Here is a 144,179-nt window from a genome sequence, read left to right as displayed (position 1 = left end):
TTGTTACCTCATATCCTGTATACAGACAGCACTGATCACTATACACAGGTACTGGACCCTGTATATCACCATTATTACATCATATCCTGTATACAGACTGTACTAATCACTATACACAGGTACTGGACCCTGTATACCACCATTATTACCTCATATACTGTATACAGACAGTACTGATCACTATACACAGGTACTGGACCCTGTATACCAACATTATTACCTCAAATACTGTATACAGACAGTACTGATCACTATACACAGGTACTGGACCCTGTATACCACCATTATTACCTCATATACTGTATACACACAGCACTGATCACTATACACAGGTACTGGACCCTGTATACCACCATTATTACCTCATATCCTGTATACAGACAGCACTGATCACTATACACAGGTACTGGACCCTGTATATCACCATTATTACCTCATATCCTGTATACAGACAGCACTGATCACTATACACAGGTACTGGACCCTGTATATCACCATTATTACCTCATATCCTGTATACAGACAGCACTGATCACTATACACAGGTACTGGACCCTGTATACCACCATTATTACCTCATATACTGTATACAGACAGTACTGATCACTATACACAGGTACTAGACCCTGTATACCACCATTATTACCTCATATACTGTATACAGACAGCACTGACCACTATACACAGGTACTGGACCCTGTATACCACCATTATTACCTCATATACTGTATACAGACAGTACTGATCACTATACACAGGTACTGGACCCTGCATACCACCATTATTACCTCATATACTGTATACAGACAGCACTGACCACTATACACAGGTACTGGACCCTGTATACCACCATTATTACCTCATATACTGTATACAGACAGTACTGATCACTATACACAGGTACTGGACCCTGTATACCACCATTATTTCCTCATATACTGTATAAAGACAACACTGATCACTATACACAGGTACTGGACCCTGTATACCACCATTATTACCTCATATACTGTATAAAGACAGCACTGATCACTATACACAGGTACTGGACCCTGTATATCACCATTATTACCTCATAAACTGTATACACACAGCACTAATCACTATACACAGGTACTGGACCCTGTATACCACCATTATTACCTCATATCCCTTATACAGACAGCACTGATCACTATACACAGGTACTGGACCCTGTATACCACCATTATTACCTCATATACTGTATATAGACAGCACTGATCACTATACACAGGTACTGGACCCTGTATACCACCATTATTACCTCATATACTGTATACAGACTGTACTAATCACTATACACAGGTACTGGACCCTGTATACCACCATTATTACCTCATATACTGTATACAGACTGTACTAATCACTATACACAGGTACTGGACCCTGTATATCACCATTATTACCTCATATACTGTATACACACAGCACTGATCACTATACACAGGTACTGGACCCTGTATACCACCATTATTACCTCATATACTGTATACAGACTGTACTAATCACTATACACAGGTACTGGACCCTGTATATCACCATTATTACCTCATATACTGTATACACACAGCACTGATCACTATACACAGGTACTGGACCCTGTATGCCACCATTATTACCTCATATCCTGTATACAGACAGCACTGATCACTATACACAGGTACTGGACCCTGTATATCACCATTATTACCTCATATACTGTATACAGACAGCACTGATCACTATACACAGGTACTGGACCCTGTATATCACTATTATTACCTCATATACTGTATACAGACTGTACTAATCACTACACACAGGTACTGGACCCTGTATATCACCATTATTACCTCATATACTGTATACACACAGCACTGATCACTATACACAGCTACTGGACCCTGTATATCACCATTGTTACCTCATATCCTGTATACAGACAGCACTGATCACTATACACAGGTACTGGACCCTGTATATCACCATTATTACATCATATCCTGTATACAGACTGTACTAATCACTATACACAGGTACTGGACCCTGTATACCACCATTATTACCTCATATACTGTATACAGACAGTACTGATCACTATACACAGGTACTGGACCCTGTATACCAACATTATTACCTCAAATACTGTATACAGACAGTACTGATCACTATACACAGGTACTGGACCCTGTATACCACCATTATTACCTCATATACTGTATACACACAGCACTGATCACTATACACAGGTACTGGACCCTGTATACCACCATTATTACCTCATATCCTGTATACAGACAGCACTGATCACTATACACAGGTACTGGACCCTGTATATCACCATTATTACCTCATATCCTGTATACAGACAGCACTGATCACTATACACAGGTACTGGACCCTGTATATCACCATTATTACCTCATATCCTGTATACAGACAGCACTGATCACTATACACAGGTACTGGACCCTGTATACCACCATTATTACCTCATATACTGTATACAGACAGTACTGATCACTATACACAGGTACTAGACCCTGTATACCACCATTATTACCTCATATACTGTATACAGACAGCACTGACCACTATACACAGGTACTGGACCCTGTATACCACCATTATTACCTCATATACTGTATACAGACAGTACTGATCACTATACACAGGTACTGGACCCTGCATACCACCATTATTACCTCATATACTGTATACAGACAGCACTGACCACTATACACAGGTACTGGACCCTGTATACCACCATTATTACCTCATATACTGTATACAGACAGTACTGATCACTATACACAGGTACTGGACCCTGTATACCACCATTATTTCCTCATATACTGTATAAAGACAACACTGATCACTATACACAGGTACTGGACCCTGTATACCACCATTATTACCTCATATACTGTATAAAGACAGCACTGATCACTATACACAGGTACTGGACCCTGTATATCACCATTATTACCTCATAAACTGTATACACACAGCACTAATCACTATACACAGGTACTGGACCCTGTATACCACCATTATTACCTCATATCCCTTATACAGACAGCACTGATCACTATACACAGGTACTGGACCCTGTATACCACCATTATTACCTCATATACTGTATATAGACAGCACTGATCACTATACACAGGTACTGGACCCTGTATACCACCATTATTACCTCATATACTGTATACAGACTGTACTAATCACTATACACAGGTACTGGACCCTGTATACCACCATTATTACCTCATATACTGTATACAGACTGTACTAATCACTATACACAGGTACTGGACCCTGTATATCACCATTATTACCTCATATACTGTATACACACAGCACTGATCACTATACACAGGTACTGGACCCTGTATACCACCATTATTACCTCATATACTGTATACAGACTGTACTAATCACTATACACAGGTACTGGACCCTGTATATCACCATTATTACCTCATATACTGTATACACACAGCACTGATCACTATACACAGGTACTGGACCCTGTATGCCACCATTATTACCTCATATCCTGTATACAGACAGCACTGATCACTATACACAGGTACTGGACCCTGTATATCACCATTATTACCTCATATACTGTATACAGACAGCACTGATCACTATACACAGGTACTGGACCCTGTATATCACTATTATTACCTCATATACTGTATACAGACTGTACTAATCACTACACACAGGTACTGGACCCTGTATATCACCATTATTACCTCATATACTGTATACACACAGCACTGATCACTATACACAGCTACTGGACCCTGTATATCACCATTGTTACCTCATATCCTGTATACAGACAGCACTGATCACTATACACAGGTACTGGACCCTGTATATCACCATTATTACCTCATATCCTGTATACAGACAGCACTGATCACTATACACAGGTACTGGACCCTGTATACCAACATTATTACCTCATATACTGTATACAGACAGTACTGATCACTATACACAGGTACTGGACCCTGTATACCACCATTATTACCTCATATACTGTATACACACAGCACTGATCACTATACACAGGTACTGGACCCTGTATACCACCATTATTACCTCATATCCTGTATACAGACAGCACTGATCACTATACACAGGTACTGGACCCTGTATATCACCATTATTACCTCATATCCTGTATACAGACAGCACTGATCACTATACACAGGTACTGGACCCTGTATATCACCATTATTACCTCATATCCTGTATACAGACAGCACTGATCACTATACACAGGTACTGGACCCTGTATACCACCATTATTACCTCATATACTGTATACAGACAGTACTGATCACTATACACAGGTACTAGACCCTGTATACCACCATTATTACCTCATATACTGTATACAGACAGCACTGACCACTATACACAGGTACTGGACCCTGTATACCACCATTATTACCTCATATACTGTATACAGACAGTACTGATCACTATACACAGGTACTGGACCCTGTATACCACCATTATTACCTCATATACTGTATACAGACAGCACTGACCACTATACACAGGTACTGGACCCTGTATACCACCATTATTACCTCATATACTGTATACAGACAGTACTGATCACTATACACATTTACTGGACCCTGTATACCACCATTATTACCTCATATACTGTATAAAGACAGCACTGATCACTATACAGAGGTACTGGACCCTGTATACCACCATTATTACCTCATATACTGTATAAAGACAGCACTGATCACTATACACAGGTACTGGACCCTGTATATCACCATTATTACCTCATAAACTGTATACACACAGCACTGATCACTATACACAGGTACTGGACCCTGTATACCACCATTATTACCTCATATCCTTTATACAGACAGCACTGATCACTATACACAGGTACTGGACCCTGTATACCACCATTATTACCTCATATACTGTATATAGACAGCACTGATCACTATACACAGGTACTGGACCCTGTATACCACCATTATTACCTCATATACTGTATACAGACTGTACTAATCACTATACACAGGTACTGGACCCTGTATACCACCATTATTACCTCATATACTGTATACAGACTGTACTAATCACTATACACAGGTACTGGACCCTGTATATCACCATTATTACCTCATATACTGTATACACACAGCACTGATCACTATACACAGGTACTGGACCCTGTATACCACCATTATTACCTCATATACTGTATACAGACTGTACTAATCACTATACACAGGTACTGGACCCTGTATATCACCATTATTACCTCATATACTGTATACACACAGCACTGATCACTATACACAGGTACTGGACCCTGTATACCACCATTATTACCTCATATCCTGTATACAGACAGCACTGATCACTATACACAGGTACTGGACCCTGTATATCACCATTATTACCTCATATACTGTATACAGACTGTACTTATCACTATGCACAGGTACTGAACCCTGTATACCACCATTATTACCTCATATACTGTATACAGACTGTACTTATCACTATGCACAGGTACTGAACCCTGTATATCACCATTATTACCTCATATACTGTATACAGACAGCACTGATCACTATATACAGGTACTGGACCCTGTATATCACCATTATTACCTCATATACTGTATACACACAGCACTGATCACTATACACAGGTACTGGACCCTGTATACCACCATTATTACCTCATATCCTGTATACAGACAGCACTGATCACTATACACAGGTACTGGACCCTGTATATCACCATTATTACCTCATATACTGTATACAGACAGCACTGATCACTATACACAGGTACTGGACCCTGTATACCACCATTATTATCTCATATACTGTATACAGACAGCACTGATCACTATACACAGGTACTGGACCCTGTATATCACCATTATTACCTCATATACTGTATACAGACAGCACTGATCACTATACACAGGTACTGGACCCTGTATATCACTATTTTTACCTCATATACTGTATACAGACTGTACTAATCACTATACACAGGTACTGGACCCTGTATATCACCATTATTACCTCATATACTGTATACACACAGCACTGATCACTATACACAGCTACTGGACCCTGTATATCACCATTGTTACCTCATATCCTGTATACAGACAGCACTGATCACTATACACAGGTACTGGACCCTGTATATCACCATTATTACCTCATATCCTGTATACAGACAGCACTGATCACTATACACAGGTACTGGACCCTGTATACCACCATTATTACCTCATATACTGTATACAGACAGTACTGATCACTATACACAGGTACTGGACCCTGTATACCACCATTATTACCTCATATACTGTATACAGACAGCACTGACCACTATACACAGGTACTGGACCCTGTATACCACCATTATTACCTCATATACTGTATACAGACAGTACTGATCACTATACACAGGTACTGGACCCTGTATACCACCATTATTACCTCATATACTGTATAAAGACAGCACTGATCACTATACACAGGTACTGGACCCTGTATATCACCATTATTACCTCATATACTGTATACAGACAGTACTGATCACTATACACAGGTACTTAACTGTATACCACCATTATTTCCTCATATCCTGTATACAGACAGTACTGATCACTATACACAGGTACTGGACCCTGTATATCACCATTATTACCTCATATACTGTATACACACAGCACTGATCACTATACACAGGTACTGGACCCTGTATATCACTATTACTACCTCATATACTATATACAGACTGTACTGATCACTATACACAGGTACTGAACCCTGTATACCACCATTATTACCTCATATACTGTATACAGACAGCACTGATCACTATGCACAGGTACTGGACCCTGTATACCACCATTATTACCTCATATACTGTATTCAAACAGCACTGATCACTATACACAGGTACTGGACCCTGTATATCTCCATTATTACCTTATATACTGTATACAGACAGAACTGATCACTATACACAGGTACTGGACCCTGTATACCACCATTATTATCTCATATACTGTATACAGACAGCACTGATCACTATACACAGATACTGGACCCCGTATATCACCATTATTACCTCATATCCTTTATACACACAGCACTGATCACTATACACAGGTACTGGACCCTGTATACCACCATTATTATCTCCTATACTGTATACAGACTGTACGGATCACTATACACCGGCACTGGACCCTGTATATCACCATTATTACCACATATACTGTATACAGACAGTACTGATCACTATACACAGGTACTGGACCCTGTATACCAACATTATTACCTCATATACTGTATACAGACAGTACTGATCACTATACACAGGTACTGGACCCTTTATACCACCATTATTACCTCATATACTGTATAAAGACAGCACTGATCACTATACACAGGTACTGGACCCTGTATATCACCATTATTACCTCATATACTGTATACAGACAGTACTGATCACTATACACAGGTACTTAACTGTATACCACCATTATTTCCTCATATCCTGTATACAGACAGTACTGATCACTATACACAGGTACTGGACCCTGTATATCACTATTACTACCTCATATACTATATACAGACTGTACTGATCACTATACACAGGTACTGAACCCTGTATACCACCATTATTACCTCATATACTGTATACAGACAGCACTGATCACTATGCACAGGTACTGGACCCTGTATACCACCATTATTACCTCATATACTGTATACAAACAGCACTGATCACTATACACAGGTACTGGACCCTGTATATCTCCATTATTACCTTATATACTGTATACAGACAGAACTGATCACTATACACAGGTACTGGACCCTGTATACCACCATTATTATCTCATATACTGTATACAGACAGCACTGATCACTATACACAGGTACTGGACCCCGTATATCACCATTATTACCTCATATCCTGTATACACACAGCACTGATCACTATACACAGGTACTGGACCCTGTATACCACCATTATTATCTCCTATACTGTATACAGACTGTACGGATCACTATACACCGGTACTGGACCCTGTATATCACCATTATTACCACATATACTGTATACAGACAGTACTGATCACTATACACAGGTACTGGACCCTGTATACCAACATTATTACCTCATATACTGTATACAGACAGTACTGATCACTATATACAGGTACTGGACCCTGTATATCACCATTATTACCTCATATACTGTATACAAACAGCACTGATCACTATACACAGGTTCTGGAACCTGTATATCACCATTATTACCTCATATCCTGTATACAGACAGCACTGATCACTATACACAGGTACTGGACCCTGTATACCACCATTATTACCTCATATACTGTATATAGACAGCACTGATCACTATACACAGGTACTGGACCCTGTATATCACTATTATTACCTAATGTACTGTATACAGACTGTACTAATCACCATACACAGGTACTGGACCCTGTATATCACCATTATTACCTCATATACTGTATACACACAGCACTGATCACTATACACAGGTACTGGACCCTGTATATCACCATTATTACCTCATATCCTGTATACAGACAGCACTGATCACTATACACAGGTACTGGACCCTGTATATCACCATTATTACCTCATATCCTGTATACAGACAGCACTGATCACTATACACAGGTACTGGACCCTGTATACCACCATTATTACCTCATATACTGTATACAGACAGCACTGATCACTATACACAGGTACTGGACCCTGTATATCACCATTATTACCTCATATCCTGTATACAGACAGCACTGATCACTATACACAGGTACTGGACCCTGTATACCACCATTATTACCTCATATCCTGTATACAGACAGCACTGATCACTATACACAGGTACTTAACTGTATACCACCATTATTACCTCATATACTGTATACAGACAGCACTGATCACTATACACAAGTACTGGACCCTGAATACCACCATTATTACCTCATATCCTGTATACAGACAGCACTGATCACTATACACAGGTACTTAACTGTATACCACCATTATTATCTCATATACTGTATACAGACAGCACTGATCACTATACACAGGTACTGGACCCTGTATACCACCATTATTACCTCATATACTGTATACAGACAGCACTGATCACTATACACAGGTACTGGACCCTGTATATCACCATTATTACCTCATATCCTGTATACAGACAGCACTGATCACTATACACAGGTACTGGACCCTGTATATCACTATTATTACCTCATATACTGTATACAGACAGCACTGATCACTATACACAGGAACTGGACCCTGTATACCACCATTATTACCTCATATCCTGTATACAGACAGCACTGATCACTATACACAGGTACTGGACCCTGTATACCACCATTATTACCTCATATACTGTATACAGACAGCACTGATCACTATACACAGGTACTGGACCCTGTATATCACTATTATTACCTCATATCCTGTATACAGACAGCACTGATCACTATACACAGGTACTGGACCCTGTATATCACCATTATTACCTCATATCCTGTATACAGACAGCACTGATCACTATACACAGGTACTTAACTGTATACCACCATTATTACCTCATATACTGTATACAGACAGCACTGATCACTATACACAGGTACTGGACCCTGTATACCACCATTATTACCTCATATCCTGTATACAGACAGCACTGATCACTATACACAGGTACTTAACTGTATACCACCATTATTATCTCATATACTGTACAGTCATGGCCAAAAGTATTGAGAATGAGACAAATAGTAATTTTTCCAAAGTTTACTGCTTCATTTTTTGTAATGGCAATTTGCATATACTCCTGAATGTCAAAGAGTGATCAGCTTAACAGGAATTACTGTACTTGCAAAGTTAATATTTGCCCAGAAAATGAACTTTAACCCCCAAAACACATTTCAACATCATTGCAGTCCTGCCTTAAAAGGAGCAGCTAACATCGTTTTAGTGATTGATCCATTAACACAGGTGTGGGTGTTGATGAGGACAGGGCTGGCGATCAATCAGTCATGATTAAGTAAGAATGACATCACTGGACACTTTAAAAGGAGGCTGGTTCTTGGTATCATTGTTTCTCTTCAGTTAACCATGGTTATCTCTAAAGAAACACGTGCAGCCATCATTGCACTGCACAAAAGTGGCCTAACAGGGAAGAGTATCGCAGCTACAAAGATTGCACCTCAGTCAACAATCTATCGCATCATCAAGAACTTCAAGGAGAGAGCTTCCATTGTTGTCAAAAAGGCTCCAGGGTGCCCAAGAAAGACCAGCAAGTGCCAGGACCGTATCTTAAAACTGTTTCAGCTGCGGGATCGGACTACCAGCAGTGCCGAGCTTGCTCAGGAATGGCAGCAGGCTGGTGTGAGTGCTTCTGCATGCACTGTGAGGCGGAGACTCTTTGAGCAAGGGCTGGTTTCAAGGAGGGCAGCAAAGAAGCCACTTCTCTCCAGAAAAAACATCAGGGACCGACTGATATTCTGCAAAAGGTACAGGGAGTGGACTGCTGAGGACTGGGGCAAAGTCATTTTCTCTGATGAATCCCCTTTTCGATTGTTTGGGACATCTGGAAAACAGCTTATTCGGAGAAGAAGAGGTGAGCGCTACCACCAGTCTTGTCTCATGCCAACTGTAAAGCATCCTGAAACCATTCATGTGTGGGGTTGCTTCTCAGCCAAGGGAATCGGCTCACTCACAGTCTAGCCTAAAAACACAGCCATGAATAAAGAATGGTACCAGAATGTCCTCCAAGAGCAACTTCTCCCAACCATCCAAGAGCAGTTTGGTGCCCAACAATGCCTTATCCAGCATGATGGAGCTCCTTGCCATAAAGCAAAGGTGATAACTAAATGGCTCATGGAACAAAACATAGAGATTTTGGGTCCATGGCCTGGAAACTCCCCAGATCTTAATCCCATTGAGAACTTGTGGTCAATCATCAAGAGACGGGTGGACAAACAAAAACCAACAAATTCTGGCAAAATGCAAGCATTGATTATGCAAGAATGGACTGCTATCAGTCAGGATTTGGTCCAAAAGTTGATTGAGAGCATGCCAGGGAGAATTACAGAGGTCTTGAAGAAGAAGGGGCAACACTGCAAATATTGACTTGCTGCATTAACTCATTCTAACTGTCAATATAACCTATTGGTTCTCATAATATGATTGCAATTATATTTCTGTATGTGATATAAACATCAGACAAACACTAATAAAAACAAGAGGCCAGCAGATCATGTGAAAATATAATTTTGGTGTCATTCTCAAAACTTTTGGCCATGACTGTATACAGACAGCACTGATCACTATACACAGGTACTGGACCCTGTATACCACCATTATTACCTCATATACTGTATACAGACAGCACTGATCACTATGCACAGGTACTGGACCCTGTATATCACCATTATTACCTCATATCCTGTATACAGACAGCACTGATCACTATACACAGGTACTGGACCCTGTATATCACTATTATTACCTCATATACTGTATACAGACAGCACTGATCACTATACACAGGTACTGGACCCTGTATACCACCATTATTACCTCCTATACTGTATACAGACAGCACTGATCACTATACACAGGTACTGGACCCTGTATATCACTATTATTACCTCATATCCTGTATACAGACAGCACTGATCACTATACACAGGTACTGGACCCTGTATATCACCATTATTACCTCATATACTGTATACAGACAGCACTTATCACTATACACAGGTACTGGACCCTGTATATCACTATTATTACCTCATATACTGTATACAGACTGTACTAATCACTACACACAGGTACTGGACCCTGTATATCACCATTATTACCTCATATACTGTATACACACAGCACTGATCACTATACACAGCTACTGGACCCTGTATATCACCATTGTTACCTCATATCCTGTATACAGACAGCACTGACCACTATACACAGGTACTGGACCCTGTATACCACCATTATTACCTCATATACTGTATACAGACAGTACTGATCACTATACACAGGTACTGGACCCTGTATACCACCATTATTACCTCATATACTGTATACAGACAGCACTGACCACTATACACAGGTACTGGACCCTGTATACCACCATTATTACCTCATATACTGTATACAGACAGTACTGATCACTATACACAGGTACTGGACCCTGTATACCACCATTATTACCTCATATACTGTATAAAGACAGCACTGATCACTATACACAGGTACTGGACCCTGTATACCACCATTATTACCTCATATACTGTATAAAGACAGCACTGATCACTATACACAGGTACTGGACCCTGTATATCACCATTATTACCTCATAAACTGTATACACACAGCACTGATCACTATACACAGGTACTGGACCCTGTATACCACCATTATTACCTCATATCCTTTATACAGACAGCACTGATCACTATACACAGGTACTGGACCCTGTGTACCACCATTATTACCTCATATACTGTATATAGACAGCACTGATCACTATACACAGGTACTGGACCCTGTATACCACCATTATTACCTCATATACTGTATACAGACTGTACTAATCACTATACACAGGTACTGGACCCTGTATACCACCATTATTACCTCATATACTGTATACAGACTGTACTAATCACTATACACAGGTACTGGACCCTGTATATCACCATTATTACCTCATATACTGTATACACACAGCACTGATCACTATACACAGGTACTGGACCCTGTATACCACCATTATTACCTCATATACTGTATACAGACTGTACTAATCACTATACACAGGTACTGGACCCTGTATATCACCATTATTACCTCATATACTGTATACACACAGCACTGATCACTATACACAGGTACTGGACCCTGTATACCACCATTATTACCTCATATCCTGTATACAGACAGCACTGATCACTATACACAGGTACTGGACCCTGTATATCACCATTATTACCTCATATACTGTATACAGACAGCACTGATCACTATACACAGGTACTGGACCCTGTATACCACCATTATTATCTCATATACTGTATACAGACAGCACTGATCACTATACACAGGTCCTGGACCCTGTATATCACCATTATTACCTCATATACTGTATACAGACAGCACTGATCACTATACACAGGTACTGGACCCTTTATATCACTATTTTTACCTCATATACTGTATACAGACTGTACTAATCACTATACACAGGTACTGGACCCTGTATATCACCATTATTACCTCATATACTGTATACACACAGCACTGATCACTATACACAGCTACTGGACCCTGTATATCACCATTGTTACCTCATATCCTGTATATAGACAGCACTGATCATTATACACAGGTACTGGACCCTGTATATCACCATTATTACCTCATATCCTGTATACAGACAGCACTGATCACTATACACAGGTACTGGACCCTGTATACCACCATTATTACCTCATATACTGTATACAGACAGTACTGATCACTATACACAGGTACTGGACCCTGTATACCACCATTATTTCCTCATATACTGTATACAGACAGCACTGACCACTATACACAGGTACTGGACCCTGTATACCACCATTATTACCTCATATACTGTATACAGACAGTACTGATCACTATACACAGGTACTGGACCCTGTATACCACCATTATTACCTCATATACTGTATAAAGACAGCACTGATCACTATACACAGGTACTGGACCCTGTATATCACCATTATTACCTCATATACTGTATACAGACAGTACTGATCACTATACACAGGTACTTAACTGTATACCACCATTATTTCCTCATATCCTGTATACAGACAGTACTGATCACTATACACAGGTACTGGACCCTGTATATCACCATTATTACCTCATATATTGTATACAGACAGTACTGATCACTATACACAGGTACTGGACCCTGTATATCACCATTATTATCTCATATACTGTATACCGACAGCACTGATCACTATACACAGGTACTGGACTCTGTATACCACCATTATTACCTCATATACTATATACAGACAGTACTGATCACTATACACAGGTACTGGACCCCTTATATCACTATTATTACCTCATATACTATATACAGACAGTACTGATCACTATACACAGGTACTGGACCATGTATACCACCATTATTACCTCATATCCTGTATACAGACAGCACTGATCACTATACACAGGTACTGGACCCTGTATATCACCCTTATTACCTCATATACTGTATACAGGCAGCACTGATCACTATACACATGTACTGGACGCTGTATATCACCATTATTACCTCATATCCAATATACAAACAGCACTGATCACTATACACAGGTACTGGACCCTGTACATTACCATTATTACCTCATCTACTTTATACAGACAGCACTGATCACTATACACAGGTACTGGACCCTGTATATCACCATTATTACCTGATATACTATATACAGACAGCACTGATCACTATACACAGGTACTGGACCCTGTATATCACCATTATTACCTCATATACTGTATACAGACAGCACTGATCACTATACACAGGTACTGGACCCTGTATACCACCATTATTACCTCATATACTGTATACAGACAGTACTGATCACTATACACAGGTACTGGACCCTGTATATCACCATTATTACCTCATATACTGTATACAGACAGCACTGATCACTATACACAGGTACTGGACCCTGTATATCACCATTATTACCTCATATACTGTATACAGACTGTACTGATCACTATACACAGGTACTGGACCCTGTATATTACCATTATTACCTCATATACTGTATAAAGACAGCACTGATCGCTGTACACAGGTACTGGACCCTGTATACCACCATTATTGCCTCATATACTATATAAAGACAGCACTGATCACTATACACAGGTACTGGACCCTGTATATCACCATTATTACCTCATATACTATATACTGACAGTACTGATCACTATACACAGGTACTGGACCATGTATACCACCATTATTATCTCATATCCTGTATACAGACAGCACTGATCACTATACACAGGTACTGGACCCTGTATATCACCATTATTACCTCATATACTGTATACAGACAGTACTGATCACTATATACAGGTACTGGACCCTGTATATCACCATTATTATCTCATATACTGTATACAGACAGCACTGATCACTATACACAGGTACTGGACCCTGTATATCACCATTATTACCTCATATACTGTATACAGACAGTACTGATCACTATATACAGGTACTGGACCCTGTATACCACCATTATTACCTCATATACTGTATACAGACAGTACTGATCACTATACACAGGTACTGGACCCTGTTTATCACCATTATTACCTCATATACTGTATACAGACAGCACTTATCACTATACACAGGTACTGGACCCTGTATACCACCATTATTACCTCATATACTGTATACAGACAGTACTGATCACTATACACAGGTACTGGACCCTGTATACCACCATTATTACCTCATATACTGTATACAGACAGTACTGATCACTATACACAGGTACTGGACCCTGTACACCACCATTATTATCTCATATACTGTATACAGACAGCACTGATCACTATACACAGGTACTGGACCCTGTATACCACCATTATTATCTCATATACTGTATACAGACAGTACTGATCACTATACACAGGTACTGGACCCTGTATACCACCATTATTACCTCATATACTGTATACAGACTGTACTGATCACTATACACAGGTACTGGACCCTGTATACCACCATTATTTCTTCATATACTGTAAACAGACAACACTGATCACTATACACAGGTACTGGACCCTGTATACCACCATTATTACCTCATATACTGTATAAAGACAGCACTGATCACTATACACAGGTACTGGACCCTGTATACCACCATTATTACCTCATATACTGTATAAAGACAGCACTGATCACTATACACAGGTACTGGACCCTGTATATCACCATTATTACCTCATAAACTGTATACACACAGCACTGATCACTATACACAGGTACTGGACCCTGTATACCACCATTATTACCTCATATCCTTTATACAGACAGCACTGATCACTATACACAGGTACTGGACCCTGTGTACCACCATTATTACCTCATATACTGTATATAGACAGCACTGATCACTATACACAGGTACTGGACCCTGTATACCACCATTATTACCTCATATACTGTATACAGACTGTACTAATCACTATACACAGGTACTGGACCCTGTATACCACCATTATTACCTCATATACTGTATACAGACTGTACTAATCACTATACACAGGTACTGGACCCTGTATATCACCATTATTACCTCATATACTGTATACACACAGCACTGATCACTATACACAGGTACTGGACCCTGTATACCACCATTATTACCTCATATACTGTATACAGACTGTACTAATCACTATACACAGGTACTGGACCCTGTATATCACCATTATTACCTCATATACTGTATACACACAGCACTGATCACTATACACAGGTACTGGACCCTGTATACCACCATTATTACCTCATATCCTGTATACAGACAGCACTGATCACTATACACAGGTACTGGACCCTGTATATCACCATTATTACCTCATATACTGTATACAGACAGCACTGATCACTATACACAGGTACTGGACCCTGTATACCACCATTATTATCTCATATACTGTATACAGACAGCACTGATCACTATACACAGGTCCTGGACCCTGTATATCACCATTATTACCTCATATACTGTATACAGACAGCACTGATCACTATACACAGGTACTGGACCCTGTATATCACTATTTTTACCTCATATACTGTATACAGACTGTACTAATCACTATACACAGGTACTGGACCCTGTATATCACCATTATTACCTCATATACTGTATACACACAGCACTGATCACTATACACAGCTACTGGACCCTGTATATCACCATTGTTACCTCATATCCTGTATATAGACAGCACTGATCATTATACACAGGTACTGGACCCTGTATATCACCATTATTACCTCATATCCTGTATACAGACAGCACTGATCACTATACACAGGTACTGGACCCTGTATACCACCATTATTACCTCATATACTGTATACAGAGAGTACTGATCACTATACACAGGTACTGGACCCTGTATACCACCATTATTTCCTCATATACTGTATACAGACAGCACTGACCACTATACACAGGTACTGGACCCTGTATACCACCATTATTACCTCATATACTGTATACAGACAGTACTGATCACTATACACAGGTACTGGACCCTGTATACCACCATTATTACCTCATATACTGTATAAAGACAGCACTGATCACTATACACAGGTACTGGACCCTGTATATCACCATTATTACCTCATATACTGTATACAGACAGTACTGATCACTATACACAGGTACTTAACTGTATACCACCATTATTTCCTCATATCCTGTATACAGACAGTACTGATCACTATACACAGGTACTGGACCCTGTATATCACCATTATTACCTCATATATTGTATACAGACAGTACTGATCACTATACACAGGTACTGGACCCTGTATATCACCATTATTATCTCATATACTGTATACCGACAGCACTGATCACTATACACAGGTACTGGACTCTGTATACCACCATTATTACCTCATATACTATATACAGACAGTACTGATCACTATACACAGGTACTGGACCCCTTATATCACTATTATTACCTCATATACTATATACAGACAGTACTGATCACTATACACAGGTACTGGACCATGTATACCACCATTATTACCTCATATCCTGTATACAGACAGCACTGATCACTATACACAGGTACTGGACCCTGTATATCACCCTTATTACCTCATATACTGTATACAGGCAGCACTGATCACTATACACATGTACTGGACGCTGTATATCACCATTATTACCTCATATCCAATATACAAACAGCACTGATCACTATACACAGGTACTGGACCCTGTACATTACCATTATTACCTCATCTACTTTATACAGACAGCACTGATCACTATACACAGGTACTGGACCCTGTATATCACCATTATTACCTGATATACTATATACAGACAGCACTGATCACTATACACAGGTACTGGACCCTGTATATCACCATTATTACCTCATATACTGTATACAGACAGCACTGATCACTATACACAGGTACTGGACCCTGTATACCACCATTATTACCTCATATACTGTATACAGACAGTACTGATCACTATACACAGGTACTGGACCCTGTATATCACCATTATTACCTCATATACTGTATACAGACAGCACTGATCACTATACACAGGTACTGGACCCTGTATATCACCATTATTACCTCATATACTGTATACAGACTGTACTGATCACTATACACAGGTACTGGACCCTGTATATTACCATTATTACCTCATATACTGTATAAAGACAGCACTGATCGCTGTACACAGGTACTGGACCCTGTATACCACCATTATTGCCTCATATACTATATAAAGACAGCACTGATCACTATACACAGGTACTGGACCCTGTATATCACCATTATTACCTCATATACTATATACTGACAGTACTGATCACTATACACAGGTACTGGACCATGTATACCACCATTATTATCTCATATCCTGTATACAGACAGCACTGATCACTATACACAGGTACTGGACCCTGTATATCACCATTATTACCTCATATACTGTATACAGACAGTACTGATCACTATATACAGGTACTGGACCCTGTATATCACCATTATTATCTCATATACTGTATACAGACAGCACTGATCACTATACACAGGTACTGGACCCTGTATATCACCATTATTACCTCATATACTGTATACAGACAGTACTGATCACTATATACAGGTACTGGACCCTGTATACCACCATTATTACCTCATATACTGTATACAGACAGTACTGATCACTATACACAGGTACTGGACCCTGTTTATCACCATTATTACCTCATATACTGTATACAGACAGCACTTATCACTATACACAGGTACTGGACCCTGTATACCACCATTATTACCTCATATACTGTATACAGACAGTACTGATCACTATACACAGGTACTGGACCCTGTATACCACCATTATTACCTCATATACTGTATACAGACAGTACTGATCACTATACACAGGTACTGGACCCTGTACACCACCATTATTATCTCATATACTGTATACAGACAGCACTGATCACTATACACAGGTACTGGACCCTGTATACCACCATTATTATCTCATATACTGTATACAGACAGTACTGATCACTATACACAGGTACTGGACCCTGTATACCACCATTATTACCTCATATACTGTATACAGACTGTACTGATCACTATACACAGGTACTGGACCCTGTATACCACCATTATTTCTTCATATACTGTAAACAGACAACACTGATCACTATACACAGGTACTGGACGCTGTATATCACCATTATTACCTCATATACTGTATACAGACAGTACTGATCACTATACACAGGTACTGGACCCCGTATACCAACATTATTACCTCATATACTGTATACAGGCAGCACTGATCACTATACACAGGTACTGGACCCTGTATACCACTAGTATTACCTCATATACTATATACAGACAGCACTGATCACTATACACAGGTACTGGACCCCGTATACCAACATTATTACCTCATATACTGTATACAGACAGTACTGATCACTATACACAGGTACTGGACCCTGTATCTCTCCATTATTACCTCATATACTGTATACAGACAATACTGATCACTATACACAGGTACTGGACCCTGTATATCACCATTATTACCTCATATACTGTATACAGGTAGCACTGATCTCTATACACAGTTACTGGACCCTGTATACCACCATTATTACCTCATATTCTATATACAGACAGCACTGATCACTATACACAGGTACTGGACCCTGTATATCACCATTATTACCTCATATACTGTATACAGACCGTACTGATCACTATACACAGGTACTGGACCCTGTATATCACCATTATTACATCATATACTGTAAACAGACAGCACTGATCACTATACACAGGTACTGGACCCTGTATATCACCATTATTACCTCATATACTGTATACAGACAGTACTGATCACTATACACAGGTACTGGACCCCGTATACCAACATTATTACCTCATATACTGTATACAGGCAGCACTGATCACTATACACAGGTACTGGACCCTGTATACCACCATTATTACCTCATATACTGTATACAGACAATACTGATCACTATACACAGGTACTGGACCCTGTATATCACCATTATTACCTCATATACTGTATACAGACAATACTGATCACTATACACAGGTACTGGACACGGTATATCACCATTATTACCTCATATACTGTAAACAGACAGCACTGATCACTATACACAGGTACTGGATCCTGTAGATCACCATTATTACCTCATATACTGTATACAGACAGTACTGATCACTATACACAGGTACTGGACCCCGTATACCAACATTATTACCTCATATACTGTATACAGGCAGCACTGATCTCTATACACAGTTACTGGACCCTGTATACCACCATTATTACCTCATATTCTATATACCGACAGCACTGATCACTATACACAGGTACTGGACCCTGTATATCACCATTATTACCTCATATACTGTATACAGACCGTACTGATCACTATACACAGGTACTGGACCCTGTATATCACCATTATTACCTCATATACTGTAAACCGACAGCACTGATCACTATACACAGGTACTGGACCCTGTATATCACCATTATTACCTCATATACTGTATACAGACAGTACTGATCACTATACACAGGTACTGGACCCCGTATACCAACATTATTACCTCATATACTGTATACAGGCAGCACTGATCACTATACACAGGTACTGGACCCTGTATACCACCATTATTACCTCATATACTATATAGAGACAGCACTGATCACTATACACAGGTACTGGACCCTGTATATCACCATTATTACCTCATATACTGTATACAGACAGTACTGATCACTATACACAGGTACTGGACCCCGTATACCAACATTATTACCTCATATACTGTATACAGGCAGCACTGATCACTATACACAGGTACTGGACCCTGTATACCACCATTATTACCTCATATACTATATACAGACAGCACTGATCACTATACACAGGTACTGGACCCTGTATACCACCATTATTATCTCATATACTGTATACAGACAGCACTGATCACTATACACAGGTACTGGACCCTGTATATCACTATTATTACCTCATATACTATATACAGACAGTACTGATCACTATACACAGGTACTGGACCCTGTATATCACCATTATTACCTCATATACTGTATACAGACAGCATGATCACTATACACAGGTACTGGACCCTGTATACCACCATTATTACCTCATACACTATATACAGACAGTACTGATCATTATACACAGGTACTGGACCCTGTATATCACCATTATTACCTCATATACTGTATACAGACAGTACTGATCACTATACACAGGTACTGGACCCTGTATATCACCATTATTACCTCATATACTATATACAGACCGTACTGATCATTATCCACAGGTACTGGACCCCGTATAACACCATTATTACCTCATATACTATATACGGACAGCACTGATCACTATACACAGGTACTGGACCCTGTATATCACCATTATTACCTCATATACTGTATACAGACAGTACTGATCACTATACACAGGTACTGGACCCTGTATATCACCATTATTACCTCATATACTATATACAGACCGTACTGATCATTATCCACAGGTACTGGACCCCTTTACACCACCATTATTACCTCATATACTATATACAGACAGCACTGATCACTATACACAGGTACTGGACCCTGTATATCACCATTATTACCTCATATACTATATACAGACAGTACTGATCACTATACTCAGGTATTGGACGCTGTATATCACCATTATTACCTCATATACTGTATACAGACAGCACTGATCACTATGCACAGGTACTGGACCCTGTATATCACTATTATTACCTCATATACTATATACAGACAGTACTGATCACTATACACAGGTACTGGACCCCGTATATCACTATTATTACCTCATATACTATATACAGACAGTACTGATCATTATACACAGGTACTGGACCCTGTATATCACCATTATTACCTCATATACTGTATACAGACAGTACTGATCACTATACACAGGTACTGGACCCTGTATACCACCATTATTACCTCATATACTGTATACAGACAGCACTGATCACTATACACAGGTACTGGACCCCGTATACCACCATTATTACCTCATATACTATATACAGACAGCACTTATCACTATACACAGGTACTGGACCCTGTATACCACCATTATTATCTCATATACTGTGTACAGACAGCGCTGATCACTATACACAGGTACTGGACCCTTTATATCACTATTATTACCTCATATACTGTAAACAGACAGCACTGATCACTATACACAGGTACTGGACCCTGTATATCACCATTATTACCTCATATACTGTATACAGACAGTACTGATCACTATACACAGGTACTGGACCCTGTATATCACCATTATTACCTCATATCCTGTATACAGACAGCACTGATCACTATACACAGGTACTGGACCCCGTATACCACCATTATTACCTCATATCCTGTATACAGACAGCACTGATCACTATACACAGGTACTGGACCCTGTATATTACCATTATTACCTCATATCCTGTATACAGACAGCACTGATCACTATACACAGGTACTTGTCCCTGTATACCACCATTATTATCTCATATACTGTATACAGACAGCACTGATTACTATACACAGGTACTTGTCCCTGTATACCACCATTATTATCTCATATACTGTATACAGACAGCACTGATTACTATACACAGGTACTGGACCCTGTATATCACCATTATTACCTCATATACTGTATACAGACAGTACTGATCACTATACACAGGTACTGGACCCCTTTACACCACCATTATTACCTCATATACTATATACAGACAGCACTGATCACTATACACAGGTACTGCACCCTGTATACCACCATTATTACCTCATATACTGTATACAGACAGTACTGATCACTATACACAGGTACTGGACCCTGTATATCACCATTATTACCTCATATACTATATACAGACCGTACTGATCATTATCCACAGGTACTGGACCGCTTTACACCACCATTATTACCTCATATACTATATACAGACAGCACTGATCACTATACACAGGTACTGGACCCTGTATATCACCATTATTACCTCATATACTATATACAGACAGTACTGATCACTATACTCAGGTATTGGACGCTGTATATCACCATTATTACCTCATATACTGTATACAGACAGCACTGATCACTATGCACAGGTACTGGACCCTGTATATCACTATTATTACCTCATATACTATATACAGACAGTACTGATCACTATACACAGGTACTGGACCCCGTATATCACTATTATTACCTCATATACTATATACAGACAGTACTGATCATTATACACAGGTACTGGACCCTGTATATCACCATTATTACCTCATATACTGTATACAGACAGTACTGATCACTATACACAGGTACTGGACCCTGTATACCACCATTATTACCTCATATACTGTATACAGACAGCACTGATCACTATACACAGGTACTGGACCCCGTATACCACCATTATTACCTCATATGCTATATACAGACATCACTGATCACTATACACAGGTACTGGACCCTGTATACCACCATTATTATCTCATATACTGTGTACAGACAGCGCTGATCACTATACACAGGTATTGGACCCTTTATATCACTATTATTACCTCATATACTGTAAACAGACAGCACTGATCACTATACACAGGTACTGGACCCTGTATATCACCATTATTACCTCATATACTGTATACAGACAGTACTGATCACTATACACAGGTACTGGACCCTGTATATCACCATTATTACCTCATATCCTGTATACAGACAGCACTGATCACTATACACAGGTACTGGACCCCGTATACCACCATTATTACCTCATATCCTGTATACAGACAGCACTGATCACTATACACAGGTACTGGACCCTGTATATTACCATTATTACCTCATATCCTGTATACAGACAGCACTGATCACTATACACAGGTACTTGTCCCTGTATACCACCATTATTATCTCATATACTGTATACAGACAGCACTGATTACTATACACAGGTACTTGTCCCTGTATACCACCATTATTATCTCATATACTGTATACAGACAGCACTGATTACTATACACAGGTACTGGACCCTGTATACCACCATTATTACCTCATATACTATATACAGACAGCACTGATCACTATACACAGGTACTGGACGCTGTATACCACCATTATTATCTCATATACTATATACAGACAGTACTGATCACTATACACAGGTACTGGACCCTGTATATCACCATTATTACCTCATATACTATATACAGACAGTACTGATCACTATACACAGGTACTGGACCCTGTATACCACCATTATTATCTCATATACTATATACAGACAGTACTGATCACTATACACAGGTACTGGACCCTGTATACCACCATTATTACCTCATATACTATATACAGACAGCACTGATCTCTATACATAGGTACTGGACCCTGTATATCACCATTATTACCTCATATACTGTATACAGACAGTACTGATCACTATACACAGGTACTGGACCCCTTTACACCACCATTATTACCTCATATACTATATACAGACAGCACTGATCACTATACACAGGTACTGCACCCTGTATACCACAATTATTACCTCATATACTGTATACAGACAGTACTGATCACTATACACAGGTACTGGACCCTGTATATCACCATTATTACCTCATATACTATATACAGACCGTACTGATCATTATCCACAGGTACTGGACCGCTTTACACCACCATTATTACCTCATATACTATATACAGACAGCACTGATCACTATACACAGGTACTGGACCCTGTATATCACCATTATTACCTCATATACTATATACAGACAGTACTGATCACTATACTCAGGTATTGGACTCTGTATATCACCATTATTACCTCATATACTGTATACAGACAGCACTGATCACTATGCACAGGTACTGGACCCTGTATATCACTATTATTACCTCATATACTATATACAGACAGTACTGATCACTATACACAGGTACTGGACCCCGTATATCACTATTATTACCTCATATACTATATACAGACAGTACTGATCATTATACACAGGTACTGGACCCTGTATATCACCATTATTACCTCATATACTGTATACAGACAGTACTGATCACTATACACAGGTACTCTACCCTGTATACCACCATTATTACCTCATATACTGTATACAGACAGCACTGATCACTATACACAGGTACTGGACCCCGTATACCACCATTATTACCTCATATACTATATACAGACATCACTGATCACTATACACAGGTACTGGACCCTGTATACCACCATTATTATCTCATATACTGTGTACAGACAGCGCTGATCACTATACACAGGTATTGGACCCTTTATATCACTATTATTACCTCATATACTGTAAACAGACAGCACTGATCACTATACACAGGTACTGGACCCTGTATATCACCATTATTACCTCATATACTGTATACAGACAGTACTGATCACTATACACAGGTACTGGACCCTGTATATCACCATTATTACCTCATATCCTGTATACAGACAGCACTGATCACTATACACAGGTACTGGACCCCGTATACCACCATTATTACCTCATATCCTGTATACAGACAGCACTGATCACTATACACAGGTACTGGACCCTGTATATTACCATTATTACCTCATATCCTGTATACGACAGCACTGATCACTATACACAGGTACTTGTCCCTGTATACCACCATTATTATCTCATATACTGTATACAGACAGCACTGATTACTATACACAGGTACTTGTCCCTGTATACCACCATTATTATCTCATATACTGTATACAGACAGCACTGATTACTATACACAGGTACTGGACCCTGTATATCACTATTATTACCTCATGTACTGTAAACAGACAGCACTGATCACTATACACAGGTACTGGACCCTGTATATCACCATTATTACCTCATATACTATATACAGAGAGCACTGATCTCTATACATAGGTACTGGACCCTGTATAACACCATTATTACCTCATATACTATATACAGACAGTACTGATCACTATACACAGGTACTGGACCCTGTATACCACCATTATTACCTCATATACTATATACAGACAGCACTGATCACTATACACAGGTACTGGACGCTGTATACCACCATTATTATCTCATATACTATATACAGACAGTACTGATCACTATACACAGGTACTGGACCCTGTATATCACCATTATTACCTCATATACTATATACAGACAGTACTGATCACTATACACAGGTACTGGACCCTGTATACCACCATTATTATCTCATATACTATATACAGACAGTACTGATCACTATACACAGGTACTGGACCCTGTATACCACCATTATTACCTCATATACTATATACAGACAGTACTGATCACTATACACAGGTACTGGACCCTGTATATCACCATTATTATCTCATATACTGTATACAGACAGCACTGATCACTATACACAGGTACTGGACCCTGTATATCACTATTATTACCTCATATACTATATACAGACAGTACTGATCACTATACACAGGTACTGGACCCCGTATATCACTATTATTACCTCATATACTATATACAGACAGTACTGATCATTATCCACAGTATTGTCGCCATGTAATGTGAGACTTTCTGAGACAATGTGTCTGCTCCAAATCAATGTTACATAGTCCAAGTACTTGTACAAGGGAAGAACCACTGTGAGGCACTTAATATTAGGACAGATCTCCATTTATTATATCATGGTCACTGTCATGGAAATATTGAAAATCTTTCTTTTCCCCTGTCCTAGATATTAATAAAATATTAAGGATTTCCCTCTCCCCCTGAAACCCCTCACCCCCCCCCCCTCCTATCTACCATTTGTCAGAGCTGACAGTCAAAAGAGCTGACACTTTGGCCTGTGGCTTATATGCAAATTAACACACACATGAGAAGTGGCTAAGAGGCAGAGGCCAGTACTAAGAGAGGTGGCAAACCCAATTAACATGCAAGTGTGTCTTCCAGTGACACAGACCTGCGATAAATCTACATCTAGATGAGAAGGTTGTATTCCCAGAACTTCAGAAGAATTCAACAGAAATCTTTAGTCTGGCTGACACCGGCGCAAAATATGGAATATTTGAAGTTCCGTACGTCCGATAATAATGCGACCCATATTTTTAGTGGCAGGGTCTGCCAAGGAACAATATGGATAATTTTCCATAGCTGAACTCCCCTCTGGGGTGCGGTAACGCAAAAGTACAGATTGACAGACCACAGCTGTATCATGTGTTGACTCTGGAGAAGAGTAAATTCATGATGAAAAGTATGGTATCACTTTCGGGATTCTGCGATCAACCAGCGAGAAATTATTGCAGAAACCAGATATGCTAATAAAAATATGAAGGCTGGAGCCCAGCTCACGTGAGGTCATCCTCCTAGTCTGGTCTAGTGTCACCCTTTCTCAACTTGCCTCTTCAGCAATCGCCGCACTCATGCCTCGCCCTGTCTTTCCCTGGCGTATGGCTAGGGATGGGAGGACATGAGCATTAGTCGATCTCCACTAAACTCTATAGACAACAAGGGTAGACAAACGGGAAGAGTGCTTAGCTTTAGACGACTCCAGACAAATGCGAACTTGGCCTCAAGCTCCAGAGTGGACGAAGTACTGCTCTTGCTAAGCCTTCACAAGTAGAAATGAATATCGCCGGCACCTCCCTCTCAGACACATCAGGTGTATATATACACCCAGGCAAGGGAGCTAATTATCAGTCGGAAATAGCCATTAGGTCCTAGAGACAGCCTCTCATCTAAGAAGATGTCTGTAATGCCAAATATAGAGATCTCCTGCAACCAAATGCAGGGGGACTGTCTTTCTCCTCTGATACACCCGTGACAGGGGTTCAGTGCTCATTGCCGGGAGTATACGTTTCATAAGCAAGGGGTCACGTTCGATGAATGGTCATAGGAGAGCTCCCCTCGAAATATACTGAGTCGTCTCTGCGATCTTTATAGTAAGTTTCTTCTTTAATCCTGTTTATTTTGTGTATATTCTGTACTGTAAATGTACATTTGTGAAACCTTTTGTATATTTTTCCTAAACACTGCCTCCATTTTGGATTAAATAAAATTGAATAGTCCTGTTTCTTTTGTTCTGTAACCGTTCCCTCCCCCGAAGCCATACGCTACCAGAACGCAGGCGTCTGACCCGACCTTTATTATATTTCAAATTGGTTTGGTGGTGGCAGCGACTAATAATAATTGGGCTATCGTGAAGGTGGCAGTAACCGTATGGGGGGCGTATACACATATTCTATGCATTGGAATCCGGAGGTGTGTATGCCATACGCTTTCTGCTAGCCTGCCAATACCTAAGTAGTGAGTTATCGGGATCGTGTGTGCGAGAATCCCTGCTCAATCCTGACAGAGTGACGGCAGCGGTGAGATATTGTGTAATCTCCCCGTTTTCGTCACTGTCGTTCCCTGACAAATTGATGGCAAGCAGTGGGATATTACAGAACATCAGTGGCTGGATTGAGCAATCATTCCTGTCGCTGAAAACTTGCACGGTTCTTGCGAGAATTCTGTGCAAAGTTTTAAGGAACCGGACTCCGTGTTTTAATTTTTTTTAAATCTGGGACATTACTATACGTGTAGCAGTTGCATCCCCTCCCTTCTCTTGTTTTTCTGTTCTATCTTTTATTTGGCAATGATGGCTACGCATGGAGAGCCCTGGTATCACCAGCAGTTAAAGGACACTATCACTGCCCTCTGTGAGCTGAGGCAGATTGACCCCACGGGCAAAACCAAGGCCCAACTGATTGCGGAACTGTTGCAAGGTGCCGCAAGGCCAGTCCAACAGCAGATCCCTGATGAAGGGGCGGCTAGCCAAGACCCGGATGGTGCTGCTGCGGGGTCCCACCTATGATTGCCAGCCAGGCTCAAGTGGAGCGTCTGTACCAGCTGGAGCTAGCCTGGATTCAGAAGGAGCCATCCTCCACACAGACCCGTGAGTCCAACAGTGCCAACTGCTTTATACCCTGTCCTGAGCATTTTCCTGTAATGGGGAAAAACGGGGACTTGGACATATTTCTGTGAGAATTTGAAAAAGCCTGCAGACAGTACCAGCTGCCTGAAGACCAGTGGGTCAGGTACTTAACTCCAGGGCTCAGAGGAAAACCTCTGTAAGTGTTTGCTTCTCTCCCTCAAAACCAGAATGGAGACTATGGGGCCATCAAGCAGGCCCTGATAAAAAAGTACCAGCTGACTCCGGAGGTTTACCGGAAAAAATTCGGAGCCCTCCAGCGTGGACCACACGACAGCTACAGTGATTTGGTGGACGGGCTCAGGACCAACTTTGAGCAGTGGGTCCAGGGATTGTCCGTCACCACCTTCAAGGACCTGAAGGATCTGATGGTGAAGGATCAGTTTCTTCGTCTTTGCCCAGTGGAAGTGCGACAGTTTGTGCTGGACCGGAAGCCAAAGGAGGCCGCCAAAGCAGCCCAGATCGTGGATGCCTATGAGGCCAACCGCACACCAGAGGTGCAGAAGTCAGTCGCCATCAGCTGGAAAGGGGGTAAGTGTACAGCCACCCCTAGTGTTCCAGCCAGCCGGCCCTCAGCGGGTTCTGGCCCATCTTCCAGCACCCTGCCTGCATTTGACTCACGTAAGTGTTATACTTGTGACCAAACGGGTCACATCAGCCTTGTCTGCCCGGAGAGGCAGAAGATGGACACCACACCTGAGGCCCCAGGGCCTACTGCAGCCATTCTTTTTGTGGGTGGGGTGGTCGGCAGGGCCCATGAGAACTTACAACCGGTTACTGTGGACAACACCGTTACTGTTGGCCTCAAGGACACTGGCGCAGAACGTACTCTCATCTGCCCTGAGTTCATGTTACCAGAAGAACTCCTTCCTGGGAAGACCCTGACTGTCACCGGGTTTGGGGGTATTCGCCATCCCATGCTGATGGGCCGTCTTTTCCTGGACTAGGATGCGGGGAGGCGGTTGAGAGAAGTGGGGGTGTCAAAGAATCTCCCCACTAATGTACTATTGGGAACTGATCTGGGACGGTCGGTGGCCCAATACATCCCAGACAACCCCCCAGATCTGATATGTCATGTAATGCCACTGTCAATAATGTCAATGTAATGCATAAAAAAAATGTGTGTTGTGGCAAAGGGGAACTCAGCCACCTCACACCGAGGGGTGATGCTGCTGAGGATCTCCTACAGCGAGCCAGTATGAGTGCTATGGGAGCAGGCACGGACACCAGGAAGCAGGTCGCCCCGTGCAGATGACCAGTGTCACGCCAGATGGTGACATGGTCGGGGATAGCTGCCACATGATTAGCACGGCTCCAGAGGTAACTGGAAAGGATGAGGAGAAACACAGGGATCATAAGAGAAGTGGTCCCGTGCCGCTGATGAGTGTCACGGCGGACTGTGACATGGCCGGTCGCCACTTCCCCATCGCTAGTACAGCCCCCCAGGTAACAATGAGGTGTGGGAAGGTAGGCCTCACAAACAAGCACGGTGTGTCACACTGTCAGGAGTATGGGAAGAAGGTACCCATAGCCTGTCAGAGGGGTGGGAAGAATGTACGCCAAACCGGTCAGGGTGATCCGAAAGCTGGATCCCCAGTTGGTCAGAGGGGTGGGCAAGTTGGGTCCACGGCTTGTCGGATCAGCAGTGAGGGTGGGCCGCGAGGTAGGCTTAAGGGGTGATCGGTAAATCGGCACCTATTCTACCTCAAAGAGGGGGAGATGTCATGTAAATTTTGAAAATCTTTCTTCTCCCTTATCCTAGATATTATTAAAATATTAAGGATTTCTCTCTCCCCCTGAAACTCCTCATCCCCCCTTCTATCTACCATTTGTCAGAGCAGACAATTTAATGAGCTGACACTTTGGCCAGTGACTTCTATGCAAATTAACACACACATGAGAAGTAGCTAAGAGGCAGAGGCCAGTACCAAGAGAGGTGGCAAACCCAATTAACATGCAAGTGTGTTTTCCAGTGACACAGACTTGCGATAAATCTACATCTAGGTGATAAGGTTGTATTCCCAGACATTCAGAAAAATTCAACTGAAATATTTAGTCTAGCTGGCACTGGCGCAAAATATAGAATATCTGAAGTTCCATGGGACCCATATTTCTAGTGGCAGAGTCTGCCAAGGAACAATATGGATAATTTTCCGTAGCTGTACGCCCCTCCGGGAAGCGGTAACGCAAAAGTACAGAATGACAGACCGCAGCAGTATCATGTGTGGTCTCTGGAGAAAGGTAAATTCATAATGAAAAATATGGTATCCCTTTTGGGCTTCTGGGATCAACCAGTGAGAAATTATCGCAGAAACCAGATATGCTAATAAAAATATGAAAGCTGGAGCCCAGCCCACGTGAGGTCATCACAGGGGTGTGTGGGCAGGTCTCTCCCTTCGGCATGAAAGACACAGCCGAAGGGGGAGTCAGTGCTCATTGCCAGGAGTTTTATGTTTCATAAGCTAGGAGTCACTTTCACTGAACGGTCATAGAAGAGCTCCCCTCCAACTATACTGAGTCGTCTCTGCGATCTTTAAACTAAGTTTCGTCTTTAATCCTGTTTATTTTGTGTAACTGTATATCCTGTACTGTAAATGTCCATTTGTAAAACCTTTTGTATATTTTTCATAAACACTTCCTCCCTTTTGGATTAAATATAAAATTTAATAGTCCGGTTTACTTTGTTCTGTAACCGCTCCCTCCCCCGAAGCCATACGCTACCAGCAGGTGTCCGACCTTACCTGTATTATATTTCAAATTGGGTTGGTGGTGGCAGCGACTAATAATAATTGGGCCATCGTGAAGCTGGCAGTAACCGCACAGGGACGTATACACATATTCCATGCGTTGGAATCCGGAGGTGTGTATGCCATACGCTTTCTGCTCGCTTGCCGATAGCTACGAAGTGAGTAATCGGGATCGTGTGTGCGAGAATCCCTGTTCAATTCTGATAGAGTGACGGCAGCCGTGAGAAATTGTGTGATCTCGCCGGTGTCGTCGATGTGAAGCCCTGACAAATTGGTGGCAGCGGTGGGATATTGTGTGACCTCGCCGGTGTCGTCTCTATCGCTCCCTGACAGTCACTCTCTTGTATAGGCATTTTTGGACGTACAGTACAGCCCAAAAGTTTGGACACACCTTCTCATTTAAAGACTTTTCTGTATTTTCATGACTATGAAAATTGTACATTCACACTGAAGGCATCAAAACTATGAATTAACACGTGTAATTATATGCTTAACAAAAAAGTGTGAAACAACTGAAAATATGTCTTATATTCTAGGTTCTTCAAATTAGCCACCTTTTGCTTTGATGACTGCTTTACACACTCTTGGCATTTTCTTGATGAGCTTCAAGAGGTAGTCACCGGAAATGGTCTTCCAACAATCTTGAAGGAGTTCCCAGAGATGCTTAGCACTTGTTGGCCCTTTTGCCTTCACTCTGCCCTTACACAGCCTGGAGGTGAATCTGGGGTCATTGTCCTGTTGAAAAATAAATGATGGTCCAACTAAACGCAAACCGGATGGAATAGCATGCCGCTGCAAGATGCTGTGGTAGCCATGCTGGTACAGTATGCCTTCAATTTTGAATAAATCCCCAACAGTGTCACCAGCAAAGCACCCCCACACCATCACACCTCCTCCTCCATGCTTTACGGTGGGAACCAGGCATGTAGAGTCCATCCGTTCACCTTTTCTGCGTCGCACAAAGACACGGTGGTTGGAACCAAAGATCTCAAATTTGGACTTATCAGACCAAAGCACAGATTTCCACTGGTCTAATGTCCATTCCTTGTGTTCTTTAGCCCAAACAAGTCTCTTCTGCTTGTTGCCTGTCCTTAGCAGTGGTTTCCTAGCAGCTATTTTACCAAGAAAGCCTGCTGCACAAAGTCTCCTCTTAACAGTTGTTGTAGAGATGTGTCTGCTGCTAGAACTCTGTGTGGCATTGACCTGGTCTCTAATCTGAGCTTCTGTTAACCTGCGATTTCTGAGGCTGGTGACTCGGATAAACTTATCCTCAGAAGCAGAGGTGACTCTTGGTCTTCCTTTCCTGGGGTGGTCCTCATGTGAGCCAGTTTCTTTGTAGCGCTTGATGGTTTTTGCAACTGCACTTGGGGACACTTTCAAAGTTTGCCCAATTTTTCAGAGTGACTGACCTTCATTTCTTAAAGTAATGATGGCCACTCGTTTTTCTTTACTTAGCTGCTTTTTTCTTGCCATAATACAAATTCTAACAGTCTATTCAGTAGGACTATCAGCTGTGTATCCACCTGACTTCTGCACAACACAACTGATGGTCCCAACCACATTTATAAGGCAAGAAATCCCACTTATTAAACCTGACAGGGCACACCTGTGAAGTGAAAACCATTTCCGGTGACTACCTCTTGAAGCTCATCAAGAGAATGCCATGATTGTGCAAAGCAGTCATCAAAGCAAAAGGTGGCTACTGTGAAGAACCTAGAATATAAGACATATTTTCAGTTGTTTCACACTTTTTTGTTAAGTATATAATTCCACATGTGGTAATTCATAGTTTTGATGCCTTCAGTGTGAATGTACAATTTTCATAGTCATGAAAATACAGAAAAATCTTTAAATGAGAAGGTGTGTCCAAACTTTTGGTCTGTACTGTACATTGTAATAATATAATTGGCTTAGGTTATCTTTACATACGTGCTGGTATTAACATATATACATCTCATTGGCTAAAGTTAATATTATCTACACCCATCTTAAGGGTCTAGGTGTGGTACTTATTTCTTAAGGGTATGTGCACACGATGCAGAAATGCTCAGGATTTTTTCCTGAGCGTTTCTGCATCTCTCTGGCAGGAAAAAACGCATGCGGATTGTACATGCGGTTTCCTGCCAGGGACATGCGGAAATGAAGCGGTCTTCACTTTCATTTCCGCATGCGGGTTGACAAGCGCTTCCCAAGCGATTTTAGCATCACTTGGAAAGTGCTTGTCAACTTCACACTATATAAATCCATGCAACCGGCATGGATTTATATAGTGTGTGATGTCAAAAAATAAAAAATAAATCTATACTTTACCCTCTGATGGCCCCCGGTGTCCTGCTTCATCGGTCCCGGCTGCCGGCAGTGAAGACTTTAGGACCTTCCGACGTCAGCGTCACGTGACCCGTCACATGACTCTGACGTCAGCGAAGGTCCTTCTTCATTCAAACGCGAAGTGCCCGGGAAGCCGGCAGGACGCAGCGCGGGCCGTCAGAAGGTGAGAATATATATATTTTTTATTTTATTCTTTTGGTACCTGGGTCTGGATGAGAGTCCTCTCATCCACACCCGGGTACCATCCGCACATTAGACCGCATGAAAAGCGCATCAACATATACAGTGATGCGGATTCCATGCGGTCTAATGCAAGTCAATGGTGGCAAAAGAGCAGCGTTTCCGCAAAATTAATTGACATGCTGCGGATTTTTGACCGCAGCGTTTACGCTGCGGAAAAATCCGCATCATGGGCACAGCACATGCGGATTTCCATTGGGGAACATTGCTGCCCTTCTACCATGCGTTTTTCATGCGTTTCCGCGGCGTTTACGCAACTGCAAAAACGCCGCGGAAACGCATGAAAAACGCATCGTGTGAACTCAGCCTAACTTTCACTTTACTATGTGTTATCTCTAAGTTTCATTAGACAAAGTAATGAAAGTGACTTCTAATCTACGCACAAACAGTCAGTCTCCATTTCATAAAGCAGGAGATGCAAGTAGACACATCTAAAGTGGAATTAAAATGGATAAATAAATGCTGCTCTCGCAATTCCCTTCTATTGTGAAAGTGGGTGGATGTTCCAGCCGAAGTGCACACCTACAGACTCCCCCAGATACATTCTCCTCCACTAATAGAAGAAGCCGGATTTCCTACACCACCACTTCACCGGATTCTCCTCTTCGGCCTGCCTGTCACACCATCAGATGGACACACACACAAACTGCAGCAATCAATGAAACTATATTGGTGCACATTCATGTGCTGGTCAGAGTCAGCATCCAACAGTTGGTCATAGTACTCTCACTAACACAGGGTGCAGTCCAGCATCATGTCTCTGTGGCTTTGTATGGCATCATGTCTCAGTGGCTTTGTATATAGCTCTTGAAACAATGCCCTGAACACGGTATGAGGCAGCAACCAAGTACCGCAATGGCCATCAGAACTATCACTAAAGTACACGCTATGTTACTAAGAAGGGATCTTCATTTACCAAACGTGTTTTCTAACCACTTGCTGAAGGGGTTGTTAATACCTGAGTTTTCAGCTAATTCGTTGGGCAGGGGGGTCATCGATTCCTCTCAGGGCTTTAATTATGCTACCATCCGGAGCAGTGTTGTTGGGAATAAAGGTACAGCGTGATGCCGCAACCATCTTACAGACCCCTCCCCTCTCTGCCAGAATCATGTCAAGGGCGAGTCTATTCTGAAAGGTCATGGTCAAGGTGACACCCAACTGTTCAGCTATCCCCCCGGAATGCATCCCTACTAGTGTTGAGCGAACATGCTCGACACTGCTCGGTACTCGCCCGAGCATCACGCTACTCGAGATGTTCGGCGAGCACCGAGCATTTCCGGGTTACTCGGGCGGGAGCTCGGGTCTCTGCCCTGCATGTTTGACGCTCTTTACAGAGCCAATGAACATGCAGGGATTGCCAGCCAGTCACTGTAATGCCGCAGCCATGTTGTTTGTGGGCATTACAGTGATTGGCTGGCCGCACAGCGTCACCTCGAGTATTTAAAACCGGGCGCCGCCATCTTGGACACAGTCGCTCCGGATTAGACTGTGTAGGGACAGCGCTGCTGATTTAGGGAGAGATATAAACTGCGAAATAGTTAGTGTAGGGTCTGTAAAGGCTGCCAGATCAAACAAACAGTCCTTTTCAGGACTAATATCCATCCCAGATACCAGGCAGGCAGGCTGTATAGGAGACACAGTGGTTATACCAGCAAACGCTGCATTACAGTCCTGTGTGCTGCTCCTGTTGCTGAAATTGCTGGACTTAGCACCAGGTGTCGGGGGCCAGGAAAAATCCTTTTTTTTTCATCTAAATCCTCCTTTTTTTTTCCTCCTTCACACTGTACAAATACCCGTCTTATTAACCTTTTGGTGTGTCCCCCCCCCCCCCCAAAAAAAAAAGCGTGTCTCTGATTTTTCAGACACAAATATAACTGTTGAAAATAGTCTGGTGTAGGCTAGAGAAACAGAAGTGTTGTTTTGCACTTCCACGGTTCAAACCTCTGTATTATCCATTTTGGGCCATTTGTATCTAAAAAAAAAAACAGTTTGAGTGTGTCGCTCACTGTTCAGCCGCAAATATATCTATTTAAAAAAGTCTGGTATACACCAGTAAACAATAACTGTGGTTTTGCCATCCCACGGTAAAAAATCTCTATTATTCAGGTTTTGGTATATTTTCCGTAAAGAAAAACAGTAGTGTCTCCTGACTGTTGTGACACAAAAATATATTTGTTGAAAATAGTCTTGTGTAGGCCCGACATCCCAGTGTGGTTTCGCAGTTCCATGGGTCAAATCGCTGTACTATCTAGTTTTGGGCCTTTGGTATCTAAAAAAAAAGCAGTTTGAGTGTGTCGCTCACTGTTCAGCCGCAAATATCTCTATTTAAAAAAGTGTGGTATACCCCAGTAAACAATAACTGTGGTTTTGCCATCCCACGGTAAAAAAATCTCTATTATTCAGGTTTTGGTATATTTTCCGTAAAGAAAAACAGTAGTGTCTCCTGACTGTTGTGACACAAAAATATATCTGTTGAAAATAGTCTTGTGTAGGCCCGACATCCCAGTGTGGTTTCGCTGTTCCATGGGTCAAATCGCTGTACTATCCAGTTTTGGGCCTTTGGTATCTAAAAAAAAAAAGCAGTTTGAGTGTGTCGCTCACTGTTCAGCCGCAAATATCTCTATTTAAAAAAGTGTGGTATACCCCAGTAAACAATAACTGTGGTTTTGCCATCCCACGGTAAAAAATCTCTATTATTCAGGTTTTGGTATATTTTCCGTAAAGAAAAACAGTAGTGTCTCCTGACTGTTGTGACACAAAAATATATCTGTTGAAAATAGTCTTGTGTAGGCCCGACATCCTAGTGTGGTTTCGCTGTTCCATGGGTCAAATCGCTGTACTATCCAGTTTTGGGCCTTTGGTATCTAAAAAAAAAAGCAGTTTGAGTGTGTCGCTCACTGTTCAGCCGCAAATATCTCTATTTAAAAAAGTGTGGTATACCCCAGTAAACAATAACTGTGGTTTTGCCATCCCACGGTAAAAAATCTCTATTATTCAGCTTTTGGTAGTTTTTTCCGTAAAGAAAAACAGTAGTGTCTCCTGACTGTTGTGACACAAAAATATATCTGTTGAAAATAGTCTTGTGTAGGCCCGACATCCCAGTGTGGTTTCGCAGTTCCACGGGTCAAATCGCTGTACTATGCAGTTTTGGGCCTTTGGTATCTAAAAAAAAAGCAGTTTGAGTGTGTCGCTCACTGTTCAGCCGCAAATATCTCTATTTAAAAAAGTGTGGTATACCCCAGTAAACAATAACTGTGGTTTTCCTCTTCCACGGTTCTAATCTACTCTTTATTACCCTTTTTCCATTGATAGTGCAAGTGTAAGCTATTTTACTTCATTTACAATGGGCAAGGCGCATGGCAAGGGACGTGGAAGTGGACGTTCTGGTGATGGTTCGTGCAGAGGACGGGGCCGTGGCCAAGGTGAAAATGTGCCACAACTAACAGCCACATCTTCTCGCTCCCACTTCTTGACCGAATTACTAGGGAAGCACACTACAACACCAGTATTGAGAACTGATCAGTGTGAACAGGTTATTAATTGGATAGCAGATAATACTTCCAGTTACCTGGGCACCACCACCTCCAGTCTGTCTTCCACACGGTCAACTCTTAGTAGCCGTGAGTCTCGACCGCATACTCCTCACCCTGATGCTCCTTCCTCCCACCATGCCGAGTGTCGTCAGACAACAAGTGATCCCACACTTGGACACTCTGAAGAGCTGTTCACTGGTCCATTTCCAAATTTGGGCCCCTCGCCTGATACGCTTGAAGTGGTGGAAGAGGAGATCCCATGTTGCGATGCCCAAATATTTGAACAGCCACGGCCACAGGAAGTCGACGTTGGCAATCTGTCACAAGAGGTGGACGATGACGAGACACAATTGCCAGGAAGTGAGGAGGAGGATCGTGGTGCGCAAGTGGAAGAGGAGGAGGTGGTGGATGATCTAGTAACTGACCCAACGTGGAAGGAGGACATGCAGAGTGAGGCCAGCAGCACACAGGGGGAGGTAGGCAGAGTACCCCAACAGGCAGGAAGAAGCAGTGTGGTGGCCGCAGACAGAAGGCAGGCAACCGTTCCCCGTAACACCAACACGAGGGACGTTGCCAGTACAAGCGGTAGGTCTTCCAGAGTCTGGAATTTTTTTAAAGACTCTGCTGATAACCCCAAAAAGGCCATATGTTCCACCTGCCATGCCAGCATCAGCAGGGGTGACAAAACTACCAGCCTGACCACCACCAGCATGATCAGGCACATGGCAGCAAAGCACCCGACTTTGTGGGGCGAAACCCAGGGTCCACGACCAGTGTCAGCGGGTGTCACCACTGCTTCTTCCACTGTTGTGCGTGCAATAGAACCCCCTATTGTGTGTGCAAGGCAATCCCCTGTCCATACTGCATGTAAAGATGCCCCCTCCTCTCAGTCTTCACTTGTTATGGCAGTTTCTCAAGAAACAGCATCAACGTCCACGTCCCACCGCAGCGTTCAATTGTCCATATCCCAGACCTTTGAACGAAAGCGGAAATTCGCAGCTAACGCCCCACAGGCCACAGTCCTAAATTCGCACATTTCACGACTGCTTGCATTGGAAATGCTGCCTTTTAGGCTGGTGGAAATGGAATCCTTCCGCAATCTTATGGCGGTGGCCGTCCCTCGGTACTCGGTCCCCAGCCGACACTATTTTGCCCGGTGTGCCATCCCCGCACTACACAAGCACGTGTCCCCAAGCATCTGCCGTGCCCTCAACAACGCAGTTACTGGGAGAGTCCACCTGACAACGGACACGTGGGCAAGTGCTTGTGGCCAGGGACGGTACATCTCTCTGACGGCACACTGAGTAAACATAGTGGAAGCCGGGACCCAGTCGGACCTTGGGACGGAACACATCCTCCCCACACCGAGGATTGTGGGCCCTATGTCAGTCAGAGTTGCCCCCACAGTGTACAGCTCCTGCGCATCCTCCTCCTCATGTTCAGCCTCCATCTCAGATATCACCACATTAGTTACAAGCTGGAAGCATTGCAGTACTGCCTCCGCCAAGCGGCAACAGGCTGTGCTGAAACTCATAAGCTTAGGTGATAAACCTCACACTGCTTGTGAGTTGTGGACAGCTGTGAAAGAGCAGGCAGATCTGTGGCTGAGACCGCTGAACCTACATCCCGGCATGGTCGTGTGTGACAATGGCCGTAACCTGGTGGCGGCTCTGAGGCGAGGTGAGATCACACACATACCATGCCTGGCTCATGTGCTTAACCTCGTGGTTCAGCGGTTTCTTAAATCGTACCCCGAGTTGCCAGATCTGCTCGTGAAAGTACGCCGCCTGTCAGCTCATTTTCGCAAGTCGGCTACAGCTTCCGCCGCCCTTGCTGTGTTGCAGCAGCGTTTGCAGCTTCCGGCACACCGACTGGTGTGTGATGTCCCCACACGTTGGAACTCTACCCTCCACATGTTGCAAAGGATTTGTGAGCAGAAGAGAGCAGTTGTGGAGTACCAGCTGCAACAAGGCCGTCGATATTCTGGTCAGACTCCACACATAAGACCTCAGGAGTGGACCTGGATGTCTGACATATGTACCATCCTGACAAACTTTGAGGAGGCCACCAAGATGGTGAGTGGCGATGACGCCATCATTAGTGTCAGCATCCCACTTGTCTGTCTTTTGCAACGCTCTCTGCAGAGAAGTAAAGATGAGGCATTGCAGCCAGAGTATGATGAGATGGATCAAGAAGCCGTAGCGGGCGATTACACACAGCCCAGCCTCATCTCATCCCAACGTGCATTGGGGGACAATGAGGGAGAGGAGGAGGAGGAAGAACAGGAGCTGCTATCATGCGTTGTAGACGGTAGTACCTGTACAAGTGTCATACCGTCGGTTCAGCGTGGGTGGCCTGAGGACAGGGGGGAGGAGGAAGAGGAGGAGGAGGAGAGCATGGTCAGTCGTCATCTTGGTGAGGACATGGAAATCTTGCCCGTTACCAGTCTGGCACGTATGGCTGACTTTATGTTTCGCTGCCTTAACCGTGACCCTCGTGTTGTCAAAATGTTGGGTGACAGTCATTACTGGTTGGTGACACTTGTAGACCCCCGCTACAAGGAGAACTTTCACTCTCTTATTCCTGAGGTGGAGAGGTCTACAAAAATGGGGCAGTACCAGAAGGCCCTTGCTGCAGAACTCTTAAAAAAATTCCCATCTGAACACGCTAGCGGCAGAGGTCACAGTTCGTTGCCCAACCAAGGCGTACAGGCGAGAGAGATGCAACTCCAATCCAGCAGAGGCAGGGGAACACTGTCAACGTTCTGGGACAGTTTTCTGACACCCGCCCAGCTTACAGGCCCTGAGGCGCGGGGTACTCTCACAAAGAGTGGAAAGTTTCAAAAGATGGTGATGGAGTACCTTGCCGACTGTACCAGCGTCCTCCGTGATTCCTCTGTGCCTTTTAATTATTGGGTATCCAAGCTGGACACTTGGAATGAACTCGCTCTGTACGCCTTGGAGGTCCTGGCCTGCCCTGCCGCTAGCGTGTTATCGGAGCGTGTTTTTAGTTCCGCTGGGGGAATTATAACTGATAAGCGCACTCGCCTGTCAACTGACAATGCTGACAAGCTGACCCTTATCAAAATGAACAAGGGCTGGATTGGGCCAGACTTCTCATCACCACCAAATGACAGCAGAGTAACATAAAGTCAAATCCACTGTGTTATTTCGGGAGGTGTATTCACATGCACCGCTTCACACCCACACATGGGTATACGCTTCCTCGTTTCGGCTGTTTTATCTTCTTCTCCTTATCCTCAGCCTCCACCACCACTATACCACCAGGGTGCCTGCATTGCAAGTTCATCCGTCCTTATTTTTGGCAGCTTTTGCTTGCAAGGCATAAGCAAATACTATGGGACACCCACTCCCCAATAATGGGACTTATGTTTGTAATATGCTGTACTGCATGGCTCTTGTAAGGGGCATTGAAAGTTGCTCCGTCCTAATTTTTGGCAGCTTTTGCTTGGAAAGCATAAGCAAATGCTATGGGAGACCCACTCCCCAATAATGGGACTTATGTTTGTAATATGCTGTACTGCATGGCTCTTGTAAGGGGCATTGCAAGTTGCTCCGTCCTAATTTTTGGCAGCTTTTGCTTGCAAGGCATAAGCAAATACTATGGGAGACCCACTCCCCAATAATGGGACTTATGTTTGTAATATGCTGTACTGCATGGCTCCTGTAAGGGGCATTGAAAGTTGCTCCGTCCTAATTTTTGGCAGCTTTTGCTTGCAAGGCATAAGCAAATACTATGGGAGACCCACTCCCCAATAATGGGACTTATGTTTGTAATATGCTGTACTGCATGTGACGCGCCCCCTGGGCCGTGTGTACACGTGTGTGGGATACCCGGTACCGGGTCTCTGGGGTCTGTAGTCTCCGTGGCGGTGACCCGGTCCCGTGGCTCAGGCTGGTCAAACCAGTGGCAGTCTTTCTTAGGTTTTGAGGTTAATTGTCCGACTGCGCCACCCGTGGATTGCGGTCAGGGAGTACCACCGCTGCGAGGCAGACCGCTGAGGCTGGTGTTGTGTGCACAGCAGAGAATGGGATAACTCCCCACGGGAGGAGTATAGCCTCAGGGCAGTGAGTGTGTATGATGGGGGTGATGGTGCACTAGCGCAGCAGGAACGACTCAGAGTCTTTGCAGTGCAGTTCAGGGTCTTTACTGATGATTATAAGGTAGACCCTCCTGGGAGTACTGGCTAGCATAAGAGGCCTGGTCAGTCTGTGAGCAAGCAGGAGTTCCCCTGGCCAGGTGGAGTTGTAGGCCTCCCCGTCTGTCTGCACTCTTCCTGGCTACCTTGCTGTAAGCGGGTAGAAGTAGCCCACGTCCCTGAGTGTACCGTGTAGTGCTCACCCGTATGGCTGGTGACTTGGGGCCTTCTGTTAGCCTCCTCTCCACGACGGCTGTGCTGGTCCCTTGCTTGTGATTGAGCCTCCGGGCTTCTATGGCCAGAGGACCTGAAATCCCCTGCCGGCTGGTTTCTGCTGCTGGATATATAAGTCCTCACAGCCTCGGACTCCTGTGTCCAGTTCCTATTGTTTTCTGCCAGGGCGAGCTCTGCTCAGCTTCCAGCCCCTGGTCTTTAGCTCCTAGCTCCTACAGAGCTCCTTGCTGTTACTTTCCCTTGCTCTCACTCTGACTCTGACTGTTCTCTGTTCTCTGACTCACTCAACCCCGCCCCAGATCCAGTTTATAAGGGCAGAATTCTCCACTCCCAGGACTGGGACAGGAGGATGTTGCATGTTTAAGGGATCCTGACCAGGAAACCTCCCACTTGCTCTCCGACGTAAAATCTCTATTACTGTGGTGACCAGTCCCCTGGGGTGCCACACATGGCTCTTGTAAGGGGCATTGCAGTTCCTCATAATTTTTGGAAAGCCTTCCATTCACTGCTTAGGCCAACAGTGCACAGGAGACCCAGTTGCTATAAATGGAAAAAAAGGTTTAGTTAACGCCCTCTGACCTCCATGTCATTTCCAAGGGGCATTGGAGTGCCTCGAAATTTTTGGTAGGCATTGCACTCACTGTATGCCCTATAACTGTGTAGCCGAACCGCTCCTTTTGTTACAGAAACATATCCTACAAGACATATCTGGTTGACTGGCCTGATATTGATGTGAATGGTCCCTGTTCCTCCTGCTCTTTCTCCTTTGCCACTACCTCATCCATCATTTATCACCTGAAGCTTTGTTTTAACGGGAGTCATAGAACTTGGATAGTAGCAGGAAAACATCCAGCAATCCTCGGAGGAGGTAGGATATGCGCCAAAACGCTGACCACCTCAGGCCTAGCCGCTACTACATACATGCGCTTGCATTACAACAAAACAAAGCAGATGCTAACTTCTATCATCCTCATCATGCTCCTCACCTTGGCACTCTCAACTCCCCTGATGGAGAAGCCAGGACCCACCGGAGGAGTCTGATAGTCCGGTGGGCTCGGCCAATGCTGCCCTAAAGCAGGCCAGGCTAAGAAAAGTGTGGGAAAGGTTACCGGGACAAATAGGGGTGGCTGGGGACCGAGTATGGGCACCCGGCCACCCCCTGGAGGCTGGGGAGCAAGCGGGGACACCCGGCCACCAGGCGGCTGGGGACTGAGTATGGATACCAGGCCGCCGACACTGCCATGGCGTGGTGGCCAGATTCCGCCTCCACATGCCTAAAAGGCCCAATTTAAAGTGCAAGCAAGCAGTATGGTATTGCAGCCTGGGGGTGGGTGGGTGGCAGGCTGCATAATTGCGCTTGCATTGCAAGGAATGGGAGAGGTACAATTGAACACTGCCCTGGGACAAGGACTTAAATGGGGATAGCTGCAAGTCTGCAACGACAGGTGCAAGGTGGGAGGCATCTTCGCATGTACCATGAACAGGGGTTTGACATGCACACACTACAGCGGAATAGGCTCTCCTTCCCACTAAATGCACTGGGGAGGGCACAGGTAATGTTTTGGTATACGCGCTTAATCTTATGTATAAGGCACACCAGGACAAATAGGGGCGGCTGGGGACTGAGTATGGATACCTCGCTACCGAAGCAGCCATGAGGTAGTGGCCAGCTTCGGCCTCCTCCAAACTAAAAGGCCCCATTTCAAGTGCAAGCTAGCAGTATGGAATTGCAGTCTGGGGGTGGGTGGGTGGCAGGCTGCACACTTACACTTCCATTAAAAGAAAACATAGCAGATGCTAACTTCTGTCATCATCATCATCATGCTCCTCACCTTGGCACTCTCAACTCCACCGATGGAGAAGTCAGGGCCCACCGGAGGAGTCTGGTTCTCTGGTGGGCTCGTCCAATGCTGCCTAAAGCAGGCCGGGCTAAGAAAAGTGTGTGGGGGGATGTTCCAAGGAGAAATAGGGGCGGCTGGGGACTGTTTATGGACACCCGGCTGCCCCCAGGCGGCTGGGGACCGTGTGTGGACACCCGACCGCGGGGCGGCTGGGGACCGAGTATGGACACCCGGCCGCCGGGCGGCTGGGGACTGAGTATGGATTCCAGGCCGCCAACACAGCCATGACGTGGTGGCCAGATTCCGCCTCCACATGCCTAAAAGGCCCAATTTCAAGTTCAAGCAAGCAAGCAGTATAGTATTGCAGCCTGGGGGTGGGTGGGTGGCAGGCTGCATACTTGCGCTTGTATTGCAAGGAATGGGGGAGGTACAATTGAACACTGCCCTGGGACTAGAACTTGCATGGGGATAGTTGCAAGTCTGCATCTTCTGATGCGGCAAGGATCACTTATGATGGGCACACTTTTAGACAGTGACCTGGGAGTCAGAGATGCTTCCAGGGGTCTTCCCCATGCTGTTCCCATGTCTTTTCAGCACTTTATGCATGTGTCACACAGCACATGGCCAGATAAGGTTGTAAAATGTTAAAATGACATTTCCCGGTGAATGCATTGGTCATAGTTGAAAGCAATACAAAAGTGCAAAAACGCATCAAAAATGCTACTTGTGTACATAGCCGAAGGTGTGGAGGAGTATTTTTGTTTTTGGTCATTTATTTTAACTTATACACAAGTCTTTTCCCTGGAAAGGATGTTCCTTAACATATTTCACAGGAAAAGTTTCACTTTCGTTTTTGAACGTTTTATTGTGAGCCCGTAACAGTGGCTTAATACCTCTGACCACGTTGTTGACAGCAGTGACCTGGGGGTCAGAAATGCTTCCTGGGGCGATCCCCATGCTGTCCCCATGTCATTTGAGCACTGTCACTATCGTTTTGGGCACTTGTTAGGCTTTTAAAAGACTGCCGGGGGTGCCACCGCAAAAATGCTCGAGTCTCCCACAGACTAACATTGGGCTCGTTGCTCGGGTCGAGCACCCGAGTATCACGGCGAGCTCGGCCCGAGCTTCAAGCACCCGAGCATTTTAGTGCTCGCTCAACACTAATCCCTACTAAAATGATCAAATCTGTTGGGTATAGTAGATATAATTTATCCAGTCCACATGTTTATTCACTGTAATACTGGGGAATAGTGATTCAAACCTTGCAGCTAGATCTCTGGCTTTTGAACTCATCTGGTACTCCAATAGCGTCGATGTACACGTAAAGGTCGAAAGAAGTAGGAATGCCAGTGTCACGCTTGTGTCTCTGACTTTCCTTTGCACATTTGTGGAGCTAGTCTGTATTTAGAGACACAATCCTTGAGGTCTGTCTTCTCTTGGGCTACTGAAAGTTTGTAGACCCAGTCCTCACCAATGTTCCACCACTCGATGTGCCAGGACTCGCAATCAGACTCCTAGCCATTGTTGACGAATGTATAATTTTGAGTGAGTCTATAGGTGTCTCCACGTGCCACTTCACCCTAGGACAGGAGACCATGTTACACAGGTCAAATTTATAACTGACTACAGGGTCTGATGTATTAAACCAGAAAGTGGTAACTAGCTCCTCATCCTTTCTCTCCTGGAACATAGCCTTTGATGAGCCCCCATTTATCAAGGCAAAAAGGATAAGGCACAGGCTGTGTGTCCATGTCATTCGGTGACCTTCCTAGCATCAGCTGTCTTTCAGTGTCAGGCGTGGATCCACTTAGGCTTTCACTCGAGCTTTAAGGCCACCTCAGTTTTCACAAGAACTTGGAACTGCACATCAAATCGAGGCTCAAGGGCTTTTCTGACATGTCTTTTGCCCGCCATCTAGGCTGCAGGGGGTGGTTTCCTTCCACAGAATCTGGATCTGGAAGAAAAAAGTAAACTCGAGAGTATATGTCAGACAAGTGTTTTCTGAGTGCAATAACATAATAAGACCTCCTATCATGTTGCATCCGGAGCTGCTGCGGAAAATACAACCACAGCCTAGGGGCTGACCCAAATAACACCTCATATTGGCTGAGGCTTGTCTCTGTAGGGAGTGTACCTGATTGAGAAGAGTGCAAGGGGCAAGAATTCTGTCCATGGTCTGCCCTTTTCACCATGGCTTTGTGGATTTTCAGTTTCAGGGTCCTATTCAGTCTCTCTACTTTACCGCTACTTTGTGGATGATACTGAGTATGAAAGGCCCATGCCACTCCCAGGGCGGGTATTATTTCCTGCATCACTTCTCCAGTAAAGTGGGTGCCTTTGTCACTCTCTATGGTCTAGGGCACCCCGTTTATGCTGACGACTTCTGAGATTAGTTTCTTCGCTGTAGCTTTGGTGGTGGCTTTACACACAGAGTATGCTTCTGGCCATCCTGAGAATAGGTCGATACACGCAAGTACATACTCTTAGGTTTGCACCTTGAGAAGTTGAATTTAATCTTTCTGAAGGTGCTGAAATGGGTACAGGGGCCTCGGTGTGTGTCTCATTGGCGTCTTGTTGGTGCGTCCCATGTTGTTGAGCACACAGGTCAGACAGGCTTGAACGTGTTTGGCTGTGGTGACACTGAACCCAGGAGCATACCAATGATGGTGGATGAGGTCTGTCATGGCAGTCTTAATTTGGTGGGTATTGCCATGGGTGGCTTGAGCCATCATGGGATACAGAACCCAGGGAAGACAAACTTTCTCCCCCACATGCCACAGTCCTTCTGGTGACTGTACAGCTCCCTTATCTTGCCACCTGGCGAATTCTTCAACACCAGCCTGTTGTTGTAGCTTCTAGAGAATGTCATAGGTCACAGGTGGGTCTGCGGTGGAGGCCACCTGTGCGGCTGTCACCCCGGCATGGTTGTCTTTTGCTTGGTAAGCTGCAGATTTTGCAGCCTGGGCGGCCAGATAGTTGCCTTTAGTTGTAGTTGAGTCGTTCTTTGCATGGCCTTTGACTTTCACTATGGCAACTTTCTTGGCTAAAAGTAAAGCCTCTATCAGGCGTTGGACGGATTTATAATTCTTGATAGGCCTGCCTGCTGCTGTGAGCAAAGATCGAGCTTTCCATATAGGTCCATAGTCATGAGCTATGCCAAAAGCATAGCGGCTGTCTGTATAAATGGTGGCAGTTTGGTCTTTAGCACGTCTGCAGGCTTCTTCTAGGATACGGAGATCAGCTTCCTGGGTGGACATGTGTGGGGGCAGCTGCTCTGCTCTTATGGTTTTATGGAGGGAAACAACAGCATATCCAGTGTAGAACCGGCCATCCACGCCGTACCGTGATCCATCCACAAAGAGCTCATGGTCAGGGTTATCTAGCAGGGTTATCTAGTGGGCAAGGATGGACTGGGACTAAATAAAATTTAGCCCTGGCATTTGAAAGCACACAGGCCCATGTGGTACCTGCACCCTCCCCAGATTAGGGTCTCTATTACTTACAGTACCCTGCCTGCAGAAAATCAAGACTACTACCTATATTTCCAATAATACCACTATATAAGATATAATAATACAATATAACAGATAAATACCACCAGATCATAACCATATATCACCAGCATATACAGTAGTGATAATACCGCCGTAGTGATTATCCAAAACAACTGCACTAGGACTGTTATAACCACCATACAGTGACCATATAATGGTAATATCAGTTTACTTTCAAAAGCGTCCAAAAATATATTGTTTAGCACTTCAACATTTCAAATGCTTATACACCATACTCATTGGGTACTACTACCCAATGAGTTCAAGAAGTGACACACATATGTTTCAATAAAATATACATTTTATTAATAAATTCTAAAACCATATATTAAAACAGAAAGGAACTAAAAAGTACACTGGGGCACAATCATTAATGCATTCTATAGCATTGGGCACAATTGGACAATAGTCTAAAAGGGAGGTATAGATGTGCTTAAATAAAATTATATGCAAATATACCCGTCCTTCTACAATAGGAAATCACTGCATAAAGGGTAAATATCCTAGTTGTCACTGCTAGAAGTCTATACTGCAGATAATCACCATTGAGGTATTTAAACACCCACCTTCCGTAATATAGACACGCCCCCGGAAGAAGCAAACAGGGCGAAACGTGCGCGGCGGGGCTACACTGAGGAGCAGATCTACATTAAGCAACTACTGTACACTAGGTAAATAGCATTTTGACCTTGGTCCTTTGTATAAGCAATTTACTCTTATCAGCGCGAGGAGATAGCCGCGCTCATTACTATGCTCACCATTATGGTATGAGGATATGGTTGATAAATATAGAGAGTAATTTTTCTTAAATTGATACAGGATATAGACCTTGTGTCTTGTACTTTATGAGGAACTGATGTTATTAGTGATCTGATTATCGCTCTTATTTATATATGTGGAGACCTTTCCCCTCAATGGTGATTATCTGCAGTATAGACTTCTAGCAGTGACAACTAGGATATTTACCCTTTATGCAGTGATTTCCTATTGTAGAAGGACGGGTATATTTGCATATAATTTTATTTAAGCACATCTATACCTCCCTTTTAGACTATTGTCCAATTGTGCCCAATGCTATAGAATGCATTAATGATTGTGCCCCAGTGTACTTTTTAGTTCCTTTCTGTTTTAATATATGGTTTTAGAATTTATTAATAAAATGTATATTTTATTGAAACATATGTGTGTCACTTCTTGAACTCATTGGGTAGTAGTACCCAATGAGTATGGTGTATAAGCAAATGGTAATATCAGGTCTACACCAGTGCTCTGCAGACCATATATGTGTGTACTGTACAGGTTCTCCCCAGTTACGTTCTTGTTGATTTTTGTTATTCATTTTCTCTTTTCTTATTCATTCGGCCCAGACCTCCATGACCTCTTCTTCGATCCATAACTCGTCCCTGCAAAATCTACTATATAATTGTCTTATCCCGTCTATTTGTCTGTCTGTCTGTCTGTCCTGGAAATCCCGCGTCACTCATTGGTCCGGCAGCGGCCAATCAGCGCCGCTTGATTTCTGAAAAAAGATGGCGGCCGTTAGCGGCTCATCTGGCGGACCGAGGTCAGTGGCAATGCAGCGGGGAGATGAGCGGCGCTAGCAGCACAACTACCCCGACGGCGCCGCTGACCTCCATGCGGCTAACGTCGGAAGATCAGCGTCTTGGCCTGCTGTTCTCCCGACAACAAGTGTGAACGGAGGACCGAGGAGCGGCACCGCCGGTCGGGATGCTTCTGCTGCGAGCAGCCGCTCATCTCCTGGCTTCTCGCAGCAGAAGGAGCCGCACAGGCAGCGCCGCTCCCCGATCCTCGCTAATACGGAGCCGCACAAGCAGCGCCGCTCCCGGGCCCACACTAATACGACGCTGATTGGTCGCGGTGGCCGGCCGCGACCAATTAGCGAGATGGGTGGCAAATTTTAACGCCGCTCTGCTGATTGGTCACGGTGGCCACTGCGACCAATCAGCGAGATGGCCGGGAAATTTAAACGCCGCTCTGCTGATTAATCGCGGCCGGCCACCGCGACCAATGAGCGAGATGGGCGGCAAATTTAAACGCCGCTCTGCTGATTGGTCGCGGTGGCCGGCCGCGACCAATGAGTGAGATGGGCGGCAAATTTAATCGCCGCTCTGCTGATTGGTCGCGGCCGGCCACCGCGACCAATCAGCGAGATGTCCGGCAAATTTAAACGCCGCTCTGCTGATTAATCGCGGCCGGCCACCGCGACCAATCAGCGAGATGGGCGGCAAATTTAAACGCCGCTCTGCTGATTGGTCGCGGCCGGCCACCGCGACCAATCAGCGATATCGGCGGCAAATTTAAACGCCGCTCTGCTCATTGGTCGCGGTGGCCGGCCGCGACCAATCAGCGAGATGGCCGGAAAATTTAAACGCCGCTCTGCTCATTGGTCGCGGTGGCCGGCCGCGACCAATCAGCGAGATGGGCGGCACATTTAAACGCCGCTCTGCTGATTGGTCGCTGTGGCCGGCCGCGACCAATCAGCGAGATTGGCGCTAAATTTAAACACCGCTGTGCTGATTGGTCGCGGCCGGCCACCGCGACCAATCAGCGAGATGTCCGGCAAATTTAAACGCCGCTCTGCTGATTGTTCGCGGCCGGCCACCGCGACCAATCAGCGATATCGGCGGCAAATTTAGACGCCGCTCAGCTGATTGGTCGCGGTGGCCGACCGCGACCAATCAGAGAGATGAGCAGCAAATTTAAACGCCGCTCTGCTCATTGGTCGCGGTGGCCGGCCGCGACCAATCAGCGAGATGGCCGGCAAATTTAAACGCCGCTCTGCTCATTGGTCGCGGTGGCCGGCCGCGACCAATCAGCGAGATGGGCGGCACATTTAAACGCCGCTCTGCTGATTGGTCGCGGTGGCCGGCCGCGACCAATCAGCGAGATGGGCGGCACATTTAAACGCCGCTCTGCTGATTGGTCGCGGTGGCCGGCCGCGACCAATCAGCGAGATGGGCAGCAAATCTAAACGCCGCTCTGCAGATTTCTCACGGTGGCCGGCCGCGACCAATCAGCGAGATTGGCGCCAAATTTAAACAGCGCTCTGCTGATTGGTCGCGGACGCCAGACGCGACCATTCAGCGAGATTGGCGCCAAATTTAAACAACGCTCTGCTGATTGGTCGAGGTGGCCGGCCGCGACCAATGAGCGAGATGGGCGGCAAATTTAAACGCCACTCTGCTGATTGGTCGCGGTGGCCGGCCGCGACCAATGAGTGAGATGGGCGGCAAATTTAAACGCCGCTCTGCTGATTGGTCGCGGCCGGCCACCGCGACCAATCAGCGAGATTGGCGCCAAATTTAAACAACGCTCTGCTGATTGGTCGCGGCTGCTAGCCGCGGCCAATCTGAGATTGGCGCCAAATTTAAACAATGCTCTGCTGATTGGTTGCGGTGGCCGGCCGCGACCAATCAGCGATTTTGGTGCCAATTTGAAACACCGCTCTGCTGATTGGTCGCGGTCGTCGGCCGTGACCAATGAGCAGTATTGGCGCCAAATTTAAACCCCGCTCTGCTGATTGGTCGCGACCGCCAGCCGCGTACAATCAGCGATTTTGGTGCCAAATTTAAACGCCACTCTGCTGATTAATCGCGGTGGCCACCGCGACCAATGAGCGAGATGGGCGGCAAATTTAAACGCCACTCTGCTGATTGGTCGCGGTGGCCGGCCGACCGCGACCAATGAGCGAGATGGGCGGCAAATTTAAACGCCGCTCTGCTGATTGGTCGCGGTGGCCGGCCGCGACCAATGAGCGAGATGGGCGGCAAATTTAAACGCCGCTCTGCTGATTGGTCGCGGCCGGCCACCTCTACCAATCAGCGATATCAGTGGCAAATTTAAACGCCTCTCTGCTCATTGGTCGCGGTGGCCGACCGCGACCAATCAGCGACATGGGCGGCAAATTTAAACGCCGCTCTGCTCATTGGTCGCGGTGGCCGGCCGCGACCAATCAGCGAGATTGGCGCTAATTTTAAACACCGCTGTGCTGATTGGTCGCGGCCGCCGGCGACCGCTACCAATCAGCGAGATTGGCGCCAAATTTAAACAACTCTCTTCTGATTGGTCGCGGACGCCAGACGCGACCAATCAGCGAGATTGGCGCCAAATTTAAACAACGCTCTGCTGATTGGTCGCGGACGCCAGACGTGACCAATCAGCGAGATTGGCGCCAAATTTAAACAACGCTCTGCTGATTGGTCGCGGACGGCAGACGCGACCAATCAGCGAGATTGGCGCCAAATTTAAACAACGCTCTGCTGATTGGTCACGGCTGCTAGCCGCAGCCAATCAGTGAGATTGGAGCCAAATTTAAACAACGCTCTGCTGATTGGTTGCGGTGGACGGCCGCGACCAATCAGCGATTTTGGTGCCAATTTGAAACACCGCTCTGCTGATTGGTCGCGGTCGTCGGCCGCGACCAATGAGCAGTATTGGCGCCAAATTTAAACCCCGCTCTGCTGATTGGTCGCGACTGCCAGCCGCGTACAATCAGCGATTTTGGTGCCAAATTTAAACAACGCTCTGCTGATTGCTCGCGGTCTCCGGCCGCGACCAATCAGCAGTATTGGCGCCAAATTTAAACACCGCTCTGCTGATTAGTCACGGTCTCCGGCCGCGACCAATCAGCAATATTGGTGCTAAATTTAAACACCGCTCTGCTGATTGGTCGCGGTCTCTGGTCGCGACCAATCAGCAGTATTGGCTCCAAATTTAAACCTCGTTCTGCTGATTAGTCGCAACCACCGGCCGCGACCAATCAGCGATATTGGCGCCAAATTTAAACACCGCTTCGTTGATTGGTCGCTGCCGGCCACCACGACCAATCAGCGATATTGGCGCCATATTTAAACACTGCTCTGCTCATTGGTTGCGGTTACCGGTCACAAATAATCAGCATTATTGGCGCCAAATTTAAAGAACGCTCTGCTGATTGGTCGCGACCGCCGGCCGCAACCAATCAGCATTATTGCCGCCAAATTTAAACCCCGCTCTGCTGATTGGTCACGTTCGCTGGCCGCGACCAATCAGCATTATTGGCGCCAAATTTAAACCCCGCTCTGCTGATTAGTCGCGACCGCCGGCCGTGACCAATCTGCGATATAGGCACCAAATTTTAACACCGCTTTGCTAATTGGTCGCGGTTGCTGGCCTCGACCAATCAGCGATTTTGGCGCCAAATTTAAATACCGCTCTGCTGATTGCGCCCGGTCGGCCGCATACCTATTCTAGAATACCCGATGCGTTAGAATCGGGCCACCATCTAGTGTAACAGAAACATCCTTGACTTATTACTTTTCCAGGCCCGTCCTCACATTCCCACCTCTACATGAACCATATAGTGCTATAACCAGTGCCCTAGACAGTAATAATGTCCCTCTGTGCCCTGTGCAGTAATATTACCCTCCTTTTATGCCCCACACAATAGCAGTGCCCCCTCTGTGCCCCTACACAGTAATATTGTTTCTTCTGTACTTTCCTATAGGAATAATGCTTCCCAGCACCTCCTTACAATTATTCAGCACACTATTGAAATAGTGTCCCTTTGTGCCTCCTTATAATAATTGCCCTTGATCCCTTCTAATACTGACCCAGAACCTCCTTATAATACAAAAGATTGACGCGCTTGAATCAGATCCACCCATGATTGGGTCAATCAACAAATGGCAGGACGCTCTGCTAATGATGCAAAATGACCAGGGGCAGAACCAGACCTAATATCTTTCAATTATTACTTGTCCTTCTGTACAGTGTACTAATGCCAGGCTACCCACCTGTACTCACTGCTGGAAGAAGTTACCTCTGCACCCTCTCACAGGCTGTTGTGCTTGAAGGAAAAGACAGGTATGCAAGACAGTGGTCCTTCCGGAGTAAAACTAAGTGTGGGAAAGGAGCCCAGTTCACCCGCATGCACTATTTGAAGATTCGGGGCAGAGGAAGCATCCGTGCCTTGGATGTAAATGATTGCAAAGAAAGAAAAATCCAGCTTCACGGAAATCCCAAAAAACTTTTCTTTATTGGTATGAATGGAAGCTCTATAGTTGGTGAATTTAAGATGCCATGGTAGTGGATAAAACAACTAGTTTCAGGTATTGAAACCCTTAATCATGTTAAAAACTAAGTGCTCCTGGAGGTGAGGCTGAACTTATTGAGGAAGGTTGGAGATGGCAGAGGCCCTGGAAGTCTATTTCCACCTATGGCTCCTGGGTCATGAGCATGAAGAGTCAAAAGTAAGTCTATTAGGAGGCTCTGAGGTAGAGGAGGTTCCAGAGATAAGCTACAGATAGTGTCGCCCTGAGCATGAGAACTAGTGAGACTCAACTGGTGAATGTCCCCATCCAGCAAACCCCAGGCCACGAGGTGGTTCACCACTCATGTAAGTAATTGATAGATCAAACGAAAAAAAAACAATGTACCAAGAACTAATTATGAATTATATAAATAAATTTAATTGATAAAGATATTAAAAACAACATATACAATAAAATCTAATGTGGCAAGTGGTGATCAGTGTTTTTTTTTTGCCAAAAGGGCACCACAGATTGGTGTACATACATGATACATAATCTTTAGTACATGATACAGAAATATAACTATCCATAACATAAGGCAATTGATTCAATAGAAAAGTTGATAGAAATGACTAAGTAAAATTATGCTTACATACATGAACACTAGTAAAGTGCCAAGTGCAAAAATATAGTCACTGTGGATAAGCCATAATACCACAACTACCATGCAGTGGATAGAGTTATACAGCACAGAGATAGTAACTTACATGTATATGCCAAGCGATGGTGCCACTTCCCCTACGCGCGTTTTGGCTAATGTGCCTTGATCTGGGGGAGTGGCATCATGGGGAACATGTGTCCTTTAAATATAGCTTAACACCCAATCCAAAGTTCCATCACCTAACTGCCTCTTATGTTTATTGTTACTATGCGGTAGGTTGACGCATGAAGCACCTACATCATACCCGTCGGAGCCGCCGAGTGCGTCCGAGGGAAGAGGGACCGCATCGCGACAGCAAGCCACGCCCACATAGGTCATATGTAGGTAATTGTAGGTTTTATTTAAAGGAGGAAACCATCTTTTTAGTCGTGTCTGTTGTTAAATTGGAGTTCTGTTTAATTTTGTTTTCTTTGCATGTTACAGAGATTTCCACCCCAGAGATGAGAAGAGGCTCAATTCGTCTGTTGGAAGAAGCAGAAATAAGCCAGCCCCTTGAGCATTTTCTTCAGAGCCAGGTACCATTGTTGGATCTTTTTAGTAGTAAGTCATAGTGGTCGGAGAATGTTCAAGTAAAGGGTGGCGAGATTCTTCCTTCTGCTTTCAAACCTCAGAAATCTAGACAGATACCTCCTATATGAGGGCATCAAAGGGAAACCCAAGCATCTTGTCTCCACTAGAGGTAGCCGTGAGAGTATCTCCAGAATTTTATCTTTGCTTATGAGGTATCAGTATGATAGGCACGCATCTTTTGATTTAGAAAGGGATTGCGGTAAGTACTACTCACCCTAGTCTTACAGAAACTGCACAATGTCAGAAAATAGTAGAGTTGTCACAGGTCTGGTTGACAGTACGAAGTCCCTGAAAAGGTTGTCAAATCCTTCTACTCACACCTCTTTGGTAAGCGAAATCTAGATTGGGATGACATGTTGGCTTTGTGGCTGAAACTGTCCCCGAACCAGGGGTAGACCTCTCTTTTGTTGTTTTGACAGACTTAATTCGGGAAGAGGAAGTTGTTGATTGAAGGGTTTGCCATAAAGAAATCACCAGGTCCAGATGGCTGAACTCTTGCATTCTATAAAGTCTTTTGGGGTTGGGTGTGGTGTTCGCCAGGATTGTACCTTGAGCCCACAGCTCTACTTGTTTGCAATTGACCCATTCCCTAGAAGGATGGAGTGTGACTTCGTGATGGACTAGGTGGCATCGGAAGCCACTCTATCGAGAGTGCAGTATGCCGATGATGTCAATGTGTTTGTGTCCTCTGATTGCGAAGCAGAGTGGCTGATGTCAGAGGTAAATCGCTACTCCGAGGCACCAGGGTCCAAGAATAACCAGGATAAGTGTGAGAGTCTCTAGTTGGGAGGAGCAGATCCTGATTTTGATCTCCCTGACACCATTCCAGGTCCCTAACTCTCTGTTAAAGTCCTCGGCATTGAATTTGGCCAGGGGGATTACCCCAAACAAAACTGGGACAACAGGCTAGAGATCGACTCTCAGAATGTGAACTAATGGAAGGTTTGGTCTTTGACCCTAAGGGAAAGGTTAAACCTGATCAAAACTTACCTGCTCCCTTTGCTGATCTATCTGGGCAGTGTGTGTATCTTGCCAGAGCCTCTCTGGACTCGGGTCTACAGGTTGTTCTTCCAACTGTAATGGGGGAATAGACTGAACCTGGTCAAGAGAGCGGTTACTTACTGTCCGAGGAGACTAGGAGGGTTGGGTATGGTCAACCTTGTGGTATTCCTTGTGAATACCTTCATTAAGATCAATATTGCAAACCTCTGGAATGAGAGGGCTCCTCCGTGGGTATTCTCCTGGGTATTTTCCTGTAGGGGATTCTTTAAGCCCTCCTTCCAGGAATGGGAGACAAGTGGGCAAGTGAAGGATCTTCACACACCATATAGACATCTTCCAGCGTACACTACCCTGGTTCAGAGATTGCCCAAGGATCATTGTGGTACCATGCTGGAAAGCATGGACCACTTGCTTCTTCATTGTCCCTTTAACACAGCGGTGTACCTGGTAAAGGTGCGTTCTCTGGAGTAAGAGAGACTGGGCACATGAAGGCCTGACAGGAAGTGGTGGAGGCGGAGCCTGCCGTGTGCTGCAAGAGTTGTGCTGTGTGTGGAGAGAGCTCCTGGGAAGGGAGGAGAGCCAGGCGGAGGTGACCGAGCGGACCGGGAGGACCAGTAGGAGGCGACCGGAGGGACGAGCGCAAGAGAGCGCTGTGGCAGCGTGCAGTGCCGGCCAGCGGAGGGTGCCAGGTGGTGGTTACCAGGAGGTGATCAGGAGGACCGGTAAGAGGCGACCGGAGGGACAAGCGCGCTGTGATAGCGTGCAGCGTCCCTAGAGGAGGTGAGTGAGGGGCAGGAGGCCGCGATAAGCGGCCCTACTGAACCCAAGTGTGTACTGTACTGTATTGTATTTGTATCTGTATTGTAATTGTATTGTATTCCCTAGTCCATATTTAATTGATTACCCCCCCGTCCATATTTAAATTGATTCCCCTGAACACCCCCGTCCATATTTAACTGATCCCTCTGACCACATTATATTGACCCCCCCGTCCTCATTTAATTGATCCCCGACCACCCCCCGTCCATATTAAAGTGATCCCCCTGACCACATTTAAATGATTGACCCCCCCAGCCCATAATTGATTGATCCCCCTTGTCCTATTTAATAGATTCCCCTTGTCCACTTTTACTCATCCCCAATCCCTATCTATTTGCCTTATCCCCCACCATATTTAATTAACCCCTGTCCATAATTAATTGATTGATTCCCCAGACCACAATTAATTATTTCCCCAGTCCATATTTATTGATATTATTGATACTTATTGATCCCCAGTCCTTAGTTAATTGACCCACCGTCCATACCTATTTTTTTGCTTTACCCCCCATCCTATTTAATTAAACCCCCTGTCCATAATTAATTGATTGAATCCCTAGTCCACAATTAATTATTTCCCCAGTCCATACTTATTGATCCCAGTCCATAGTTAATTGACACACCGTCCACACTTAATTAATCCACCTGACCCACTCAGCTGATCCCCCGTCCATACTTAATTGATACTTAATTGATCCCCCGTCCATACTTAACTGATCCCGCGCCGATATCTAATCGATACACTTGCACATCCCTAATTGATCCCCGTCCATACACCTATATATAAATAATTGTGTTTTGTACTTGTACATATATACTGACTGTATCCCCATATTTAGAATGACGTCCATGTTGGCCGGAGCCGTGCAGTGTACATCTTGCGCAATGTATGCATTCCCTGAGCTACCGCTCAGGGATCCATACTGCTGCGAGAGATGTGAGCATATCGTGCACTTGGAAGCCCAAATCCTGGATCTAAGTGCTCAGATAGCGGTACTGAGGATCATCGACAACATGGAACGGAGTTTGCTGCTCACCGAGCAGACACTCAATGGGTCAACACTGGGGGTGGAGCTTAGTGGGGAAGTGCAGGCTGAACAGGCAGGGAGCTGGGTAACGGTTAGAAGGGATAGAGGGAAGAAGTATAGGAAGGCTGGTTCAGAACCGGCATTATTGGAGCACGACAGATCCTCTGACCGCCGGGGGAGTGTATGCTCCAGTAATGAGGGGGAGGGGGGAAGTGTAGGGCAGGCTAGACAGGTCCTGGTAGTGGGTGACTCTATTATTAGGGGGACAGACAGGGCAATCTGTCACAAAGACCGGGATCGCCGAACGGTGTGCTGCCTCCCTGGCGCTCGAGTCCGGCACATCGCTGATCGGGTTGACAGGTTACTGGGTGGGGCTGGCGAAGACCCAGCGGTCATGGTCCACATTGGCACCAATGACAAAGTGAGTGGTAGATGGAGGGTCCTTAAAAATGATTTCAGGGATCTAGGTAGGAAGCTTAGGGCAAGGACCTCCAAGGTAGTTTTCTCAGAAATACTACCAATCCCGCGAGCCACACAGGAGCGCCAACGGGAGGTTAGGGAGGTGAATAAGTGGCTAAAGAGTTGGTGCAAGGCAGAAGGGTTTGGGTTCATGGAGAACTGGGCCGACTTCGCTGTCGGCTACAGGCTCTACCGTAGGGACGGGCTGCACCTCAATGGGGAGGGTGCAGCGGTGCTGGGGAAGAAGATGGCTAATAGGTTGGAGGAGTTTTTAAACTAGAGACGGGGGGGGGAAACCAAGGAAATAGGTGGGATGTGAGGCAAGCAAGGGGGAAGGGGAGAAGTGAATATAATGAGGGTGGAGAGGGGGGTGGGGATAGTACATTTAGATCGTTAGAGAAGAATAGGATGCTAAATAACCCCAAAGTTTTATCTTGCATGCTGACCAACGCAAGAAGCCTGACCAATAAGGCGGATGAGCTGCGGGCGCTTATATCGGAGGAGAGGTATGACATCGTAGGTATAACAGAGACTTGGCTAGACGATAGCTACGACTGGGCGGTAAATTTAACAGATTATAGTTTATTTAGAAGGGACCGGAAACAGGGGAAGGGCGGAGGAGTCTGCTTATATGTAAAGTCACGTCTAAAGCCCAGACTAAGGGAAGATATAGGAGAGGGAGAAGAGGGGGTCGAGTCCATGTGGGTAGAGATAGAGGGGGCAAAAAATAATAATAAAATATTACTGGGGGTCTGCTATAAGCCACCCAATATAACAGAGGAGAATGAGAAACTGCTATTAGGACAAATAGACAAAGTAGCAAAACATAATGAGGTGATTGTAATGGGGGACTTCAACTACCCGGATATTGACTGGGAAACAGAAACCTGTAGATCGCAGAAAGGAAAAAGGTTCTTGACAAATATCAAGGATAATTATCTCTCCCAACTAGTGCAGGAACCAACGAGAGGGAAGGCAGTGTTGGACTTAATATTGACTAATAGGCCTGATAGAATAACTGAGGTACAGATAGGGGGGCACCTAGGTAATAGCGATCATAATATTATCAATTTCAAAATGCCCTTCAGTAGGGTTATCAATAAGGGAACAACTAAAACATTAAACTTTAGGAGGGCGAAGTTTGATCAGCTGAAAGAAAACCTTCAACTTATAGACTGGGACAAAGTTCTTAATCAAGGAAATACGAATAGTAAATGGGAAACCTTCAAAAGAATTCTGAATACTCAGTGCGAGAGGTATATACCGTATGGGAATAAAAGGGCCAGAAATAAGAGGAAACCAATATGGTTGAATAAGAACGTAAAAGGGGCGTTAAATAGCAAAAAAGAGGCATTCAAGAGATTAAAACAGGAAAACAGCAAGGAGGCACTAATGTGTTACAAGGAAAAAACGAGAACCTGTAAAAAACAAATAAAAATAGCAAAGGAGGAAACAGAGAGACGTATTGCTAGGGAAAGTAGATCAAATCCCAAACTGTTCTTTACGTATATAAATAGTAAAAGGATTAAATCGAATAATATTGGACCGATAAAAAGTGATGAAGGCAAAATCATAGAGAAAGATGAGGATAAAGCTAATCTATTAAATAAATTTTTTTCGTCAACTTTCACAAAGGAAAAAGAACTAACAGGCACTTTATGGTCTCCTGTTGTCTTTTAAGCTAGTGATTGATTGTTAATGAGTTAAATCTGTGCAGATCTAAGCAGATACGTCCCTATATATTGAGACTTAGTTAAGGGGAGGCATTTATGCGGGGGCATTTATGCATATAGCATTTATGCATACTTTATCGAAGTGCCATAATTTAGCAAAGTGCCCTGGCAGTTAGAAAATGGCAGTTGGACAGGGCAGGAGACAGGTAAGACATGCAAGACAATTAAACAAACTTGCTCCCAGGTCATCTTTTTGGCAAACAGTATTCACCATTTGTATCTGTGCCATTTATACTCTGGTTGCTACAATCATCCACATTCACCGTTCTCCCACAAATGCGGCACACTTCATCCATATTAATCCCTCACTCCTCTCTTCTCCTATGTACAGTTGTCATGCTCTCTTCACAATGTTATACCACGCAGATCCATTCATTCCCACCATACAACGCAGGAAACGCTCTCACAAATCACTCAATCATCTGCTCACTCTCTGTATCTTCCTTCTATTAGTCGCAGGTGATATTTCTCCCAACCCAGGACCCTCCAGTAATAATAACACTAACTCTTTCCCTGTTACATTCAGAAACCCTGCTAATCTCATTAATATTCCCTGCATATCTTCTGTCTCATTCAACTGTGCCCTTTGGAATGCACGCTCAGCTTGTAATAAACTCTCTTACATCCATGACTTTTTCCTCTCTAATTCCCTCAACCTTCTGGCTCTCACTGAAACCTGGATCCAGCAGTCGGACACCACCGCCGCTGCAGCTCTCTCCTATGGTGGCCTACACTTCTCTCATACCCCGCGACCTGACAACAGATCAGGTGGAGGTGTTGGTCTGCTTCTTTCAACAAAATGTACTTTTCAGGTTATCCCCCCTGTACCCTCCCTTATCTTCCCGTCCTTTGAGGCCCACACAGTCAGACTCTACCGGCCCTTCTCCCTGCGAGTGGCGGTTGTCTATCGCCCCCCAGGTCCCCCCCGTCAATTCCTGGATCACTTTGCTGCCTGGCTTACAAATTTTCTATCCTGCGACATCCCCACGATAATCATGGGAGACTTTAACATCCCAATTGGCGATCCTCTTTCCCCATCTGCCACGCATCTTTTATCATTAACCTCCTCCTTCGGCCTTTCACAGCTTGCTAATTCTCCTACACATGAGGACGGGAACACATTGGACCTGATCTTCTCCCGGCTTTGCTCAGTACATGACTTTACTAACTCTCCCCTTCCACTCTCTGACCATAATCTTCTTTCATTCTCTGTCAAGAACTGTGACTCTACTCAAGACACTCCCACCGTCCACACTTATAGAAATTTACGCGCCATTAACACCCAGAAATTTATAAAAAGGTTGCAATCATCATTGGCCCCAATCTCCTCCCTCTCATGTCCCGAATCTGCATTGAAGCATTATAACAAAATAATGCTATGCGCCCTGGATGAAGCCGCACCTCCTACACAAAGAACAATTCGGCATAGACGGCGACAACCCTGGCACACGCCTCAAACACGTCTTCTCCAGAGGTACTCCAGGTGCGCTGAACGGCTGTGGAGAAAATCAAATCTGCCCGAAGATTTCCTCCACTATAAATTTATGCTGAAAACCTATAACTCTGCCCTTCACCTCTCCAAACAAACCTACTTTAACAACCTCATCATCTCACTTTCCAATAATCCTAAACGACTCTTTGACACGTTTCATTCTCTCCTCAATCAAACAGCACAGGCCCCGACCACCGACCTCAGCGCTGACGATCTGGCTAACTATTTCAAAGAAAAAATTGACCATATCCGACAGGAAATTTTCTCCCAATCCCCAAATGTTATGCATGCTCCCCCCCGCCACATTGTATCTTGCTCATTTTCTGACTTCGAACCAGTCACGGAAGATGAAGTGATCAGGCTCCTTGCATCTTCTCGCCCTACCACCTGCACCAGCGACCCTATTCCCTCACATCTCCTTCAGTCCCTTGCTCCAGCTGTCACCTCTCACCTAACTAAAATTTTCAACCTTTCCCTCTCATCTGGTATCTTTCCCTCTTCTTTTAAACACGCCAGCATACAACCATTACTTAAAAAACCATCCCTCGACCAGAACTGCATGGCCAACTACAGACCTGTTTCCAATCTTCCCTTTATCTCTAAACTCCTGGAACGCCTGGTCCACTCCCGTCTAATCCGCTATCTCTCAGACAACTCTCTTCTTGACCCTCTACAATCTGGTTTCCGCTCTTTACATTCTACTGAAACTGCCCTCACTAAAGTCTCTAATGATCTACTAACAGCTAAATCTAATGGTCACTACTCCCTGCTGATTCTCCTGGATCTCTCTGCAGCATTCGACACTGTGGATCACCAGCTCCTCCTCACTATGCTCCGCACTATTGGCCTCAAGGACACGGTTCTCTCCTGGTTCTCCTCTTATCTCTCTGACCGCTCCTTCTCTGTGTCTTTTGCCGGCTCCTCCTCCTCCCTACTTCCTCTTACTGTCGGGGTTCCTCAAGGATCAGTCCTAGGCCCCCTTCTTTTCTCCTTATACACCGCTCCTATTGGACAAACAATCAGTAGATTCGGTTTTCAGTACCATCTCTATGCTGATGACACCCAATTATACACCTCTGCTCCGGACATCACCCCTGCATTACTACAAAAGACCAGTGATTGTCTTTCTGCTGTGTCTAACATTATGTCCTCCCTCTACCTAAAACTGAATCTGTCAAAAACTGAACTACTCGTCTTTCCTCCCTCCATTAATCTACCTGTGCCCGATATTGCCATCTCCGTTTGTGGCTCAACCATTACTCCCCAGCTACAAGCCCGCTGTCTTGGGGTCATTTTTGATTCAGATCTTTCTTTCACTCCTCACATCAAATCACTCGCTCGTTCATGTCATCTACACCTCAAAAACATCTCAAGAATCAGGACTTTTCTCACCTTTGACTCGGCAAAAACTCTTACTGTCGCTCTTATTCATTCTCGTCTTGACTATTGCAACGCTCTACTAATCGGTCTCCCTCTTACTAAACTCTCCCCTCTCCAATCCGTCCTGAACGCAGCAGCCAGGATCATATTCCTCGCCAACCGCTACTCAGATGCCTCTTCCCTGTGCCAGTCATTGCATTGGTTGCCCATCCAATATAGAGTTCGTTTTAAACTTATCACGCTTACCCACAAAGCGCTCCATGATTCAGTACCCCCCTACATCTCCTCCCTTGTCTCAGTCTACCACCCTACACGTGCCCTCCGTTCTGCAAATGACTTGAAACTAAAATCCTCCATAATCCGAACTTCCCACTCCCGTCTCCAAGATTTCTCGCGTGCTGCGCCAATTCTCTGGAATGCCCTACCCAGGACAGTTTGATTAATTCCCAATACCCACAGTTTCAAGCGAACCCTAAAAACACATTTCTTTAGACTGGCGTATCACCTAAACACACTCTGTCCATCCCAGCTTTCCCCCATATTAAAATCTTCTTCAACTTCGGGTTCAAACCAACCATGCACATAAAAGCCTCTGTCAGGACTGCACACATACTGGCTGACGACCAGTCCATGTATTATTATTTATCCTATTCAGTATATCAAGGCTGCATTATACAATATATGTACTTTTTACCTTTTGTGTCTCCCCCACTTCCTCATAGACTGTAAGCTCGCGAGCAGGGCCCTCACTCCGTTCAATATGAGATATGCTTATTCTGTATTGTCTGTATAAGTCCCCCCTAAAATTTGTAAAGTGCTGCGGAATATGTTGGCGCTATAAAAATAAACTATTATTATTATTATTATTATAAGTGACAAACTTAATCCTCCACTAAGTATGACAAATCTAAGCCAAGCTGGGGTACAGAAACGCCTCAGTAACATTAAAATAAACCAATCACCAGGACCTGATGGCATACACCCACGGGTACTAAGGGAACTAAGTCATGTGATAGACAGACCGTTATACCTTATATTTAAGGACTCTGTTGAGACTGGGTCTGTACCACTTGATTGGCGACAGGCGAATGTAGTGCCAATATTCAAAAAGGGAGCAAAAAGTGACGCCGGAAACTATCGGCCGGTGAGTCTGACGTCCGTTGTGGGCAAAATTTTTGAAGGCTTTATTAATGAGGCAATCATGGAGCATCTTGACGCTAATAATCTATTAACCCCGAACCAACATGGATTCATGAGGAATCGCTCCTGCCAAACAAACCTGATTGACTTCTACGAGGAGGTGAGCTCTCGAGTAGATCAGGGGGAACCAGTGGATGTCGTGTATCTCGACTTCTCAAAAGCGTTCGATAGCGTGCCACATAATAGGTTGGTATACAAAATGAGAATGATGGGGCTGGGGGAAAATGTCTGCAAGTGGGTAGCTAACTGGCTAAAGGATAGAAGGCAGAGGGTGGTTATAAATGGAATATACTCAGATTGGGTAAGCGTCACTAGTGGGGTACCACAGGGGTCTGTACTAGGCCCAATGTTATTTAATATCTTTATTAACGACATAGTCAACGGGATAAATAGTAAAATATCAATATTTGCAGATGACACAAAGTTATGTAAAACAATTAATACAAAAGAGGATAGTGAAGACCTTCAGAGGGATTTGGATAAGCTGGGTAGGTGGAGCATTAAATGGCAAATGAGGTTTAACGAGGAGAAATGTAAGGTCATACATATGGGAAGGAAAAATGGAAGTCACCAGTACTCACTGAATGGGAAATCATTGGGGAATTCAGAGATGGAGAAGGACTTGGGCATCTTGATTGATAGCAAACTAAATTGGAGTGCCCAAAGTCAGGCCGCTGCTGTAAGGGCAAACAGGGTAATGGGATGTATCAGAAGAGGTATAGCTGCAAAGGATGAGAACATTGTTCTTCCACTGTACAAAGCACTGGTCAGACCACACTTGGAATACTGTGCTCAGTTATGGGCCCCAATATATAGAAAGGATATAAATGAGCTTGAAAAGGTACAAAGGAGGGCAACAATATTAATAAAGGGAATGGAGGGACTGCAATACCCAGAGAGGTTGGCAAAACTAGGACTATTCAGCCTGGAAAAGAGAAGGTTGAGGGGGGACATAATAAATGTGTACAAATATGTTAGGGGACAGTATAGAGACCTTGCCCGGGATTTGTTCAAAAGGAGGGATATTACGGTAACAAGAGGGCACTCACTAAGACTGGAAGAGAAAAGGTTTCAGCACCAGCATAGGAAGGGGTTCTTTACGGTAAGAGCAGTGAGAATATGGAATTCACTGAGTGAGGAGACGGTAATGTCGGATTCACTACACCAGTTCAAGCGGGGACTGGATGCTTTTCTAGATACCAGGCAGATTTCTGCATATACTTAAAAATAGAATAAAATAGTAGGTTGATACAGGGATTTATTCTGACTGCTGGTTTCAGAGTCGGGAGGGAATTTTTCCTCAGGTGAAGATTGGCTAAATCATTTGGGGTTTTTGCCCTCCTCTGGATCAACTTTAGCAACTACAGAACTTACAGGTCGAACTTGATGAACGCAAGTCTTTATTCGGCTTTTCAAACTATGTAAGGGCCGCTCTCTGGAGGGGCTTTTCTTTTAGTGTGCCCTAGTCTGGTCATCTCCTCTCCTGGTGGTGGGCTGCTGCTGACACTGTACATTTTTGTTTTGTTTTGGTCAGTATACAGTGATCGTAGGGCAGTAGATGCCAAACTTGGGCTTTGTTAGTTGTGGTCATTGCTTATAGTTACTGTTTTGATTTATGTTGTATATATACTGTATATAAGGATAATATACATGGGTGTAGGTGTTAGGTTGGGTGGTTGGAAAGGGGGAGCTGGGTTCTTCTCATGGGACTTTGGGACACTAGGAAGTTCGGGTGAAAAACTGGCACTGGCCTATGGACGTTGAACTTGGCCTGAGGCATGAGACAGGACCAGCTCTCACATAAGTGCCGGGTTGGGTATTGTGGGATTGAGTATGGAGTGTACAATTTATAGTACAGTATATAGTTTGTGTGTGTGCATATATACATTGGGTGAAATAAGTATTGAACAAATCACCAAGTAAATCTATTTCTAAAGGTGCTATTGACATGAAATTCTCACCAGACGTCGGTAGCAATCCATCCTGTCCACCCAGGCAAATAAATCACCCATAGATATCCAAAAATTATGTGTAATGAGAAATGACACAGGGAAAATGTATTGAACACATGAAGAAAGAGAGGTGCAAAAAGCTGAAATGTATCAGTAATTAGAAAGCAATCCTGTCACTTAGTGACAAATAATATCAGCTGGTTCAACTGATGGTCTATAAAAAGGTGTTTCATTGCCAAGGTGAAAAGGCCGGTGCGAGCAAGGCGACCTACAACCCTGGATCAGTTCCACCAGTTTTGTCAGGAAGAATCGGCCCAAATTCCGACCAACTATTGTGAGAAGCTTGTGGAAGGAGATCCCAAACGTGTGACCCAAGTCATTCAGTCTAAGGACAATGGCACCAAATGCACTGCTCAAAAAAATAAAGGGAACACTCAAATAACCCATCCTAGATCTGAATGAATGAAATCTTCTCATTGAATACTTTGTTCTGTAGAAAGCTGAATGTGCTGACAACAAAATCACACAAAAATCATCAATGGAAATCACATTTATTAACCAATTTAGGCCTGGATTTGGAGTCACCCCCAAAATTAAAGTGGAAAAACACACTACAGGCTGATCCAACTTTGATGTAATGTCCTTAAAACAAGTCAAAATGAGGCTGAGTATTGTGTGTGGCCTCCACGTGCCTGTATGACCTCCCTACAACGCCTGGGCATGCTCCTGATGAGGCTGAGTATTGTGTGTGGCCTCCACGTGCCTGTATGACCTCTCTACAACGCCTGGGCATGCTCCTGATGAGGCTGAGTATTGTGTGTGGCCTCCACGTGCCTGTATGACCTCCCTACAACGCCTGGGCATGCTCCTGATGAGGCTCAGTATTGTGTGTGGCCTCCACGTGCCTGTATGACCTCCCTACAACGCCTGGACATGCTCCTGATGAGGCTGAGTATTGTGTGTGGCCTCCACGTGCCTGTATGACCTCCCTACAACGCCTGGGCATGCTCCTGATGAGTCTGAGTATTGTGTGTGGCCTCCACGTGCCTGTATGACCTCCCTACAACTCCTGGGCATGCTCCTGATGAGGCTCAGTATTGTGTGTGGCCTCCACGTGCCTGTATGACCTCCCTACAACACCTGGGCATGCTCCTGATGAGGCTGAGTATTGTGTGTGGCCTCCACGTGCCTGTATGACCTCCCTACAACGCCTGGGCATGCTCCTGATGAGGCTGAGTATTGTGTGTGGCCTCCACGTGCCTGTATGACCTCCCTACAATGCCTGGGCATGCTCCTGATGAGGCTGAGTATTGTGTGTGGCCTCCACGTGCCTGTATGACCTCCCTACAACGCCTGGGCATGCTCCTGATGAGGCTGAGTATTGTGTGTGGCCTCCACCTGCCTGTATGACTTCCCTACAACGCCTGGGCATGCTCCTGATGAGGCTGAGTATTGTGTGTGGCCTCCACGTGCCTGTATGACCTCCCTACAACGCCTGGGCATGCTCCTGATGAGGCTGAGTATTGTGTGTGGCCTCCACGTGCCTGTATGACCTCCCTACAACGCCTGGGCATGCTCCTGATGAGGCTCAGTATTGTGTGTGGCCTCCACGTGCCTGTATGACCTCCCTACAACGCCTGGACATGCTCCTGATGAGGCTGAGTATTGTGTGTGGCCTCCACGTGCCTGTATGACCTCCCTACAACGCCTGGGCATGCTCCTGATGAGGCTGAGTATTGTGTGTGGCCTCCACGTGCCTGTATGACCTCCCTACAACTCCTGGGCATGCTCCTGATGAGGCTCAGTATTGTGTGTGGCCTCCACGTGCCTGTATGACCTCCCTACAACACCTGGGCATGCTCCTGATGAGGCTGAGTATTGTGTGTGGCCTACACGTGCCTGTTTGACCTCCCTACAACGCCTGGGCATGCTCCTGATGAGGTTGAGTATTGTGTGTGGCCTCCACGTGCCTGTATGACCTCCCTACAATGCCTGGGCATGCTCCTGATGAGGCTGAGTATTGTGTGTGGCCTCCACGTGCCTGTATGACCTCCCTACAACGCCTGGGCATGCTCCTGATGAGGCTGAGTATTGTGTGTGGCCTCCACCTGCCTGTATGACTTCCCTACAACGCCTGGGCATGCTCCTGATGAGGCTGAGTATTGTGTGTGGCCTCCACGTGCCTGTATGACCTCCCTACAACGCCTGGGCATGCTCCTGATGAGGCTGAGTATTGTGTGTGGCCTCCACGTGCCTGTATGACCTCCCTACAACGCCTGGGCATGCTCCTGATGAGGCTGAGTATTGTGTGTGGCCTCCACGTGCCTGTATGACCTCCCTACAACGCCTGGGCATGCTCCTGATGAGGCTCAGTATTGTGTGTGGCCTCCACGTGCCTGTATGACTTCCCTACAACGCCTGGGCATGCTCCTGATGATGCTGAGTATTGTGTGTGGCCTCCACGTGCCTGTATGACCTCCCTACAACGCCTGGGCATGCTCCTGATGAGGCTCAGTATTGTGTGTGGCTCCACATGCCTGTATGACCTCCCTACAATGCCTGGGCATGCTCCTGGTGAGGCTCAGTATTGTGTGTGGCCTCCACGTGCCTGTATGACTTCCCTACAACGCCTGGGCATGCTCCTGATGAGGCTGAGTATTGTGTGTGGCCTCCACGTGCCTGTATGACTTCCCTACAATGCCTTGGCATGCTCCTGATGAGGCTGCGGATGGTCTCCTGTGGGATCTCCTCCCAGACCCGGACTAAAGCATCCGCCAACTCCTGTGGTGCAATGGAGTTCCATCGTTGGTGGATGGAGCGAGACATGATGTCCCAGATGTGCTCAATTGGATTCAGGTCGGGTGAACGAGCGGGCCAGTCCATAGCTTCAATGCCTTCATCTTGCAAGAACTGCTGACACACTCCAGCCACATGAGGTCTGGCATTGTCCTGCATTAGGAGGAACCCAGGGCCAACCGCACCAGCATATGGTCTCACAAGGGGTCTGAGGATCTCACCTCGGTACCTAATGGCAGTCAGGCTACCTCTGGCGAGCACATGGAGGGCTGTGCGGACCTCCAAAGAAATGCCACCCCACACCATTACTGACCCACTGCCAAACCAGTCATGCTGAAGGATGTTGCAGGCAGCAGATCGCTCTCCACGGCGTCTCCAGACTCTGTCACGTCTGTCACATGTGCTCAGTGTGAACCTGCTTTCATCTGTGAAGAGCACAGGGCGCCAGTGGCGACTTTGCCAATCCTGGTGTTCTGTGGCAAATGCCAAGCTTCCTGCATGATGTTGGGCTGTGAGCACAACCCCCATCTGTGGACGTCGGACCCTCATACCATCCTCATGGAGTCGGTTTCTAACCGTTTGTGCAGACACATGCACATTTGTGGCCTGCTGGAGGTCATTTTGCAGGGCTCTGGCAGTGCTCCTCCTGTTCCTCGTTGCACAAAGGCAGAGGTAGCGGTCCTGTTGCTGGGTTGTTTCCCTCCTACGGACCCCTCCACGTCTCCTGGTGTACTGGCCTGTCTCCTGGTAGCGCTTCCAGCCTCTGGACACTACGCTGACAGACACAGCAAACCTTCTTGCCACAGCTCACATTGATGTGCCATCCTGGATGAGCAGCACTACCTGAGCAACTTCTGTGGGTTGTAGAATCCGTCTCATGCTACCACAAGTGTGAAAGCACAACCAACATTCAAAAGTGACCAAAACATCAGCCAGAAAGCATTGGTACTGAGATGTGGTCTGTGGTCCCCACCTGCAGAACCACTCCTTTATTGAGGGGGTCTTGATAATTGGAAATAATTTCCATCTATTGTCTATTCCATTTGCACAACAGCATGTGACATTGATTGTCAATCAGTGTTGCTTCCTAAGTGGACAGTTTGATTTCACAGAAGTTTGATTTACTTGGAGTTATATTCTGTTGTTTAAATGTTCCCTTTATTTTTTTTGAGCATTGTACTAATGAAATGGATGGAAACTTCTGACTTTGCGGTAAGTAATAAAAATGCCTTAAAACATTCTCTCTCTCTCATTATTCCGGCATTTGGCAAATATTTAAAAAATTGGTAATCCTAACTGACCTAAAACGGGAGAGGTTTATTCTGATTTCATGTCAGATATTGAGAAAAACCTGCAGATGAGTCTTTCTATATAGTGGATGGAAACTTCTGGTTTCAACTGTATAACTATGTATAGATATTGTAGCGCCGGCGTCCCTGCCCTCTGCTAGGCAGGGACGCTGTTCCCCTCACCTCCCTGCTCCGTGCCCGGCGTCCTCCTCCCGCTCTGCTGGCAGCGCGCGCTCCTTCCCGGCCACTGTGCTTAGGGCGCGCGCGCGCTCCCTCCCTCTTAAAGGGGCCACGCGCGCCGTCCTAAGGAGTCCCCGGCCAATGGCCGGAGGACTTCACCATATATAAGGCACCTCCTCCAAAATGGAGGTGCCCGAGCAATGTTGTTGCACTGTTCACTACTCTGCTTCAGCCCTCAGGTCCCGTTGCCAGTTACCTGCCAGATTCCTGCCAGTTTGCTGTCTGATTCCTGCCTGATATTCTGCTTACCTGCCTGCTAGCCTGAGGTCCGACGGTCTGCCTACCGACTCCTGTCAGTCTGTCTAAGGACCAGCTTGCCCGCTCACCTGGGAGCGCTCCTCTGCTACCTGCCTGCTAGCCTGAGGTCTGACGGTCTGCCCTCCAACTCCTGTCAGTCTGTCTATGGACCAGCTTGCCCGCTCACCTGGGAGCGCACATCTGCTACCTGCCTGCTAGCCTACCTGGAGGCTCCGCCGTCACGTGCTGTGACCACCTGCCATTCCAGAGACTCCTGCCCGCTCACCTGGGAGCGCACACCTGTTACCTGCCTGCTAGCCTACCGGGAGGCTCCGCCGTCACGTGCTGTGACCACCTGCCATTCCAGAGACTCCTGCCCGCTCACCTGGGAGCGCACACCTGTTACCTGCCTGCTAGCCTACCGGGAGGCTCCGCCGTCACGTGCTGTGACCACCCGCCATTCCAGAGACTCTCGCTTGCTCACCTGGGAACACACATCAACCATCTGCCTGCTAGCCTACCTGGAGGCTCTGCCATCACAGGTCGTACCTACCCTTTACCCAGAGACTGCCCCTGTCACTTGCCGTGACCTCCTGCCCGTTCATCCAGAGACTGCCCCGGTCACTTGCCGTGACCTCCTGCCCGTTCATCCAGAGACTGTCCCGGTCACCTGCTGTGACTGCCTGCCCGTCTTCCCTGGTCGCCACCCGCTCCCTTACAAGGACCGCCCCCTTGTATAGTAGCTCAGAGGTTCCGCCTCCCAGACCCGTTACAGATATATACACATACACAAATATACATGTATATAGTTTATAGTTAGTGACTTTATCAGTAAAATAATGAGCACAACTCTGGAGTATGTAACAAGCTGTAGTTCATCATTAGTACAAGACAGGGTGCATTCATATTGTGTTTGCAGTGTCTGTCTGACAGATACACCAGGAAGCTCCAGGCGTTCAGATAGTCATCCATCATATTTCCTTTGACAATCATATGGCCTGGATCGCTATCTGCATGTGTTTATGGTAGAGCAGATACTTTCATTCATTCTTTACAAAAACTCTAAATAACACTACACTGTATTACTTAGGGGGTCAGCGTTGAGAATTTCCTGCTACGGACATGATAAAGTTCTCCATAATAAGCACATGCAGGAACACCGTCCACACTCCACTCTTTCAATGAGATTACATTTTAACCTCTTCCTGACATTTCGATTTTCCGTTTTTGCTCTTTTGTTTTTTTCCTCCTCTTATTGCAAGAGCTATAACTTTTTCAGTAGCTGTATGAGGGCTTGTTTTTTTCCAGACAAGTTGTACTTTTGAATTACACTTGTCACAGGTTTACCACGACAGAGAGGGGCCAGAAGGTCGCAGCATCTGATTTCATGTACTCCTGCACCGATCAGAAGCACTTCTCCTTCATATTAAATGGTGCTGATTTCTGTTAGCAGTGTAGGGGTTAATCTGTTAAGCTTGGAGTCTCTGTAGCTTCCCAGCTTGGATGATATCAGCTGTTCAGTATTGACCACTCCCCTCTCCTATACAGTGCTGCTCACCATTATTGGCACCCCCTTCATTTTTGTCATAGACTGTACAATATCTTCAGAAATAAATGGAAATGTACCAAAGTTATATCCTCAGGATTTTTTAATTAGTGGTCCAAAGTAATATAACAATAGAAAATTGTTTGTTTAACTTCTATTTTGCAATTTCAAAGAAGAAACAAAATAAACATCACGTTCAGCAATAAAGGCGCCCCTAAGTAATACTTGGTTGCACACCCCTTGGCATTGCTGACAGCCTCCAAACGTTTCTGGTAGCCATCTATAAGCTTCTTGCACTTCTCAGCTGGAATTTTCTCCCGCACTTCCTTTGCAATTTGTTCAAGCTCTTGAATGTTTGCAGGTTCTTTTTCCCAATGGCAGATTTCAGCTCACCCCAAAGATTTTCAATGGGATTGAGCTCAGGACTCATTGCTGGCCATTTTAAATCTGTCCATTTTTTCCTTTTTCAACCATTCCTGTGTACTTTTGGATGTGTGCTTTGGGTCATTGTCTTGCTGGAGGACCATGATCTTCAACTCAAACTAATTTTTCTTACACTGGGTAGGACATTTCGCTCTAAAATCTTTTGATATTTCTCTGATTTCATGATTCAAGGCCTCCAGTACCAGATGTAGCAAAGCAACCCCACAGCATTATGGATCCTCCACCATGCTTAACTGTTGGTAAGGTGTTCTTTTCCTTATAAGCTTCATTGCGCCATCTGTAAACAAACTGTTGATTTGCATTGCCAAAAAGCTATATTTTTGTTTCATCTGCCCACAGAAAACTTTCCCAGAAGGATTGTGGTTTGTCAAGGTACTCTTTGGCAAAGATCTGTCGTTCTTTTTTATGTCTTTTCTTCAGCAATGGTTTCTTTCTTGCCCTTCGCCCATAAAGCTCTGCTTGGTTTAGTGTGCGACGTATGGTACTTGTTGAAAGAATGACCCCAGACTGTTCCAGGTTGATCTTCACGTCTTTGAATGTTTGACGTGGTGTTTTTTCCACCATTCACACCAACCTTTGAAGACATCTCGTCAATTTTCCTATTTCCCCCATGTCCAGGGAGGTTCTTGATGGTTCAATGCTTGGCAAACTTCTTAATAACATTTTACACTGTTGAAAGTGGGATACCAAGGTCTTTGGCGATGGCCTTATACCCTTTGGAAGTCTTGTGTTTGCTAATAATAGCAGTTCTGATGTCCTCAGACAGCTGCTTTGTCTTCACCATTGTGACAAAGGAACAGGGCCTACCATGTGGCTTTTTAAAACACTGAAGTCATCATTCATTGGCTAATTCATGTCACATGGGCTCCGACAATTAATCACAGGTGAATCTCTTTTGTGATTTACCACAGGCGAGTCAAAATGTATTTCCATAATAAATTAATGTGAAGGTGCCGATACCAGTGACAGCAGCTTTAGGTTTTTCTATTTTTCCCTCCCATTGTTTTTTGTTTTACATTATTGTTTATCATTTTCTCTTTTGTATTTAACAGGAGTCTCTATATAAAAAACCTGTTTCACTTGATTAATTTTTTTCAGGAGATATTCCACATTATGTAGTTACACTTCATGGGTGCTAATAACCATGAGCAGGATTGTATATACACCCGCCTCTGGCAATCTGGATTGCCAGTGTTAAGTCTTGTACTGCCTGGTGAGGAGTGGAAGAGTCGGTTGTCGGTAGAGGCTTTTAGAGTGTTTATCTTTGACTGTTGCTTGGTGTTTCGCATGTGTGCAAATACTCATCCTCTCCCATTTAGTTTCCCTTCCTTTTCTCCTCTGTGTTCCTTTCTAGCAAAAAAGCACAATTCCGCAATTGTTTTATGGGTTTCTTATTTACAGCGTTTATTATACAGTAAAAATGACATATTGCGATACGATGATACCAAATATGCATAGTTTTTCTTTTAAGTGGTGAAAAAATTTTTGCTTCTGTCACAATTTTTCCTAGAACATTTTCATTCAATGGAGCTCTGGAAGGGCTTTTTTTGTTGTTTTTTGTTCTTCGAGCCATCATTTTTTATTGATACCATTTTGGAATAGATATGATGTTTTGATCTCTTGTGATTGCTCTTGGTTGTGGTTTTGCAGCAGCCTAAAAAAACTCAATTCTAGCCTTTTGTTGTTTTTTTTTTACATGATTACAGCTCTTACAAATTGAGTTAATTCATGTTATATTTTGATAGATCGAACTTTTACAGACATGGAGATACCACATATGTGTATTTTTATTTTCTTTTTTCAATTTCTTTATTTTTAATCGGGGAAAATGAGGGTGATTCTAACATTTGTTTTAAATTTCATATTTATAAAAATATTTTTTTTATTTCACCCTGTATTTGTTAGTCCCTATATTGCTGTATATAGGAAATATCATGGTCTCCTATGCTGGTGTTCACAGGAAAACCATCAAGATAGGCATGGGGGTCTTTAGCGGCTGTCATGGCTACCCGTGCATGGTCTGAACAGTGCGCCTCCCAGGCTGCGCTCTCTTAATGCTGCTGTCAGAGATTTATAGTGGCATTTAAGAGTGTTTTAGAGGCATATTATGGCTGAATAACACAGCCATCATCTTCAGGCAAGGATGCGGGCTCAGCTCCTGTGCCGGCATCAAAGACAGTGAGTCGACATATGATGTAACTGTACTTCATATGTTGGTAAGGGGTTAAACAGTTTATTTCCAGATTCTATTTGACAATGCATGGTGGGCATTTGCTTCCATTTTTTTTCCTGTTTACAGGTATAATTGATATTTTTGTACAAACTTTGTGCCATTTTGTGAAACGTGTGACTTGTGGATATGAAGTCACAAAACTGGTCAAAAGACCATTTGTGACTGCACAAAATCTATGAACCACTTCCACCATTTTGAAGAATTTGGCATGAAGACCACAGGACAAAAAAGAGTTTAAAAAACAAGTAAATGATACATTGGAGCCATTAAGTGAATCAATGTTCCAGATTTTTAATTCACTTTTTTACTTCATTTAAGAGAATAATAAAGAGTAAAAAGTTTCCAGCGAGGGCTACACATCCATTTTCTGAAACAAAGCCATAAAAAAATAATCTGGTGTCCAGAATTTTGCAGAATAACAATGAATCTTTGCAAACAGATTTATCTCGCGAGATACTTCAGAATGGAACAGTACTGTTTTCCCTTTTACACCTGTTCTCCATGTATCACAATTAGTAGTTTTTTTCTTTTTTTCAATAATTTTTATTGAAACATTTTTAATCAGAATAAGGGGGGGAAGGAAGGAGAGTAAGGGGATAGGGAAATGAAAGTGGGATGAGGTGGGACAATAGGGGGTGGGGAACTTGAAACAAGCAAAAATATAACAATATAATGTTACATATAATATAACAAACAAAACGTTCATCAACATGTTGCAGATATTAGCTTTTATACAGTTCAAAATGCGGTTATACTAAGCTCAGACCTCTAATATGGAAATTTAACGGTCCATTTGTCCCTTTTGAAAATTTTCAAAGCAATTATTAATAGTAGCGAATCTTTTTTTTTTTCGTATGACCTATGTAGATTAATGCTTTCTATAATATCTGTTGATAAAGGTATAGCCGGATTTTTTCCAGTGAAATGCTATTGCGTTTTTAAACGACTAAAAAAAATGTGGATTAAGATGAGTCTTTCTGATGCCATACCAATTGAGAGTAGGGCCATTTGGGGAGAAATGACTATAGACCCGTTCACAAAGCTGGTAATTAGATTGAATGTTTCCGCCCATAATTTTTGAATCTTGGGACAGCTCCAAAATAAATGTAAAATGTTACCCTTTTGGCCACAATTTCTCCAGCACAAGGGGGGAGTTATTGGGGTTAATGTGAAAAAGCCTAGTTGGCGTATAGTACCACCTTGATAGCAGTTTATAATACGATTCCTGAAGAGGCATAGAAATATTAGACGCGTATGTAAATGCTAATGCATTGTCCCATTGTTCAAATGGAAGGCGTCCTTTAGGTCTGTTTCCCACTTTATCATATATGAGTTTTTTTGTAAATTGCGAGTCGTTGTTAAACCCATTGTATATATTTCTTTAAACTCCAGAAAATCTTATGGTTATAATTGCAGATAAGGTTTGATGCTGATTCTGAAATCAACGGTTTATTTATGAGAAATTTTTGGATACATTCTTTCATGCGTGAATATCGGAAAAAGTCTGATGAGGTTAAATTAAATTTGTTTTTGACGGTTTTTAAATGGAATGAAATTTGTTCCATCGTGTAAGTCCTTTATTTTCTTTACCCCTGACTTTTCCCAGAAGGTAGGAATTGAAGTTTTGTAGAGAGAGGCTATGAAAGAAAGCGAAAAATTCTATAAGTAGTTAAATTTGTTTAAACTTTTTTAGTGTGTTTGTTTTTGTTTTGATATTTTTTTTCCAGGCAAATATTATTATTATTATTATTTATTATTATAGCGCCATTTATTCCATGGCGCTTTACATGTGAAAAAGGGGTATAATACAAGAACAATTACAATAATCTAGGAACACAGTGTGACAGCGACTGGTCCAGGAAGAGCGAGGACCCTGCCCGCGAGGGCTCACAGTCTACAAGGGATGGGTGAGGATACAGTAGGTGAGGGTAGAGGAGGTCATGGAGCGGTATGGTGGAGCGAGGACCCTGCCTGCGAGTGCTCACAATCTACAGGGGATGGGTGAGGATACAGTAGGTGAGGGTAGAGCTGGTCGTGCAGCGGTATGGTGGAGCGAGGACCCTGCCCGCGAGGGCTCACAGTCTACAAGGGATGGGTGAGGATACAGTAGGTGAGGGTAGAGCTGGTCGTACAGCGGTATGGTGGAGCGAGGACCCTGCCCGCGAGGACTCACAATCTACAGGGGATGGGTGAGGATACAGTAGGTGAGGGTAGAGCTGGTCGTACAGCGGTATGGTGGAGCGAGGACCCTGCCCGCGAGGGCTCACAGTCTACAAGGGATGGGTGAGGATATAGTAGGTGAGGGTAGAGGAGGTCATGGAGCGGTATGGTGGAGCGAGGACCCTGCCCGCGAGGGCTCACAGTCTACAAGGGATGGGTGAGGGTACAGCAGGTGAGGGTAGAGCTGGTCGTGCAGCGGTATGGTGGAGTGAGGACCCTGCCCGCGAGGGCTCACAGTCTACAAGGGATGGGTGAGGATACAGTAGGTGAGGGTAGAGGAGGTCGTGGAGTGGTATGGTGGAGCAAGGACCCTGCCCGCGAGGGCTCACAATCTACAAGGGATGGGTGAGGATACAGTAGGTGAGGGTAGAGGAGGTCGTGGAGCGGTATGGTGGAGTGAGGACCCTGCCCGCGAGGGTTCACAATCTACAAGGGATGGGTGAGGATACAGTAGGTGAGGGTAGAGGAGGTCGTGGAGCGGTATGGTGGAGTGAGGACCCTGCCCGCGAGGGCTCACAATCTACAAGGGATGGGTGAGGATACAGTAGCAGCCTGAAAGATTGGATGAGTTGGAACGTGGTAAGTTTTTTTAAATAAATGTTTGTAGAGTAAATCTCGTGGGGGTGGGGGGAGTTGTTGTTGATTGAAAATTCAAGGTCAATCCAAGCTGGTGGATTTTCTTGGTTAAACCAGTATGTACTTTCCTTAATAAGATTGGCTAAATAATAAGCTACAATATTCGGTAAACCCAGTCCGCCATTAGATTTATTTTTTGTAAAGAATATTTGTGGAAATCCTAGCTCTTTTGTTATTCCATACAAAAGTGTTTATTAAGTTTTGTAATCTAAGAAGGAATGGGTGAGAAATAATTAAAGGAAGATTCCTAATTATATATAAGATTTTTGGGAGGATAAACATCTTAATTGTTAGTATCTTGCCCCACCATGTAAGGTCTTGATCTCTGTATCTAATGATCTCTCTAGATAAATTATTAATTGTGGATTCCAAATTGGTAGAAATAATGGTGTTAATATCTTTAGAAATAGATATCCCCAAGTATGCAATATCATTCTCCGCCCATCCGAAGGAAGAGCTATTTTTTTAATATGTTTGTAGCGGAGTCGCTAGATTAAATTGTAACAGTTTAGATTTATCGTTATTAATTTTAAAATATGATACTTCTGAAAAAAGAATCCAAAATTTTGGAGATTTCATTTACAGAGTTGGCAAGATCCAAGAGGGTTAGCATGATATCGTCTGAAAATAAACTTATTTTGTAGTGGCGAGATGGAGTAGACAAACCTTTGATTTTTTTTTTATTTTCCCTTATTTTTTGGGCAAGGGGCTCCATTGCGATTACGAAGAGTAAAGGGTAAAGAGGACATCCCTGCCTTGTGCCATTGGAGATAGGTAATGGGTTTGATAGATGATTGTTGACATACACTTTGGCACTTGGGTTCGAGTAAAGTGCCATAACGGAAGAGAGAAATTGGTTATTAAAGCCAAATTCTAAATAATTCCAATTTAACCGGTCAAAGGCTTTTCTCTGCATCTAACACTAAAAGGATTGCTGGGAGTTGTCTTCCTTCTACGAATCCAATTTGATCATTATATCAGATATGGGAGAATATTTTTAAGTCGGTTGGCTAAAGTTTTTGAATATATTTTAACCTCAGAGTTAATTAATGAAATGGGTCTGTAGTTTTTAACATTGTCTAGCTCTCCTTTGGGTTCGGGTATTACAATGATGGAGGCCTCGAGCATTTCTGCAGGAAGGATCCTAATGAAGACGCGGAGTTGAAAATTTGGGTTAAATGGGGGATGAGATGTTGGTTAAAAATTTTATAATATTCATTAATGAATCCATCCGGGCCTGGAGATTTGAAAGGTTTTTAATTGGTGAATAGTATTTAACATTTCTTCCGTAGTAAAGGGGGCGTTTAGAGATTCTAAATCTGAAGAGTTTACTTTAGGGAGGCTAATAGAAGAAAGAAATGTATTGATGATCTCTTTATCTGGTTGTCGAGAGGAAGAGTTTAGATTTAGATTGTATAGGCTTTTATAGTAATTAGCGAATTGGTTTGCAATGTCTTTGGGGTGGGAGTAGGTAGTTCCATCTTGGGCTGTAATTTTGTCTATTCTGTTAAAAAATTCTTTTTTTGTTTTATACGTCGTGCCATAAAGCGAGTGGGTTTATTTAGTGCAAAGTATTGTTTGAACTTGGGAGTTTTTAATAACCGAGTCGAAAGATGTAAAAAAAATCTTGGATTTCAATCCTTGTCTTAAACTTAATAATTCTTTTTTGGATTATTATTGACGGAGAAGGAAGGCTAAATTGCATTTGTTCTTTTTCTCTGATTAGGGATTGAAGTTTGGTTATCTTAGCCCTGTTTTCTTTCTTTTGTCTAGAAGAGGTTTGCGTAATCATGCCTTATGTGCATTCCATTTTGTGAAAGGATTGGTTGGCTCCGAGCTAATTCTCTTTAAAATAATTGATAATAGCTTTCTCAATTTCCACTTTATGTTTGGGAGTGAATAAGAGGGAGGAATTGCATTTCCATAAAAAGTTGTTTTTTTTTGGAGCGGGCCTAGGGAAATTTCACCTCTGATTGGGGCTTGGTCAGAAATGGATTTTGTGCCTATAGAAATTTTTTTAAATTTAGTAAGTGGAAAAACATCTTTCAAGATTAGATCGATACGCCATGCAGATTGATGTACTTCCGAAAAGTGGGAGTATTCCTTAGAAGTAGTATTCAGGCACCTAAAAACATCCAATAGTTCTTTTTTGAAAAAAAGCCAATTGTTTAATGTGGCAGAAAGGTGGCGAGTAACAGAGGAAGAATCTAAGTGCCCATCTGGGACTATGTTGAAATCTCCTAACATAATTAATTCGCCTTTCCTAATCTTTTCGACTTTTTTTCATTAATTTCTCCAAGAACATGGTGTGGTTTTTTTTATAATTAGTAGTTTTTTTTCAACATTTTTATCCAGTTGAAATTTTCCAAGACTTTCAGAAAAATCTTCATGGTCATCGACATTGGTAACCACTGACTCCAATACGAAAAAAGGGAATACGGTGCATAATCCACTTTCTTGTCAGCGATGACATGGATGGAGCTGCATCATTAGACTTCTCTACGTTTGTTCTGTGGTCAGAAAGATACATACAAGTTAGTCGAGTCTTTACCTCTGGATCAATTGTTCTCGTTAGTCACGAAGGCTAGCTCAGATCACACTTGCATTAGCTCTTTTTTTTGTCCGATGGTCACAATACTATTATGTGCTCAAGTATTATATCATGTGAAAAAAATTATATCCGACCAAACCCTAACGGACCAAAGTAAATCAATGGAGAAACAAAAAATGATCTGTAAAAAAAGATCCATCCTATCCATCATAGACTTTGCGAAAAGAAATCATTACAATGTGTCCTAGAAAATATTGACGATAGACACAGCTTGTACCTCTCCCCTGCATGGAGATGACGAAAATGGTAAAAATATTCGATATGTGTTATTATATAGAGTAGAGCAGATTCAAACCATCCGACTTACAGCATTAACCCTTTAGTCACAGACAGATTTTAACTGTAATGGCCAAGCCTCATTTTTTAGCAGTAAATTTAAGTTGATAAGTTTTTCATTTTTCTGGTGAAAATATCTGAAATTTCATGAAAACTTCAAAAATTAGCAATTTCCAAACTTTGAGTCCTTTGGAAGTGCATTGAGCTGTAGGTTGGATTGCTGCTAAAGGGAATAAAAACTCTTTAAATCTTCTTTCTTAACGAGTGTGAATGAGCTGAGTGTGAACGGAGCGTAAGTGCGAACAGAAGTAAGTGTGTGACTTGTGATTCTGTGACTTTGGATTCAGGGAGTTTGGAAGGGAGGAATTTGGACTGAATTGCTGTCTGTATTTTATAAATTCTTTACATTTCTTTTTACTTAACATTTCTGTCTAGTGCAATCCCCATTAGGAAATGAGCTCCATTATTGACAATGCTATCCAGTGTACATCTTGCCACATGTATGCAATCCTTGAACAGCCGTTCGTGGTTGCATACTGCTGTGCGAGATGTGTGCATGTTGTGCGTTTGGAAGCCCAGGTACTGGATCTAAATGAGCAGCTGGCAACACTGAGATCCATTGACAATATGGAAAGGAATCTGCTGCTCACTGGGGTAGATGTGGGGGAGGGTGGAAGTAGGGAGCTGCAGGACAGTGAGGCAGCTAGCTGGGTGACAGAAGGGGGAGTAGAGGGAAGAGTGCCAGGGAGGCTAGTCCTGATCTGGCCCACACCAATAAGTTTGCAAAGTTGGCAGATGAGTGGGATGTCAGTACAGGAGTAGCACTGCGGCAGCAAGGCATGTCCTCTGTAAGCTGGAGGAGTGTCAGCTCCAGTAAGGGGGGAAATAGGAGAGCAGGTCAGGCCAGGCAGGTGCTGGTAGTGGGGGACTCAATTATTAGGGGAACAGATAGGGCAATCTGTCACAAAGACAGGGATCGTCGAACAGTGTGCTGCTGGCTGGGCCGACTTCTCAGTTGGCTACAAGTTATATGCTAGGGACGAGCTGCACCTCAATGGGGAGGGTGCAGCTGTGCTGGGGGAGAAAATGGTCAGACGGATGAAGGAGTGTTTAAACTAGGGATTAGGGGGGAGGGTATTCATTTTATAGGTGGGGAACATAGTGCAGATAGTGACCTGGGCACAAATAAAGAAATTGGGTGTAGGGATAGAACTGTCAATATAGTAAGAAGGAATAGAGGTACAGAGAGATACATAAAATGCATGCACACTAATGCCAGAAGCCTCACCAACAAAATGGAGGAATTAGAATTAATTTTGTTGGAAAATAATTATGAAATGGTGGGGATATCTGAGACATGGCTGGACGAGAGCCATGACTGGGCTGTTAATTTACAGGGCTATAGTCTGTTCAGAAATGACCGTACAAACAAGCAAGGGTGTGTGTTTATATGTAAAATCATCCATAAAACCCATCTTGCGTGAGAATATATGTGAATCTAATGAAAATGTCGAGTCCCTGTGGGTGGAGATAAGAAGAGGGGGAAAAAATAATAAATTACTGATAGGGGTGTGAAAAACTTGTTGCATCATTCCCAAGAAGACTCATGGCTGTACTAGCTCAAAAGGGGGCTTCTACTCAATACTGAGCAAAGGGTCTGAATACTTATGGCCAGGTGATATTTCAGTTTTTCTTTTTTAATAAATTTGCAAAAATTTCTACATTTCTGTTTTGTTTTTTTTTTCTGTCAAGATGGGGTGCGGAGTGGACTTTAATGAGAAAAAAATGAACTTTTTAGAATTTGCAATGAAACAAAGAGTGACAAATTTAAAGAGGTCTGAATACTTTCCATACCCACTGTATATTCTAGCACCTCCATACACTGTTCACCCATACATTGTTCCCCCATACATTGTGCCCATCTTGTGCGTCTGAAAACAACCACCCCGTAATTTGTTAATTGGGCTCTCCCTGCTACAGTAATGGCAAATATGTGGCTGCTTATTGCAGTTTAGGCACAATGGAGCTTAGAAGGAGGGGAGGCATTGGGATTTGGGGGCAAAAATTTTAGTGGATTTTATTTGAGGGGTGGGATCATCACTTTTTCAGACTCTTTGGTCTACCGGTAACATTTCCAGTGAGAGATGATGGACCTGAGTGGGGGCTGTGTTTTATGTTCGATAAATTAGGGGTTTTATTAATTTATTTTTTAATTGGCTTCACTATAAGTCTGGGATTATACGACTTTATTGGTCGGGTCCATGCGATTACAGCAATACCAGATTTATATCTTCTTTTTTTTATGTTTGCTGCAATCACACAGTAGCAATATTTTTTTCATCGCTATACTTCGAGAGCTGTAACTTTTTTATTTTTTGGCCAATTGAGCATTATGAGGCCTTACTTTTTGCGAAATGAGTTGATGATGTTTTTGGTACCATTTTGGGGTATACAGTGGCATGTAAAAGTTTGGGCACCCCTGGTCAAAATAACTGTTATTGTGAACAGTTAAGCAAGTTGAAGATTAAATGATCTAAAAGAGATAAAGTTAAAGATGACACATTTCCTTTGTATTTTAGGCACCCCAAAAAAAATATATAGTCAGTTTTTTAATTTTAAAAATAAAAAAATGGAAATGGGTCAATGCAAAAGTTTGGGCACCCTTGGAGATTTGTGTGCTTAGATAATTTTGACCCAGGTTTCAGACCTTAATTAGCCTGTTAGGGTTATGGCTTGTTCACTCTCATCGTTAGGAAATGCCAGGTGATGTAAATTTCCCAGCTTCATAAAAACCAGCCTCCTCTAACCTCGTGCCAAAACCAGCAGCCATGGGCTCTTCTAAGCAGCTGCCTAGCACTCCGAAAATGGTGGAGGCCACAAAGCAGGAGAAGCTATAAGAAGATAGCAAAGCGTTTTCAAGTTGCCCTTTACTCAGTTCGAAATATAATTAAGAAATGACAGTTAACAGGAACAGTGGAGGTCAAGATAAGGTCTGGAAGACCAAGCAAAATGTCAGTGAGAGCAGCTTATAGGATTGCAAGAGAGGCAAATCATAACCCCTGCTTGACTGCAGAAGACATTTAGAAAGATTTAGCAGACTGGAGTTGTGGTATATCGTTCTACTGTTCAGAGACACCTGCACAAATATGGCCTTCATGGAAGAGTCATCAGAAGAAAACCTCTCCTGCGTCCCCAATGATAAAATTCAGCATCAGAAGTCTGAACAAGAACATCTAGACAAGCCTCATGCATTTTGGAAACACGTCCTGTGGACCGATAAGGTTAAAATACAACTCTCTGGCCACAATGATCAAAAGTATGTGTGGAGAGAAAAGGGCACAGAATTTCAGGAAAAAAACATCTCACCAACCATTAAGCATGGGGGTGGATCAATCATGCTTTGGGGTTGTGTGCTGCCAATGGTACGGGGAACATTTCATGGGTAGAGGGAAGAATGGATTCAATGAAAATTTCAACAAATGGATAATGATCCTAAACACACATCACAATCCACAATAGACGACCTCAAAAAGTGCAAGCTGAAGGTTTTACAGCGGCCCTCACAGTCCCCTGATCTGAACATCATTGAAAATCTGTGGCTAGACCTCAAAATAGCAGAGGATGGAAGACGCCCCAGGAATCTCACAGAACTGGAACAATTTTCCAAGGAACAATGGATGAAAATCACATGTAAAGCGCCATGGAATAAATGGCGCTATAATATTAATAATAATAAAAATCCCTCAAACAAGAACGGAAAGACTCTTGTCCGGCTACAAAAAGCGTTTACAAGCTGTGATACTTTCAAAAGGGGGCGCTGCTAGGTACTAACCATGCTGGGTGCCCAAACTTTTGTATTGGCACATTTTCCTTTTTGTAATTTTTAAAATATAAAAGATGAACAAATATTTTTTTTCCCTAAAATACAAAAGGAAATGTGACATCTTTAATCCCTTCACGCCTTTCCATTTTTGCGCTTTCGTTTTTTGCTCCCCTTCTTCCCAGAGCCATAACTCTTATTTTTTGGTCAATATGGCCATGTAAAGGCTTGGATTTTTTTTTTAAAAAAGTCACCATTTTCCCAGACCCGTAGCGTCTCCATTTTTCAGGATCTGGAGCTGGGTGAGGGATTACTTTTTGCACGCCGAGCTGACGTTTTTATTAATACCACTTTGGGGTAGATGGGATGTTTTGATCACCCGTTATTGCATTTTATTGCAATGTTGCGGCGACCCAAAAAAAACCACGTGTATATTACATTTTTTTTTATTGTTTTATTTTGAATGGGGCGAAAGAGGGGTGATTTCAACTTTTATAATTTTTTCAATATTTTTTAAAACTTTTTTTTTTTTTAGTTATATCCTCAGGATTTTTTAATTAGTGGTCCAAAGTAATATAACAATAGAAAATTGTTTGTTTAACTTCTATTTTGCAATTTCAAAGAAGAAACAAAATAAACATCACGTTCAGCAATAAAGGCGCCCCTAAGTAATACTTGGTTGCACACCCCTTGGCATTGCTGACAGCCTCCAAACGTTTCTGGTAGCCATCTATAAGCTTCTTGCACTTCTCAGCTGGAATTTTCTCCCGCACTTCCTTTGCAATTTGTTCAAGCTCTTGAATGTTTGCAGGTTCTTTTTCCCAATGGCAGATTTCAGCTCACCCCAAAGATTTTCAATGGGATTGAGCTCAGGACTCATTGCTGGCCATTTTAAATCTGTCCATTTTTTCCTTTTTCAACCATTCCTGTGTACTTTTGGATGTGTGCTTTGGGTCATTGTCTTGCTGGAGGACCATGATCTTCAACTCAAACTAATTTTTCTTACACTGGGTAGGACATTTCGCTCTAAAATCTTTTGATATTTCTCTGATTTCATGATTCAAGGCCTCCAGTACCAGATGTAGCAAAGCAACCCCACAGCATTATGGATCCTCCACCATGCTTAACTGTTGGTAAGGTGTTCTTTTCCTTATAAGCTTCATTGCGCCATCTGTAAACAAACTGTTGATTTGCATTGCCAAAAAGCTATATTTTTGTTTCATCTGCCCACAGAAAACTTTCCCAGAAGGATTGTGGTTTGTCAAGGTACTCTTTGGCAAAGATCTGTCGTTCTTTTTTATGTCTTTTCTTCAGCAATGGTTTCTTTCTTGCCCTTCGCCCATAAAGCTCTGCTTGGTTTAGTGTGCGACGTATGGTACTTGTTGAAAGAATGACCCCAGACTGTTCCAGGTTGATCTTCACGTCTTTGAATGTTTGACGTGGTGTTTTTTCCACCATTCACACCAACCTTTGAAGACATCTCGTCAATTTTCCTATTTCCCCCATGTCCAGGGAGGTTCTTGATGGTTCAATGCTTGGCAAACTTCTTAATAACATTTTACACTGTTGAAAGTGGGATACCAAGGTCTTTGGCGATGGCCTTATACCCTTTGGAAGTCTTGTGTTTGCTAATAATAGCAGTTCTGATGTCCTCAGACAGCTGCTTTGTCTTCACCATTGTGACAAAGGAACAGGGCCTACCATGTGGCTTTTTAAAACACTGAAGTCATCATTCATTGGCTAATTCATGTCACATGGGCTCCGACAATTAATCACAGGTGAATCTCTTTTGTGATTTACCACAGGCGAGTCAAAATGTATTTCCATAATAAATTAATGTGAAGGTGCCGATACCAGTGACAGCAGCTTTAGGTTTTTCTATTTTTCCCTCCCATTGTTTTTTGTTTTACATTATTGTTTATCATTTTCTCTTTTGTATTTAACAGGAGTCTCTATATAAAAAACCTGTTTCACTTGATTAATTTTTTTCAGGAGATATTCCACATTATGTAGTTACACTTCATGGGTGCTAATAACCATGAGCAGGATTGTATATACACCCGCCTCTGGCAATCTGGATTGCCAGTGTTAAGTCTTGTACTGCCTGGTGAGGAGTGGAAGAGTCGGTTGTCGGTAGAGGCTTTTAGAGTGTTTATCTTTGACTGTTGCTTGGTGTTTCGCATGTGTGCAAATACTCATCCTCTCCCATTTAGTTTCCCTTCCTTTTCTCCTCTGTGTTCCTTTCTAGCAAAAAAGCACAATTCCGCAATTGTTTTATGGGTTTCTTATTTACAGCGTTTATTATACAGTAAAAATGACATATTGCGATACGATGATACCAAATATGCATAGTTTTTCTTTTAAGTGGTGAAAAAATTTTTGCTTCTGTCACAATTTTTCCTAGAACATTTTCATTCAATGGAGCTCTGGAAGGGCTTTTTTTGTTGTTTTTTGTTCTTCGAGCCATCATTTTTTATTGATACCATTTTGGAATAGATATGATGTTTTGATCTCTTGTGATTGCTCTTGGTTGTGGTTTTGCAGCAGCCTAAAAAAACTCAATTCTAGCCTTTTGTTGTTTTTTTTTTACATGATTACAGCTCTTACAAATTGAGTTAATTCATGTTATATTTTGATAGATCGAACTTTTACAGACATGGAGATACCACATATGTGTATTTTTATTTTCTTTTTTCAATTTCTTTATTTTTAATCGGGGAAAATGAGGGTGATTCTAACATTTGTTTTAAATTTCATATTTATAAAAATATTTTTTTTATTTCACCCTGTATTTGTTAGTCCCTATATTGCTGTATATAGGAAATATCATGGTCTCCTATGCTGGTGTTCACAGGAAAACCATCAAGATAGGCATGGGGGTCTTTAGCGGCTGTCATGGCTACCCGTGCATGGTCTGAACAGTGCGCCTCCCAGGCTGCGCTCTCTTAATGCTGCTGTCAGAGATTTATAGTGGCATTTAAGAGTGTTTTAGAGGCATATTATGGCTGAATAACACAGCCATCATCTTCAGGCAAGGATGCGGGCTCAGCTCCTGTGCCGGCATCAAAGACAGTGAGTCGACATATGATGTAACTGTACTTCATATGTTGGTAAGGGGTTAAACAGTTTATTTCCAGATTCTATTTGACAATGCATGGTGGGCATTTGCTTCCATTTTTTTTCCTGTTTACAGGTATAATTGATATTTTTGTACAAACTTTGTGCCATTTTGTGAAACGTGTGACTTGTGGATATGAAGTCACAAAACTGGTCAAAAGACCATTTGTGACTGCACAAAATCTATGAACCACTTCCACCATTTTGAAGAATTTGGCATGAAGACCACAGGACAAAAAAGAGTTTAAAAAACAAGTAAATGATACATTGGAGCCATTAAGTGAATCAATGTTCCAGATTTTTAATTCACTTTTTTACTTCATTTAAGAGAATAATAAAGAGTAAAAAGTTTCCAGCGAGGGCTACACATCCATTTTCTGAAACAAAGCCATAAAAAAATAATCTGGTGTCCAGAATTTTGCAGAATAACAATGAATCTTTGCAAACAGATTTATCTCGCGAGATACTTCAGAATGGAACAGTACTGTTTTCCCTTTTACACCTGTTCTCCATGTATCACAATTAGTAGTTTTTTTCTTTTTTTCAATAATTTTTATTGAAACATTTTTAATCAGAATAAGGGGGGGAAGGAAGGAGAGTAAGGGGATAGGGAAATGAAAGTGGGATGAGGTGGGACAATAGGGGGTGGGGAACTTGAAACAAGCAAAAATATAACAATATAATGTTACATATAATATAACAAACAAAACGTTCATCAACATGTTGCAGATATTAGCTTTTATACAGTTCAAAATGCGGTTATACTAAGCTCAGACCTCTAATATGGAAATTTAACGGTCCATTTGTCCCTTTTGAAAATTTTCAAAGCAATTATTAATAGTAGCGAATCTTTTTTTTTTTCGTATGACCTATGTAGATTAATGCTTTCTATAATATCTGTTGATAAAGGTATAGCCGGATTTTTTCCAGTGAAATGCTATTGCGTTTTTAAACGACTAAAAAAAATGTGGATTAAGATGAGTCTTTCTGATGCCATACCAATTGAGAGTAGGGCCATTTGGGGAGAAATGACTATAGACCCGTTCACAAAGCTGGTAATTAGATTGAATGTTTCCGCCCATAATTTTTGAATCTTGGGACAGCTCCAAAATAAATGTAAAATGTTACCCTTTTGGCCACAATTTCTCCAGCACAAGGGGGGAGTTATTGGGGTTAATGTGAAAAAGCCTAGTTGGCGTATAGTACCACCTTGATAGCAGTTTATAATACGATTCCTGAAGAGGCATAGAAATATTAGACGCGTATGTAAATGCTAATGCATTGTCCCATTGTTCAAATGGAAGGCGTCCTTTAGGTCTGTTTCCCACTTTATCATATATGAGTTTTTTTGTAAATTGCGAGTCGTTGTTAAACCCATTGTATATATTTCTTTAAACTCCAGAAAATCTTATGGTTATAATTGCAGATAAGGTTTGATGCTGATTCTGAAATCAACGGTTTATTTATGAGAAATTTTTGGATACATTCTTTCATGCGTGAATATCGGAAAAAGTCTGATGAGGTTAAATTAAATTTGTTTTTGACGGTTTTTAAATGGAATGAAATTTGTTCCATCGTGTAAGTCCTTTATTTTCTTTACCCCTGACTTTTCCCAGAAGGTAGGAATTGAAGTTTTGTAGAGAGAGGCTATGAAAGAAAGCGAAAAATTCTATAAGTAGTTAAATTTGTTTAAACTTTTTTAGTGTGTTTGTTTTTGTTTTGATATTTTTTTTCCAGGCAAATATTATTATTATTATTATTTATTATTATAGCGCCATTTATTCCATGGCGCTTTACATGTGAAAAAGGGGTATAATACAAGAACAATTACAATAATCTAGGAACACAGTGTGACAGCGACTGGTCCAGGAAGAGCGAGGACCCTGCCCGCGAGGGCTCACAGTCTACAAGGGATGGGTGAGGATACAGTAGGTGAGGGTAGAGGAGGTCATGGAGCGGTATGGTGGAGCGAGGACCCTGCCTGCGAGTGCTCACAATCTACAGGGGATGGGTGAGGATACAGTAGGTGAGGGTAGAGCTGGTCGTGCAGCGGTATGGTGGAGCGAGGACCCTGCCCGCGAGGGCTCACAGTCTACAAGGGATGGGTGAGGATACAGTAGGTGAGGGTAGAGCTGGTCGTACAGCGGTATGGTGGAGCGAGGACCCTGCCCGCGAGGACTCACAATCTACAGGGGATGGGTGAGGATACAGTAGGTGAGGGTAGAGCTGGTCGTACAGCGGTATGGTGGAGCGAGGACCCTGCCCGCGAGGGCTCACAGTCTACAAGGGATGGGTGAGGATATAGTAGGTGAGGGTAGAGGAGGTCATGGAGCGGTATGGTGGAGCGAGGACCCTGCCCGCGAGGGCTCACAGTCTACAAGGGATGGGTGAGGGTACAGCAGGTGAGGGTAGAGCTGGTCGTGCAGCGGTATGGTGGAGTGAGGACCCTGCCCGCGAGGGCTCACAGTCTACAAGGGATGGGTGAGGATACAGTAGGTGAGGGTAGAGGAGGTCGTGGAGTGGTATGGTGGAGCAAGGACCCTGCCCGCGAGGGCTCACAATCTACAAGGGATGCGTGAGGATACAGTAGGTGAGGGTAGAGGAGGTCGTGGAGCGGTATGGTGGAGTGAGGACCCTGCCCGCGAGGGTTCACAATCTACAAGGGATGGGTGAGGATACAGTAGGTGAGGGTAGAGGAGGTCGTGGAGCGGTATGGTGGAGTGAGGACCCTGCCCGCGAGGGCTCACAATCTACAAGGGATGGGTGAGGATACAGTAGCAGCCTGAAAGATTGGATGAGTTGGAACGTGGTAAGTTTTTTTAAATAAATGTTTGTAGAGTAAATCTCGTGGGGGTGGGGGGAGTTGTTGTTGATTGAAAATTCAAGGTCAATCCAAGCTGGTGGATTTTCTTGGTTAAACCAGTATGTACTTTCCTTAATAAGATTGGCTAAATAATAAGCTACAATATTCGGTAAACCCAGTCCGCCATTAGATTTATTTTTTGTAAAGAATATTTGTGGAAATCCTAGCTCTTTTGTTATTCCATACAAAAGTGTTTATTAAGTTTTGTAATCTAAGAAGGAATGGGTGAGAAATAATTAAAGGAAGATTCCTAATTATATATAAGATTTTTGGGAGGATAAACATCTTAATTGTTAGTATCTTGCCCCACCATGTAAGGTCTTGATCTCTGTATCTAATGATCTCTCTAGATAAATTATTAATTGTGGATTCCAAATTGGTAGAAATAATGGTGTTAATATCTTTAGAAATAGATATCCCCAAGTATGCAATATCATTCTCCGCCCATCCGAAGGAAGAGCTATTTTTTTAATATGTTTGTAGCGGAGTCGCTAGATTAAATTGTAACAGTTTAGATTTATCGTTATTAATTTTAAAATATGATACTTCTGAAAAAAGAATCCAAAATTTTGGAGATTTCATTTACAGAGTTGGCAAGATCCAAGAGGGTTAGCATGATATCGTCTGAAAATAAACTTATTTTGTAGTGGCGAGATGGAGTAGACAAACCTTTGATTTTTTTTTTATTTTCCCTTATTTTTTGGGCAAGGGGCTCCATTGCGATTACGAAGAGTAAAGGGTAAAGAGGACATCCCTGCCTTGTGCCATTGGAGATAGGTAATGGGTTTGATAGATGATTGTTGACATACACTTTGGCACTTGGGTTCGAGTAAAGTGCCATAACGGAAGAGAGAAATTGGTTATTAAAGCCAAATTCTAAATAATTCCAATTTAACCGGTCAAAGGCTTTTCTCTGCATCTAACACTAAAAGGATTGCTGGGAGTTGTCTTCCTTCTACGAATCCAATTTGATCATTATATCAGATATGGGAGAATATTTTTAAGTCGGTTGGCTAAAGTTTTTGAATATATTTTAACCTCAGAGTTAATTAATGAAATGGGTCTGTAGTTTTTAACATTGTCTAGCTCTCCTTTGGGTTCGGGTATTACAATGATGGAGGCCTCGAGCATTTCTGCAGGAAGGATCCTAATGAAGACGCGGAGTTGAAAATTTGGGTTAAATGGGGGATGAGATGTTGGTTAAAAATTTTATAATATTCATTAATGAATCCATCCGGGCCTGGAGATTTGAAAGGTTTTTAATTGGTGAATAGTATTTAACATTTCTTCCGTAGTAAAGGGGGCGTTTAGAGATTCTAAATCTGAAGAGTTTACTTTAGGGAGGCTAATAGAAGAAAGAAATGTATTGATGATCTCTTTATCTGGTTGTCGAGAGGAAGAGTTTAGATTTAGATTGTATAGGCTTTTATAGTAATTAGCGAATTGGTTTGCAATGTCTTTGGGGTGGGAGTAGGTAGTTCCATCTTGGGCTGTAATTTTGTCTATTCTGTTAAAAAATTCTTTTTTTGTTTTATACGTCGTGCCATAAAGCGAGTGGGTTTATTTAGTGCAAAGTATTGTTTGAACTTGGGAGTTTTTAATAACCGAGTCGAAAGATGTAAAAAAAATCTTGGATTTCAATCCTTGTCTTAAACTTAATAATTCTTTTTTGGATTATTATTGACGGAGAAGGAAGGCTAAATTGCATTTGTTCTTTTTCTCTGATTAGGGATTGAAGTTTGGTTATCTTAGCCCTGTTTTCTTTCTTTTGTCTAGAAGAGGTTTGCGTAATCATGCCTTATGTGCATTCCATTTTGTGAAAGGATTGGTTGGCTCCGAGCTAATTCTCTTTAAAATAATTGATAATAGCTTTCTCAATTTCCACTTTATGTTTGGGAGTGAATAAGAGGGAGGAATTGCATTTCCATAAAAAGTTGTTTTTTTTTGGAGCGGGCCTAGGGAAATTTCACCTCTGATTGGGGCTTGGTCAGAAATGGATTTTGTGCCTATAGAAATTTTTTTAAATTTAGTAAGTGGAAAAACATCTTTCAAGATTAGATCGATACGCCATGCAGATTGATGTACTTCCGAAAAGTGGGAGTATTCCTTAGAAGTAGTATTCAGGCACCTAAAAACATCCAATAGTTCTTTTTTGAAAAAAAGCCAATTGTTTAATGTGGCAGAAAGGTGGCGAGTAACAGAGGAAGAATCTAAGTGCCCATCTGGGACTATGTTGAAATCTCCTAACATAATTAATTCGCCTTTCCTAATCTTTTCGACTTTTTTTCATTAATTTCTCCAAGAACATGGTGTGGTTTTTTTTATAATTAGTAGTTTTTTTTCAACATTTTTATCCAGTTGAAATTTTCCAAGACTTTCAGAAAAATCTTCATGGTCATCGACATTGGTAACCACTGACTCCAATACGAAAAAAGGGAATACGGTGCATAATCCACTTTCTTGTCAGCGATGACATGGATGGAGCTGCATCATTAGACTTCTCTACGTTTGTTCTGTGGTCAGAAAGATACATACAAGTTAGTCGAGTCTTTACCTCTGGATCAATTGTTCTCGTTAGTCACGAAGGCTAGCTCAGATCACACTTGCATTAGCTCTTTTTTTTGTCCGATGGTCACAATACTATTATGTGCTCAAGTATTATATCATGTGAAAAAAATTATATCCGACCAAACCCTAACGGACCAAAGTAAATCAATGGAGAAACAAAAAATGATCTGTAAAAAAAGATCCATCCTATCCATCATAGACTTTGCGAAAAGAAATCATTACAATGTGTCCTAGAAAATATTGACGATAGACACAGCTTGTACCTCTCCCCTGCATGGAGATGACGAAAATGGTAAAAATATTCGATATGTGTTATTATATAGAGTAGAGCAGATTCAAACCATCCGACTTACAGCATTAACCCTTTAGTCACAGACAGATTTTAACTGTAATGGCCAAGCCTCATTTTTTAGCAGTAAATTTAAGTTGATAAGTTTTTCATTTTTCTGGTGAAAATATCTGAAATTTCATGAAAACTTCAAAAATTAGCAATTTCCAAACTTTGAGTCCTTTGGAAGTGCATTGAGCTGTAGGTTGGATTGCTGCTAAAGGGAATAAAAACTCTTTAAATCTTCTTTCTTAACGAGTGTGAATGAGCTGAGTGTGAACGGAGCGTAAGTGCGAACAGAAGTAAGTGTGTGACTTGTGATTCTGTGACTTTGGATTCAGGGAGTTTGGAAGGGAGGAATTTGGACTGAATTGCTGTCTGTATTTTATAAATTCTTTACATTTCTTTTTACTTAACATTTCTGTCTAGTGCAATCCCCATTAGGAAATGAGCTCCATTATTGACAATGCTATCCAGTGTACATCTTGCCACATGTATGCAATCCTTGAACAGCCGTTCGTGGTTGCATACTGCTGTGCGAGATGTGTGCATGTTGTGCGTTTGGAAGCCCAGGTACTGGATCTAAATGAGCAGCTGGCAACACTGAGATCCATTGACAATATGGAAAGGAATCTGCTGCTCACTGGGGTAGATGTGGGGGAGGGTGGAAGTAGGGAGCTGCAGGACAGTGAGGCAGCTAGCTGGGTGACAGAAGGGGGAGTAGAGGGAAGAGTGCCAGGGAGGCTAGTCCTGATCTGGCCCACACCAATAAGTTTGCAAAGTTGGCAGATGAGTGGGATGTCAGTACAGGAGTAGCACTGCGGCAGCAAGGCATGTCCTCTGTAAGCTGGAGGAGTGTCAGCTCCAGTAAGGGGGGAAATAGGAGAGCAGGTCAGGCCAGGCAGGTGCTGGTAGTGGGGGACTCAATTATTAGGGGAACAGATAGGGCAATCTGTCACAAAGACAGGGATCGTCGAACAGTGTGCTGCTGGCTGGGCCGACTTCTCAGTTGGCTACAAGTTATATGCTAGGGACGAGCTGCACCTCAATGGGGAGGGTGCAGCTGTGCTGGGGGAGAAAATGGTCAGACGGATGAAGGAGTGTTTAAACTAGGGATTAGGGGGGAGGGTATTCATTTTATAGGTGGGGAACATAGTGCAGATAGTGACCTGGGCACAAATAAAGAAATTGGGTGTAGGGATAGAACTGTCAATATAGTAAGAAGGAATAGAGGTACAGAGAGATACATAAAATGCATGCACACTAATGCCAGAAGCCTCACCAACAAAATGGAGGAATTAGAATTAATTTTGTTGGAAAATAATTATGAAATGGTGGGGATATCTGAGACATGGCTGGACGAGAGCCATGACTGGGCTGTTAATTTACAGGGCTATAGTCTGTTCAGAAATGACCGTACAAACAAGCAAGGGTGTGTGTTTATATGTAAAATCATCCATAAAACCCATCTTGCGTGAGAATATATGTGAATCTAATGAAAATGTCGAGTCCCTGTGGGTGGAGATAAGAAGAGGGGGAAAAAATAATAAATTACTGATAGGGGTGTGAAAAACTTGTTGCATCATTCCCAAGAAGACTCATGGCTGTACTAGCTCAAAAGGGGGCTTCTACTCAATACTGAGCAAAGGGTCTGAATACTTATGGCCAGGTGATATTTCAGTTTTTCTTTTTTAATAAATTTGCAAAAATTTCTACATTTCTGTTTTGTTTTTTTTTTCTGTCAAGATGGGGTGCGGAGTGGACTTTAATGAGAAAAAAATGAACTTTTTAGAATTTGCAATGAAACAAAGAGTGACAAATTTAAAGAGGTCTGAATACTTTCCATACCCACTGTATATTCTAGCACCTCCATACACTGTTCACCCATACATTGTTCCCCCATACATTGTGCCCATCTTGTGCGTCTGAAAACAACCACCCCGTAATTTGTTAATTGGGCTCTCCCTGCTACAGTAATGGCAAATATGTGGCTGCTTATTGCAGTTTAGGCACAATGGAGCTTAGAAGGAGGGGAGGCATTGGGATTTGGGGGCAAAAATTTTAGTGGATTTTATTTGAGGGGTGGGATCATCACTTTTTCAGACTCTTTGGTCTACCGGTAACATTTCCAGTGAGAGATGATGGACCTGAGTGGGGGCTGTGTTTTATGTTCGATAAATTAGGGGTTTTATTAATTTATTTTTTAATTGGCTTCACTATAAGTCTGGGATTATACGACTTTATTGGTCGGGTCCATGCGATTACAGCAATACCAGATTTATATCTTCTTTTTTTTATGTTTGCTGCAATCACACAGTAGCAATATTTTTTTCATCGCTATACTTCGAGAGCTGTAACTTTTTTATTTTTTGGCCAATTGAGCATTATGAGGCCTTACTTTTTGCGAAATGAGTTGATGATGTTTTTGGTACCATTTTGGGGTATACAGTGGCATGTAAAAGTTTGGGCACCCCTGGTCAAAATAACTGTTATTGTGAACAGTTAAGCAAGTTGAAGATTAAATGATCTAAAAGAGATAAAGTTAAAGATGACACATTTCCTTTGTATTTTAGGCACCCCAAAAAAAATATATAGTCAGTTTTTTAATTTTAAAAATAAAAAAATGGAAATGGGTCAATGCAAAAGTTTGGGCACCCTTGGAGATTTGTGTGCTTAGATAATTTTGACCCAGGTTTCAGACCTTAATTAGCCTGTTAGGGTTATGGCTTGTTCACTCTCATCGTTAGGAAATGCCAGGTGATGTAAATTTCCCAGCTTCATAAAAACCAGCCTCCTCTAACCTCGTGCCAAAACCAGCAGCCATGGGCTCTTCTAAGCAGCTGCCTAGCACTCCGAAAATGGTGGAGGCCACAAAGCAGGAGAAGCTATAAGAAGATAGCAAAGCGTTTTCAAGTTGCCCTTTACTCAGTTCGAAATATAATTAAGAAATGACAGTTAACAGGAACAGTGGAGGTCAAGATAAGGTCTGGAAGACCAAGCAAAATGTCAGTGAGAGCAGCTTATAGGATTGCAAGAGAGGCAAATCATAACCCCTGCTTGACTGCAGAAGACATTTAGAAAGATTTAGCAGACTGGAGTTGTGGTATATCGTTCTACTGTTCAGAGACACCTGCACAAATATGGCCTTCATGGAAGAGTCATCAGAAGAAAACCTCTCCTGCGTCCCCAATGATAAAATTCAGCATCAGAAGTCTGAACAAGAACATCTAGACAAGCCTCATGCATTTTGGAAACACGTCCTGTGGACCGATAAGGTTAAAATACAACTCTCTGGCCACAATGATCAAAAGTATGTGTGGAGAGAAAAGGGCACAGAATTTCAGGAAAAAAACATCTCACCAACCATTAAGCATGGGGGTGGATCAATCATGCTTTGGGGTTGTGTGCTGCCAATGGTACGGGGAACATTTCATGGGTAGAGGGAAGAATGGATTCAATGAAAATTTCAACAAATGGATAATGATCCTAAACACACATCACAATCCACAATAGACGACCTCAAAAAGTGCAAGCTGAAGGTTTTACAGCGGCCCTCACAGTCCCCTGATCTGAACATCATTGAAAATCTGTGGCTAGACCTCAAAATAGCAGAGGATGGAAGACGCCCCAGGAATCTCACAGAACTGGAACAATTTTCCAAGGAACAATGGATGAAAATCACATGTAAAGCGCCATGGAATAAATGGCGCTATAATATTAATAATAATAAAAATCCCTCAAACAAGAACGGAAAGACTCTTGTCCGGCTACAAAAAGCGTTTACAAGCTGTGATACTTTCAAAAGGGGGCGCTGCTAGGTACTAACCATGCTGGGTGCCCAAACTTTTGTATTGGCACATTTTCCTTTTTGTAATTTTTAAAATATAAAAGATGAACAAATATTTTTTTTCCCTAAAATACAAAAGGAAATGTGACATCTTTAATCCCTTCACGCCTTTCCATTTTTGCGCTTTCGTTTTTTGCTCCCCTTCTTCCCAGAGCCATAACTCTTATTTTTTGGTCAATATGGCCATGTAAAGGCTTGGATTTTTTTTTTAAAAAAGTCACCATTTTCCCAGACCCGTAGCGTCTCCATTTTTCAGGATCTGGAGCTGGGTGAGGGATTACTTTTTGCACGCCGAGCTGACGTTTTTATTAATACCACTTTGGGGTAGATGGGATGTTTTGATCACCCGTTATTGCATTTTATTGCAATGTTGCGGCGACCCAAAAAAAACCACGTGTATATTACATTTTTTTTTATTGTTTTATTTTGAATGGGGCGAAAGAGGGGTGATTTCAACTTTTATAATTTTTTCAATATTTTTTAAAACTTTTTTTTTTTTTAGTTTTGACATGCTTCAATAGTCTCCATGTGAGACTAGAAGTTGCGATTGTTCTGATCGCCTGTATGTAACAGAAATGCTCACTTGGTATGATCGCCGACCACTCATAGCATCCCGGCAATGACAACCGCAGGAGTCTCCTGCAGACCCCAGGTTGTTATGCCAAACCATCGGTGACCCGCGGTTTTGTGACATGGGCGCCGATGGGCAGGACTAGTGACGCACTTCTGGCGTGGCCACGTTAAATGCCACTGTCAGAGATTGACAGCGGCATTTAACATGTTAACAGCCGCGGGTGGATCGTGATTCCACCTGCGGCTTTTAGGGGCACACGACTGCTGATCAGATCCCCGGAAAGATGCGCATGTCGTGACAGGGTTAACTTTAGGCCTTTTAGAGATCATTTCATCTTCATCTTTCTTACTCTGATCAGAATGGTTTTCAAGAATTACTGTTCACATTTAGTTCTCTGCCTGCTCCTGTAATAGCAGCAGAGATAAAAATCATCCGTGGCTGAAATCCTACACAGCAGATGACCTGATAACCAAAGTAACCCATACAGTGCTGGCTAAAAGTATTGGCACCCCTGCAATTCTGTCAGATAATACTCAGTTTCTTCCTGAAAATGATTGCAATCACAAATTCTTTGGTCTTATTCTCTTCATTTAATTTGCTTGCAAGGAAAAAACACAAAAGAGAATGAAGCAAAAATCAAATCATTGATCATTTCACACAAAACTCCAAAAATGGGCCGGACAAAAGTATTGGCACCCTCAGCCTAATACTTGGTAGCACAACCTTTAGCCCAAATAACTGGGAACAACCGCTTCCGGTAACCATCAATGAGTTTCTTACAATGCTCTGCTGGAATTGTAGACTATTCTTCTTTGGCAAACTGCTCCAGGTCCCTGATATTTGAAGGGTGCCTTCTCCAATCTGCCATTGTGAGATCTCTCCACAGGTGTTCTATGGGATTCAGGTCTGGACTCATTGCTGGCCACCTTAGAAGTCTCCAGTGCTTTCTCTCAAACCATTTTATAGTGCTTTTGGAAGTGTGTTTTGGGTCAATGTCCTGCTGGAAGACCCATGACCTCTGAGGGAGACCCAGCTTTCTCACACTGGGCCCTGCATTATGCTGCAAAATTTGTTGGTAGTCTTCAGACTTCATAATGCCATGCACACGGTCAAGCAGTCCAGTGCCAGAGGCAGCAAAGCAACCCCAAAATATCAGGGAACCTCCACTATGTTTGACTGTAGGGACCGTGTTCTTTTCTTTGAATGCCTCTTTTTTTTTCCTGTACACTCTATGTTTTTTCCCAAAAAGCTCTACTTTTGTCTCATCTGACCAGAGAACATTCTTCCAAAACATTTTAGGCTTTCTCAGGTAAGTTTTGGCAAACTCCAGCCTGGCTTTTTTATGTCTCGGGGTAAGAAGTGGGGTCTTCCTGGGTATACTACCATACAGTCCCTTTTCATTCAGACGTCGACGGATAGTACGGGTTGACACTGTTGTACCCTCGGACTGCAGGGCAGCTTGAACTTGTTTGGATGTTAGTCGAGGTTCTTTATCCACCATCCGCACAATCTTGCGTTGAAATCGCTCATCAATTTTTCTTTTCCATCCACATCTAGGGAGGTTAGCCACAGTGCCATGGGCTTTACACTTCTTGATGACACTGCGCACGGAAGACACAGGAACATTTAGGTCTTCGGAGATGGACTTGTAGCCTTGATATTGCTCATGCTTCCTCACAATTTGGTTTCTCAAGTCCTCAGACAGTTCTTTGGTCTTTCTTTTCTCCATGCTCAATGTGGTACACACAAGGACACAGGACAGAGGTTGAGTCAACTTTAATCCATGTTAACTGGCTGCAAGTGTGATTTAGTTATTGCCAACACCTGTTAGGTGCCACAGGTAAGTTACAGGTGCTGTTAATTGCACCAATTACAGAAGCATCACAGGATTTTTCAAAGGGTGCCAATACTTTTGTCCATCCCCTTTTTTAGGTTTGGTGTGGAATTATATCCAATTTGGCTTTAGGACAATTCCTTTTGTGTTTTTTTCATTGAAGACAAATTAAATGAAGATAATAATACCAAAGAATTTGTGATTGCAATCATTTTCAGGAAGAAACTGAGTATTATCAGACAGAATTGCAGGGGTGCCAATACTTTTGACCAGCACTGTATATATCACCCAAAAAAAGAGCTGAAGCATGTTTGGAGCTGCACCATACAATAGATGATCCGTAGAGACCTTCTGTGACACTTATTGCCTCTTCTTACCGTATTATTTTTATCGTCACCTGAACTTTTTCTTTTACGCGAAGAAGTTGAATTAACCATGTTGCTTTGTGGCGCTGAAACATTTCTATCCCTTGTATCTCTGACTTCTACATTCAACAATATTTCTGCAATAATAAATAACAAAATGGAAGGTTTATATTCAGTAAAAAAAATATAAAAAATAGAACGAATACCATCATTGATAAGAGCCTGATATGTAGGGTTCGTCAGACCGGTGCGGTGGGACACCAGCTAGATCGTGCTAAGGCTCAGCTGGGTAGTGAAATGTAATTACACCAAATTAATATTTGCTGCACAAGACTTAAAGCGGGTGAAATAAGTATTGGACACGTTCCCAATTTTCTAAGTAAATCTATTTCTCTAAAGGGCTGTGGAGGTGGAGTCGGAATCGGTATAAAGTGGACTGACTCCTAAAGTATATAATAAGTTGGGTGCAGTCGTTCAATGCAGTATGTGCTAAATACTTTTTCATAAGTATTTGGGAAAGTTATGAAATGTCCTATAAATGTCTGTTCTATTCCTGATCTAAGATCTAGGCTTTTAGTTGAGATTAATCTGTTCTCTAGCCTTAAAATAATTAGATCATATTTGAGGTCATCTATGAAGGAAAGATCTGATGGAGGCGATACTGTTTCTCAGAACAAATTCCTAGACTGCCCAAATGTTATTCAGTATGTTTTTTATTGAAAACTGCTTTTTTTTTTCTCACTTACTGCATAGTGTATTGATTGGGAAGTGAAGATGGATCCAGGTCAACACACCGGGCAATTAATTAAAATTCAACAATCTTTATTGGAAAATCCTTTTAAAAATTTGTAGAAAAGACAAAAAATGGACACCTCAGACGACAAAGCATATATTATGGGGTAGTGTGTATAAAAAATGCCATACGCGTTTCGAGTGAAAAACTCTTGAACACTGGCTCACTCGAAACGCGTATGGCCTCCAATGGCCGGAGGACTTTCTCTATAAAAGGCATCTCCTCCAATATGGAGGTGCCCGTCCAAGGTTGTTGCTCTGTTATACTTACTTTGCTTCAGCCCTCAGGTCCTCTGCAAGTCAGTCCTGTCCGCCAGTCTGTTTTTCAGTCCAGTCCGCCAGTCTGACTACTTTCCAGCCCGACAGTCTGCCTACAGTCCAGTCTACCAGTCTGTCTATAGGCTCTGCCCGCCTGCTTACCTGGAAGCACCTGCTTGTTACCTGCCGTGCCCGCCAGCCTGCTTACCTGGAAGCACCTGCCTGTTACCTGCCGTGCCCGCCAGCCTGCTTACCTGAAGCACCTGTCTGTTACCTGCTGTGCCCGCCAGCCTACTTACCTGGAAGCACCTGCCTGTTACCTGCCGTGCCCGCTTGCCTGGAAGCACCTGCCTGTTACCTGTTGTGCCCGCCAGCTTGCCTACCCGGAGCACCCGTCTGGCTATCAGCCGAATCAGCCTGCCTGTCTACCTGGACCACCTGTCAGCCTGCCTGCCGTGCTCTTCCGCTGTACCGGTCAGTTCCTGCCATCTGACCCATGTGAGTCACCTGCTCTCATACAAGGTTGGTCCCAGAGTGGCACCTGGTCCCTCTGCTCGGTCCCTCCCTGGTTCATGGAGTCGACTGAGCCGCCGTGCGACCTTGGTCAGGCCGATTAGATACTTAGTCACGCCCCTCTGGTCCCTCCTTGCACCGCAGCACAGAGGTTCCACCACCCGGATCTGTAACAAGTCGCAGGCATTGGTCAGGTGTGATTTTTGCCCATTCTTCCACACATACACTTTTCACATCCTGAAGCTTCCGTGGCTCCTTCTATGAACTCTGAGATTTAGTTCCTTCCATACATTTTCTATTGGTGATCGGCTCGGCCTTTCTAGCAGCTTTATTTTCTCTCTGAAACCAACTGAGAGTTTCCTTGGATGTGTGTTTGGGATCATTGTCTTGGTGAAATGTCCACCCTCATTTCATGTTCATCTTCTTGGTAGATGACAGCAGATTTTTATGAAGAATGTCTCGGTACATTTGTCCATTCATCCTTTCTTCAATTACATGAAGTTTGCCAGTGCCGTATGCTGAAAAACAGCCTCACACCATGATGTTCCCACCTCCATATCTCATTGTTGGCATGGTGTTTTTGGGGTGATATGCAGTGCCTTTTGGCCTCCGGACTATATTCTCCCAATATTTCAGACTTGTCTCAATGTTGTTGAGCAAGCTTTAAACATTTTTCAACATGATTTTTGTTCAGAAATGGAGTCTTGCGTGGTGAGCGTTCATACAGGTCATGGAGGTTGTGTGGTGAGCGTTCATACAGGTCATGGAGGTTGTGTGGTGAACGTGCATACAGGTCATGGAGGTTGTGTGGTGAGCGTCCATACAGGTCATGGAGGTTGTGTGGTGAGCGTGCATACAGGCCATGGAGGTTGTGAGGTGAGCGTGCATACAGGCCATGGAGGTTGTGTGGTGAGCGTGCATACAGGCCATGGAGGTTGTGTGGTGAGCGTGCATACAGGTCATGGAGGTTGTGTGGGGTAGCATGCATACAGGCCGTGGAGGTTGTGTGGTGAGTGTGCATACAGGCCATGGAGGTTGTGTGGTGAGCGTGCATACAGGCCATGGAGGTTTTGTGGTGAGCTTGCATACTGGCCATGGAGGTTGCGTGGTGAGCGTGCATACTGGCCATGGAGGTTGCGTGGTGAGTGTGCATACTGGCCATGGAGGTTGCGTGGTGAGTGTGCATACAGGCCATGGAGGTTGCGTGGTGAGTGTGCATACTGGCCATGGAGGTTGCGTGGTGAGTGTGCATACTGGCCAAGGAGGTTGTGTGGTGAGCGTGCATACTGGCCATGGAGGTTGTGTTGTGAGTGTGCATGCTGGCCATGGAGGTTGCGTGGTGAGCGTGCATACAGGCCATGAAGGTTGTGTGGTGAGCATGCATACAGGCCATGGAGGTTGTGTGGTGAGCGTGCATACAGGCCATGGAGGTTGCGTGGTGAGCGTGCATACAGGCCATAGAGGTTGTGTGGTGAGCGTGCATACAAGCCATGGAGGTTGTGTGGTGAGCGTGCATACAGGCCATGGAGGTTGTGTGGTGAGCGTGCATACAGGCCATGGAGGTTGTGTGGTGAGCGTGCATACAGGCCATGGAGGTTGTGTGGTGAGCGTGCATACATGCCATGGAGGTTGCGTGGTGAGCGTGCATACAGGCCATGGAGGTTGTGTGGTGAGCGTGCATACAGGCCATGGAGGGTGAGTGCATTACTTATAGCTTTCTTTGAAACAATTGTACCTGCTGATTTCAGGTCTTTCTCTTCACAGATGGTCCTTGGCTCTAGGACAACCTTTCTGATAATTCTTTTCACTCCTCTGTGTGCGCTCACTGGAACCTTCAGTAATTTAGAAATTCTTCTGTAACCAATTGTAACGGGGCCGGGTGGTGGAACATCTGTGCCTTGGAACAAGGAGGGACCCCGAGGGGCAGGTGTTATTCTGGGGACGACCTTGTAATAGAGCAGGTGGCTCCCACAGGTCAGGTAGCTGGGACTGACCGGAGTAGCGGGTGGACACAACAGGTAGGTAGCAGTCTCTGGGTGAGTAGGCGGGTGGTCCCGGGAAGTGACGGAAGAGCAGGTAAGAGTCTCTTGGCTGGCAGGCAGGTGGTCACGGCAAGTGACGGCTGAGCGGGTAAGAGTCTCTTGGCTGGCAGGCAGGTGGTCACGGCAAGTGACGGCTGAGCGGGTAAGAGTCTCTTGGCTGGCAGGCAGGTGGTCACGGCAATTGACAGCTGAGCGGGTAAGAGTCTCTTGGCTGGCAGGCAGATGGTCACGGCAAGTGACGGCTGAGCGGGTAAGAGTCTCTTGGCTGGCAGGCAGTTGGTCACGGCAAGTGACAGCTGAGCGGGTAAGAGTCTCTTGGCTGGCAGGCAGATGGTCACGGGAAGTGACGGCAGAACGGGTAAGAGCCTCTTGGCTGGCAGGCAGGTGGTCACGGCAAGTGACGGCTGAACGGGTAAGAGTCTCTTGGCTGGCAGGCAGGTGGTCACGGCAAGTGACGGCTGAGAAGCTAAGAGTCTCTTGGCTGGCAGGCAGATGGTCACGGGAAGTGACGGCAGAACAGGTAAGAGTCTCTTGGCTGGCAGGCAGGTGGTCACGGCAAGTGACGGCTGAGCGGGTAAGAGTCTCTTGGCAGGCAGGCAGATGGTCACGGGAAGTGACGGCAGAGCAGGCAAGAGTCTCTTGGCTGGCAGGCAGGTGGTCACGGCAAGTGACGGCGGAGCCTCCAGGTAGGCTAGCAGGCGGGTAGCAGGTGAGCGCTCCCAGGTGAGCGGGCTAGCAGGTACGGCAGGTAGCAGGCAGGTAACTGGCAGGTGCTTCCTGGTCCGCAGGTGGACTTGCCCATAGACAGACTGGCGGATGCAGGAGACAGACTGTCGGGCTGAAGAGAAGACAAGCAGGCAGACAGGACTGGTAGTCAGGCTGGCAATGGGACCTGAGGGCTGAAGCAGAGGTGAGTATGCTTTGCAACAACTTTGCTCGGGCACCTCCATTTTGGAGGAGGTGCCTTATATATGGGAAGTCCTCTGGCTATTAGGTCCCTTTAAGAGAGGGGGAGCTCGCGTGCGCGCGCATTAAGCACAGTGCCCGGGAAGGAGCGCGCGCCGGCAGCAGCGAGGGAAGGAGCGCTGGAGGACGCCGTGCGCTGAACAGGAAGGTGAGAGGGACGGCGTCTCTGCCTAGCAGGAGGCAGAGACGCCGATGCTACACCAATGTAATCAAGATGTTTTGCAACAATAAGGTTGTGGAGACCTTGAGACCGCTCACTGGTTTTACCCATCATGAGATTTTTCTTGTGTGGCACATTGGTAATGAGACATCATCAGATGAACCAGCTGATATTTTTTGTCACTAAGTGGCAGGATCGCTTTCTAATTACTGATAGATCTCAGCCGGTGTCAGGACTTTCCAGCTCTTTTTACTCCTCTCTTTTTTTCATGTGTTCTATACTTTTCCCTGTGTCATTTCTCATTATTACACATAAATTTCTGGACATCTATGGTGATTTCTTTCCTGTGTGGATCGGATGGATTGCTACCGACATCTGATGAGAATTTCATGTCAATAGAATCTTTAGAAATAGATTTACTTAAAAAATTGGGGATGTATTAAATACTTATTTCAACCGCTGTATATGGTTGCGGCCATCTCTGATTTAACTACAGAACTATTTTTTTTTGCCATTTGTTAATGTTATATTAATGCCATCAAACACATTTAATTAAAGGCACAAATATAGTATATACTAGCCTGGAGCAAAAACATCATTATCATAAGTCCAGTCCTAGACTTCAGCTTTCCCACACTATTTATTCGAAATCTCCATTTCTCCTTCAAGCCCCCTATCATAGAAAATATTAAGATCTCTGAAGCCACTGGGGAGGGGCAGGGGGGGGCGTTCACCCCCGGGGGGCATTCACCCCCCTACCCTCCTCCTCTCTCTTGGCAGTAGGACAAGAGTTTGCAATATCTTAGACTTACAGTGGGCGTACAGAAGTAGGAAATTGGGTATAGTTGTTGCAGCAACAATCTTAATTACATGCAGGCGGCTTCTTTTTGAAGTGAAAGACCCTGGCAGCACCAATGAATTATAGATTGGACAGGTAATTGAGACAGAAAAAGTATTTTCAGAGGGTTGGACAACAAAAGAAACATGTGTTTACACATAGATAGAGATGTGTAAGAGCCTCTTTTGACCACAGAAAATGCATTGTTCCCTTCAGGGAAATGCTACACATTGACCCCAGACGTATATGTCTCCAAAATAAAATTATGAATATAGGAGTTCATATAGATCCGATAGTGATGGGACATACATTTTCAGCTTCAGGACGAATAGGGGAAGGATATGCATGTTTTTTCATGACTTTGGTACCTGCCTACAAGCTCCAAATCAATAGTGGACAGATAACTGATAACAACCATGTCATGTTTGGTCTCTGGGGAAAGGTAAAATCCTGATGGAAAATTATGGCAGCGATCTAGAACTTCTGCAGTCATCGGGAGTGCAGTTATCTCATAAGTGGGAATTTCATAAAATCCTGAAGGGCTGAGGACATCCCACAACCCGGCCCACGTGAGGTCATAACATGGAGGTAGGTGTGGGTGTAGCTCAGGTGCTGATAAAGGGTCAAGGTAAATTATGATCTGTGCTCCTGTAGAGAGATACACATCAAGTGTATGCATGAATCCCGTTTACTGAACGTCTCCAATCGAAGTGCTTCGGCTGAGTTGACTCATCTCTGTGAGCGCCTTAGTAAGTTTCTTACGTTATTAATTTTTTTTTTTTATGCAATTGTATATGCAGTATTGTTTTGTCCCCTTTTGTAAAAATCTTTTGTATATTTTTATAAACACTGCCTATCAGAACCAGGACTCCAGTCAGCCTGTATAAAACACGACTGGTTTTGACACCCCTAATATGGCAGTTTTGAGTACTTGCCGCTATTAGTTATCATGTGCATAGAAAAGATACATCAACGATATACAAAAGTATACAAAAAAATCCTAAGCACCCTGCACATCACGGCATATCCCAGATGCAATGAAACTTCAGAGATATAAATATCTGCAATCGGCAAGCAGAAGCCATAATGAATCAGTGTCACCAGCTTTGCTGCAAATGAAAGTGACAAGAGAAAAATTGACCAGGAAAGCATGAATTCCGCCAAGCAGGGAGAGGTGCTCTCTTCTTGGCCTTCCTGACTGATTCTGCTCTAGTTTTCCTCATGGCCTTGTCACTGGGAGATCCACAAAAGTCCTACTATGATATGGCCTTGAATTGTTATTCAAAATTCGGTGAGACCTACCCCCTAGGGTTCCTTTCTTGGCCATCATTGTCAGTTGAAACCTGCCTACACCCCTTCTTGGTAAGATGAATCCTCTTCTTTGTGCTTCGTTTTGAAACTTCTTGATCTTTTATGGTATAACTAGTAGTTCCATTATAGGCATATACTTTGATTTATGGGATTTGTCTCACCTGTACTGCACTTTGCTATTTACACATACTAACCTGTGGGGTTGTGGGGGTAAGGCTGACACCCATCTGTCTAGCTGTCATATTAACTTTATGTGTATGTTCTTGTAATTGTAATTTTATCTATGAACTAATAAAAATGCGTTTTTATACCAGTGTCATGGGTGTGTAAGGTGTGACCATAGGCGGATTATAATGAGGGCAATCTGGGTTACCGCCCGGGGCCCCGAACCTCCAGGGGGCCCGGGGCGTCTATGGCCAGATTGCCCTCATTGTATGTGCGGCACATACCGGCAGATAGTGGCGGGGGGTCCCCCGGACCGCTCCCCCAGAAGCGGTGCTCGGCCGCTGCTTCTTCTTCGGCCAGGCCAGCACTGCAGCAGTTAACTTCCCTGTGCTGGCCCGGCGCTGGCCCGGCCGCGTCACTGCTAGGAGACACGGCCCTATGCGCGGCCGTGTCTCCTAGCTGTGACGTCACGCAGTGCGCACCCGGCCTGCAGTGCTGCACCGGAAAAGAGCAGGAGGACTGGAGCCGAGCCGGGGGATGGTGAGTATGTGTGTGTCTGTGTGTGTGTGTATGTGTATGTATGTATGTGTGTGCAGGCAGATATCATTGTGTGATGTCTGTTTATATGTATTTTTGTGTTTCAAATGTGCTTATGCGTGTATGTATATGTCTGTATATGTTTGTGTGTGTACGTGACTGCGTGCGTGACTTTATGCAGGCTCCTGCTGAGTATAGATGGCGCCATGCGGCCTCCTGCTGTCTCTGGGGGGGTGCCTTGCGGCCTCCCGCTGTGTATAGATGGCGCTGTGCGGCCTCCCACTTTGTGTAGATGGCGCCGTGCGCCCCCCTGCGGTGTATAGATGGCGCCGTGCGGCCTCCCGCTGTGTATAGATGGCGTCGTGCGGCCTCCCGCTGTGTATAGATGGCTATGTGCGGCCCTCTGCGGTGTATAGATGGTGCCGTGCGGCCCCCTGCTGTGTATAGATGGCGCCATGTGGCCTCCTGCTGTGTATAGATGGCGCCGTGTGGCCTCCTGCTGTGTATAGATGGCTCCGTGCGGCCTCCCGCTGTGTATAGATGGCGCCGTGCAGCCCCCTGCTGTGTATAGATGGTTCCATGCGGCCTCCCGCTGTGTATAGATGGCGCAGTGCGGCCTCTCGCTGTGTATAGATGGCTACGTGCGGCCTCCCGCTGTGTATAGATGGCTACGTGCGGCCCTCTGCGGTGTATAGATGGTGCCGTGCGGCCCTCTGCGGCGTATAGATGGTGCCGTGCGGCCTCCTGCTGTGTATAGATGGCATCGTGCGGCCCCCTGCTGTGTATAGATGGCTCCGTGCGGCCTCCCGCTGTGTATAGATGGCGCCGTGCAGCCCCCTGCTGTGTATAGATGGTTCCATGCGGCCTCCCGCTGTGTATAGATGGCGCGATGCGGCCTCCCGCTGTGTATAGATGGCTACGTGCGGCCTCCCGCTGTTTATAGATGGCTACGTGCGGCCTCCCGCTGTGTATAGATGGCTACGTGCGGCCCTCTGCGGTGTATAGATGGTGCCGTGCGGCCTCCTGCTGTGTATAGATGGCATCGTGCGGCCTCCTGCTGTGTATAGATGGCATCGTGCGGCCCCCTGCTGTGTATAGATGGCTACGTGCGGCCTCCCGCTGTGTATAGATGGCTCCATGCGGCCTCCCACTGTGTATAGATGGCTACGTGCGGCCTCCCGCTGTGTATAGATGGCTACGTGCGGCCCTCTGCGGTGTATAGATGGTGCCGTGCTGTGTATAGATGGTTCCATGCGGCCTCCCGCTGTGTATAGATGGCGCAGTGCGGCCTCCCGCTGTGTATAGATGGCTACGTGCGGCCTCCCGCTGTGTATAGATGGCTACGTGCGGCCCTCTGCGGTGTATAGATGGTGCCGTGCGGCCCTCTGCGGTGTATAGATGGTGCCGTGCGGCCTCCTGCTGTGTATAGATGGCATCGTGCGGCCCCCTGCTGTGTATAGATGGCTCCGTGCGGCCTCCCGCTGTGTATAGATGGCATCGTGCGGCCCCCTGCTGTGTATAGATGGCTACGTGCGGCCTCCCGCTGTGTATAGATGGCTCCATGCGGCCTCCCACTGTGTATAGATGGCTACGTGCGGCCTCCCGCTGTGTATAGATGGCTACGTGCGGCCCTCTGCGGTGTATAGATGGTGCCGTGCGGCCTCCTGCTGTGTATAGATGGCATCGTGCGGCCCCCTGCTGTGTATAGATGGCTACGAGCGGCCTCCTGCTGTGTATAGATGGCTCCATGCGGCCTCCTGCTGTGTATAAATGGCTCCGTGCGGCCTCCCGCTGTGTATAGGTGGCGCCGTGCGGCCCCCTGCTGTGTATAGATGGCGCCGTGCGGCCTCCCGCACTGAATAAATGGCGCCGTGCGGCCTCCCGCTGTGTATAGATGGCGCCGTGCGGCCTCCTGCTGTGTATAGATGGCTACGTGCGGCCTCCCGCTGTGTATAGATGGCTACGTGCGGCCTCCCGCTGTGTATAGATGGCTACATGCGGCCTCCCGTGTGTATAGATGGCTACATGCGGCCTCCCACTGTGTATAGATGGCTACGTGCGGCCTCCTGCTGTGCATAGATGGCTACGTGCGGCCTCCCGCTGTGTATAGATGGCTACGTGCGGCCTCCCGCTGTGTATAGATGGCTACGTGCGGCCTCCTGCTGTGTATAGATGGCTACGTGTGCTCAATATTGAGTCATACAATTAATGTAAGGCTATGTGACCAAGATGCAGAAATGCTCTAGATTTTTTTTGAGCGTTTCTGCATCTCCCTGGCAGAAAAAACGCATGCGGTTTGTACATGTGGATTGTACATGCGGATTGTACATGCGTTTTTCCTGCCAGGGACATGCGGATGTGAACCGTTCTTTACATGCATTTCCGCATGGGGGTTGACAAGCGATTTTAGCATCACTTGGAAAGTGCTTTACAACTTGGTCACACTATATAAATCCATGCAACCGGCATGGATTTATATAGTGTGACCGTAAAAGAATGGCAAAAAATAAATATATAATTACCTTCTGATGGCCTGCCAACGTCAGCGGTCGCGTGACCCGTCACATGACTAAATGACGTCACGGCAGGTCCTTTTCAGACCATCGCGAGCTGCCGGCAAGCCAGGACGCATCGAATAAAGACACCGGGGGCCGTCAGAAGGTGAGTATAATATTTATTTTTTATTTTATTCTTTTTTTACAGGTTCTATGGTACCCGGGTCCAGAGGAGAGTCTCCTGTCCTCCACACCCGGGTACCAATCGCACATTGAAACGCATGGATTCTGCATGTACAGATGCAGGGATGCGGATTCCATGCGTTCCAATGCAAGTCAATGGCGGCGAAAGCGCCGCGCTTCCGCAAAATAATTGGTAGTGCTGCGGATTTTTCCGCTATGATAATCCGCAGCGGAAATTTCCGCAGCATGTGCACAATACATGCGGATTATCATTGGGGAACATGGCAGACCTTCTACCAAGCGTTTTTTAAGCATTTCTGCAGCGGAATTGCCGCTGCGGAAATGCTTAAAAAACGCATAGTGGGCACAGAGCCTAAAAAAATTATTATAATTAATATTGTGCCAAATTAATTTCACGTGAACTATCACATTATCTATCACAGGGGATCATGTGACATGTCTCGTGATACATAAGGTGTGTGTGTGTGTGTGTGTGTGTGGGGGGGGGGGGGGCGCCTTCTAAACTGCCCGGGGCCCTTGCTACTCTTAATCCACCCCTGGGTGTGACACACAGTCGCTCTGCAGGCGGGTGTAGAAGGTCACTGCGCTTGGCATTGCAGATGCCTTCTTGATTCCCTCATCTCTGTAGTATTAGTTTTATCCTTCTTCCTTTAGGACCCAGCAGTAATCTCCACCTTCTGCTGCTGATTGACACACCCTTGCTGGGTAATTAAATAAACTCAGTTTCTCAAGAGAGTCGCCGGTGACAATTCTATGTACCTCTGTGTAGGCTTGGAGCACTAGCAGTTGGCTAGTTTCTACTCTGGTGCCCTTGGAGGACAGTTGGCGTTATCTCTCTGGTGTATGCTCAAGCTAAATGTATCCCCTTTGTTTATCTACCTTGTTGTCTTTAGTTTGTAGTGGGGCTTGACTAGTGCTCAATCTGTCCCCTCCCTATCTAGGGCAAAGCTCTAGGGACATTCAGGGCTTAGGTTCCTGCTCGGCGATAGGTGTGGACCTATATAGGGACGATAGGGTAGGCAGGGTGATATTAGATCTGCATAGGGTTCTCCACTCCCCCTTTCCCTAGTGTTTGGGCTTCCTCCCCCTCTTCCCTTTATATTGCACTTAGTCTTTCCCTCACCTTGCGTGACAACCAGTTTAACTCCGCTTCCTCCGAATTTATATATGATATGGTCTTACAGAATGGCAAAGAATATGACAAATTGAAAACAGAAATTTTGGTGCTCTTGGGGGTGACAATGTCTGTTAGGGCACAATAGGTCTACCGCTGGGCATATCATCGTTAGAAACGCCCTCGCTCCCAAATGTTCTATCTGCTGCACCACGTCCAAAAGTGGTTACAGCCGAAGTCCTCTACAGCAGCACAGATGGTGGATTGAGTGGCAATAGACCAGTTCGTGCATTCCCTTCCGAGCTCGATGCAGACTTGGGTTGCCCAGGGAGATTCCCGGAATGCCGATGACTTGGTCAGACAGGTCAAAAGGTATCAGGGGATTGACGAGTCCTTGGGGAGACAACCCACTCCATACTGGGGGACGTAGGGTAAAAAGGGTGTGGGGCGCTCGAATTCCAAGGCGGCAGCGGAGGTCATGCTGTGGGACTCATCAAGGGATGTAATTTGCTGGAATGGTCATGGCCCAGGTCATGTAGCTGCCCATTGTCCCCTGACCACCAGGCAAATAGACTGTAGCATGGGACGCCAGTATTCATTCTTTGTACAGTACAGACCAAAAGTTTGGACACACTTTCTCATTTAAAGATTTTTCTGTATTTTCATGACTATGAAAATTGTACATTCACACTGAAGGCAGCAAAACTATGAATTAACACATGTGGAATTATATACTTAACAAAAAAAGTGTTAAACAACTGAAAATATGTCTTATATTCTAGGTTCTTCAAAGTAGCCACCTTTTGCTTTGATGACTGCTTTGCACACTCTTGGCATTCTCTTGATGAGCTTCAAGAGGTAGTCACCGGAAATGGTTTTCACTTCACAGGTGTGCCCTGTCAGATTTAATAAGTGGGATTTCTTGCCTTATAAATGGGGTTGGGACCATCAGTTGTGTTCGGCAGAAGTCTGGTGGATACACAGCTGATAGTCCTACTGAATAGACTGTTAGAATTTGTATTATGGCAAGAAAAAAGCAGCTAAGTAAAGAAAAACGAGTGGCAATCATTACTTTAAGAAATGAAGGTCAGTCAGTCCGAAAAATTGGGAAAACTTTGAAAGTGTCCCCAAGTGCAGTTGCAAAAACCATCAAGCGCTACAAAGAAACTGGCTCACATGAGGACCACCCCAGGAAAGGAAGACCAAGAGTCACCTCTGCTTCTGAGGATAAGTTTATCCAAGTCACAAGCCTCAGAAATCGCAGGTTAACAGCAGCTTAGATTAGAGACCAGGTCAATGCCACACAGAGTTCTAGCAGCAGACACATCTCTACAACAACTGTTAAGAGGAGACTTTGTGCAGCAGGCCTTCGTGGTAAAATAGCTGCTAGGAAACCACTGCTAAGGACAGGAAACAAGCAGAAGAGACTTGTTTGGGCTAAAGAACACAAGGAATGGACATTAGACCAGTGGAAATCTGTGCTTTGGTCTGATGAGTCCAAATTTGAGATCTTTGGTTCCAACCACCGAGTCTTTGTGCGATGCAGAAAAGGTGAACGGATGGACTCTACATGCCTGGTTCCCACCGTGAAGAATGGAGGAGGAGGTGTGATGGTGTGGGGGTGACACTGTTGGGGATTTATTCAAAATTGAAGGCATACTGAACCAGCATGGCTACCACAGCATCTTGCAGCGGCATGCTATTCCATCCGGTTTGTGTTTAGTTGGACCATCATTTATTTTTCAACAAGACAATGACCCCAAACACACCTCCAGGCTGTGTAAGGGCTATTTGACCAAGAAGGAGAGTGATGGGGGGCTACGCCAGATGACCTGGCCTCCACAGTCACCAGACCTGAACCCAATCGAGATGGTTTGGGGTGAGCTGGACCGCAGAGTGAAGGCAAAAGGGCCAACAAGTGCTAAGCATCTCTGGGAACTCCTTCAAGATTGTTGGAAGACCATTTCCGGTGACTACCTCTTGAAGCTCATCAAGAGAGTGCCAAGAGTGTGCAAAGCAGTCATCAAAGCAAAAGGTGGCTACTTTGAAGAACCTAGAATATAAGACATATTTTCAGTTGTTTCACACTTTTTTGTTAAGTATATAATTCCACATGTGTTAATTCATAGTTTTGATGCCTTCAGTGTGAATGTACAATTTTCATAGTCATGAAAATACAGAAAAATCTTTAAATGAGAAGGTGTGTCCAAACTTTTGGTCTGTACTGTACAAAGAATGAATACTGGTGTCCCATGCTACAGTCCATTTGCCTGGTGGTCAGGGGACAATGGGCAGCTACATGACCTGGGCCATGACCATTCCAGCAAATTACATCCCTTGATGAGGCCCACAGCATGACCTCCGCTGCCGCCTTGGAATTCGAACGCCCCACACCCTTTTTACCCTACGTCCTCCAGTATGGAGTGGGTTGTCTCCCCAAGGACTCGTCAATCCCCTGATACCTTTTGACCTGTCTGACCAAGTCATCTTTAAATAAGAAGGTGTGTCCAAAATTTTGGTCTGTACTGTATATCCAGCTTGTACTGTGGACTGTCCACCTGGCAAAGGGGCCCCAAACTTGTCCTGTAAAAGTAAATGGCCTGCAAATAACTGGACTACGAGACTCAAGAAGTTTGGTGACCCTCGTGAGGGACACTCTCCCTCTCCAATTGATGCCCAGGAAGAAGGTTACATCCGCTGCATTTATGGGAATGTTAAAGACTATCCTGTGACCAGAGTGGTCATTGAGACGGCCCGAGGTACTGAGTCCCATGAGGTCGGCGTGGTCCAGGATTTATTTCACCCAATTATCATAGGCCGGGACTTTATATTGTTTTGGGATTTGTGGGGGAGGGGCGGAGATCTCGATTGCTCGGGTAAGAAATGGGTTGGCCCTAAAAAAAAGTCTCACCAACCCAAGAGTCTGACGAGTTTCCCTTCTGTGTAGTGGAAGAAGCAAAGTAAAGTCGCAAGTGAATAAGGTGGAGGCAGTCCAACATTGGCCGAAACCAGTCTCCAAGAAACAGGTTCGAGCATTTCTGGGAATGGTGGGATTCCAATTTTCGCCATGACAGCAGAACCCCTGTCTGACCCTCTTAAAGGGGTTTTCCTACAAACAAAAGTTAATTTTAATCAATGGCTGTGTCTGACCGCGTACGGAGCACTGTCTGATCATACCACATCTCCTGGGCAGAGGAGGAAGCAAAAGAGTATACAGACATTTCAGCACGGGATTGCAGCTGATTCTTTCTTTGAAGTAGAATATTGTTTAAAAACAGGCAGGGAAATGTTTTACCTTTCACAAAATGAACCCTCTGCAATCCCTGCTGTAATATCTGTATATTCTTTTGCTTCCTCCCCTGCCCAGGAGATGTGGTATGATCAGACCGTGTTACCCATAGCAACGAGGACTGTGCCATACATTATGTTTTGTTTTTCCTGTTAGGCCGGGAAGGCCGTGTTTGTTTTTTCAACGTCACTTTGGCTTATGCAGTACTCTTAATGAACCAGCTACAGATTTAAAGAGACAGTGTTCCTGTGTCTACCCCTATGTGCAGCCAACTGAGCTGATCTACCACAATGAGCAGAGTGTGGGGACGGATCATGGATGATGAAGGCATTAATGCCAGTGGCCGACCCTCATGTTCTCCAGATCCGGCTGTCCATAAGCCCCCGATGTCCTGATACAAGACTGAGAAGAAATCCCCCAGTACACCGTCTCATCAGGAGCATGCCAAATGTCAGAATACATACAGACACGTGGGGATGTCTGGATACATACATGCAAATTACCTCTTCTATTGTCTCCCTCCACAAGGAGATGTTACCCCTTAGATCCCAGGATACATACAGTCACAAGGGGCCATACACACTACGGATACCATTATGGGTTGTAGATAGCGCATATAGTGTCCGGACCACCTGTCGCCTGATGTAAGTCAGCCCCTTTGCCCCTGATTGATGTGGTTGATATGTCATCTGGACACACTCATTGGACAACTCTGCTCGTTAGCGTACAGCGCAATAGATGTTTAATCATAATTTCTTAATTATTTGAGATGTAATCAACAGGATAGATGTGTAAAACATTTTGGTAATGGATAGCAACGAGAAAAAACAAAGACAGGTTCCCTTTATGTCATGTTATTTGTTACCTTGCGATGGACTTTTTCCGTTGGAAGACGGATCCTGACTCCCAATTTCACTTGATAAAACAGTAACAGAAATGGAATTTTGTCTTCTGGGAGTGTTGGAAGTGTCGTTATCTACCAAAAAATCCAAAAAAAACAAAACTATTTTTTAGTTTTATAACATAATACCAGAACCTAATAATTTGATATATTGTTAGTATCAAAGTGTAGATTCATCTTTCAACATCATCCCCTAGTTGTGTGTAGAATCTACATATAATTTCAAGTCATTTTGAAAAACAAATTTTATGATACTCCAGAGCTGAACTCACTATTCTGCTGGTGCAGTTACTGTGTACATACATTACATTACTGATCCTGAGTTACATCCTGTATTATACTACAGAGCTGCACTCACTATTCTGCTGCTGCAGTCACTGTGTACATACATTACATTACTGATCCTGAGTTACATCCTTTATTATACTCCAGAGCTGCACTCACTATTCTGCTGGTGCAGTCACTGTATACATACATTACATTACTGATCCTGAGTTACCTCATGTATTATACTCCAGAGCTGCACTCACTATTCTGCTGGTGCAGTCACTGTGTATATACATTACTGATCCTGAGTTACATCCTGTATTATACTCCAGAGCTGCACTCACTTTTCTGCTGGTGCAGTCACTGTGTACATACATTACATTACTGATCCTGAGTTACATCCTTTATTATACTCCAGAGCTGCACTCACTATTCTGCTGGTGCAGTCACTGTGTACATACATTACATTACTGATCCTGAGTTACATCCTGTATTATACTCCAGAGCTGCACTCACTATTCTGCTGGTGCAGTCACTGTGTACATACATTACATTACTGATCCTGAGTTACATCCTGTATTATACTCCAGAGCTGCACTCACTATTCTGCTGGTGCAGTCACTGTGTATATACATTACTGATCCTGAGTTACATCCTGTATTATACTCCAGAGCTGCACTCACTATTCTCCTAGTGTAGTCACTGTGTACATATTATTTATTATTATAGCGCCATTAATTCCATGGCACTTTACATGTTTAAAAGGGGTATACATAGCAAACAACAAGTACAATAATTTGAACAAAGACGAGTCAGCGACTGATACAGCTGGAGAGGGGACCCTGCCCGGCTCACAGTCTACAGGGGATGGGTGAGGATACAGTAGGTGAGGGTAGAGCTGGTCGTGCAGTGGTATGGTGGAGCGGTGGTTACTGCAGGTTGTAGGCTTGTTGGAAGAGGTGGGCCTTCAGGTTCCTTTTGAAGGTTTCCATGGTAGGCGAGAGTCTGATGTGTTGGGGTAGAGAGTTCCAGAGTCGGAGGGATACACGGGAGAAATCTTGTATGCGATTGTGGGAGAAGGAGATAAGAGGGGAGTAGAGCAGGAGATCTTGTGAGGATCGGAGGTTGCGTGCAGGTATGTAACGGGAGACTAGGTCACAGATGTATGGAGGAGACAGGTTGTGAATGGCTTTGTGTGTCATGGTTAGGGTTTTGAACTGGAGTCTCTGGGCAATGGGGAGCCAGTGAAGAGATTGACAGAGAGGAGAGGCCGGGGAATAGCGGGGGGACAGGTGGATTAGTCGAGCAGCAGAGTTTATGATAGATTGGAGGGGTGCGAGAGTGTTAGAGGGGAGGCCACAGAGCAAGCAGGAGGTTGCAGTAGTCTATGCATGCAGTAGTGTTTTTGCAGATTGAGGAATGTGCGGATCCGGGAGATATTTTTGAGTTGGAGTCGGCAGGAAGTGGAAAGGGCTTGGATATGTGGTGTGAAGGAGAGATCAGAGTCCAGGGTTACCCCAAGGCAGCGGGACTGGGGAGAGTGAACAGCCATTGACTATGATGGATAGTTCAGATGGGGGGGTGAACAAGATGGCGGAAAGATGATTAATTCAGTTTTATCCATACATTACGTTACTGATCCTGATTTACATCCTGTATTATACTCCAGAGCTGCACTCACTATTCTGCTGGTGCAGTCACTGTGTACATACATTACATTACTGATCCTGAGTTACATCCTGTATTATACTCCAGAGCTGCACTCACTGTTCTGCTTGTGCAGTCACTGTGTACATACATTACATTACTGATCCTGAGTCACATCCTGTATTATACTCCACAGCTGCACTCACTATTCTGCTGGTGCAGTCACGGTGTACATACATTACATTACTGATCCTGAGTTACATCCTGTATATATACTCCAGAGCTGCACTCACTATTCTGCTGGTGCAGTCACTGTGTACATACATTACATTACTGATCCTGAGTCACATCCTGTATTATACTCCAGAGCTGCACTCACTATTCTGCTGGTGCAGTCACGGTGTACATACATGACATTACTGATCCTGAGTTACATCCTGTATTATACCCCAGAGCTGCACTCACTATTCTGCTGGTGCAGTCACTGTGTACATACATTACATTACTGATCCTGAGTTACATCCTGTATTATACTCCAGAGCTGCACTCACTATTCTGCTGGTGCAGTCACTGTGTAAATACATTATATTACTGATCCTGAGTTACATCCTGTATTATCCTCCAGAGCTGCACTCACTATTCTGCTGGTGCAGTCACTGTGTAAATACATTATATTACTGATCCTGAGTTACATCCTGTATTATCCTCCAGAGCTGCACTCACTATTGTGCTGGTACAGTCACTGTGTACATACATTACATTACTGATCCTGAGTTACATCCAGAAGGGGGCTGGAGGCATGGGAACCTAGAAGGAAGCCCCACATGACCGGGATGGGCCAGGAGGGTGCAATTTTTAAATCCCAATGGTCGGGATTGGGTATAGGCTTGGAGGGGCTGGCATTTGGATGGGGGGTGGGGTAAAGGTGGGGAGAGGTATAATAGGGAAAAGTGCGGGAAAACGGGCAGTCCAGGGAAGAAGTCATTGAGAGAAGTTCTGGAGCACTGATCAAAAAAAAAAAAAAAAAAATTATTTATACCTTTCTAATTGCTTGGACACTCTTCTCGCTATTATGGAGTCCGTGGAGTCCCTTATCGCCAGGCTGAGGGAGACTGCCAGATCCAGGCAAGGAGGGTGGTTTGAGGCCCAGCTGGCCAGACTTCTGGGGAATGCCGGAGAGGAAGAATCCCCGTCGGGTTTGGGAAGAATTGCCAGGAGGACGCGGCCCCCCGAGAGGCTTTGCCTGGAGATCGTTGGTACGGGCAGCAGGCGCAGGCTGCGGAGCCCCTTAGGGGACCCTGTGTCCGGGGAGCATGCCGGCGGAATCCCCTGCCGGCGTGCCCGCCGCGGCAGGAATCCGTCCAGCCGGTCTGCGGGCTCCCCCTGCATCGGGTCGCGGTCCGCGACTGAAGTTCCCCGATCCGTAGTGGTGCGGCCTCCCCCGTCGGCGCGCCGCAGTACTAGAGCCCAGGCCGCGCCGGAAGCAAGTCCCGGGCCGCAGACGCGTCATCCGGGGGGCGGGGCCTCACCGGAAATGGGGACTACGTCACTTCCGGCCCCGGAAACAGATAAAAGGGACGCACAGCCAATGAGCGGCGGGCGCAGGGACATGCCCCCCGCTCCAAGATCCAGCGGCGATTCAAGTCGCCGGTTATTCAAAAGAAAAAAGGGCGGCAATCCTGCAGCGGGGAACGGAGGGAACACCAGCGCGGCAGGCACACCTGGCGACGTTCCTGTCGGGGTGCCTGCCAGACAGACCAGAGGGCGCAGACAGCAGCGGAGCTACACTGGCAGGCAGCAACAATTCCAGGACCTGCTGCCTGGCTCAAGTTTCTCCAGGCAGAGGGATGGAGCGGCGGGCAGCAGCACGGAGTTGCCTGGCAGTAATCCACGGACCAACACGGATCGGGCTGGTGAGTCCGGGTCTAAAAATCGCGGATGTGCACGGTCGGCGGTGAGGACTGGAGGACGAACGGCGGGGAGGTCGGCACGGGCTCGGGTCCCCCCTGGTGACGAGGAGGCCAGGTGCGCGGGCCTTGAGCAGCAGGGGTCGGTCGGACTGCATTATGGAGAAGAACAAGACGAACCAAGGACTCATCAGGACTCGGGGAGTACGGCTGGCGGGGACACAGCACCTGCGCAGCTTCGTGAGTATGCGTCTATGTATGGTTTGTCGCCCGCGGGGTCTGTAGCGGATGGGGTGGGGGATAGGCAGGTGTCTGGGCCCAGCAGGGAAAATGTTAGGGGAGGTAGTGGGTCAGATGTAAGCGGGTTTAGGGATTTGTTGGTTAGCATGTTGCGCATTTTGGCGAGAATAGACGGCGGGGGAGCCATTCAAAGGGGGTTGTCACCGGCGGGGGCTTGGCTACCTAGTCAACCGGCGTTATTGCAGGTGGGGAGCGAGTCGGCCAGGTCGGCGGGGTGTACAGCTGGGACACCTTCTGGGGTATCGGTTTGTGTGCAGACAGAAAAGGAAAATGCGGATACTATAAAACTGGATGATAGGGCGAAAGGGGAGGTATATGTGTGCTTTGAGGGGCCGTTGGGGGCGCATTTAAAAAAAGAGGTTAAAAAAAAAATTTGGCAGGACGAGTATGTCGAAATTTTTTCCCTTCTTCTGTTGGAAAAGTTTAACCTGGATAAGGGAAAAAAGGAAGACAGTAAAAAAGAGGAGGAGGAGAAGCGTAGGTGGAGGTTGATTCCACAGACGTTTGTCAATTGGTTACAAGCTTTTGCAATAATGGCTAGCGTTATTGGAGAAAAAGCTCCTGATAATTGTTCGGGTTTGTTTTGCTACCTTGATGCTATTGGGGAGGCTCATAGGATTTACGGGGGTGAGGCGTGGTTACGATATGACGAGCAATTTCGGCAGAGGAAGGCAGTCCGCCCAGAGATCAGATGGGATCAAAAGGACATTGGGTTGTGGCTGAAGGTTATGGCCCCAGTGAGGTATGGGCAGTCCTTTCACGGGAGCAGCAGTAGTGGTAACCAATCAGCAGGACACGGGGGAAGTAACCAGGGGGCACAAAGCACTAAGAAGGAATCGGGGACTTGTTGGCAATTTAATGACGGCCAATGCAAGTACGGGAGCTCTTGTAAATTCAAACACTTGTGCTCCCATTGTAATGGAAGCTGACACAGAGCACCAAAATGCTTTAAGAAGGGTAAGGGAAAGCCGACAGTGGGTACTGGTCAAGGGGGTGACTCCAGTGAGGGTGCACGCGATGGCCCCCTTTCTAAGTAGGTATCCGGATCAGTTGAAGGCTAAGGTCATTTCGGATGGGTTTTTGGAAGGTTTTAGAATCCCTCCTCCTGAGCACGAGGTCCCCTTTTCAGTAAAAAATTTGACGTTGGCTTCCCTTCATCCGGATGTGGTTAGCGTGAAGTTGGCTAAGGAGGTGGAATTGGGCAGGATGGCGGGACCGTTTCGGGTATTACCTAGCAGCAAGGTGATTATTTCGCCGTTGGGGGTTGTGCCCAAAAAAGAGCTGAATAAGTTTCGTTTGATTCAGCATTTGTCGTACCCGAAGGGGCTCTCGGTGGATGATGGCATTGCACAGGAATTGTGTTCAGTTGAATATACATCATTTGATGCGGCGGTGCGATGGGTACGGCGATATGGGTCAGGATCGTTGCTAGCCAAGACGGATATCGAGTCTGCTTTTCGGTTGCTGCCAGTTCACCCGGATAGCATCCCATTGTTAGGTTGTTTTTGGAACGGGGCATATTACATGGATAGGTGTTTGCCAATGGGTTGTGCAATTTCGTGTTCTTTGTTTGAAACGTTTAGTACCTTTTTGGAATGGGTGGTGAAGGACCTGGCATCAGTTAATTCAGTCATTCATTATTTGGATGATTTTTTGTTTATAGGCCCTCCGCAATCGTTATTGTGTAGGAATTTGTTAGGTACTATGGTGTGGGTAGCGGAGCATTTTGGCGTACCATTGGCAAAAGAAAAGACGGAAGGCCCTTGCACAATCCTAAGTTTTTGGGCATTGTTATTGATACGGAAAGGATGGAGTGTCGATTACCTGAAGATAAATTGTGTCTGCTCAAGCAGGAGGTCGATAGAGTCGGGAGGTTGCGCAAGGTGACCCTGAAGGAGCTACAATCGCTGTTGGGGCGCTTAAATTTTGCATGCAGGATTATGCCAATGGGCAGAATTTTTTGTCGCAGGTTGTCAGGCGCCACAGCAGGAGTGCGTGCGGCTCATCATTTTATCCGCCTAAATAAGGAACACAAGGAGGACCTGAGGGATTGGAAGTTGTTTTTGGAAAGCAATAATGGCAGGTCGTTAATCCAGCAAGAGTTTGTAAGCAGTTTTGATTGTGAGATTTTTACAGATGCTGTGGGAGGTGCTGGATACGGGGTCTACTGGAAAGGGCGGTGGAGTGTAGGGGCATGGCCGATTGGGTGGACGGAAAGGGGACTTACGAGGAACCTGGCGTTTTTGGAATTGTTCCCTATTGTTGTTGCGGTTACTATTTGGGAGGAGTGTTTTGCCAACAGGAGAATTCGGTTTCATTGCGATAACATGGGAGTGGTGTCTGTCATCAACAGCTTGTCGGCCTCGTCTCCTCCGGTGATTAGGCTGCTGAGGGAACTAGTACTTTGTTGTCTCAATTTGAACGCTTGGATTACAGCAGTCCATGTTCCAGGTGTACAAAATTCTATAGCAGATGCCTTATCTCATTTTCAGTGGGACCGTTTTCGGGCGCTAGCACCAGAGGCAGAGGACGTGGGTCAAGAATGCCCTTCGCATTTGTGGCAACTGGTTATGGAGGAGCCGGACGGTTAATAAGGGAGTCCATTACGAGGCAGACCTGGACATCATACGAGGCATCGTGGCGAGTATGGCAAAGTTGGATTCTGGAGTGGGGTGTGTTGGAAAGTGAAGGAGATAGAGAGAAGGCGGTGTTGTTGCTTGTGGGAAGGGCAGCAGAGATTGGATGGTCTGTGTCAAAAGTTAGTAAATTTGTTGCAGGATTGGCATTCGGTTTTAGATTACAGGGGTTAAAAGATGTTACAAAATCGTTTTTAGTGAAGCAAGCGCTTAGGGGCTTTAGGAGAGGAAGTAAAGTGTTAGATAAACGAAGACCGGTGACTTTTAGTATTTTAGAGCGGTTGGGTTTTGCGTTGGATAAGATCTGTTGTTTGGTTTTCGAAGCCACACTGTTTAGATTGGCTTTTTCATTGGCGTTCTTTGGCGCACTAAGATTAGGTGAGTTGGTGGCACCAAGTAGGAATAAGGTTGGGGGTTTGTTTGCTGAGGATGTGAGCGGTCGGAAAGGGGGCATCGAATTTTGGATTAGGAGGGGGAAGACGGATCAATTGGGCAGAGGCAAGCGAGTGGTATTGGGGGAGGTTGATGGATCTTTTATTTGTCCTAGGAGATGTTTAATGGCTTACTGGCAGGTTTGGTCAGGACGTAAGGGCCCATTATTGTGTCATAAAAACGGAGAGTTTTTGTCACGTTTTCAATTTATTGCAGTATTTAAAAAAGGGATCCGGGAGTTGGGCCTTAGTCCTGAGGTGTACGGGTCGCATTCTTTCAGAATCGGTGCGGCGTCAGAAGCGGACGGTTTGGGCTTAGGAAAGGACGTGATAAAACGCATCGGGAGGTGGAGTTCAGATCGTTATCTGTCCTATGTACGGCATTAGGTATGCGGAATGGTGTTTTTTATTTTGTCCAGAAGTGAATACCCCATTTTGGTTGTCTTATTGCAGGTGACGTCCCGTTATTAGTCTGGATTCTTGGACACTCTTTCGTTCATTGGGGGGCGCTGCGGGCGGATGTGAGGCCAAACGGTAGGCAACTGGGTTTTAGCAGAGAGCAAGTGGTGGTCCGGTGGCTGGGTTTTAGAGGGATGGTATGGAGAAGGGTGCTGCCTGAATTCCATAAGGCGGCTCGTTTGGACCGGGCGCCGGACATTTTGGTGGTGCATATGGGGGGGAATGATTTGGGGGCTCGGCCGGTTAGGGAATTGATGAGGGATATTCGAATTGATTTTTTAAGGTTATGGACATCTTTTCCTGGGGTGTTGACGGTTTGGTCTGACATTGTGCCGAGAAAAAATTGGAGGGAGGCCAGATCAGTGAAGGGCATTAATAGGGCACGAGTAAAGTTGAATAGAGCCATAGCAGCTTTTGTTGGTAGAAATGGGGGTGTAAGTGTTCGGCATCTTGATCTTGAGGCAGGGGTTGGTGATTTTTGGGCAAAGGATGGTGTACACATGAACGATATTGGGATTGATTTATGGGCATTATCTATACAGGAGGGGATTGAGAGGGCTTTGGGGCGCTCACGAGCCTGAGGTGGTCAGGGCTGTTCGTTTGTGGCGGGGGGTGAGGTTCTTGGAGTTGGCACAGAAGTGTCGGTGGGAAAGTTATTGGAAATTTACAGGCAGTGGCTTGATTAACCGGGGTGATCTGGCATTTGGTTTTTGGGGCTCTGGACGGGGTTTTACCCTGGGAGCTTTTGGTGCCCTTGAGCTGGTGATGGACGGCTGAGGGTAATACGGTGGTTCGATTTCAGTTTAGTTATGCCAGATCTAATTTTTAACTCCAAGAACCCTCCCTTCTTATTTATTTGAATAATGTTTATATGTTAATGTTGTTTGTTAATAAAGTGGCCGCTGTGGCCAAATTTATCCAAAGAAACTACAGGTGCAGTATTTTTATTTGTTAAGGTACTTGAGGTCGGTAAGATGGGGAGGGGTCTTACGGAACTATGGAACCCGGGTTGGCCGTACACGGTCATGTATTATACTCCAGAGCTGCACTCACTATTCTGCTAGTGCAGTCACTGTGTACATACATTACATTACTGATCCTATATTTCAGAGCTGCACTCACTATTCTGCTGGGGCACTCACTGTGTACATACTGATCCTGAGCTACAGTGGCTTGCGAAAGGATTCACCGATTTGTATGTGATGCATCAGCACTAAATAGTCTAAGTTGGTGAAGTGAGAAAAATATAGGAATAAATTCAATTTATGTGATCAAATAACTAAAAATTGACATGTGCAAATATATTCACCTCTTTCGCGATGAAGCCCCTAAAAAGTTCTGGTGCCAGCAATTCCCTCTATAAGTCTTTTGCTTAGTGACAGGACGTCCCCCTGTGTGCAATCTAAGTGTCACACGTCTGTCAGTATATACACTTTACCTTTTCTGAAAGGCCACAGAGGCTGCAACACCATTAACAGGAGGCACCACTAACCAAACAAAACCATGAAGACCAAGGAGATCTCCAAACACCACCATGAAGACCAAGGAGATCTCCAAACAACACCATGAAGACCAAGGAGATCTCCAAACACCACCATGAAGACCAAGGAGATCTCCAAACAACACCATGAAGACCAAGGAGATCTCCAAACAACACCACGAAGACCAAGGAGATCTCCAAACAACACCATGAAGACCAAGGAGATCTCCAAACACCACCATGAAGACCAAGGAGATCTCCAAACAAATCAGGGACAACGTTGTTGGGAAGTACAAGTCAGGGTTGGGTTATAAAAAAATCTCCCAATCTCTGATGATCCCCCGGAGCACCATCAAATCCATTATCATCAAATGGAAAGAACATGGTACCACAACAAACCTGCCAAGAGGGTCGCCCGTGAAAACTCTCAGCACGGGCAAGGGTGGCATTAATCAGAGAGGCAGCACAGAGACCAAAGGCAACCCTGGAGGAGCTGCAGTTCTCAAGCAGAGACTGGAATATCTGTCCATACGACCTCAATAATCTGTGCACTCCATGGAGGTGGCCTTTGTGGAAGAGTGGACAGAAAAAAAGCCTTTACTTACACACAAAAATTGTAAGGCTCGCTTTGAGTTTACCAAAAGACATGTGGGAGACTCCCCAAATGTATGGAGGAAGGTGCTTTGGCCAGATGAGACCAAAATATAACTTTTTGGCTACCAAGGTTAACACTATGTCTGGCGCCAAACCAACACAGCTCATCAGCCCAAGAACACCATCCCCATAGTGAAATGTGGTGGCAGCATCATGCCATGGTGATGTTTTTTGGCAGCAGGGACAGGGAAAATGGTCTGAGTCGAGGGGAAGATGGATGGTGAGAAATATAGTGATATTCTTGAGAAAAACCTGTTTCGGTCTGTCAGTGATTTGAGACTAGGACAGAGTCTCACTTTCCAGCAAGACACTGATCCAAAGCCTACTGCCAAAGCAACACTGGATTAAAGGGAAACATGTAAATATTCTGGAGTGGCCTATTCAAAGCCCAGACCTTAATTCAATTGAGAATCAGTGGTCAAACTTGACGATAGCTTTTCACCAGAGGAAACTAACTTGAAGGAGCTGGAGCAGTTTTTCCTTGAGGAAAAATCCCAGTGGCCAGATGTGGAAACTCATAGAGACTCATCCAAAGCGACTGCAGCTGTAATTCCCACAAAAGGAGGCTCTACAAAGTACTGACTTTAGGGGGGGTGAATAGTTATGCACACTGAAGTTTTCTGTTATTTTGTCCTATTTGTTGTTTGCTTCACAATGAAAAGAAAAACAAATGTTCACAGTTGTCGGCATGTTCTGTACATGATGCAAACCCTCAAAAAAAAACAGTGAAATTCCAGTTTTTAAGGTAGCAAAACACAAAAAATGCCAAGGGGATGATGAATACTTTCGCAAGCCACTGTATATCTTCTATTATACCCCAGAGCTGTAATATACTCACTGTCAGGATTCCGATTTGCTTGCCAATTCTAGCGGTCATCATGGATATCGATCGCAGCATTTAGTAGACAGGCAGAGGGAGAAGCCCCCGCTGCAGTCCGATCGGTGCCCACGCAACGTCATCGTGGGGGCCCGATTGTTGCCATGGTGTCCCGATATCGTCATGATCTAACTAACTTGTGTCAGTGCAGCACTGACAGTTATGAAGCATAGCAGTGCTCCTGCATTGCTATGCTTCATAACTGCGATCAGAGCAGTCAAAGTGGAAGTCACATAGTGGGACTAAGTAAAAAAAAAAATTTAAAAAAGTTGTAAAAATATATATTTTTAAATAAAAATATATTATACAGATAAATAAATATTTTTATGGGAAAAAAAAATAAACAAAAAAAATAAACAATAAAAGTATACATGTTTGGTATCGCCGCGTCCAGAATGACCCTACTTATAAAACTGTCCCACTAGTTAACCCCTTCAGTGAACACCGTAAAAAAACAAACAAAAATGAGGCAAAAAATGATGCTTTATCATCATATCGGACTACGGCCGTTTCGCAACCTTTCGATGCTTCTACGGGTCCAAGTTCGTTTGGCCCATAGAAGCATCGGAAGGTTGCGAAACGGCCATAGTCCTTTGCCCCTCCCTCCCCTGCATATCCTTTCGGGGATCCTGCTGAACGCCGACCGCTAACATGTCCCGTGTGTGCAAATAAAGGACTTTTTATGAAGATTCAGTGAGTGCTGCCTTTACTCATTCTTGCTATGCCGAGTCCAGAGTAAAACTGCTGCCTCATCATAGTAAATGGATCCATCCATGGGTTTCATCTGAATTACATCACTTGGAGATTTAGATGGAAACCACGATATAAGTGCTCAGCATAGATCACCGGATAAATGTGATCCGAAATGTTATGTCCAGTGTTCTCAATAAAAGCTTCAACTCAATTCACAAAAAAGCAAGTCCCCACTTAGGTCTGTCATCTCTCAATAGAAATATAGGGGCTTCCACATTACTGGTAGCACAAAGGCTCTGGAAAAGCGAAATGGCTACTCGCTCCCAAACAGAAAGTCAGGAAATTCTGCGCTCCCAAATCCAAATGCCGCCTAATTTACGGGTGTGTGTCTCCAGAAACATGAGCTGGGCACAATGTATGGACACTACAATGTGCTGGGCACTACAACATACTGTGCACTACAAGAAAACTGGTAACTACAACATACTGGTCACTACAACGGCAGTTTTCACTCAGCAACATCCACTGCTGCTTGTTTCTGGAAAACACCCAAAATCGTCACTACACCTGTAGATAAATTCCCAAAGGGGTATAATTTCCAAAATGGGGTCACTTGAAGGGGAATTCTGCTCTTCTAGCACTTAGGGTTTTGTATATGGAGTCCGCAAACTGTTCTAGGAAAATCTGTGCTCCATGAGGCAAATAGCATTCTGTTTCTCCTGAGTCTTGCTGTGTGGCTAAGCAGTACTGTACAGCCACATATAGGGTATTTCTACATTCAGCAGAAATTGTGGGACAAAGTTTCGTGCCATTTTTACCCATTTACCAGTTTGAAAATGCAAAATCTGGGGCTAAAACAACATTTTGGCGGTAAAAATGTAATTATTCTTTCTTCACCACCCAATAGTATAAAACTCTGTGAGGCACATGGGGTGTCAACATGCTCACTGCACCCCTACATGAATTCAATGGCAGGGTGTAGTTTGTAAAATGAGGTCACTTATGGGGGGGGGGTGTTCTGCTGTTATGGAACAACAGGGGCTCTGTGACATAGCATCATCTAATCAGTCCAGCAAAATCTGAACTCCAATATGGTGCTCCTTCCCTTCTCAACTTTCCTCTGTGCCTCAAAAGTTCTTTTTCGACCACATATGGGGTATCGGCATACTCAGGAGAAATTGCACAACTAATTTTGGAGTCCATTTTCTCCTACCATCCTTGTGAAAATTAGAAAATTTGGGGCTAAAACAACATTTTTGTGGGAAATTTTTTTTTTTCATTTTGACAGATCAACATTGTAAAATTCTGTGAAGCACCTGTGGGTTCAAGGTGCTCACCACACATCTAGATAAATTCCCTGAGTGATCTTGTTTCCAAAATAGGGTCACTTGTGAGGGTTTTCCACTGTTTAGGCACATCAGGGGCTCTCCAAACGCGACATGACACCAGCAGACCATTCCAAACCGTCATTACTTCTTTTCTGACCTCTGTCATGTGCCTAAACAGTAGTTTCCCCCCACATTTGGGGTATCTGCGTATTCAGTAGAAATTGCACAACAAATTTTGGGTTACATTTTCTCCTGTTACCCTTGTGAAAATAAAAAAATTGGGGCTAAAAGAACATTTTTGTGAGAAAAAATTGACTTTTTTTTATGGCTCAATATTATAAACTTCTGTGAAGCAAATGAGGGTTCAAGGTGCTCACCACACACCTAGATAAGTTCCCTGAGAGGCCTAGTTTCCAAAATGGGATCACTTGGGGGGGGGGCTTCTACTGTTTAGGCACATCAGGGGCTCTCCAAACGCGACATGACGCCAGCAGACCATTCCAAACCGTCATTACTTCTTTTCTGACCTCTGTCATGTGCCTAAACAGTAGTTTCCCCCCACATTTGGGGTATTTGCGTATTCAGTAGAAATGGCACAACAAATTTTGGGTTACATTTTCTCCTGTTACCCTTGTGAAAATAAAAAAAATTGGGGCTAAAAGGACATTTTTGTGAGAAAAAATTGACTTTTTTTTATGGCTCAATATTATAAACTTCTGTGAAGCAAATGAGGGTTCAAGGTGCTCACCACACACCTAGATAAGTTCCCTGAGGGGCCTAGTTTCCAAAATGGGATCACTTGGGGGGGTTTCTACTGTTTAGGCACATCAGGGGCTCTCCAAACAAGACATGGCGGCCGCTAATTATTCCAACAAATTCTACATTCAAAATGTCAAATGGCGCTCCTCTTCAGAGCCCTGCCATGCACCCAAACAGTGGTTTTCCCCCACATATGGGGTATCAGCATGCTCAGGAGAAATTGCACAACAAATTTTGGGGTTCATTTTTTCCTGTTACCTTTGTGAAAAAAAAAAAATTGTGTCTAAAGTAAAATTTTTGTGAAAAGAAAATTAAATGTTTATTTTTTCATTCCACATTCCAAAAATTAATGTGAAGAACCTGAAGGGTTAGGTAAATCCCTAAAAAAATGGTTTTGTAAATTTTGTTGGAAAAATGAGAAATCGCTGGTCAACTTTTAACACTTGTAACGTCCTAACAAAAAAAATTATGTTTCAAAAATTGTGCTGATGTAAAGTAAACAAGAGGGAAATGTTATTTATTAACTATTTTGTGTGACATAACTCTTTGGATTTAAGAGCATAAAAAATAAAATTTAAAAAATTGCAAAATTTTCCAAATTTTCGACAAATTTCTTTTTTTTTTTTTACACAAATAAACGCAAGTCATATCAAAGACATTTTATCACTAACATGAAGTACAATATGTCACGGAAAAAAAACAATCTCAAAATCACTGGGATCCATTGAAGCGTTCCAGAGTTATTACCTCAAAGTGACAGTGGTCAGAATTGTAAAATTTGGCCTGGTCATGAAGGTGAAAACAACCTTGGGGTGTAAAGGGGTTAATGATAATGTTCTTAATTATTTGGGTGTAATCAACAAGATAGTAAATGTGTAAAACATTTTGGCAATGGATTGCAAACCGAAAACCTGATTGCAGGTTCCCTTTATGTCATGTTATTTGTTACCTTGCGATGCACCTTGCGACAGATCCTGACTCCCATTTCCAGTTGATAAAGTAACAGAAACGTAACTTTGTCTTCTGGGAGTGTTGGAAGTGTCGTTATCTATCAAAACATCCAAAAATAAATAACTTTTTTTAGTTTTATAACATAATGCCAGAACCTAATAATTTCATATATTCTTAGTATCAATGTGTAGATTCATCTTTCAACATCATCCCCTAGTAGTGTGTAGAATCTACATAATATTTCAATTCACTTTACAAAAACACCTTTATTATACTCCAGAGCTGCACTCACTATTCTGCTGGTGCATACACTGTGTACATCCATTACATTACTGATCCTGTACTGATCCTGAGTTACCTCCTGTATTATACTCCAGAGCTGCGCTCACTATTCTGCTGGTGCAGTCACTGTGTACATACATTACATTACTGATCCTGAGTTACATCCTGTATTATACTCCAGAGCTGCACTCACTATTCTGCTGGTGCAGTCACTGTGTACATACATTACATTACTGATCCTGAGTTACATCCTGTATTATACTCCAGAGCTGCACTCACTATTCTGCTGGTGCAGTCACTGTGTACATACATTACATTACTGATCCTGAGTTACATCCTGTATTATACTCCAGAGCAGCACTCACTATTCTGCTGGTGCAGTCACTGTGTACATACATTACATTACTGATCCTGAGTTACATCCTGTATTATACTCCAGAGCTGTACTCACTATTCTGCTAGTGCAGTCACTGTGTACATACATTACATTACTGATCCTGAGTTACCTCCTGTATTATACTCCAGAGCTGCACTCACTATTCTGCTGGTGCAGTCACTGTGTACATACATTACATTACTGATCCTGAGTTACCTCCTGTATTATACTCCAGAGCTGCACTCACTATTCTGCTGGTGCAGTCACTGTGTACATACATTACATTACTGATCCTGAGTTACATCCTGTATTATACTCCAGAGCTGCACTCACTATTCTGCTGGTGCAGTCGCTGTGTACATACATTACATTACTGATTCTGAGTTACATCCTGTATTATACTCCAGAGCTGCACTCACTATTCTGCTGGTGGAGTCACTGTGTACATACATTACATTACTGATCCTGAGTTACATCCTGTATTGTACTCCAGAACTGCACTCACTATTCTGCTGGTGGAGTCACTGTGTACATACATTACATTACTGATCCTGAGTTACCTCCTGTATTATACTTCAGAGCTGCACTCACTATTCTGCTGGTGCAGTCACTGTGTACATACATTACATTACTGATCCTGAGTTACCTCCTGTATTATACTACAGAGCTGCACTCACTATTCTGCTGGTGCAGTCACTGTGTACATACATTACATTGCTGATCCTGAGTTACATCCTGTATTATACTCCAGAGCTGCACTCACTACTCTGCTGGTGCAGTCACTGTGTACATACATTACATTACTGATCATGAGTTACATCCTGTATTATACTCCAGAGCAGCACTCACTATTCTGCTGGTGCATACACTGTGTACATCCATTACATTACTGATCCTGTACTGATCCTGAGTTACCTCCTGTATTATACTCCAGAGCTGCGCTCACTATTCTGCTGGTGCAGTCACTGGGTACATACATTACATTACTGATCCTGAGTTACATCCTGTATTATACTCCAGAGCTGCACTCACTATTCTGCTGGTGCAGTCACTGTGTACATACATTACATTACTGATCCTGAGTTACATCCTGTATTATACTCCAGAGCAGCACTCACTATTCTGCTGGTGCATACACTGTGTACATCCATTACATTACTGATCCTGTACTGATCCTGAGTTACCTCCTGTATTATACTCCAGAGCTGCACTCACTATTCTGCTGGTGCAGTCACTGGGTACATACATTACATTACTAATCCTGAGTTACATCCTGTATTATACTCCAGAGCTGCACTCACTATTCTGCTGGTGCAGTCACTGTGTATATACATTACATTACTGATCCTGAGTTACATCCTGTATTATACTCCAGAGCAGCACTCACTATTCTGCTGGTGCAGACACTGTGTACATACATTACATTACTGATCCTGAGTTACATCCTGTATTATACTCCAGAGCAGCACTCACTATTCTGCTGGTGCAGTCACTGTGTACATACATTACATTACTGATCCTGAGTTACCTCCTGTATTATACTCAAGAGCTGCACTCACTATTCTGCTGGTGCAGTCACTGTGTACATACATTACATTACTGATCCTGAGTTACATCCTGTATTATACTCCAGAGCTGCACTCACTATTCTGCTGGTGCACTCAGTGTGTACATACATTACATTACTGATCCTGAGTTACAACCTGTATTATACTCCAGAGCTGTACTCACTTTTCTGCTGGTGCAGTCACTGTGTACATACATTACATTACTGATCCTGAGTTACATCCTGTATTATACTCCAGAGCAGCACTCACTATTCTGCTGGTGCAGACACTGTGTACATACATTACATTACTGATCCTGAGTTACATCCTGTATTATACTCCAGAGCTGCACTCACTATTCTGCTGGTGCAGTCACTGTGTACATACATTACATTACTGATCCTGAGTTACCTCCTGTATTATACTCTAGAGCTGCACTCACTATTCTCCTGGTGCAGTCACTGTGTACATACATTACATTACTGATCCTGAGTTACATCCTGTATTATACTCCAGAGCTGCACTCACTATTCTGCTGGTGCAGTCACTGTGTACATACATTACATTACTGATCCTGAGTTACCTCCTGTATTATACTCCAGAGCTGCACTCACTATTCTGCTGGTGCAGTCACTGTGTACATACATTACATTACTGATCCTGAGTTACATCCTGTATTATACTCCAGAGCAGGGCCGGCGTCAGCACCCGGCGCACCCGGGCAAGTGCCGAGGCCCTGAGCAGGCGGGGGCGGGCCCACTCACCGTCCGGCACTCTGGAGTGCTATGGGACCCGTGAGTGGTGCGGTGCCGGTGTTAGCACCCGCTCCCCCCGTTAGCTCAGGGCCCCAGCACAATACTTACCTCTCCTCATGCCTCCGCAGCAGCTCCGGTCTCTTCCACGGGGGCTGCACTGTGACTTTGAGCGAGCACTAAAATGCTCGGGTGCTCGAAGCTCGGGCCGAGCTTGCCGTGATACTCAGGTGCTCGACCCGAGCAATGAGTCCAATGTTAGTCTATGGGAGACACGAGCATTTTTGCGGTGGCACCCCCGGCAGTCTGTAGAAAGCCTAAAAAGTGCCCAAAACGATAGTGACAGTGCTCAAATGACATGGGGGCAGCATGGGGATCATTCCAGGAAGCATTTCTGACCCCCAGGTCACTGCTCTCAACAACGTGGTCAGAGGTATTAAGCCACTTTTACGGACTCACAATAAAACGTTCAAAAACGAAACTGAAACGGTTTTCCTGTGAAATATGTTAAGGAACATCCTTTCCAGGGTAAAGACTTGTGTATAAGGTAAAATAAATAACCAAAAACAAAAATACTCCTCCACACCTTGGGCTATGTTCACAAGTAGCATTTTTTATGCGTTTTTGCACTGCTTTCAACCGTGACAAATGCATTCACCGGGAAATGTCATTTTAACATTTTACAACCTTATCTGGCAATGTGCTGTGTGACACATGCATACAGTGCTGAAAAGACATGGGAACAGCATGGGGAAGACCCCTGGAAGCATCTCTGACCCCCAGGTCACTGTCTAAAAGTGTGCTCATCAGAAGTGATCCTTACCGCATCAGAAGATGCAGACTTGCAACTATCCCCGTGCAAGTCCTTGTCCCAGGGCAGTGTTCAATTAAAAGGCAAAAAGGTGGATTACACCCAGATTTGAACCATGGAAGAGGAAAACCACAATTCTATTTCTCTGGCCTACACCAGAATCTTTTAAACAGATATATATTTGTGTCTGAACAGTCAGCGAGACACTCAAACTGTTTTTTTTTATGGAAAAAAGGCAAAAAAGTGGATAATTCAGAGATTTGAACCGTGGAACTGCAAAACCACAGTTCTACTTCTCTGGCCGAAACCAGACTCTTTTAAACAGATCCATTTGTGTCTGAACACTCACAGACACACTCAATTTTTTTTTTTTTTTTTTTGGGGGGGGGGGGACACAAACCAAAAGGTTAATAAGACGGGTATTTGTACAGTCTGACTGAGGTAAAAAAAAAAAAAAAGAGGATTTAGATGAAAAGAAAGGATTTTTCCTGGCCCCCGAGACCTGGAGCTAAGTCCAGCAATTTGACCAGCAGGAGCACACAGGACTGTAATGCAGCGTTTGCTGGTATAACCACTGCGTCTCCTATACAGCCTGCCTGCCTGCCTGATATACCTGGGATGGATATTAGTCCTGAGAAGGACTGTTTGTTTGATCTGGCAGCCTTTACAGACCCTACACTAACTATTTCGGAGTATAAATCTCTCCCTAGATCAGCAGCGCTGTCCCTACACTGTCTGATCCGGAGCGACTGTGTCCAAGATGGCGGCGCCCGGTTTTAAATACTCGAGGTGACGCTGTGCGGCCAGCCAATCACTGTAATGCCCATAACCAACATGGCTGCGGCATTACAGTGACTGGCTGGCAATTCCTGCATGTTCATTGGCTCTGTAAAGAGCGCCAAACATGCAGGGCGGAGACCCGAGCTCCCGCCCGAGTAACCCGGAAATGCTCAGTGCTTTCGAACATCCCGAGTAGTGAGATGCTCGGGCGAGTACTGAGCAGTGCCGAGCATGCTCGTTCAACACTAACTGTGACGTCTCAGGTCAGAGGGTGCGGTGACGTCTTTACACCGTGCTCTCTCCTGAGCGCTCACAGCGCAGAGCGGGAAGACGCCGCGGGTGAGGGGTTCCGGACCTGCGGCAGCAGGTGAGGAGAAGTGAGGTATTTGATTTTTTTTATATGTAGGGAGGCATGGGGCATTATATGGTGGGGGGGGGGAGGACAAGTGACACCCTGCATGGGGCATTATATGGTGGGGAGGACAAGTGACATCCTGCATGGGGCATTATATGGTGGAGGGACAAGTGACATCCTGAATGGGGCATTATATGGTGGGGGGACAAGTGACATCCTGAATGGGGCATTATATGGTGGGGGGGAACACGTGACATCCTGCCTGGGGCATTATATGGTGGGGGGGACAAGTGACATCCTGCATGGGGCATTATATGGTGGAGGGGGACAAGTGACATCCTGCATGGGGCATTATATGGTGGGGGGGCAAGTGACATCCTGCATGGGGAATTATATGGTGGGGGGGAACAAGTCACATCCTGCATGGGGCATTATATGGGGGGAGAGGTGACATCCTGCATGGGGCATTATATTGTCGGGGGGGACAAGTGACATCCTGCATGGGGCATTATATGGTGGGGGGGACAAGTGACATCCTGCATGAGGCATTATATTGGGGGGGAGTGACATCCTGCATAGGGCATTATATGGGGGGGGACAAGTGACATCCTGCATAAGGCATTATATGGTGGGGGGGACAAGTGACATCCTGCATGGGGCATTATATGGAGGGGAGGTGACATTCTGCATGGGGCATTATATGGGGGGGTGACATCCTGCATGGGGCATTATATGGGGGGGTGATATCCTGCATGGGGCATTATATGGGGGGGAGAGGTGACATCCTGCATGGGGCATTATATTGTTGGGGGGGACAAGTGACATCCTGCATGGGGCATTATATGGTGGAGGGGGACAAGTGACATCCTGCATGGGGCATTATATGGTGGGGGGGACAAGTGACATCCTGCATGGGGCATTATATGGTGGGGGGGAACAAGTCACATCCTGCATGGGGCATTATATGGGGGGAGAGGTGACATCCTGCATGGGGCATTATATTGTCGGGGGGGACAAGTGACATCCTGCATGGGGCATTATATGGGAGGGAGTGACATCCTGCATAGGGCATTATATGGGGGGGAGGTGACATCCTGCATAAGGCATTATATGGTGGGGGGGGACAAGTGACATCCTGCATGGGGCATTATATGGAGGGGAGGTAACATTCTGCATGGGGCATTATATGGGGGGGTAACATCCTGCATGGGGCATTATATGGGGGGGTGATATCCTGCATGGGGCATTATATGGGGGGGGAGAGGTGACATCCTGCATAGAGCATTATATGAGGGGGAGAGGTGACATCCCGAATGGGGCATCACAGGGGTGGGGGGGGGGGGTGACATTCTGCATGGGGCATTATGTGTGTGCCAGTATTCTGTATGGAGCGTTATATGGGGACCAGTATCCTGTATGTAGCGTTATATGGGGACCAGTATCTTGTATGTAGCGTTATATGGGGACCAGTATCCTGTATGTAGCGTTATATGGGGACCAGTATCCTGTATGTAGTGTTATATGGGGACCAGTATCCTGTATGTAGTGTTATGTGGGGAACAGCATCCTGTATGGATACGGTGTGGCCAAAGTTTGCTATGTGTTGCTGCTACACCGCAGCTCATTACAAGTGACTGGGGTCACATTATTACCCAGAGGTTATTGCGATCACGACAAGTACTGTAAGTCACACGACGTCCAACCACATCAGATTTTTTGCAACTTGTTTGTCTTGGTGGCAGAACTCTTGGAGTCACAATGTGACCTCATTCAGCTACATTGCGGTGAGATGTAGCGGTACCGCATAACCAACAACAGGTGCTACGGTCAAAGTCGCCGTGTAGTCACAGCCTTAGGTTTGTTGATTTTAGGCTTTCGATAATATGTAATAACATAGTTCGTCCAGCGACATCCATAGCTCATCTCAGACTGATGGGCCAGAGCCGTGCTGAAGCAAAGAGCACTTAGGACTCAAATCATCACGACTGGGGTTTTACAGACTATTCTTAATGATGTTCGTGCTGGAGATAGAAGCGCCAAATTCAGGAACCGAGGCACCACCAGACGTTTTCCTTCAGATAATCACTTTATTGATAACCATGTACACAAAAAAAAACAACGAGGTGATTCGCCACACGGGACCTTTACCATGGTTGCACACTTCTTATTTTTATGGATTGATAAAGGTCCCTTGTGGCTGAAACGTTGCGTGTAAGTTTTTCGTTCACATTGTTATCAATAAAGTGATTATCAGAAGGAGAACGGTTCCTGGATTCTTACATTCCTACAATGTTGTGGAGTGTTGCACCAAGATTGCACTGACTACAGAGTGGTGCACAGGGTCTACGTTGGGTATAAAGGTTTTTATTTTAACTCTTTCCCTAACGCTCAACAGAATCCAGCAATATGACATCCACAATGACAATTTGGATTCTGATCAATCTGATTTTTTTTTCCAGGAAATCCTTCCAAATCGATTTTCTCATCTCTACTTGTAAAGTTCTTAAAAGATGAAATTCCTAGCAATGAAAGGGGCTATTGACTGATCGTTCTGTTAACGGATCGCAGACAGTCCTTTAACATAAAGCGGATCACCAATCCTTGTCTGATGCTCCACTTGTCTCAGGTAGATTCTAAACTTTTGGCAAAAAGTTGTACACTGTGCACATTCCCCGGGGTCATTTGTTAAAAGTTTGGGGGCTTTCACTTTACCAATACACTTAATAGTGAACGTATCTTCTCCTCTCCGTGTTTTAAAATGTTTTATGATGAATTTGATAATGTTTATACTTAACAAACAAAGAGACAAAATAAATCAATCACAATCTGTATCCCAATGTTTCTAATTTATCAGGGTAAAGTCGGATTCACGGAGTTTCTTGCCTATACCGTTATTGTTGATTTCAGTGCTGTTCTCGTCTTTCTCGTTCTGATCGGTTTCCTCTGAATAATCCATGTCTTTAAAAATAACAGAAATTAGACGATTATCAGAAGATCATGTCATACACACTCCAATCCAAGGCAAACATTTACTTACACGACTCCAGACTGCTGGAGGCGCTGGTCATCTCCTGAGAGTTGGATCCTGCAAGGGAAAAACATAGGGATCAAAACCTTCACAGATCCAAGAGTTCTTTCTAAAATATATAATCCTACAAAAATCAACCCGAGCAATAGGGAACTGGAATTGACATCTGGGGCAGCTTGGTGGCTCAGTGGTTAGCACTGTAAAGTGGCTCAGTGGTTAGCACTCTTGCGTTGCAGCGCTGGGATCCTGGGTTCAAATCCTACCAAGAACAACATCTGCAGGAGTTTTTATGTTCTCCCTGTGTTTGCGTGGGTTTCCTCCGGATTCTCCGGTTTCCTCCTCCATTCCAAATACTGATTTAGATTGTGAGCCCCGATGGGCACAGTGATGATGATGTCTGTACAGCGCCGCCGAATATGACAGCGCTATATAAGCAAAGCATAATAAATGAATAGAAAAAAAAATCATTGAACATTAAACCAATTATCTAATCAAAAAATATTTTTCTACATAAATGATAAAAAAATAATCAAATAAATTAATACAAAATTACAAAGGAATCCCCAATATAAACCAGAAAAAAACACATAAAACACAAAGCAAAACATGAAACTAAAGAGCGGATTTACCTAATGATGCTGATTGGTGTAACTACTCTTGTGCAAACATCTTGACGCGCGTTTTGCAATCTTTGTCAGGAGATTATGAAATGCGAATGTGATTACACAAGAGTAGTTACCCAATCACCATCATTAGCTAAAGCCACTCTTCAGAATAATGTTTTGATCAGATGTTTATTGTGCTGACTGGTATATAAAATGATGCTATATTTCTAATAATGACTATATTTGCTCCATTGATTTACAATTTGCAAATTTACTTCTTTGAGCACAACTTGCTACTAATATGTAGCTAACATTTGATGCATCTACACTTATTATTTACATTTGATTTTACCTTTAGGTGTTGCTGCTATTACCTATCTTTTTTTTTTTTTTTTTTAATATGAAGTTTTTTCGTGCGATCTGGGAATTTTTTGTATTTTTGTACTGATTTTTTTTTTGTGATTATTTTATTTTTATCATCTATGTTTTGATTCAATTATTGGTTTAATTTTCTTTAAAATAAACTATAATTTCATTTAGTCGATGAAGGCAAATTATGATATTAAATTGCAACATGGGAGGAGTTAGAAAGCTGGAGCCTAAAAATAATGACGAGAGACGTGGGAGCAGGACAGGGAAAGGACATTTAGGGTTATAAAGACATTTGCACAACTAGGAGTAAAGTTTGCCCCCATAGCGGTCCCCATAGCGGTCCCCATAGCTTGCAACATTTATGATGTTTTTACTGGTCTCTGAATGCCAAATCAGATTTTCTTTTTTATCATCTTATTGTATTTTCTATTTACCTCCAGTTTGGTCAATGTATGGCTCTGAACAATCCATCTCTAGACCTGTGAACACAGATGAGTGGAAATACAAAACAGTTAATAGCATGGTGTCAACCCATGTACAGATGGGAGATTATTGTGTGGATTGTATTACATACTGGACTGAGAGCTTCTATAAGATTTTGTGGTCTCCTGGGAATGATTTTCATCTGAGGGTAATCTAAGGAAAAAATAATTAAATGTCTGTGAGCACTTTGAGTGTTTCAGGAAAGTTTTCTAAGAGCAGTTTGTAGCAGCCTCTGGATGACTAATTCCGCTACATGTCTTTGTGTAGTAATAATAACCATAATACCTTCTGATACATGATGTACCATTATGTAATGCAGTGTTTGGAGTGGGCTCAGGAGCCTTTCCCACTCCATACACGGCGGATGCCGGCTGTGCCATACAGCCAAGGGGCTACGATCGTAGCTGTTAACCCCATTAAGTAGCATTTAATGCCCACGGTCCCGAGAGCATGCTGTTTCAGGTGCAATACGCTCTCACATTGCAGGATATAGAACAAGCAATCAGATGATTGCAAGTTCAAGTTTTGTAAGGGGATAAAAAAAAAAATATCTTGAATCTTTCCCATTTTTCTCCATTAAAAATAAAGACATTAAAAAAAGCAAAAGATAATCATTGTGGCCACATCCGTTGAAGTCCAATCTATCAAAATATAGAATTAAAAAGTTATCCCGTACAGTAAACCCCAAAAAGAAAAAAAAAACAAAAAAAACACCAGAATTGCCATTTTCGATCACTGCACCTCCGCTGTTGGAAGATGGGAAGGAAAAAAACAGAAAACTTGCTGTTGCTGGAAGGGGTTAAAGGGGTGTAAGAAGTAAGAATAAACTCTGCATACACCCGACCAACAACGCTCTCCTGCACTCAGTACTCTGTCCCCCCATCGCTCCCCCCTGACATCAACATCCAGTACAGGGGCATCACATGACCGCTGCAGCCAATCCGGTGGCCCTTGATTGACTGCAGCATTCACATCCCATCAAGACAGGAAGAAACATAAATCAATGAGTGCAAATGGGCTCGGTGTGTCGGACGCCCAAAGAGAACAATCAAAAAAAGCTCACTTTGTAGCACTTGATCGACATTTCTAGTGGAAATGTATTGAATGCAGCACTGTACGACAAGGAAGGGTTAACAGCTTTTGAATAGGGGTGGACGTATTGGTGCACAGGGGGTCCCGGAGGTCAGGGGGGCCACATCGACCTCCACAGCAGATGAGATTGTGCATTATGAGGCGCTGCTGGACTGCACGGAGCCCGTATACTGCTCTGGTACAGGGGTCTGTCCTGTCTGTGCGCCCCCCGCTATAGATCTACAGCATAAAAAGGTTAATAAGCGTCAACGAGGGGGTGATCCGAGCAGAGCTTTAATAAATACCCAGGTGACTAATAAACCCGAAGGCTTAAACTTAAATAGAGAAATGAGGCGTCGTTATAGGGAAAATCGTGACATTTGCTGATCCTTCCAGCGTTCAATCTAACATTAAGTATTTGTCTTTTTTAGGAGTTGTCCTTTATGCATTTGTCCAAACAGTAGCACAAGGGTTAAAGAGGTGTCAGGTCCCTGAGGTCAGGAGAGGTCATGGGAGTTCTGGCTTTCCTGCTCCTACAACATCAGGTGAAGACAAGTTATCATCTACCTGGGACAGGTGGGAACGTGCTGATCTGTGGGTGTCCACTGCTGAGACCCTCGCCGACCGGCAGGACGGGGAACTTTTATCACTGTCACAAAAGTAAATGGGAGGTCGGATGCCTGAACATCCCCCCATATATTGTCTATGGGGCTGCCGGAAGAAGCCGAGCGCAGCGGTCTGCAGCCACATAGGGAATGAAGGGAGCGCAGGTCAAGCCCCCATTATAACGGGGATATACGTTCCCCTCTCTGCTGATCAGACCCCCACTGATCAACAAGATGTCACCTATCCTGTGGAGGGAACTGAGGAGTCTGGAGGAGGAGAACGGGGGAGCCTGGAGGAGGAGGACAGGGGAGCCTGGAGGAGGAGGACAGGGGAGTCTGGAGGAGGAGAACGGGGGAGCCTGGAGGAGGAGGACAGGGGAGACTGGAGGAGGAGAACGGGGGAGCCTGGAGGAGGAGGACAGGGGAGACTGGAGGAGGAGAACGGGGGAGCCTGGAGGAGGAGGACAGGGGAGACTGGAGGAGGAGGACAGGGGAGTCTGGAGGAGGAGGACAGGGGAGCCTGGAGGAGGAGGACAGGGGAGACTGGAGGAGGAGAACGGGGGAGCCTGGAGGAGGAGGACAGGGGAGACTGGAGGAGGAGAACGGGGGAGCCTGGAGGAGGAGGACAGGGGAGACTGGAGGAGGAGGACAGGGGAGTCTGGAGGAGGAGGACAGGGGAGCCTGGAGGAGGAGGACAGGGGAGACTGGAGGAGGAGAACGGGGGAGCCTGGAGGAGGAGAACGGGGGAGCCTGGAGGAGGAGGACAGGGGAGACTGGAGGAGGAGGACAGGGGAGTCTGGAGGAGGAGGACAGGGGAGCCTGGAGGAGGAGGACAAGGGAGCCTGGAGGAGGAGGACAGGGGAGTCTGGAGGAGGAGAACGGGGGAGCCTGGAGGAGGAGGACAGGGGAGACTGGAGGAGGAGGACAGGGGGAGCCTGGAGGAGGACAGGGGAGTCTGGAGGAGGAGGACAGTGGAGTCTGGAGGAGGACGACAGGGGAGCCTGGGGGAGGTGGACAGGGGAGTCTGGAGGAGGAGGACAGGGGAGCCTGGAGGAGGAGGGACAGGGGAGCCTGGAGGAGGAGGAACAGGGGAGTCTGGAGGAAGAGGACAGGGGAGTCTGGAGGAGAGAGGAGCCTAGAGGAGGAGCACAGAGAAGTATGTGGGAAACAGAGGAGTCTGGAGGGGACAGGAATCTGGCGGAGGAGGACAGATGAGTCTGGAAGGGACAGAGAAGTTTGGAAGAGGACAGAGGATTCTGTGGGAGGACAGAAAAGTCTGGAGGAGGCAGAAGAGTGTGGGGGAGGACAGAGGAGTCTGGAGAGGAACAGGGTCTGTCAATTTATTACTCCCCTCTCTCCATTGAAAACAGATGAACACTCAGCCGAGCCGATCATTCATGTGTATGGAGGAGTTGGGAGAGATCGCTGATGGTCGCGGAAGCATTCAGTCTCTGACTACCTAATTAGTAGATTAAGAGCGCCCCCTTCTTGTCAGTACAGATCTGCCACTGATTCTATAATCAGATATAAGCAAAATATAAAGTAAAGAAATGGAGGAACAGAAAACCTAAAAGTCCTCAGCAGGTCATGAAATGGTTAAATAGAATATGTATTTTTACACTGTGCGAATCATAAAGTAAATCCAACACCTGGACACCAGCCGTGAAACGCGTCTCCGCTCTGACAACGCGGCTGACGATCTCTCTGCTCCTCCTACAGTAACAGGAGGAGACCGGAAACTCTTGGCGCCTTTTTACAAATCCAAAACAACTCAGAAGTACAAGCGTGTCACATAATGCGGACGTCCACACCCGTAAGAATGTGTCTGGGTGGGGGTGGGGGGGTGGCTCAATATTATCTCACCGTCCTTGCCTCCACCTGTTGTCCCTCCACGCACCCATATGTGCCCCGGTGTCATCCCGCAGCCCGGTGTCATCCCGCACCCCTGTGTCATCCCGCACCCCTGTGTCATCCCGCACCCCGGTGTCATCCCGCACCCCCGGTGTCATCCCGCTCCCCCGGTGTCATCCCGCTCCCCCGGTGTCATCCCGCACCCCCGGTGTCATCCCGCTCCCCCAGTGTCATCCCGCACCCCGGTGTCATCCCGCACCCCCGGTGTCATCCCGCATGGTCACTGTATCATCCTCACGTCCTGCTGACATTTCCCGTCTTACCTGTTGTCGCTTTGCTCCATTTCTCCGATCGGCAGAAATTCCAACGTCCACACAGGAGAGACGAGGGGTCGCCTTGTCCGGAGATCTCCAGATCACAAATTAATTCTTGCAGATCAAAGCATGAAATCTGAGAGATCTAGACTCGGCTCCTCCTCTCGTGTTTTCCTGCAGAAAGTTTCACTTTAAGAAATGTGACTTCTAGTTTGCAGGAAAACAAAACTAAATAGAAAAGGAAGGTAGATCTAATGTGATTAACGCAGTTCTCTCACTCACCTGGGGGATGAAACAGATGCACAATATTCCAACCACCAGCAGGACAGGAACAGGTGGTAAAGAAGGGGTTAATCACAGTACATCTAGTGCACTGCATCATAATCTGCTATTGATTATTGGTACAGACAAATCCATAGTTTCTTTTCATTATTGTATTACCGGC

At 44.5% G+C, this 144,179-nt stretch overlaps 1 long non-coding RNA gene across 1 annotated transcript; it reads left to right on the top strand.

Moving 5' to 3' along the window:
- Nucleotides 1-48,869: 48,869 nt before the first annotated feature.
- Nucleotides 48,870-138,081, top strand: LOC141257291 (uncharacterized). Its single transcript, XR_012318046.1, has 5 exons — nucleotides 48,870-48,967; nucleotides 54,069-54,161; nucleotides 55,266-55,373; nucleotides 55,473-55,564; nucleotides 137,865-138,081. It is a non-coding gene; the product is annotated as an uncharacterized lncRNA (long non-coding RNA).
- The last annotated feature ends 6,098 nt before the right edge of the window (nucleotides 138,082-144,179 follow it).

This window comes from Phyllobates terribilis, unplaced genomic scaffold, assembly GCF_046119375.1.
Source record: "Phyllobates terribilis strain yellow unplaced genomic scaffold, ASM4611937v1 Scaffold_3__8_contigs__length_932513732, whole genome shotgun sequence".
NCBI lineage: Eukaryota > Metazoa > Chordata > Amphibia > Anura > Dendrobatidae > Phyllobates > Phyllobates terribilis.
Note: the sequence above shows the minus strand (reverse complement) of the source record. Positions and strands in the feature narration are given on the sequence as shown.